The sequence below is a fragment of the Dasypus novemcinctus genome, chromosome X (genome assembly GCF_030445035.2).
Source record: "Dasypus novemcinctus isolate mDasNov1 chromosome X, mDasNov1.1.hap2, whole genome shotgun sequence".
Classification (NCBI taxonomy): Eukaryota; Metazoa; Chordata; class Mammalia; order Cingulata; family Dasypodidae; genus Dasypus; species Dasypus novemcinctus.
Window position 1 is genome coordinate 155,556,655 of NC_080704.1, and position 144,179 is coordinate 155,700,833.

At 40.0% G+C, this 144,179-nt stretch overlaps 2 protein-coding genes and 1 long non-coding RNA gene across 13 annotated transcripts; 1 reads left to right on the forward strand and 2 right to left on the reverse strand.

The window, feature by feature from the left end:
• Nucleotides 1-1,760: 1,760 nt before the first annotated feature.
• On the reverse strand, nt 1,761-17,134 carry LOC101412396 (zinc finger protein 449-like). The gene is made up of 4 exons (XM_058291262.1): nt 16,718-17,134; nt 14,018-14,222; nt 3,785-3,904; nt 1,761-3,032 (listed from the first exon to the last, which is right to left on the reverse strand). Exons 1-4 carry the CDS (start codon nt 17,069-17,071, stop codon nt 2,449-2,451), a joined length of 1,263 nt encoding a protein of 420 aa, XP_058147245.1. The 5' UTR covers nt 17,072-17,134; the 3' UTR covers nt 1,761-2,448.
• Nucleotides 17,135-21,886: 4,752 nt separating this feature from the next.
• LOC111761581 (uncharacterized) lies at nt 21,887-57,143 on the forward strand. Of its 2 annotated transcripts, none has more exons than XR_002794911.2 (3): nt 21,887-21,989; nt 48,431-48,501; nt 56,759-57,143. It is a non-coding gene; the product is annotated as an uncharacterized lncRNA (long non-coding RNA). The 2 variants fall into 2 exon arrangements; XR_009184360.1 differs by lacking the exon at nt 21,887-21,989 and adding an exon at nt 48,192-48,245.
• Nucleotides 57,144-83,309: 26,166 nt separating this feature from the next.
• LOC101411519 (zinc finger protein 75D-like) lies at nt 83,310-113,209 on the reverse strand. Of its 10 annotated transcripts, XM_071213109.1 has the most exons (9): nt 113,060-113,209; nt 112,873-112,958; nt 112,171-112,299; nt 111,535-111,617; nt 110,545-111,071; nt 109,955-110,081; nt 98,243-98,833; nt 89,367-89,519; nt 83,310-84,155 (listed from the first exon to the last, which is right to left on the reverse strand). In XM_071213109.1, the coding sequence occupies exons 5-9, from the start codon at nt 110,950-110,952 to the stop codon at nt 84,019-84,021; spliced, it is 1,416 nt and encodes a 471-aa protein (XP_071069210.1). In that variant the 5' UTR covers nt 110,953-111,071; nt 111,535-111,617; nt 112,171-112,299; nt 112,873-112,958; nt 113,060-113,209; the 3' UTR covers nt 83,310-84,018. The 10 variants fall into 10 exon arrangements, with proteins under 10 accessions (XP_071069210.1, XP_071069212.1, XP_071069211.1 ...); XM_071213111.1 differs by lacking the exon at nt 111,535-111,617 and having other exon boundaries at nt 112,171-112,226; XM_071213110.1 differs by lacking the exon at nt 111,535-111,617 and having other exon boundaries at nt 112,171-112,233.
• Nucleotides 113,210-144,179: the final 30,970 nt, after the last annotated feature.

Sequence of the window (144,179 nt, forward strand, 5' to 3'; positions counted from 1 at the left end):
AAGAGGAGATAAACTGAAAAACGCAGTAACAAAAGATTTTAAAAATGAACAAGAACAGCATATATAAAAACTGTGGGCCAGTGCACCACCAAAGCTAGACTTAGATGAAAATTCATAGCCTTGAATACTTTTATCATTAAAAAATAAAGAATGGAAATTCAATGTGCTAATATTTATTGGGTAAGACCTGCACTTAAATGTTTCAATTAATCTTCATAATACTTACTAGGTAGGTACTGAGGTAGGTACTGTATTTTGCCCTAATCTTTTTGAAATGCTCAGAATTATAACTAGGTATATCCATGCAATGATCTAAGTATGTTACCAATTTCCAAGAACCATTTTACATGTTTCCTGACTCAATGCCACAAATATTTATTAATTCTTAGTATATATTGATGTGGGCTATGGGTGGCAGGCTCTTTGTCTCTTCAGAGATAATCTAAACTATCTGTGACTTGTGGGTGTGGGATGATGAAAGGTTGCAGTCCTGCCCTTGGTGAGCAGGAGACAGTTTAACAATGCAAGGTCTATAAACTTTGAGTATTGGGGGAAATGCAAAGCAAATATGCTAAAAGCTTATCGAATGCCTGAGGTCCATGCTAAAAGCTTACTAAGATGTGGAAATATATGCTAATTCAAGCCTATTGAGAACTGAAACAAAAGGACCATTTGGCCTTTCCTCTCTGTATAAAAGGGACTAAAAAATCTTGTTCAGGGCTCGGGATTCAAACAGAAAGTTCCCGAGTCCGGCCGGCCGTCAATAAACCATTTTTCCTTCTCAAAATCATTCCTGAGTCCTGGCCTCTCTATACTCAAGTAATTGAACTTCTCTCAAATTCTACAACAATATATAGGACATTGTACTGGTTGAAGAGATGAGTAATATTTTCTACACTATAAAAATCCAGTTATGTGTGTTTATGATACAGATGGGGATTAAACAAATAATAGTATTGCAAGTAATGTTACCAGTAAATATCATGCATAAACAGAGCACCATGGTTGCAAAAGGAAAGTGATTTTGACTTGGGCTGGGGGCAGGAGTTGATTGCAGTGCTTGTCACCACAGTTCAGAGAAGCGGCTCTACATTGTTCAAATAATGAATGAGATTGAATCAGAAAGGATACATACAATTCTACTTTATTAAAGTATTTAACAGATACAGAGCAGTTAACATATGCATTCTAAGGCACTGTTTGGTTTGAGTGCAATTCCATAAGAAAGAAAGGAGAAGCCATTCCATTCAGGATTTTTCATTGCTGTTTTCAGAGTACTCACTTGTTACATATTTATTGCTACTGGGATCCCAATTTTAATATCAGAAATATAGCATCATGAAGGAACCTGGGTGACAAGAACTAAAGGCACACCCTGGCTCCCAAAATTGATACGCTTTAGCACTTACAACCTCATTTGCATTGTTCTCCATTTGTTTCACAAGTCTTGCTTAACTAAAATGAATAAAACTTTTTACATGCCTTCCTCTTCATTTATATTTCTTTACTAACTTCTATTTAGCCTAGGACAGGGCTAGTTGGGCACACAGTAGATACCTAACAAACACTTACAACAGTTTCATTGGAATAGGAGAGAGATACTTTCCCTGATTCTAGTTTAAGGAAAGGATGACTGGCTATCTTCATAAAGGGAAAATTCTACATGTCCTCTTCCTTGTATTTTTACAACAAAGAGCCAGGCTCCATGAATATTTTCACTTATTAACAGCTTTATCCGATAAAGAGAGTTCTTTCCTGGCTGCAAGAATTTGTATTTTAATGTGATCATATGAGAAAATTTATATAAGGAACAATGTGTCTACGTGTGTTGTTAAGTAAAATAAATTGGCTGACAACATTAATTATCCTAGTTTGTGACCCTCACCTTCTTAAAATGATATGTGTGTTAGCTAAAATAAGTATATATTTGTTTAAAGAATTTTTCATGACATACATTGGGGTAACTGGAGATCACAAAGTTTGGAAGAAATAAATCTAGAAATACTTTTAAGTCAGTTTGTATTCCAAGGAACATTTGCATAATATCTGTTCTTTGGGTTATTACTGGGAACACTTGAAATAGGATTCTGGAATCATATAAGATTTGAAAACATTGAGACAAATAGGGTGTTTTTTTGTTCCTTTACTGAAGAATCTCTCAAAGATTCTCATATGCAGTTGTGAACTGTGAATCTATAAAAGGTACAGCTACAGCATGAAGAATTCTCATACTTTTTCTCAAAATATATTTTATAACTGGTACATGACATACACTTTGGCAGAAACTAAATTCAAGAATGGGTGAAATTTAAAAAGCACCGAGAGACAAATGATTGATACATGTTCTCTGGTGCAAAGTAAAAGTCATCAGTTGAATAAAATTTTTCCTGCAACTATAACGTCCATGAGGTTTTTAACCTGTATGAGTTTTAGAATGCCTTTTAAGACTTATCTGTAACAAAATCTTTTCCCACATTCAAGGCATGTATATTCTTCTGCTTCTGAATAGGTTCCCTGGTGACCCATAAGGTAAGACCACCCAGTGAATCGTTTTTTACATATAGAACATTCATAGGGTCTCTCCCCTGTGTGAACTCGTTGGTGTCTTAAAAGGTGTGAACTATGAAGGAAGCCTTTCCTACATTCATGGCACTTGTGAGGTCCCTCTCCTGAATGCATTCTCTGGTACCAAGTAAGCAAATCCTGAGCAAAACATTTTCCACCCTGAGAACACTGGTGAGGTTTCTCTGCTGGACTACTTTTCTTATGGGATCTAAAGTTGAGAGTTTCGTTCAGGTTGGCACTCTCATATTTCTCTCCTAAAGAGTGGTTCTGGTGATCTACAAGCCTCGTTACATCTGTCTTCACCACCTCTGGGAGGTTGTTCCATTGATATCCTAACTGTTCATAGTTTTTTTGTAAAAGGGAACCGTGGAGAGCATTATCCTCTAAAGTAATAGTAAATGGATACATATTCTCCAGTGCTTTCTGTTTTGAAGTATCGCCTTCATTTTCTCTCCCTACATCAAAACCTGAGCAAAGAAACAGAGATTGCAGATATCACTGTGTTCCAAGGAGAATAGGAAGTGAGTTGCTATACAAATGAGCCAAAGATGACCTCTATGTAGTGTTCCTTTGTGTTCTTTATCTCTTCACAGCAGCCTGGGTCCATTATTTAGCCCAGAAAACCCCACCATCACCAAAGTCAAATTTGGACATATCCACTTGTTTTTAAAATATCCAAAAGAAGCCATTTTTAGCCACTTAAGAGTTAACCTGCTTTGCAAATCCCACAAAACTTCGCCCAGTGTCTGCCTGCAATTGGTAAGATCTTGCACCTATAAGTCCCAATGCTACTTCAGTTCCTTGGAGCTCTCTGCCCCAGAGGCTCCCTGCTCTGCTGATGGTACCATTACCTAGACAGGTAAGCACTCATCTTTTCCATACCCCTCTCCCTTAGGATCTGGGGGTTTCCCATTGCCCTGCTTCCTCTGTGGTGGATCCATTGTGCTGCTGGCCTCTGAAAGGTTTCCTGCTGTGATAGCCACCCTCCCACTGTAAACGTGCCAAAACCTTGCCCCCAATAAACAGCTTGTGCGTTAGTGCAATCTAGTGGTCAAATATTTTTACTGGTTACTCTGAAATCTTCAAATTTGAGCTCATTTAGGAAAAGTAATATTAAACCACTAGTGGGAAAAATGGAAACTCCTAAGTGGAATCCCAAAGCTCTTTTATCCTGATGAGGGGTGAAGTCTTCCCAAGTATTGAATGAGCAATTTCTTACCTATCTTGGAATCAGGTAAGTGGTTCATTTCTTTGGAATCCTGTAATGCCTTCACCCATGGCTCTTCTCTATGCTCCAATGGGAATCTCGGGTCAGGCTTTGGTACTGGATATCCTGGCCCTAAGAAAGAAGGGGAAAAAAGGGAAAAAAGAAAGAAAAAAGAAAAAGATGGGAAACATGATAGTTTGAATCACCACAGGTTTTTCCAGAGTTCAGGCTGATTTCTTGGGAAAAATGGCCTTTCAATACCTACCTCCATCTCAATTAGGATTACTCCACCTGGAGCCCCTGATGGTTTTTTTCCCCAATTTTTAAAATTAGACAAGTTGTAGGTTTACAGAAAAATCATGTATGAAATACAAAGTTTCCATATACCACCCTATTATTATATAGCTGTAGGATTTTGGTTTTTTTTTCCTTGGTTAATATAAGAAAACCAAAATTAGGGGAAGAAGATTTTGTGCTCAATTCAAGGCTAGTCTCCTCTAATCTATGGAACAGGAGTGAATCAATTATGTGTTGAAATCAGTGTACTAAATTAGTTCTATATCTATTTAAATAATATAATTATTTAGGTTACAGCCATAACATGAAGTAAAGATTCCAATGGTTTTGGAATATAAAAACAAAAATATTCTATTACTGAGTACCACATGAAGAGAGAAAGGTAAAGGTAGCATTTTGAAACTACTTACTGCAATGATTTCTGTTAAAATATTTTCAAATTTAAGTGGTAACTCAACTGGCATTACAACCAGCAAAACCAGACTTTACATGTTTATTTCAGTGGAAGACAAGATATAGATTATCTTGAAATTAACCCAAATAACTATCAAACAGTATTTATAACTGTCAATCTAAAGACAGCAAGGACAAATTTCTACCACTCACTTTCCCCATTTGTCCTACCGCCACTCTTCTCATTGATAATACAGTTGAGTCTTGTATCCTCCTTTTTTTATTTTTTAACTATTTTATTTTTTTAAAAGATTTATTTATTTATTTACTTCTCTCCCCTTCCCCGCCCCCCCCACCGTTGTCTGTTCTCTGTGTCTATTTGCTGCGTATTTTGTCCGCTTCTGTTGTTGTCAGTGGCTCAGGAATCTGTGTTTCTTTCATTGTGTCATCTTGTTGTGACAGCTCTCTGTGTGTGTGGCGCCATTCCTAGGCAGGCTGCACTTTCTTTCGCACTGGGCGGCTCTCCTTATGGGGCACACTCCTTGCACGTGGGGCTCCCCTACGCGAGGACACCCCTGCGTGGCACGGCACTCCTTGCGCGCATCAGCACTGCATGTGGGCCAGCTGCACACGGGTCAATGAGACCCGGGGTTTGAACCGCGGACCTCCCATGTGGTAGACGGAAGCCCTAATCACTGGGCCAAGTCCGCTTCCCTGTATCCTCTTTTCTACATCCCTTCTTCTCCTTCCTCATCTCTAGCAAAATTTAGTGGGCTAGAAAATACTGATTTGAGATCTAAATGTAGGGAAATGGTTAAATGTTAAATGATTGAAATAATATTAGCAAGATTAGATTGGCTGATATAAATCCAAAGGAAATTTTTAATATCAGAACATTATATCAAAACATAGAAAGTGGGGTAAAACACCGTATTTTATATTTTCATGGAGAAAAGAAATATATTTCAGATTAAGAAAAATAAGTGCATTTCAAATAAAATTCTCTTTAAATTCACTATTTTGTTTATGCTTGGATTTTAAAGCTGAGAGTGTGATGAAAGCATAACATGATGCAGGTAAAATAAAACCAGAGGTTACAGATTAAAGGAAAGTAGCCGTTAAGCAAAACTGGGAAGAAACTGAAACTTGGGAGAGTGCAAAATAGCAAAGGCTTAGGGACAAAAGTCTGGAGGACCAGGCTATTCTAAAATAAAGAGATAGGTCAACCACCACACCAGGGAGCCAAGAGTGCCTACAACTGCAAGCAGAATTGCATCCATCATCCATGTGGAATCTAAGCCTCTTCTTGATGTAGAGGGGGGCTAGATACAACCATCCCAGGGTCCATAGGATGGAGGAATAGAGTATGGATTGGAGTGGACTTACTGGTGTTCTGGTGGGGCACTACTGTGATTAGTAAGGGAAGAAATTGTAGTACTCATGTGGAGAAAGTGGTCATGGTAGCTGCTGGTGGTAGAGAGAGGGAAGAATAGGTGTGATGTGGGGGTGTTTTCAGGATTTGGGAGTTGTCCTGGGTGGTGCTGCAGGGAGAGATGCTAGACATTGTGTGTCCTTCCATGGCCCACTTGGTGGACTGGGAGAAAGTGTAGACTACAATGTGGACCACTGTCCTTGTGGTGCAGCGGTGCTCCAAAGTGTATTCACCAGGTGCAGTGAATGTGCCACGATGATGGAAGAGGTTGTTGATGTGGGCGGGGGTGGAGGGGGGGTATATGGGGACCTCATATTTTTTTAATGTAACAGGTAAGAGAAAATAAAGAAGAAGAATAAGAAGAGATAGGAAAAGCAGAATTCAGAAAGCCAAGAGCTATTCATATGGCTATTCCCATCTCATAGAGGATTTCATGAAATGTCAGTTTCAAAACAAGGCCCAGGTTACTGCCCTTGTGGGTGAAAGGGAAGCTGTAAGATAAAACCAAGGATTAAAAGTATCACTGGAGGCAGAATCTAGTACCAATGAGAAGTAAGACTAGGAATATTAGTTCCAGGTAGCTGTGTCTCATGACATGTGTCTCAAAGCCATGAGGCTTTGCCCTCCAGTCCAGCTGCTATATTCTACACAGCACCAAATCAAAGAGACCCGAGTACTTTCTACTTAGTTCCTTTGGCCCCCCTATTATACTCCAAGGTGTAGCTTTCAAAGAGCCTGGCCCAAGTTGGGTGCCTCAGGACACTTCCCACACCCTGGATACAGAGAACATGTGCTCAAACTTAGCTTCTTCACAGACGTTAACCTAAAGGACTTCTTAATTACGTACAAACATCTTCCCTGTTGTTATGTGTAACATTCAGATCCCGGGGCCTTAGGGCACTTAGCCCCCACTTCCGGCCTATTAAAGCCCTACTCCTGTACCTATCGTCTACTTCCACTCCCCAACCTTATTCTCACAGTCTGTGTCAGCTAAGCCACTTCCCACTCTACACTGACCCATCTGCTAACTTCTCAAACTCAATTCCCATTCTTTACTGGCATATACCGAATAAAATACCATCATTAATGCTGAATGAAAGTAACACTTACTAAAAAGGCTTTTTGGTCAATTATTAGCTCTTTTCATGTCTGCCAACATGGAACAACCATGCCTCATCACAAAGCAAGATTAATCAGTTTGATGATACTCTGTAAGTAAAGGTGAGTGGAAATTGGTACTCTCATGGTGTGGCAAGAGGGTAAATTGCTACAGTGATTTTGGAGGACAATTTGACAAAATCCATTACATTTTAAAATGCATATGCTTATTAACCAACCAATCCTACTTCTGTTAAATTATCCTATCAACATACATATCTAGAAGGATGCTCACTGAATGATTTATAACTTGGCTCCAGGGTTTTGGGGTCAACACTGAATGGCAGTCAGAAACCAGGCCCCCAAGCCTACTTCTGTTGGTGGGGCTCTCTTGGAAAACACAATGCCAGCCAGCCTGTGCAGTAACAATTACCATGGGACAGTGACTGACTGGTTGGCAAGTTAACAAAAGGTCCCAAAAGATAAAGCCCAAGTCTGTTTCTTGAAATTCAATCATGTGTTCTCTTTTTTCACTCAGAATTTAGTTTCCCAGTGACGATAATGTGTTGCCCAGGATGCTATACTCATCTAGTGGCTATGGCCAAGAGATTCATCATGGGTATATTCTCTGTGACCTAATTCACTGAAGAAATACTGTAAAATGTGAAAGGGTAGTAGGGAAGCATGGAATGCATGGTTATTTTAATATGCCCCCCAAATTCTTTGATATTTCTCCCTTCATATGGTAGAGCTTAATTGTTCTCCTCTTATATGGAGGTTGGATGTAGTGACTCTCTTCCAGTGGAAAAAAAAATGGTAAAAGTGATGGTATGTGACTAGTCATAAAAGGCAATGTGGCTACTTCCTGGATTTCTTGCTCTGGAGGAAGTCAGCTGCCATGTTGTGAGGATATTCAAGCAGCCTGTGGAGAGGTCCAAGTATCAAGGAATTGAGACCTCTTACCAGCAGTCAAGTGCTGAGCCATCTTGAAAGCAGATCCTCCAGCCTCAGTCAAGCCCCTTTATAAAAACCAACTTGGAAGCAGATTTGGCTGAACGGATAGAGCGTTCAATGGAGAGAGCCCCTGCTGACATCCTGGCAATGACCACACGTGAGACTGTATTAGCCAGCCAAAGTGGTGCTGATGCAAAATACCAGAAATCAGTTGTTTTTTGTTTTGTTTTGTTTTGTTTTTATTTTTATTTCTCTCCCCTTCCCTGCCCACCTTCCCCGCCTCCCCCCGCCCCCGCCAGTTGTCTGTTCTCTGTGTCCATTCGCCGTGTGTTCTTCTGTGTCTGCTTGTATTCTTGTCAGCAGTACTGGGAATCTGTGTCTCTTTTTTGTTGCGTCATCTTGCTGCATCAGCTCTCTGTGTGTGGCACCACTTCTGGGCAAGCTGCACTTTTTTCACGCTGGGCTGCTCTTCTTACAGGATGCACTCCTTGTGTGGGGGGCTCCCCTACGTGGGGGGCACCCCTGCATGGCACAGAACTCCTTGAACGCATTAGCACCGCACATGGGCCAGCACATCACATGGGTCAGGAGGCCCTGGGTTTGAACCCTGGACCTCCCATGCGGCAGGTAAATGCTCTATCCATTGAGCCAAATCTGCTTCCCAGTTGGTTTGTATAAAGGATATTTATTTGGGATAGAAGCTTACAGTTACCAGGCCATAAAGCATAGGTTACTTCCCTCACCAAAGTTTTTTGTCATGTATTGGAGCAAGATGGCTGCTGATGTCTGCCAGGGTTCAGGCTTCCTTCTCTCAGGGCTCAGGGTTCCTCGCTTCCTGGGGCTTACTTCTCTTTCCTCACAACCTAGCTCCTGTGTGTGCTTACTTCCCAGGGTTCCAGCTCAAGACTCCAGCATCAAAACTAACAGCAAAGCTCCAATTCTGTCCTTTGCCATGTCTTTTATCTGTGAGTCCCTACCTACCAAGCGGCAGGGACTTAACACCCTACTGACATGGCCCAATCAAAGCTCTAATCATAATGTAATCATGCCCAGATACAGACCAGCTTACAAACACAATCCAATATCCATTTTTGAAATTCATAACTACATCAAACTGCTACAGAGACTGTCAAGCAGAAACACCCAGTGAAACTTTAGCTCCTCAGTTCCTGACTCTCAGACACTAGAAGAAATGTTTCACTCTAAGCAGTAATTTGTTATAGAGAAATAGGTAAACAATAAAAGGAAGGAAGAAGTAGTTTGAGGTTAACCAAACAGTACTTATAGTGATTAAAACAATCTCCATCCAGTGGATAACTTTTATTATAGCTCCATTAAAAAAGACCATGTGCCCAAAAATCTTCCCTATGCCAATAAATACCATTATTATGGTGGTGGATAGGTTGGAAACTACCTTATGGTATTTTATTTGGTATAGCAGGCCAAGATGAAGAAATTTAAGTTAAAAGAATATTCTGATGCATTGTAGATAGCATTTGTTTGCTAATTTGCTTTAAATTTTCATCTCTAATATCCTTTGTCATCAAAAAGCTGTCATCTTTGACAATTTGTATACAATTTCCTAGTGAAACCTTATCAATAGAAAAAAAAAACTTTGACAACTGGAAATATGTTCCAATTGTGGTACACTAATTTTGAACAGCATATTTTCAAAAAATAAGCATGATATAGTCTATATTTATAGGGTGTGAGAGTTTGAGATTATATGTGAATCCCAAAAAGAGAAAGATCATGTTTATAAACTAATCTTTCTCTGGGTGTGATACCCTTTGATTGCATTAGAGTCACCTAAAATGTCTTGATTAAATTACCTTTGCAGATTAGGGCTTTGATTCAACCACATCAGTAGGGCATGACTCAGATTGAGTCCCTGCCCCCTTGATGGATTGAAAGAAATGGACATTCAAGAAGACACACCAGGAAGTGAGAGCCCTGTCATTTTTTTATTCTGGGGCCCTAGGGAGAGATGAGCCGCTGGCCTGATAGTTTGCAGCCGAGAGAGAAGTAGTCCTGAGTGCCAAGCCCTATGCCAGCCTAAGCTGAGATCAGGAAGAAGCTGGGCCACAGAGCCTTAAGAGGAAGAGGCTGAAACCCAGCAAAGAAAGCCCACCATGTTGCTTCAACACATGGCAACTTGCACTGGACTCTATAGGGCCTTGTAACTGTAAGCTTTTACCCCAATTAAATACCCTGATAAAAGCCAACAGATTTCTGATACTTTGCATCAGCACCCCTCTGGCAGACTAATACATAGGGCCATCACTACTTCTATTTCTGACTGCAGATATTTTAATATTATTGCAGTCTGCAGCATCTAGAAGTGTCTGGATAAAGTTCAGATATTTTTTAAAGCTCATGTCTACCTTGGAACACTGTTTACTTCAGAAAAGAAACTCTCCCCAGGTCTGCATAGCATTCAGCTCAGCTCCTTGCCCCAGTCAGGTATTTTCACTAGTCAATTTTATTTTTTATTATTCACACTTTATATGTCTTCAGCTAGCAAGTCCTACAAACACTTTAACACATTTTCCATCATTTCAATACATCCATTACCTGATAATTATTAAGTTTTCATCCTGCACAATTTTCAATATTTTCAAGACCTTATTTATAGCTTTCATATAGTTTCTATAGATAAGGAGGACAATGATAATGCTATTCTAATATTATAACCAAATATTGTATGATCTCTGACTTTGATTTCTGACATCTATGTTTATCCTCTCCATGAAGACTATTTCATTATTTTCACAAACGACAGCCTCTCATTTTACAACAGCTTCCATGAATTTCCTCTACTAAAATAAGTTTTGATTATCCATTGGTCCCTTCCACACTGACAAACTTCTAACTGTGGCACGTATTTTCACAAATGATTATTAAAGTGATTCCATACAGTAACTATTTATACTATGCCTTTATCCAAAAAAGATGTATATATATGTATGTATATAATAGATATCAAACAACCTAAATTTCTGCTGATACAGAATACATTCCAAGCTTTAATATGCAATCAAACAACTTCAAATACATTTTATAAACCCTTGACTCCTCCCCTCCTGTCCCTCCCCGACTCGGCCTGTCCTCCCCCAGGCCTTGTGAGCTAAGCCCAGACAGACCCCTGGTGACCACTGCCCCCCAGGGCTGAGGGGAGGTATGAGTGCTCCTTGTCCAGGGCCTGGCACCCGGCAGCACCAACTGGACTGCAAATCGCTATGTCAAATCCTCAACTCTCCCGAGCTCCTATTCTACATTAGCTATTTTCATCTGGAGACCCATAAGCACTTTAAACTACACATGTTGAAATCTAAACTCATCTTCCCCCACCAACTCTGCTTCTCCTCTTGGTTCTGTATGTGCGTGAATAATATTACCCTCGATTCAGTTCACAGGCCAAAACCTGGACAGCATTCTAAACCCCAACACCTAATTAATCATCCAGTCCTATCACCATCACTGACGTGAACCTAATTTAGAAGATTATCTTCTCTCTACTGGATGACTGCAAAAACCTCCTAAATAGGGTCTGTGCTTTCACTTTTACCCACTCATATTGAGGCCAGCGTGATCTTCTAAAATGCAAGTCTATTGATATCTATCCCCTCTTTAAGAACTGCCAATAGGGAATCAGACTTGGCCCAGTGGATAGGGCGTCCGTCTACAACATGGGAGGTCAGCGGTTCAAACCCCAGGCCTCCTTGACCCGTGTGGAGCTGGCCCATGCGCAGTGTTGATGGGCTCAAGGAGTGCACTGCCACGCAGGGGTGTCCCCCACGTGGGCGAGCCCCATGCGCAAGGAGTGCGCCCTGTAAGGAGAGCCGCCCAGTGCGAAAGAAAGTGCAGCCTGCCCAGGAGTGGTGCCGCACACACACATAGCTGATACAGGAAGATGACGCAACAAAAAGAAATACAGATTCCCGTGCTGCTGACAACAGAAGCGGACAAAAACAAGAACATGCAGCAAATGGACACAGAGAACAGACAACTGGGGGTGGGGGGGAAGGGGAGAAAAAGAAATAAAATAAATCTTTGAAAAAAAAAGAACTGCCAATGGCTCCTCACTACCCAGGTAATAAAGCACAAACTCCTCAACAGGCTGAAAAAGGTCCTCATGATCTGGGCCCCTGCTTCTCCCTGCAGGCTCATCTATTGCCACCCCCTCCTCTCCTCTTCCACTCACAGGGCTGCTGGAGTGAAATGCTCTCAGTTCTTCAAGGGTGCCTGCTCCCTCCATCTCTGAGCCTTTTGTGCCTTCTGCCCAGAGCCCTCTCCCCTCCCCACTTCCACCACTCACCAGGAAAACTATAACTCAGCAAAATATGGCTTGGCTTGGAACCTAGATCCCTCTTCCTCCGGGAAGTCTCCCTCTCTGCCAAAGGCTGGCTAGGTGACCTCCTGTGCACTCCCACCATCATCCTACTCCCTCCACCACATCTTTGTAGGGCTCACTATTTACATACCTGAATCCTCTACAGGGCGATAAGCTCCAGGAACACAGGCACTGGGTCTGTCTTGTGTACCACTGAGTCCTAGGGTAGAGCACTGTTACTGGCTCTTAAAAGATGTGTGTGTGTGTGTGTGTGTGTGTGTGTAGTGAATAGATGTTAAAAGTGTACAAAACGAGAAACAAGGTTGTTATGCCATGGCACTGTGTTAGTTATGGATAAATCGGAAACCTCTCCTGGGTAATATGGACTGTTTTTCTACTCTTTTCTTTTCTTTTTTTGGTCTCTTTTGTTCTATCATTATTTCCCAGACTCTTGAAAGTGCCAAACTGTTGCATCTCTGCCTGGGAGTCTCAGAGGTAAGATTTCTGGCCACAACTGGGTCACAGTTTTAGAGGAGGGTGGTAATATGGGCATTGGTAAAAATGTAAAGAAACCCCAAAGGGGAGTGAAACACAGAAGAAATGGATCTACGTGGTCCAGGTAGCTTTCTCCACCTGGACTTTCTCCTACTAGTATAAACACCTGTACATTCTCAGACCATGTTTCTCAAACTGCAGTGTGTATAATGATCACCTGGGGAGCTTGATAAAAATGAGCCCAGATGAGTCAGATGTGGATAGTCTGTTTACTACACTTTGAGAACTATTATTCTAGGTTTGATTTAATAAGATATTTCCTCTATAATTTTTTAAATGACTAAACTCTTTAAAAGTCTCTGAGGCGAGTACATATTACTCAAAGTATTACCGTTGGAGTTCTTAATCCCATCAAAGCAACTGAGAACCGAAGAGTGACAGAAAGCCCTCCGAAGCCACATCATACATGGCATTAATAAAAATTTGATGGGGGAAATGAATTCTTATCCAGAGTATCTTTATTAGTTTCCTAGGGATGCTATAACAAAATACTACAAACTGGGTGGCTGAAAACAACAGATATCTAGTCACTCACAGTTCTGGATGGGGGAAGTCTGAAATTAAGGTATTGGTAGGTCCATCCTACCTCTAAGGGCTTGAGACAAGAATCTTTCCTTCTTCCTAGCTCCTGGCAGTTGCCAACAATCCTTGAAATTTCTTGGCTTACAGCTGTGTCACTCCAAATTATGCCTCCATCTTCACACAGCTGTCCTTCCTGTGTGTGTGTCAGTGTCTCTGTGTCTCCAAATCTCCCTTTCCTTATAAGGACACCGCTCTTTGGACTTTGGGCCCAACATAATCCAGTATGACCTTGTCTTTTCTTGATTAATTCAGCAGAGACCCTATGTCCAAATAAGATCATATGCACGGGTACCAGGGCTTAGGACATTAACATACCTTTTGAGGAGACATAAATCAACCCACAAAGGTAAACACACTCCCACAGTTCTCCCGTAGAACATTCCTGATCAAAGGCCTACTGAGCAAGGTGATTAACTTAAGAAGTTCCTAATCTTGTTTTATCAAACTTTCTTCGGTCCCTGTTATTTTAGAGATATTTCTTCCTCCTATTTCTAATAAGAGCAATTTATATCTATTGCTATTCCTGCCCCAATGCAAACCTTAAGAATTCTTGCTTTTCCAGAACAAAGACAACAGTAACTAAGTAAAACCCTTGCCTTACCAGGTTCTGGAAAGTGCTGACATGCCCCAGCAGCACCATAGTTCAGCTCCTGTTGCCATGCTTGTGGGAACCATGCCTCTGCCAGTGTGGCTTCCTGGGAAGGTCCCATTACCTGGCATGCAAGTGACTTCATGTGGATATCTTGTGGTATGCATGCCATTCCCACTGGTGCCAGATCCTCTAAGGGCTTTTCCTCCCTACCAACCTGCAAGGAATGACAGAAACCATCACTCTAACATCTAGACCAGCACTACCCAGTAGAAATACAACAATATCCATGCATGTAATTGTAAATATCCTAGTGGCCATATGAAAAAATATAAAGAAACAAGTCAATCATAATAGTATACTTTATTTAGCCCAATATATCCATATCACTCTTTCAAAATGTAATCAACTAAAAAATAATGAGGTATTTTATATACTACTTTTTTCATACTAAGTTTCAAAATTCAGAGTACATTTAAAACTTAGTGTACCTCAATTTGGCCTAGCTGCATTTCAAGTTCTCAAGAGCCACACATGGGCAATGGCTCCTGTATTCAGCAGTGCACATCCATAACATATGAAGCTAAAATCATATATAATAAATGCAAACAAGAAGAGAGAGAAAGGAAGGGGAATCATTAGTTTCCTCTATCCTAGGAGAGCAGGGAACTTAGAAAGGTTCCTGTTCAGCCAGGTCAAGTGTCCGGAAGCCAATAGCTAATAAGCCCCACAACACACAATCCTAGGGTGCCCTTCATGGCCACCTAGAAGCTCTTTCTTGCTTCTCCCAAGAGTCAGCCCGGTGCTCAGCTAAGTTACTCCACAAATAGAGGGTCTCCACAGATGTCTCAAAACACGGGGGTGCTACCGCCCATGGGTGCTTAGGACTCCATGGCACGAGGAGGCTATTTAAATGTATGGGGCCAAAGATAGGAGCATAATGGCACAGTGCAGAACTATTCCACCTCACAAACAACTCCTGAACATTCTGCTTGAACATTCAGGTAGGTAAAAAAAAAAAAAAAAGAAAAAAAAAGAAAGAAACACAGCACCCTGTCAGTCATATATATATAAAATATTTTACATAACTTTAGCACAACTTGAATTTTCTAGGAATGCACTAATGTGAAAATCAAGGACAATGATACTATTATTTGTTCGGAATGTTACCAAGAGTTAATTTCCATTTTGGAAAAATTCCATGACCAGCAGCAACACTGCTCTTAATATTCGACCTGTCTCAGTCTGAATTTCTGGCAGTTGCATTTTCCACAATTCTATGCTTAGATAAAAGCATTTGACAATTTTATAATGCCTTCAGGTGCAGTCAAGCCCAAATATGTATATATTGAAATATATATCTCTTCATAATAAATTGCTTTTCCTTTAGATTTCCCTTGTACTCGAACAATGGTAGACAAACTTTTTATATAAGGGGACAGAGTGTAAGTACTTTAGGTTTTTGTTTTTTTTTTTAAAGATTTATTTATTTATTTAATTTCCCCCCCTCCCCTGGTTGTCTGTTCTTGGTGTCTATTTGTTGTGTCTTGTTTCTTTGTCCGCTTCTGTTGTCAGCGGCACGGGAAGTGTGGGCGGTGCCATTCCTGGGCAGGCTGCACTTTCTTTTCACACTGGGCGGCTTTCCTCATGGGCGCACTCCTTGCGCGTGGGGCTCCCCCACGCGGGGGACACCCTTGCGTGGCACGGCACTCCTTGCGCGCATCAGCGCTGCGCATGGCCAGCTCCACACGGGTCAAGGAGGCCCGGGGTTTGAACGCGGGCCTCCCATATGGTAGACGGACGCCCTAACCACTGGGCCAAAGTCCGTTTCCCTACTTTAGGTTTTATGAGCCACAATTGGTCTGTCATATATAATTTTATTCCTCATTATGTTTTTTTAAAAACAATCCTGTAAAATGGTAAAAACAAACAAAAAAAACCATTATTAGTTCATGAGCTATACAAAAGCACAATGTAGGCCAGATCTGTCCTGAAAACTGTAGAGCATTATATTGATATTTTAAATTTTCTATATGATGACAGATTCCACTATTTATGAGTTTTAGTTTAGAACTGTAGAGGGACCATTACAAAATAAGTATGATAGAAGGGCGACTGGGTCTGATAAGAGTTGATAACCACTGACCCATATGCTGACTTTAGCATAAGAAAAAAATGAAATGTGCTTTGGAAAAATCTTGGAGCTGAGGAATAATACCAAGACAAAATGTCTGATCTAGTAGAGCAATGGAAGAAACTATATCATTGATGTGGAGAGAGTGGCCATGGGAGTTGCTGAGGGCAGGGATAGGGAAGAAGAGATGTGATGTGGGGGCATTTTCAGGACTTGGAGTTGTCCTAAATGATATTGCAGGGACAGATGCTGGACATTATACATCCTGCCATAACCCACTGAATGGACTGGGGGAGAGTGTAAACTACAATGTAAACTATAATCCATGCAGTGCAGCAGTGCTCCAAAACGTATTCACCAAATGTAATGAATGTGCCCCAATGACAAAAAGAAGTTGTTGATGTGGGAGGAATGGGGTGGGGGGGGGAGTGGGGGTATATGAGACCCTCTATATTTTTTAATGTAATATTTTTTATGATCTATATATCTTTTTAAAAAATTTAAAATCTATTTTAAAAATGTCTGATCAGTCCCAGCTCTTTCTATCTAATTACAAACATCCCAAGCTATTCTCTTACCTGCTTCTTTGGTATCTCAAGTTCTCTTTCTAAAGCGTCTATCAATGCCAAAATTTTTTCTCTTCTGCCTGGGCTGTAGAGCCTCACCCAGGTCTCTATCTCAGTGGGCAGAATACTTAGGAACTGCTCCAATACCAGCAGCTCCAACATTTGTTCCTTAGAACGTATGTGGGGCTGCAGCCATTGCCAGCACAGCTCCCAGAGTTTGTTGAAAGCTTCACGGGGCCCTGCCGCCTCTTCGTATTGGAACTGCCTGAAGCGCTGACGGAAGACTTCACAGTCAGAATCATACTCTTGAAGCATGGAGCCCTGGTTCAGGGAGGCCTGGATTGCACAACCTAGGATCACAGCCATCACCCCTTCCAGTGATTTAGATTGATCTGGGAACTGAAGTCTGAGATTCCAATTCAAAGCCACCTACAGCTGAGAAAAGGAAAAGTAAGAAGAAACAATGGTGGTTAGGAGAGGGGATTCTATTCTTACCTCCTGTTATCTTATGTAACCAAAGCCTTCAGGCCACAGTTCTTAAGTTTTTTGGTGGTTGTGAGAATCTGGTGAAAACTATGAACTCACTCCCTAGAAAAATACACAAGCTCCTCCAATTTGCACACAATTTCAAAAGCTTTACAAAATCTCCAAGCACATCCAAGAACTTCATCTTGAATATGGTTGCCTCAAGCCCCATGGGGCTATTAAGTTAAATTTTTTTTTTAAATTGAGTTCCTCAGCCACACCAGCCCTCATTTCAAATGCTCAGTCACCATCACTGTGCCCATCCACCAGTGAATGGATAAACAAAATGTGATACATGCATACAATGCAATACTATGCTGCATAAGAAGAAATGAAATTGGGATATATGTGATAACATGGATGAGTCTTGAAGACATTATACTAAGTGAAGTAAGCCAGACACCAAAGGACAAATATTGTATCGTCTCATTAATATGAACTAAATACAAATAATAAACACATGGAATTAAAACCTAGAGTATAGGTTATTAAGAGATAAGAGGAGGGTTGAGAATGTACGTAGAAGTTTTAATTAACTTGACTGTAAAAGTGTGGCGATGGACAGAGTTGATAGTATCACATTATAGTGAGTAGCAACTGGTTTATAAATGGGATTGTGGTTGAAAAAGTAGTCTGGAGAAGTAAATGTCAATGGAAAGAAAGCTAAAGAATAATCTAGGAACTGAATAACACGGTGAAACCAGAGGCAGTTGAGAATGGTGGTTAAGGGTACAAATGCAAGAGAGTCCCTCTGTGAGCTAGAGCAGATGTGCATCACTACTGCAGGGTGATGGGAAAATGGAGAAGCATGGAAAAACTACAATTGGTGTGACCTATAGACTGTGGTTAACAGCAATACTATAATATTCTTGCATCACTGCCAAAGCTGTACTGTATTGATAATGGAGGTGTATGGAAAAAGTGTGCCAAATGTATGCTATGGACCATGATTGGTGGTAATAGTCTGATAATACTGTCTAATAATCTGTAACAAATGTTCCACCAGGGTGTGGAGTTGTATGGGAAATCTACACATCTGTATGATTGTTTTGCAAGTTCACAATATCTGTAACAAAAATATATTTAGTATGTGGGGACCTCATTTTTTAAAATGTAATATTAAAAAAATAAAGACAAAAATATATATATTTTAAAAAATAGTATGGGTTGGGGGAAAAATACACCAAATGTAAGATAAGGACTATAGTTGGTAGCAATATTTTGACGATGCTCTTGCATAGATTGTAACAAATGCTTCACAACAATGCAAAGAATTGGTGGAGGGGTGATATATGAGACCCCTGTGTGATGTTATTATGTTTATTTTGTAAGTTCACAATCTTTACTATACACTTACTGTTTATGCGTGTTCACTTATGAATGATATACTTCAATAAAAATTTGTTTAAATAAAAGGCACAGACTGGGGGAATCAATAAGAAAATATAAGCCACCTATGTGCTATCTGCTAGAGACTTACCTTAGATCCAAGGATGTTGGAAATTGAGGCATTGTGATCTCAGAAAGAGAGACATTCTGTTTCCATGGCTACGCTTTTAACATAGGAATGCAGCAATTAAGCCTTTCAGGTCAACAGGACAAAGCTGTCCCCGACCGACCGGGAGAAATAGGAGCAAACACATTTTGCAGTTTGAAAGGAATACTAAATCTTTGTACTCTGAGATAAGTTCTTTAATTTATGAGTATTGTTAATGTGTAACTACACTGCTTGTGCTCATGATAGCATGAGTATATATAATGCCACTTGTAGAAAATAAAGTTGTCTGAGGAGTCTCTACTCACAGACCTCCTGATCCCAGCTCTCTCTCTTTCTTTCTCTCTTTGTTTCATTCCCCATACCCTTGGGGCCCAAATCTCCAACACAATGATACCAATACATTATGAGTGAAAGGCTAGAAAAATATATTCCATGCATTCAGTAACAACAACAATAAAAAGCCAGAGAAGCTATACTTATATCAGATGAAAGAGACTTTCTTTTAAGACTAGTAATGTGCAATCTGAGGAGGAAGTCAGGAAAAAAATTCCATTTACAATCACGACTAAAAGAATAAAATATTTAGGAATAAACTTAACCAAGGATGTAAAGCTCTTGTATTCATAAAACTACAATACATTGTTAAAAGAAATTTTAAAAGACCTAAATAACTGGAAGAACATTCCATGCTCATGGATTGGAAGACTAAATATCATTAAGATATCAATTCCACCCAAATTGATATGCAGAGTCAATGCAATCCCAATAAAAATTCCACCAGCATTTTTTACATAAATGGAAAACACAATCATCAAATTTATTTGGAAGGATAAGGGCTCTCGAATAGCCAGAAACATCTTAACAAGGAAAAGTGAAGTTGGAGATCTCTCAGTTTCAAACTTTAAATCATATAACCTAGCTACAGTAGTAAAAACAGCATGGTACTGGCATAAAGACAGACACAAAGGAACCAAATTGATGGTTCAGAAACAGATCTCACATCTGTGGTAAAGTGATTTTTGACTAGCTTGTCAAACCCAACCAGCTGGGGCTGAACAGTCCATTCAACAAATAGTGCTGGGAGAACTTGACATCGATAGTCAAAAGAAAGAACAGGACCCCTATCTCACACCTTATACAAAAATTAACTCAAACGGATAAAATAAAATAAAAAAGCAAGTACCATAAAGCTTCTAGAAGAAAATGTAGAAAAACATCTTGAAGACCTGGTAGCGTGTGGTGGATTCTTAAAGGAGATAAGAGGACTGAGATGGACTACTGATGTGTAATGTATGTATAAATTTTAATTTACTTTAAAAGTGTGGAAATGTATACAGTTGATAGTAACACATTATAGTGAGTAACAGCTGGTTTATAAATGGGAATGTGGCTGGAAAGGGTAGTCTAGGGATGTAAATGTATTGAAAGAAAGGTGGAGAATAATCTAGGAACAGAATAACACAGTAAACCCAGAGGTGGATGAGAATTGTGGTTGATGGTACAGATGCAAGAGTGTCCTTTGTGATCTAGAGCAGATGTATGTCACTATTGCAGGGTAGTGGAAATGTGGAGAAGCAAGGGGAAACTATACCTGGAGTCACCTATGGACTGTATTTAACAGCAATACTGTAATTTTCATGCAACAATGCCAAAGATATATAGTGTTGATAATGGGGAAGTATGGAAAAAGTGTGCCAAATGTACACTATGGACCATGATTAGTGGTAAAATTCTGATATTATCTCATAATCTGCAACAAATGTTCCACCATGGTATAGTGCATTGATGGTGGGGTGTTTTATGGGAATTTTGCACATGTGCATGATTGTTTAAGTTCACAACTTCTGTAATAAAAATATATTAAAAAATAATAATAGGATGGGCTGGGGGAAAATAAACCAAATGTAAGATATGGACTATTGTTAGTAAGATTTTGATGATATTCTTTCATAGTTTGTAACATGTGTCTCATAACAATGCAAGGTGTTGGTGGTGGGTTGATGTGTGGGACCCCTGTATGATGTTATGCGTATGTTTTATAAGTTCACAACTTTTACTCTACACGTATTGTTTATGTTTGTTCATGTATAAATGACATAATAATAATAATAATAGGGTGGGTTGGGGGAAAATACACCAAATGTAGAGATATTTAGTAGTAATAGTTTATGGATGCTCTTTAATCATTAGTTAAAATTTTTCACATCAATGGAAGGTAATGGTGGTAAGGTGGTGTATGAGAGCCCTGTGGTATGTTACCCATGCTTGTTCTGTAAGTTCACAACTACTACTATACACTTATTGTTTATGTATGTTTATGTATGAATGATATACTTCAATAAATTTTTAAAAATAAAAAAAATAGTTACCATATAAATAGGAAAATTTTTAAAATTCTGCTGCTGTGATTCAATTGCATGGAAAGTAAATTAGGGTGTGGTGGGAACAGAGCAAGCGCTCCTTAAAGGTTACAGGTTGTCATGACTCATTCCTACAAAGCTTCTATTTCCCTGAGCCTCCTGGTTTCCTTCCATCAGTCGCTCCCAGTGAAAAGTTCCCGTCACACCACAATGAAAAGCTCACAAGGGGGATGACGGTTTCTCTCCCCAATCCTCCTCCCGCCCTCCCCCTGCCCCCCTCCCCCATGATTATATCTCACCCTCACAGGGCATGAATGAAGTGATGTGTGAAAACAGGGCACATGGGGAAGGGCAAAGAATACCCGTCCCTGAAAAATTCACAATCTGGGTTAAAATCGGATGCTAGGACCCACGAGCGCCCTTCAGTGTCGCACGGCCTTAAGTGGCAACCCCGGCTACGAAACACCCCAGGAAAGCCTGGAGCTACAGCGTGGACCCGAACCCCGAAGGCAACTGGTGCTCACCAATGGTCGCCCCTCCCCGGCCCTCCAGGCGGGGTTGGGATGGTGGCGGCCAGTTGGTGCTGCCCAGGCCGAGGAGGGAGCCGAGCCAACCCGCACCCTCGCCGCAGGGACAGCCATGCCCTCTGGCCGCTCTGCACTCACCTCAGCGCAAGGTTCGGTCCCCTCCAGCTCAGGGCCCACGTGGAAGCAGGCAGGGCGGAAGACGCTACCGGAAGTGCCCCTGTTTCCGGTCCTACCGCCTCAGGGGTCCCAGGGCGGGGCCAGGCGGCTTTGTCGTCCGAGGAGCTGTTACCCGTTCTGCTCCTGAGCAGCCTGAGCTGGTGGCAGCCGTCTTTCCGTCTGTTTCCACCCAATCAGTGAGCCCCAAGCTTCTCTGTGTAGGTAGTTTGTGTTTGTCTTGTTTGGTGTTCACTCCTCTAATTAATTTGTGCGTTTATATTTCGCCATATATGGAAAGGTTCCGTACGTGGTTCCTTCCAACTCTCTCTAGACACCCTCTCTTTTCCCCCTCTCCAAGCAGGGCTCTAATGACATGATGTTGGCTTCTGTTCTCGTCCGATGATCCCACAGGCACTGTTATTTATTGATGTTTTCAGACTCCTTTGTTTTCGGGAATGGTAAATTTTGACGTGCCCTCAAGTTCACGAACTCTGTCCTCTGCCACATCCAGTCTATTGAGGCCTTCAAAAGAGGTGATATTTCCTCTTACTGTATTTTTCAGTTCTGTAATTCCCATTTTGATTCTTTTTTATAAAATGTATTTGTTTCTGGAGATTTTCTGGTTTTTCCTTTTAAGGGAATCTTTTTTTTTTTTTAAAGATTTATTTTTTATTTATTTCTCTCCCCTTCCCCCGCCCGCCCCCCAGTTGTCTGTTCTCTGTGTCCATTTGCTGCATGTTCTTGTTTTTGTCCGCTTCTGTTGTTGTCAGCGGCACAGGAGTCTGTGTTTCTTTCTGTTGCGTCATCTTGCTGTGTCAGCTCTCTGTGTGTGCAGCACCATTCCTGGGCAGGCTGCACTTTCTTTCGCACTGGGTGGCTCCCCTTACGGGGTGCATTCCTTGCACGTGGGGCTCCCCTACGCGGGGGACACCCCTGCGTGGCAGGGCACTCCTTGTGCGCATCAGCACTGCCCATGGGCCAGCTCCATACGGGTCAAGGAGGCCCGGGGTTTGAACCGCAGACCTCCCATGTGGAAGGAGGACGCCCTAACCACTGGGCCAAGTCTGCTTCCCTTAAGAGAATCTTTAACAGCTTGTTAAAAATTTCTTTTATGATAGCTGCTTTAAAATTATTCCCACATAATCTGACATCCGATTCATTTTGGTGTTAGCATCAGTTAATTCTTTTCTCATTCAAGTTGTGATTTTTCTGTGTTTGTATGAAGGATCATTTTTGAATATATCCTAGACTTTATGGCTAGGAAACACTGGGTCCTATGTAATTATTTTATCACAACCTGTTTAGTTTTGCCATGCAATTCCTGGCCTACTGTCATGGGCTGTGGGTTTAATGATAGTCTAATTTTCAGACTTTGGGTGTTATATTGTTATGGTTGGTTTATCTCATCCCTGACACAGTCAAGAGGAAATGGAAGGAGATTTCACAGACCAGTCCACCGTTTGCCTCTAGGTGTGGAAAGGGTTTCTCCTGCCCTCTGAACGTAGAGAGCTTCCAGTGTTGGAAGCTACTTGTGGCCAGGATCCCATGCCTATGGGGTTGGGAAGCGTTTCTCAGGCTGGCCTTCTGTGGCATAATCACCTTTCCTGTAGAATTTCAGCAACAAGGTGTCTTTGGGTGGGAGAGGGCAGTCCCATGCCTAGTGGCAAGGGACAGCATCCCTAGACCAAGCTCTTTGTTGTGGTGGGATCCCCCTTGCTGATGATGTCTCTCTGTGTTAGGAAGGAGAGTCTAAGGCCTGGTGGGGAATGGAGTCCTTTTCCATGTGTAGGAGAGATCATCTCATTTCAGTGGGAGTCTTGACTGAAGGATGAGGTTAGGTCTACTTCACCACTGCTGCCAGAGAGTGTTTTAGTGTCCCAGCTGCTAAAACAAATACCATGCAATGGGCTAGATTAAGCAACAGGACTGTATTGGCTCACAGTTTTGAGGCTAGGAGAAGTGTAAACTAGAGGTGTCAGCAAGATGTTTTCTCCCTGAATACTGTGGTATTTCGGGGCTGGCTACTAGCGATCCTTTGTTCCTGGCTTTTTCATCACATGGCAATGCACACAGTGGTGTCTTCTTTCTCTTCTGACTTCCGGCTTCTGGCTATTCCCCTTGGCTCCTCTCCATTTGACTTTCACCACAATTATAAAGGACTCCAGAAATTCAGATTAAAGCCCTACCTGGTCCACTTGGGCCACAACTTAACTGAGGCAACATCTTTAAGAGAGCTTATGTACTGGGTCCACACCCACCAGAATGAGAAAACAAAACAAAGAAATTGTCCAAACTAAGATCCAAAATTCAATCCACCGCAGGGAGGAACATTGCTTCCCCTGTCCCCGCTGCCCATTCTCTAACTTCACTGGTAGAAGGAAGCTGGAAAATGGTGCAAAAAAATTTAAGGTGACATGCACTCTCTGGCATGCTTGCCCTACCCTAGCCTGGCTCCTGCTCCATCCCACACATTTATGAAGGACCTAAGCCAGCAGCTCAATTGGTGAAGTGGGTAGAGAGGCCTCATAGGGGAATTCCAAGATAGTTCTGAGCTCTGCTTCTTCGTGTGATAGCCCCATAGGGGGCAAATGGGAAAGTGAAACAGAATTAACCCCCTTCTGGGCTTCTGACCTACAGTCAGTAGAAGAAGCTTATGATTTCCTTTTTCTCCACCATGGGAATAATGTAAGGTTTTGCTTTGTCTCTCTTAACCAGGGGAAGAGAGATTAGAGAACTGGGAGAAAATTCCTGCTCGCTTTCCCCTACCTACCCTCAGAAGCAGCTCCCTGGTGATGTTCCCTAGAGCCCTGGGAAGAGAGGAGGTCTTTACACATCAGAGGAACATGGAAGCCTCCCCCAGATGGTCGAATGGAGCAGTCTTTAGTGGAGCCAAGTTGCAGATAACTGTTGAGATTGAAGGAAATTAAGTCAGAGTAACTCCATTTATGTCCCTGGTATGGGGAAAAAAAAAACTTATCTGACTTCTTGAACCTAATTGACACCAGAGAACAGAAGCAATTCCAGAAAAATGGTATATGGGTGTGGGGTATGGCAAAACCTTTGGTGGGGACCCATAATTTCCTTCACTACACACTGCACTCTGTGAGCATTGTCCCATAAATATCTGAAATGTGGAAAAGGTTCAGTCAGAATACCCACATGACTCATCATCTACATAATAACATAGGCCCAGATGCCTCTGTCAGTGAACTGAACATGGGAGAAGCTTCCCTTGTGTGGTAGTTTGAGGCTTTTATGGACCCCAGAAAATCATGTCCTTAGGGCTAATCCATTCCTGTGGGTGTGAGCCTATTGTAGGTGGGACCTCTGGATTAAGTTACTTCAATGAGGCATCACCCAGGGTGGGTCTTAATCAGGCTTCTTATTAGGGTCCTTTATAAGCTGGATAAATACAGAGAAAGAAACACACACAGAGAAAGCCAGAGGAAGCCAGACCCTGAAAGCAGTGAAACCTGGAAGAGAAGGGAGAGACCAGCAGATGCCAGGATCACCAGCAGCTGGTCTTTGAGGAGAAAGCTTCTAATGATGCCTTGATTTGGACATTTTTCTCAGCCTTGAAGCTGTAAGCTTGTAAAGCTAATAAATCCCTATTGTAAAAGCCAACCCATTTCTAGTATATTGCATTTTGGCAGCCTAGCAAACTAAAACACCTTAAATACCTGTTTAATATTTGAAGAATCACAAAACTGTTTTCTACAGTGGCTGCACCTTTTAATATTCCTACCAGTAATACATGAGTGTTCAAGATTCTCCAAATCCTCACCAGCACCAATAATTTCAGTTTATTAGATAATACCCTTCTTAGTATGAAGCGTTATCACACTGAGATTTTGGTGTGTGTTTCTCTAGCAACTAATGATTTGAACCCTGTTTTATGTGTTTGTTTTTTTTTTTGACATTAGTGTTTATTCTTTGGAGAAATATCTGTGTCTTTGCCCATTTTCAAATTGAGTTTTTTGTCTTTTTGTTGTTGAGTTGTAAGCATTCTCTATATGTTCTTTGTACTAGATACTCATCAGACATGTGATGTGCAACTACTTTCTTCCATTTTCTGTTTTACTTTTGTGGTATGTCCTTTGGTGCATGAAAGTTTTTAATATTTTTTAAGAAATAAAAAATATATATATTTTTTTTTACTTTTTTTTTGAGGTACCAGGGCCAGGGATTGAACCCCGGACCTCACATGTGGGAGGCCAGCGTTCAACCACTAAGCCACATCAGCTTCCCTGAGTTGGCCTTCTCACCTGTCTTCTTGTTGTTTGTTTAAAGGAGGCACTGGGGAACAAACCCAGGACCTCCCATGTGGGAAACAGGTGCTCAACTGCTTGAGCCACTTCTGCTCCCTATTCTTTCTTTTGTTGTTCATGCTTTTGTTGTCCTATCTAAAAATCCTTTGCTGAATCCAAAGTAATGAAGATTTACGACTACACTTTGTTCTGAGATTTTTATACCTTTACCTCTAAATTTTAGGGGTACAAATTTTGAGTTAGTGTTTTTATGTGGAATGAATTACAGGTCATACATCATTATTTTCCATATAGATATCCAGTTTTCTCAGCATCATTTTTAATTTTTTTTCTTTATTAAAGAAGTTGTGGGTTTACAGAACAATCATACATACTATATAGGATTCACCCTATCATTTTTTTATTGATTTTGTAAAAATACTACATTAAAAAAAATATGAGGTCCCATTCAACCCCACCACCCCCACCCCACCACTCCCCCCCAGCAACATTCACTCCCATCATCATGACACATCCATTGCATTTGGTAAGTACATCTCTGGGCATCTCTGCACCTCATGGTCAATTCACCCTATCATTAACACCTTGCATTGGTGTGGAACATTTGTTACAGTTTATGATAGCACATTTTTATAATTTAGTAGTAACTATATTCCATGGCTTACCCTAGAGTTCCCTGTTTGTGTAGTATAGTTCCATGGATTTAAAAAAATATGTTTAATTTCTCTCCCCTCTCCTCATCCCATTGTCTGCTCTCTGTGTCCATTCACTCTGTGTTCTTCTGTGTCCACTTACATTCTTAGTCAAGTGGCACCAGGATGATGTTGCATCATCTTGCTGTGTCAGCTCTGTGTGTGTGTGGCGCCACTCCTGGGCAGGCTATGCTTTTCTCACGCAGGGCGGCTCTCCTTGCAGGGCACACTTCTTGCGTGTGGGCTTTCCCTACTCAGGGGACACCCCTGCGTGGCACAGCACTCCTTGCACACATCAGCACTGTGCGTGGGCCAGCTCACCACACGATTTTGAACCATGGACCTCCAAGATGGTAGGCAGACGCTCTGTCAGTTGAGCCAAATCCACTTCCCAAAAGCATTTTTATTCTGTTAACCATATATGCAATCTAACAGTTCCCCTTTTAATCACATTCAGATATATATTTCAGGACTGTTAATTATGTTCACAATGTTGTGCTACCATAACCACCATCCATTGCCAAAATATTTCCACCGTTTCAAATAGGAACCGTATTCATTGTCAGTCTTAATTTCCCATTTTCTATCCCCATGCTATTCTCTGGTAACCTATATTCTAGATTCTGACTCTATGAGTTTACAGCATCATTTTAAAAATGATCATCCTTTCCCTATTGAATAATAATGCTGCCTTTTTCAAATATCAGTCGATCAGATATGATGGGTTTATTTCTGGACTCTCAGTTCTATTCTATTGTCCTATATGTCCTATGACAGCACCACTCATTTTTATTCCTTTATATTTGTATTATGCTTTGAAATTGGGATGTGTGAATCCTCCAACTTTATTCTTTATCAAGGTTGCATTGTCTATTCAGGGTCCTTGTACTCCCTGTGAATATTAAGAATAACTTTTCCTTTTCTGCAGAAATGGTCATTGGGTTTTTTTCATTTTTTTCTTCATTAGAAAAGTTGTGGGTCTACAAAGCAATCATGCATAAAATACAGGATTCTCATATACTACCCTGTTACTAACACCTTGCATTAAACACTTGTTACAACTGATGATAGCATGTTTTTATAATTGTATTATTAAATATTGTTTTAGTCAGCCAAAGGGGAGCTGATGCAAAATACCAGAAATCTGTTGGCTTTTATAAAGGGTATTTATTTGGGATAGAAGCTTAACAGTTACCAGGCCATAAAGCATAAGTTACTTCCCTTACCAAATTCTGTTGCCATGTGTTGGAGCAAGAGGGCTGCTGATATCTGCAAGGGTTCAGTCTTCATCCTAAGGCTCCGTGGTCCCAGCTCCTTCCAATATCTGCTGTAGGCAGGGACAAGTCTCATCTCTCTCCCAGGGCTTGTTTCTCTTTGGGCTCACCTGCTGCTCGCTCCACAAGACCAGCTATAAACTATCAGGTGAACAGCTGTTCTCTCTTCCTGGGGCTCTGCAGTGTATAAAGGAGCCTTCTCTCTTTCCTTATGTACCTGCTTCTCTGTGTATTTACTTCCTGAGGCTCCAGTGTCAAAAACTCCAACTCTCTCCTCTGCCATGTCGTTTTCTCTTGAGTCACCTGGCAGGGACTCACCAGCCTAGTGATGTGGCCCAATCAAAACCTTAATCATCATTTAATCAAGAGTGAAATCTCTGAAGTTAATCCAATCTAATATACCCAGAGGAAAAGACCAGTTTACAAACATAATCCAATATCTATTTTTGGAATTCATAAACAATATCAAACTGCTACAACTATAGTCCAGGATTTCACTCTGGGTCTGCTGGTTTCTATAGTGTTCTTCCATGGAATTTTTAAAATTCTGTTACCATATATGCAGTCTAACATTTCACCCTTCTAATCACATTCAGACATATATTTTAGTGTACATAATCATGTTCAAAATGCTGTACACCATCATCACCTCTAGCAGTTTGGGTCCTACTTCTTTTTTTTTTCTGTAAGTGGAGATACAGGTTTCCCAACACCATTTTTTGAAGAGATTATTCTTTCCTAATTGAGTGGTCTTCATCCCCTCATCAAACAACAGTTGGTCATAAGTGTAAAGATTGATTTCAGGGCCCTCAACTCTGTTCCGTTGGTCTATAGCCACCCTTGTGCCAGTACCATACTGCTTTGATTACTGTGGCTTTGTAATAAGTTTTAAGATCAGGAAGTGTGAGCCCTCCAACTACATTCTTATTTTTCAAGATAGCTTTAGCTATTTGGGGGCCCTTTCCCTTCTAAATAAATTTGATGATTGGCTTTTCCATTTCTTCAAAGAAGATCGTTTGAATTTTTATTGGGATTGTGTTGAATCTATAAATTGCTTAGGATAGGATTGACATCTCTACAGTGTTTAGTCTTCCAATCTATGTACAAAGACTGTCCTATTTATTTATTTTATAATAGCAGTACTTTTTTTGGTGTAAAAGTCCTTTACATCCTATGTTAGATTTATTCCTAGATTTCTTATTCTATTAGTTTCTATTGTGAATGTAATATTTTTCTTGATTACTTCTGATTGTTCATTGCTTGTGCATATAAACACTACTGGTTTTTGGATGTTGATCTTCTATCCTGACACTCTGCCAAATTCATTTATTAACTCTAGGAGCTTTGTTGTAGTTTTTCAGGATTTTCTGTATAATGGATCATGTCATCTGAAATAGGAAAAGTTTTACTTCTTCCTTTCTAATTTGGATCCCTTTTCTTTCTTTTTCTTGCCTAATTTCTCTGGCAAGAACTTCCAGTAGAATGTTGAATAACAGTGGTGACAGTGGACATCCTCGTCTTGTTCCAGTCTTACAAGGAAAGCTTTCAGTCTTTTACCATTAAGTAGGATGTTAGTTGTGAGTATTTCATAAATGCCCTTTATCAGGTTGAAAAGATTTCCTTCCATTCATCATGTTCTAAATGTTTTTTTTGAAGAAGGGTGCTGGATTTCATCAGAAACCTTTTCTGCATCAATCGAGATGATCATGTGCTTTTTTTACTTCATTCTGTTAATATGGTATATTACATTTGTTGATTTACTTATGTTGAACCATTAAATCCCATTTGAACATGGTCTGTTATTCTTTAATATGCTGTTGGATGCTGTTTCTTAGTATTTGGTTGAGGATTTTTGCATCAATAATCATAAGAGATATTGGCCTATTGTTTTCTTTTCTTGTGGCATCTTTATCTGGCTTTAGTATGAGGGTGGTCCTGGCCTTGTAGACTCAATTAGGGAGTATTCCCTCCTCTCCAATTTTTTAAGTAAGGTTTTTAGAATTAGAGTAAGTCTTCTTGGAATGCTTGGTTGAATTCCCCTGTGAAACCATCTGGTCCTGGGCTTTTCTTTTTGGGAGGTTGTTTTAGTTTGCCACAGGCTGCCAATGCAAAATACCAGAAATGGGCTGGCTTTTATAATCAGAAAATTATTAGGGTAAAAGCTTACCATTCTGAGACTGTGAAAATGTCCAAATCAAGGCATCATCAAACATGCTGTCACACCAAAGGTGAACTGCTGGCAATCCTGGACTTCTGCCATGTGGCAAGGCAAAATTCTGGCCAGTCTGTGCCTTCTCTTCCAGGTTCACTTTCTCCCTGAGCTTAGCTGTGAGTGATCAGGCATATGGCTCATCTCTCCCCTCTCGTTGTTGTTCCAGCTTTGGCTGCTCTGCTGATTCCAGCCTCTGGCCTCTCTCAGCCTTTCAAGGCATTCTCTGTCTTTCTGTGCCTGCAGGCAATCTCGGAGTACTTGCTCACATGGCAAAATGAAAATGGGGCTCTCTTTCTGTGTCTCCTCCCTTTAAATAAGACTCAGTTGAAATAATTAGGACTCACCCTGGGCCCTGCAATCTAATCAAAGGCCCATAACCGAAGTGATCTAATCAAGATATCCCTTAACTGAATCTAACCAAAAGGTCTCACATACAATAGGTTTATAAACACAGGAATGGGTTAATTTAAGAATATAATTTTCTGCAGCTCACAAAAGACTCAAACAAGCATAGAGGTTTTTTGATTACTGATTCAATCTCTTCACTAGTAATTGGTTTTTTGAGCTCTTCTATTTCTTCTTGAGCCAATGTAGGTAATTTGCATATTTCTAAGAACTGGTTCATTTCATCACGGTTATCTAATTTATTGGCATACAGTTGTTCATAGTGTCCTTTTATATTTCTTTTTATTTCAGCAGGGTAGGTAGTTATGGTCCCCTTTTCATTTCTGAATTTCATTCTTTGCATTCTCTCTTGTCTTTGTCAGTCAAGTAAGAGTTTGTCAACTTTATTGATCTTTTTAAAGAACCAGCTTTTGGGTTTGTTGATTCATGCTATTGTTTCTGTTCTCTATTTCATTTATCTCCATTCTAATCTTTTGTTATTTCCCTCCTTCCGCTTACTTTAGTTTAGTTTGCTCTTCTTTTTCTAGTTCTAGTTTTGAGGTTAGGTCTCTGATTTGCAGTCTTTCTTCTTTTTTAGTATAAGCATCTAGAGCTACAAATTTCCTTCTCAGCACTGCCTTCATTGCCTCCCATACATTTTGGCATCTTGTAATTTCATTTTCATTTGCCTCAACCTATTTCCTATTTTCACTTTTTATTTCTTCTTTAACCCATTGGTTGTTTAGGAGTATGTTGTTTAATTTCAATATACTTGTGAATTTTCCAGTTCTCCCTCTGTTATTGATTTCTAGCTTCATTCTGTTGTGGTCAGAGAACACACATTATTTGATTTCAGTATTTTTTAATTTATTGAAACTTTTTTGTGACCTAAATCATGGGGTAATGTGGAGAATGATCCATGTGTACTCAAGAATATATATCCTCTTTTTTTTGGTGTAAGTGTCTTAGTTCTAGTTGGTTTACAGTGTCATTCAAGTCTTGTATTTCTTTATTGGTCTTCTGATTATATGATCAATCTATATTGAAAGCGGTATATTAAAGTCTCCTATTATTAATGTAGAGCCATCTATTTCTGCCTTCAAATCTGTCAGTATTTATTTCATATATTTGGGACTCTGCTGTTAGGTGCTTATGTATTTATAATTGTCACATCCTCGTCTTGAATTGACTCCTTTTTCAGTATATAATGAGCATCTTTGTCCCTAGCAACTGTTTTTGACTTAAAGTCTGTTTTATTTTATATTATTACAGCTACCTCTGCTCTCTTTTCCTTACTACTTGCATGGTATATTTTTTCGTTCTTTTGCTTTCAACCCACTTGTGTCTTTGAAATTAAGATGGGATTCTTGCAGTCAGCATATAGTTGGGCCATGCTTTTCTTATCCATTTTACCAATCTCTGCCTTTTGACTGGATAGTTTAATCCATTTACATTTGAAGTCACTACTGATAATTCTGGACTATCTACTGTCATTTTGCAATTGAGCCTTCATATTTCTTATTCATTTTTTATCCCTAAGTTCTTCCATTAATGCCCACATTTATACTTATTTTGTGTTGTACCAGATTGAGTGCTTCTCTTTTCTATCTGGATATATTTTTTATCTCTTTTACTTGTGGTAAAAATGGGTTAAAATTTAACCTCCTACATATATAATAATCATATTTGGTTTGATAGCATCTTAACTTCAATAGTGTACCCATACACTTTTCCTATTCCTCTATCCCCCACACCTTTTTTGTACTTGTTACCACATATATTTGTACATTGTCCAAAACCATAGATTTCTCATTATATATTTTTTTCATTTTAAAAACAGTTTATTGAAGTATATCGTTCATACATGAACATACATAGACAGTAAGTATATAGTAAAAGTTGTAAACTTACAAAGCAAATCACCCACCACAAATGCCTTGTGTCATTTTGAAACATGTAACAAATTATGAAAGAGCATCCTCAAAGTATTACTACTAACCATAGTCTCTATCTTATCTTACATTTGGTGTATTTTTCCCCCAACAACTGTGTTATTTTTTTTTAAGATTTATTTTATTTATTTATTTCTCCCCTCCTCATTGTTTGCGCCCCCTGTCTGCTCTCTGTGTCTGCTCATGTGTACTTGTCTTCTTCTTTTGGGAGGTACCAAAATTGAACCCAGGACCTCCCACATGGGAGGGAGGTACCCAATGGCTTGAACCACCTCTGCTCCTTATATTTTTTAATTAATTTATTGAAATATATCACCCACATGCAAACATACATAAACAATAAGTGTATAATAATAGATGTGAACCTAAAAGACAAATGTATGTAACATCATACAGGACTCTCATAACTCACCCTACCACCAACAACTTACATCGTTGTTAAACCTTTTAAACTAATGATTAAAGAGCATTGTCATGCATTACTACTAACCAAAGTATTTTCCCCCAACCCTCCCTATTATTATTATCTTTATATCATTTATATATGAACATACATAAACAATTAAGTGTATAGTAAAAGTTGTGAACTTACAAAGCAAACATGCATAATACCATACAGGGGTCCTATACATCAGCCCTCCACCAACATCATGTATTGTCGTGAGATGTTTGTTTTATTGTGAAAGAATATAGTCAAAATCTTACTACTAATTATAGTCCTCTTCTTATATTTGGTGTGTTTTTCCCCCAACACACCTTATTATTATTTTTAAAATATATTTTTATGACAGAAGTTGTAAACTTATAAAACAATAATGCGCATGTGCAGAATTCCCAAGCAATACCCCCCTATCAGCACACCACACTGTGGTGGAACATTTGTTACAGATAATATAATATCATCTGATTGTTACCTTGTCCATAGTATACATTTGGCTCTCATTCTCCATACTGCCCCATTATCAATATGGTACATCTTTGGCATAGATGCAAGGATATTATTACTGCTCACCACAGTCTATAGGTCATTCCAGTTGTATTTTTCCCATGCGTTCCCAACACCCTGCAGTAGTGATATACATTTGCTCTAGCTCACAAAGGACACGCTTGGATCTGTACCATCAACCACAATTCTCACCCACCTCTTGGTTTACTGTGCTATTCAGTTTCTAGATTATTTTCTAGCATTCTGTCAATTGGCATTTACATCCCTAGACTACCATTTTCAGCTACATCCCTATTTATAAACTAGCTATTACTATTTTTACCATCCATTATATACATTTCCACACATTTACATTAAAGCTAATTAAAGCTTCTACATACATTAAACATCAATTGTCCATCAGTCCTTCTCTTATCTCCATTAAGAATCCACCACCTACCACTAGGTCTTGAAGTTATTTTCCTACAATTTCTTCTAGAAGATTTTATGGTTCTTGATTTTATTTTTACGTTTTTGGTCCATTTTGAGTTAATTTTTAGATAAGGTATGAGATAGAGGTCTACTTTCCTTCTTGTGGCTGTAGATATCCGGTTCTTTCTGCACCATTTTGCTGAATGGACTGTTCTGCCTGAGCTGTGTGGGTTTGACAGGCTAGTAAAAAATCACTTGACCATACATGTGAGGGTCTCTTTCTGAGCCATCAATTTGGTTCCATTGGTCAATGTATCTGTCTTTATGCCAGTACCATGCTGTTTTTACCACTATAGCTTGGTTATATGATTTAAAGCCCAGAGATGAGGGTTTGCTTTTCCTTTTATGATGTTTCTGGCTATTCAGGACCCCTTACCCTCCCAAATAAATTTGCTAATTGTGTTTTCAATTTTTTTTTAAATGCTGGTGGAATTTTTATCAGGGTTGCTTTGAGTATGTATATCAAATTGAGTAGAATTGACATCTTAATGATATTTAATCTTCCAATCCATGAGCATGGAATGTTCTTCCAGTTATTTAGGACTTTTTTGATTTCTTTTAACATTGGGTTGCAGTTTTCTGAATGCATGCTTTACATCGTTGGTTAAGTTTATTCCTGACTACTTGAGTTTTATCCATCATATTTTATTTTCACCACTGTTTTGATACATTTAGTTACTTTTATTGATATAATCTTCACTTATAGACTCTCCTCCAGGCCTCTCTCTCCTGTCTTTTCAGGCTCTAGCACACCCTTTAGTGTTTCCTGAAAATCTGGTCTCTTGCTTAGAAATTCTCTCAGTTTCAGTTTATCTGTGAATATTCTAATCTTGCCCTCATTTTTGAAAGACAGTCTTGCTGGATATAAGATTCTTGGCTGGAAGTTTTTCTCTTGTAGTATCTTAAATATATCAGACCACTGTCTTCTTGCCTTCATGATTTCTGGTAAGAAATCAGCACTTAATCTTATTATGTATTCCTTATATGTTATGCATTGCTTTTCTCTTGCTGTTCTCAGAATTCTCTCTTTGTCTTTGGCATTTGACATTCTGATTAGTATGTGTCTCAGAGTAGGTCTATTCGGATTTTTTCTGATGGGAGTACATTGTGCTTCTTGGACTTGGATATCTATGTCCTTCAATAGGGTTGGGAAATTTTCTACCATTATATCTTCAAATATTCCTTCTGCCGCTTTTCCCTTCTCTTCTCCTGGGGCACCCATGACATTTATGCTTGCATGCCTTTTGCTGTCATTTAATTCCTTGAGACCTTGTTCAATTTTTCCATTCTTTTCATTTGTTCTTTTGTATGTTCACTTTAGAGGCCATTTCTTCAAGCTCACCAATCCTTTCTTCTGCCTCCTCAAATCTGCTATTTTTCCAATGTTTTTTTTAATTTCATTTTTTGCACCTTTCATTCCCATAAGATCTGCTATTTTTCTATGCATGCTTTCAAATTCTTCTTTGTGCTCATCCAGTGTCTTCTTAATCTCCTTAATCTCTTCAGCCATCTCATTGAATTTAGTAAGGAGATTTGTTTGAACATCTGTGATTAGTTGTCTCAACTCCTTTATGTCATCTGGAGGCTTATCTTGTTCCTTTAACTGGGTCATAGCTTCCTGTTTCTTGGTGTAGATTGTAATTTTTGGTTGGTGTCTTGGCATCTGGCTTACTAGAATATTTATTCTGGGTGCAGTTTTTCTCTTTAGTTTAGGGCTTCCGGCCCTTTCTCCCTTGCTGGTTGTGCAGTAAGAGCCAAGGATGTAATTGGTGCTATAAACTGGAAGCTCAAGCTGTGCTCATTGCCCCAGGGATGGTTGAAGCTTCTCCCAACTTTCTCCTTTACTAGAAGTAGGGACAGAATCACAGTTGTGTGGAATAATCCAAGTTGGGCAGACCAAGACTATAGTTGCCCAGAGAGACTGATGAAGCTTCACGCCCCTTTCTCCCCTGCCTGGGGCATGGATGGAGCTGCAGGTGTGGGCAGTAATCTATGTAGTACAGGTCCAAGATGACCATAGTTGCCCCAATAGACTTTTAATTATTCAGTTTCTGCCAGCCAAAGGTACACTCAGTTCCCTGGATAGATTGGTGCTGAGATAGCCAGCCTCCTCCCTGCCAGAGGTGGGACTGAAACCTACACTAGGGCTGCAGCCTGATCCAGTTGAAAGAAACGGGTTCCTACCAGCACTGTGATATTTGGTCAGGCCAGCTTCCCCTCAGGCTGGGGGCGGAGTCAAAATGGCAGCCACCGGCTCCTTTCTAGCTTGGACAAATTCACACCGCAGCTGTTCCCCAGGGTTATTCCTTAGCCATCCATGTCTACGAATCAGTAGCCGAAATTGGCAGCCAGCGATCTCCTCCTCCCCTTTTTCCGGTAAATGGAGCTTCCAATTCTGGTCACAGAACAGCTCCTGAGGCGGCTTGCACCACCAGAATAGGACAATCACCAGCCTCCGTGGCTTGGCCAGCAATTTCCCGGAGAGGCTGGCACAGGTCCCTGCCGCTTCCTCCCTGCTGGAGGTGGCGCTGGGGCCTAGGCTAGAGCTGCAATCTGACCTGGATGGAAAGAAGCGGGTCCCCATCAGCACTGGATTCTCAGTCCGTCCCGCTTCCCCTGTGCTGGGGGCAGAGTTAAGATGGCGGCTCCCGGCCTCTTTCTGATGTGGACAGTTTCAGACTTTAGCTGTTCTCAGGATTATACTTTAGCCCACTGAATTTAGTCATCATTAGCTGAAGTTGGTGCCCTACCGTCTCTTCCTCCTCCTTTTGGGGAAGTTGAGCTTTCAATTCCAGCCGCCAAGTGGGCTTGTGCCTCTGGTGGAGGATGGGCACCGGCCTCCCTGGTGCGGAGCGCTCTACTTACGAGTCTTCTCTGCAGATGGGCAGTCTCCTCCTTCCACTCCTTCACGGATGTTGCAGGATGCTCTTCCCTCCTGGAGGCCCCAAACAGGTGCTACAGCTAGCTCCAGAGAGCTCTGGGTATTTACTAACTGCCCTGTAGCAGGAGTTTACTCTAGGAGCTCCTTAGTCTGCCACCATCTTGTCGTCTCTCCTGCTCCCTGTTTTTTTAAAATATATTTTTATTACAGAAATGGTTAGCTTACAAAACAATCATACACATGTAGAATTCCCATACAACACCTCTTCACCAACACAACATACTGTGGTGGAACATTTGTTACAGATTATGAGGTAATATCATCAGACTATTACCACCAACCATGGTCCATAACATACATTTGCCATACTTTTTCCATACCCCCCATTATCAACACAGTACATCTTTGACATTGATGCAAGAATATTACAGTATTGTTAACCACCACAGTCCATTGATCACACCAATTGTATTTTTCCCATGCTTCTCCACATTTCCACCACCCTGCAATAGTGATGTACATACACTCTAGCTTACAGAAGGACACTCTTGTATTTGTACCAACAACCCTAATTCTCATCCATCTCTTGGTTTACTGTATTATTCCATTCCTAGATTATCCCTAGACTACCCCTTCCAGCCACAATCCCATTTATAAACCAGATGTAACTCACTTAAATTTGTTGCCATCAACTCTGTCCATTTCCACACTTTTACAGTCAAGTTAATTAAACTTCTATGTACATATAGCATCAGTAGTCCTTCTCAGCTCTCCTCTTATCTCCTAATATCATATAGTTTAGGTTTTAACTCCATGCATTTATTCTTCGTATTTAGTTCATATTAATGAGACCATGCAATATTTGTCCTTCTGTGTCTGTCTTACTTCACTTAGCATAATGTCTTCAGGATTCATTCATGTTATCATGTGTCCCAATTTCATTTCTTCCTACTGCAGCATTGTATTCCATCGTATGTATATACTACATTTTGTTTATCTATTCGTTGGTTGATGGACACTTGGGTGGTTTCCATCTTTTGGCAATTGTGAATAATCTCATTACTTTTTATTCATTTACGTGTTTGCATCTGTAGGTAGTAAGAAGTGGAGTTGCGTACCCAACAATCAACTACAATAATACTGGCATTTTAAATTACCCAAATGTTTGCTTTTACTGCACATCTTTATTTAGTTATGCCGCTTTGAACCACTGTCTGGTGTTCTTTCAGTCCTGAAGAACTCCCATTAGCATTGCTTGTAGGGCAAGTCTAGTGCTCCATGTGGTTTGGATTTGCATTTTTCAGATAACTAATGATGTTGAGTATTTTTCCAAGTGCTTATTGGCCATTGGTATATCTTTCTTGGAGAAAAGTATCTTCAGATTTTTGCCCATTTTTAACTGGACTATTTGCCTTTATCTTGTTGAGTTGTAGAAGTTCTATATATACTCTAGATACGAGTCCCTTTTCATATATATGATTTGCAATTTTCTCCCATTCAATTGGTTAACGTTTTTTTCCCCCAGGTACCAGGGGTCAGGAATTGAACCCAGGACCTCATAATTAGGAAGCCAGCACTCAACCACTGAGCCACATCAGCTTCCCTGAGTTGGTTTTTCATTTGTTTTACTTATTGTCTTTGTTTTTTCAGGAGGTACCAGGAACCAAACCCAGGACCTGCCATGTGGGAGGTGGGCACTCAACCACTTGAGCCAAATCTGCTCCCCAGTCTTTTCTTGATGGAGTTCTTTGAAGCAAAAAAGTTATAATTTTAATGAAGTTCAGTTTATCTATTTTTCCTTCTTTGCTCATGATTTTAGTGTCATATCTAAGAATCCATTGCCAAATTTGAGGTCATGAAGATCTGCTCTATGTTTTCTTCTAATGGTTTCATAGTATAAACTCTTATATTTAGGCATTTATCCATTTTTAATTAATTTTTCTATATGAAGTGAGGTAAGGGTTCAAATTCATTCTTTTGTGTATGGATATCACATTGTTCAGTATCATTTGTTGAAGATATTCTTTCTGCATTGGATTGTTTGGCATCCTTGTCAAAAATCAAATGCTTGTGAATAAAAGGGCTTGTTTCTGGACTCTCAGTTCTATTCCCTTGATCTGTATGCCTATCCTCATGCTAGTACCACACTGTTTTGTGATTCCTCCAACTTTCTTCTTCTTTTTCAAGATTGTTTTGTCTATTTGAGGGCCCTTGCAAATCTATATGAATTTTAGGATTGGCTTTTTCCCTTTCTTTGAGTATCATTTTTGAGACTTTGATACAGATTGAAATGAATATGTAGACACTTTGGAGTGACACATTAACAATAATGTCTTTTAATTCCTGAACTCAGGCTTTCATTCCATTTGTTTAGATCTTTAATTTCTTTCAGCATTGTGTTGTAGTTTTCAGTGTACAAGTCTTAAACCTCCTTGGTTACATTTTGTCGTAAGTATTTTATTCTTTTTGATCCTAAATTTTTTCACAAGTATTTTATTCTTTTCAATCCTATTGTAAATGGATATTTTCCCAAGTTTCCTTTTTGGATTGTTCATTGCTAATATATAGAAATAAAACTGGTTTGTGTGTGTGTGTGGATGTGTGTCTGTGTACATGTGCTCATGCATGAATTAATCTTGTATCCTGCACTTTTTACTGTATTTGTTTATTAGCTCTAAATTTTTCATGTGGATTATTTAGGATTTTTTATGTAAGATCATGTTGTCTTAAAGTGAGATAATTTTATTACTTCCTTTCTAATTTGAATATGTTTTATTTCTTTTTTCTTGTCTAATTGTTCTGGTTAGAATTTCTACTACAATGCTGAACAGAAGTTGCAAAAGCAGGCATCTTTGTCTTGTTCCTGATCTTAGGAGGAAAGCTTTCAGTGTTTCACAATTGAGTATGATGTTAGCTGTGGGTTTTTCATAGATGCCCTTTACCATGTTGATAAAGTTCCCTTCTATTCCTATTTTTAATGAATGATTTCATCATGAATTGGTGTTGAAGTTTGCCAAATGCTTTTTCTGCATTTCATTATTTTTCTTCATTCTATTAATGTATATTAAATGGATTGACTTTCATATATTTAAATACTCTTTCATTCCTGGGATTAATCCCACTTAATTATGGTGTATTCTCCTGTTAATATATTGCTGAGCTTGATTTGCTAATATTTTGTTGAGGATTTTTTTCATCTATATATATAAGTGATACTGGTCTATTGTTTCATTTTTTTGTAATGTCTTTGTCTGGTTTTGGCATTATGGTAATAATGCTTGCCAGATAGAATAATTTTGAAAGTGTTCTCTCTTATTTCTAGGAAGAGTTTGACATTTGCATTGCATGCTATATAAATGCTTGGTAGGATTCACCAGGCAAGCCATTCTGGGTCTAGGCTCTTCTTTATTGGGAGGTTTTGAGGACTTACTCAATCACTTTCATTGTTATAAATCTATTCATATTTTCTATTTTTTCTTGATTCAGTTTTGGTAACTTCCTCATTACTTTGAAATTGATCATTTCAATAGGTTATTTATTTGGGTTGGGGCTTACACTTTTCATGGTACTCCTTTTTTTTTTTTGCCATAAACTTTTTTTTTATTGACTTTGTAATAATATTACATTAAAAATATATATATATATATGAGGTCCCATTCAACCCCACCACCCCCACCCCACCTCTCCCCCCCCAGCAACCCTCATTCCCATCATCATGACACATCCATTGCATTTGGTAAGTACATCTTTGGGCACCTCTGCACCTCATGGTCAATGGTCCACATCATGGCCCATACTCTCCCCCATTCCATCCAGTGGGCCCTGTAAGGATTTACAATGTCCGGTGATTGCCCCTGAAGCACCATCCAGGGCAGCTCCATGTCCCAAAGACGCCTCCACCTCTCATCTCTTCCTGCCTTTCCCCATACCCATCAGCCACCATGTCCACTTTTCCCAATCCAATGCCACCTTTTCTATGTGGACTTTGGATTGGTTGTGTCCATTGCACCTCTATGTCAAGAGGAGGCTCAGATTCCACATGGATGCTGGATGCAATCCTCCCACTTTCAGTTGTAATCACTCTAGGCTCCATGGTGTGGTGGTTGTCCTTCTTCAACTCCACATGATACTCCTTTTTTTGTGATATTGGTAGCTACGTCCCCACTTTCATTTATGATTTTATAATTTGTATCTTCTATATTTAATTTTGGTTTCATTGATTATTGTTTTTCTATTCTCATTTCATTTATCTCCACTCTAATCTTTATTGTTTCCTTCCTTCTGCTAGCTTTGGCTTTAATGTTTTTTTTTTAATTGTTCCTTATGCTATAAGGTATACTGATTTGAGATTTTTCTCAATTTTAATTGTAGGCATTTACATATATAGATATTCCTCTGAGCACTGCTGTTGCTAAATCTTTTGAGTTTGCATATGTTGTGTTTTTGTTTTCATTCAGCTTAAAGTATATTCTAATTTTCCTTGTGACTTATTCTTTGACCACTGGTAGTTTAAGACTGTGTTGTTTAATTACAAAATATTTTCCTTGTTATTGATTTCTAGTTTAATTGCAGAATCCAAAGGTACAGAAGCCAATGAGCACCCTTTCATCTTTTTTTTCTCTTCCTTTTTACAAATACTCCCTCCTTCTCCCTATTCCTCCCTCTCCTTGTAACCTCTAATCTGCTTACTATCTCTTTGAATTTTCTGTTTCTAGTCATTGCTTATAAATTAAATCATACAGTTTTTGCCCTTATGGGTCTTGCTTGTTTCACTGAGCATAAGGTTGTCAAGGTTTTCCATAGAGTCATGCCTCATAACTTAATTTTTCTTATGGCTAAATAATATTCCATTGTGTGTATGTAGCATTTTGTTTATCGATTCATTTGTTGATGGACTTTGGGTTGTTTCCAGTTTTGTGAATAATGCTGTTATAAACACTGGTGTACCAGTATTTGTTTGTGACCTGGCTTTCACTTTTTTGGGTATATACTAAGAAGTGGGGTTGCCAGGTCAAATGGTAACTCTGTATTTACCTTTCTGAGGAACTGCCATATTGCTTTCCACAGTGGCTATACCATTTTATATTTCCCACCAGCAATGAACTAGATTTCCAATTCCTCCAAATCCAAAGAATATTTTCTATTCTTTTAATAATAACCATCCTTATAGATGTGAAGTGATAGCTCATTGTGGTTTTAATTTGCATTTCCCTAATGAATAATGAAGTTGAACATCTTTTCATGTCCTTATTGGCTATTTGTGTATCTTCTTTGGAGAAATGTTTATTTAAGTCATTTGCCCCATTTTTAAATTGGATTGTCTTTTTAAGTTGTTAGAATTCTTCATACATTCTGAATATTAAACCCTTATTCGATCTATGGTTTGAAACTATTTTCTCCCATTCCGTAGGTTGTCTTTTCACTTTCTTGGTAATTAAAAACTTTTGTGCATTGAAGGAAATTTTGTTGAAATCAAGGTTGGTTATTGTTTCTTTTGTTGCTCATGCCTTTGGGTTTTCTATATATAACATCATGTTATCTGCAAATAGATATAGCTTTACTTGTTCCTTTCCAATTTGAATACATTTATTTGTTTTTCTTACGTAACTGCTCTGGCAATATTGAATAGCAGTGGTGAAATCAGGCATCCTTGCTGCATTCCTCATCATAGGGGGAAGCTTAAATTATTTTATCATTGAGTATGATGGTAGCTATGGATTTTTCATAAATGACCTTTATCATGCTAAGAAAGTTTCCTTCTTTTCCTACTTTTTTGAGTGTCTTTATCAAGAAATGATGCTGGATTTTGTTAAATGCCTTTTCTGTATCTATTGAGATAATTGTGTTTTTTCTCTTCATTCTATTTATGTAATGTATTACATTGATTGATTTTCATATGCTGAAATACCTTTTCATTCCTGGGATGAATCCCAGTTGAACATGGTGTATAATCTTTTTAATATGCCATTGGATTTGGTATGCTAGTATTTTGTGAAGGATTTCTGACTCTATGTTCATAATGGAAATTGGTCTGTGATGTCTTTACCAGGCTTTGATATCAGAGTAATGCTGACCTCATATACTGGATTAGGAAGTGTTTCTCCTCTTGAATTCTTTGGAAGAGTTGAGAAGGGTTGGTATACATTCTTTTTCAAATTCTTGGTAGAATTCGCCAGTGAAGCCATCTAGTCTGGATTTTTCTTTGGAAGTAAAAAACAAGTGCAAAGTAAACCCAAAGTTAGCCAAAGAAAGGAAATAATTAATATTAGAGTGGAGATAAATGAAATCGAGAATAGAAAAACAATTGCGAGAATAAAACAAAAAGTTGGTTCTTTGAAAATAAATAAATAAAACTGACAAACCTTTAGCTAGACTGATAAAGAAAAAAAGAGAAAAGATGGAAATAACTAAAATCAAAAAGGAAAATGGTGATAACACTACTCACCTTACAGAAATAAAAGGATTATAAGAGAACAATATAAGCAATTGAATGCCAACAAACTAGATAATCTAGAAGAAATGGAAATATTCCTAGAAATATATCAATTACCCAAATTGACTCAAGAAGAAATAGAAAGCATCAACAAACCTATAACAAGTACAGAAATTGACTCAGTAATCAAAAGTCTTCTACCAAAGGAAAGCCCAGGACAAGATGGCTTCACTCTGAATTCTACCAAACATTTAAAGAAGAATTAATATCAATCCTTTTATCTTTTTATTGTATAACTTTTTTTCAGTAAGTGTTGGGTTTCCAGTTGAGTGAAGTTCTGGACATTTCTCTCAGCTTTTTGTTTTTTCCCCCTGTACCCAGTTTTTTCTTGTTGCTCTTGTTTGTTTTTATTTTAAATTTTAATTTTTAGTGCTTAAGATATACCTAGGGGGTCCTCTCCCCTTTGCTCATATTTATAAGTTTCTTCCTTCAGATAGTCACAAATCATTAAATTGGCTCATCAATTAGGACCCTCTGCCATAGCAATTATTTTTATTTGCCAAAGGGCTGCCAATGTAAAGTACAGAGATGGGTTGGATCTTATAAAGGCGATTTATTTGGGCTAAAAGCTTACAGTTCCAAGGCCATGAGAAGTACAAACTGGGGCACCATCAGAGGTGCTTTCTCACCAAAGTCAGCTGCCCTGTTGAAGCAAGATGGCAGATGATCTCTGCCAAGATTTAAACTCAGCTGAGGGCAACCAGGCATAGGGCTTGTCTCTTTCTGGGCCCCCTAGATCAGTCTCAGCTGTTCTGCTTTCTTCATGAGTTCAGCTGTGAGTTATCCCATATATAGCAAGGCTCATCTCTTGAGCTGCTGCATGGGCCCAGGCCCTTGGGGCTTTGTGCTTAAGGGATCCTCACATGGGAAGATCAAACATGGAAGCTTCCTTTTCCTTTGTCTGTCTGTCTCGAGGTTTAAATCAGACCCAGCAAGAGGGCAGAGACTCAACCTGAGCCACACCTCACTGACATAGCCCAATCAAAAGCCCTAAAGCCATCTTATCAAGTAATCTAATCAAATGACCCTCAACCAAATTTAGTGCATCCAAAGGGTGTCACACCCACAGGAATAAAGTAGTTGAAAAACATAATCTTTCTCTTTTGGGGATTCATAAAATAATTTCAACCTGTCACAGCAATGATTGCTTTCTTGGGTTAAGTATACTGGGCCTAAGTCATGTCTGAGGTAACACCTTGGTTGTTCCTCAAGAAGTGCCATAAATATTTCCCCCTATAACCCCGAGAACCAGGATCTTTGTTCCAGCAGAGGCATAAGCAGCAGCAACAGTGAAAACATTTTGTAGGCTCCTGGTGAACTATTTGCATTTAAGAGTGTGGGCTTGTCATGCCACGTGTCTTAGTTTGCCAGAGCTGCTTTCACAAATATCACAAACTGATTCTGGCTTAATGACAGGAATTTATTGACTCATGGTTTTGAGGCTAGGTTAAATACAAAATCAAGATATCAGCAAGGATTTCTTTCTACCTAAGACTGTAGCATTCTGGCGCTGGCTGCTGAAACAATCCTTAGGGTTCCTTGGCTTGTAACTCTGCCTCCTGTCACATGGCAATGTTTTCCCCTTTCTTCAGGTTTCTGCTGGCTTCTGGTGTTTCCCTGTGGCCCTCTCCAAATTTCTGGTATTTGTTTTTTCCTCTTTATAAGGCCTCCAGTAAGATCGGTTAAGATCAACCTTAATTCAGTTGGATCACAGTTTAACTAAAAAGAACAAGAGCTCCTGTCTACAGTGGGTGCACACCTATAGGAATGTGGATTAAGACTGTGTCTTTGTTGGAGTCATAATTCAGTCTACTACACCACATCCTGACTGCTCTTCCACTTGAGGGGCACATATATTGCACAGGGTATAGTTCTTTCCATTCAGTGCTCTATAGAATGGGGGCCAATGGTTGATTGAGAGACACAATCAACAGCCACAGGGTAAGCATCATTCCCCTAAGCCTAGCATCAGGCATGGCTTATTCTGGAAAAAGACACACAACCCGGGTCACTTTCAGGAAGGCCCCAATCCCATAATTTTCCCCTTGAATTCTACTTAAATTTCCAGCTTAGCTAAGTTAAATTGATAACAGTGGCTTGGTAGTTCTTATCAAATGCAGAATAAAGCAACACAGTTCAAAGTGCGCCCTTTTAGTAGGCAGCAGAGACAATTAGCAACTCCAACCAAGACCTGAAAAGCACCTGATGGTCATGGCCATGGTCTCAGCATCCTATTCACTATGCCAGTAGCTGTTACCACCCCCACAGAGATGCAGTGGAACCCTCAACCAAAACTGGTTTTATTTTTTATTTATTTTTTTTTTTTTAAAGATTTATTTATTTATTTAATTTCCCCCCTCCCCTGGTTGTCTGTTCTTGGTGTCTATTTGTTGCGTCTTGTTTCTTTGTCTGTTTTTGTTTCTTTGTCCGCTTCTGTTGTCGTCAGCGGCACAGGAAGTGTGGGCGGCGCCATTCCTGGGCAGGCTGCTCTTTCTTTTCACGCTGGGCGGCTCTCCTCACGGGCGCACTCCTTGCGCGTGGGGGCTCCCCCACGCGGGGGACACCCTTGCGTGGCACGGCACTCCTTGCGCGCATCAGCACTGCGCATGGCCAGCTCCACACAGGTCAAGGAGGCCCGGGGTTTGAACCGCGGACCTCCCATATGGTAGACGGACGCCCTAACCACTGGGCCAAAGTCCGTTTCCCCAAAACTGGTTTTAGATGTCGAGGCTGACACATGAACTAAGAGGGTATTAACAGGTTTATTATTTGCATAATGAAGCTTTTTGGATAGAGCAGGGCCGGCTACTCAATGTGATCTTAAAATGGTTTGAGAAAACAGGGAAAGGATATTAGATTTGAGGTTTTCTTGTGCTTAGGAAGTGGGACTGGGCAGAGGGTTCCAGTTTGTGCTGGCCAGAACTTGTGTGGTTTGAACTCCTCCCTGAACATGAATTTCTTATCAGCTTTGACTTGAAATCTGTCAAAGCTCAAACATCAAAAATGGGTGAGACATTTTATAACAGACATTTCATTGACAAACTCTGGGTTAGAAGTGATTGTGAGCCTCCACTTTCCTCCACTGAGGAAATGAAACTTAGAGAAGTCAACACAAATGGCCCACATTTGCACAGCCAATGTCAGCAATGGAATCTGTACACATATTTGCCTTATGTTAGTGCTTTGGGTTCTCAACTTAGGTCAGGCAAAGTGGGAAACATTTCAATAATTAATTTGATTTCTAAAGCAAGAGAGGACTGTCATTATTTTGTCTGGATTTCTATAAATTAATTATAAACATCGCACCAGTTATGTGCAGTACACAATTGCCCTTTACATTTAAAGATGCTGCTGCTGCTGTTTTAACCATTTGTTCCAATTGGGCATGAAACTCACCTTTACATCAGTGCCTCTTGCTGTGCCAATAAAAAAGTATTTTCTTGCCTAAGGACACACACATCTCCCTGCCAATGGCAACACTGTTGACAGCGGCTGAAGGTTGGTGTTTCTGTAGGTGAAAAGATTGCGCAGTCTTGTACTTGACCTGGGGCAATAACTCACCTAAGTACCATTGGTATCATCATCATCAGGAGTACTTCAAGCCTAACAGCCCAAGCTGGGACCCTATGGAATCTGAGGTATAGCTTGGAATTCCCAGTCCCATGAGACCTGGGATTGAGACCATGCACGTCTGCAAAGGTAGTTGCCCTACTCACTGGGATAATGGCACATAATGAGTCATCCCAACTGAGGTTCTAAACAGCAGTTGCTGGCATGAATTTCAGGGACACAAATGGAATGTCCTCTCTTGAGTGAATATAAACAATTGCATGGCCAAGAAACTGACAGTCAAGCCATGGTATGGAGACCCACTTGAAACGCAGGAACGCTGCTTGTTCTGATACTGTGAGGACCATGAGCTTTGCCTTATTCTAAGACTTCGTCTTTGGAAATATGAGGGTGATAGGGAGAAAGAGCCCCATTGATGAGGTGAATTTTTTAAAATTTAATTTTATTGACATAGAGTTCACAAACCTTATAATTCTGACATTTTTAGGTATACAATTCAATGGTTACTTTTTAGTATTGTTTTCTTGTCTGCTCATTGTTTTTGCTCATTGTCTGTTTTTCCTTAAGAGGCACCAGGAACTGAACCTGGGACCTCCCATGTGGGAGGTGGGCACTCAACTGCTTGAGCCACATCCACTCCCCCGTGCGAGGTGAATTCTGAGGGAACTGAATATATATTCAACTGAAACTGCTTAAATAAGGAGTGGCTGGCTGAGATTACCACGGTGATAAATGCTGAGATCATCTGAGCATGTCCCTCCATGCCATTGTTCTGGGTGCTTTTGTAGTATCATCTCATTTAATCTTCACAAACATCTAAGGGAGGAGGTACAATTATTTTCTCCACTTTACAAAGGGGAAGATGAGGATCAGAGAGGTCCTCTGAATGTCACACAAAGGCAGGATTGGAATCAGACATCTGTCTCTTGATCTTGTGCTTATAACCACTTCTGTATGCTAATTTGGACAAAGGACAGTCCCCCACACCCTCACTACCCAGGGGGATTGGGGTTCATCAAGTCATTCATTTTGTAATAGCAGATAATCTTGCTGTATCTGCGTGTTTTACTTCCCAGACCAGTGAGGTTACTCTGAGCAACCACAGTTCCTACATGAGTAGCAACTGATCTGAAAGAGAGGGCAAGGAGGGAGAGGAAAAATGCCTGTCTCCTCCTTTTCTCCCTCCCTGAGTCCCAGAGCCTGATTGGTTAAGCACCAAGAGGAGTCATGGTGACTCACAATGGCCTTCAGAACCTTGTAATTACACTAATGGATTTATCCAAACACTGGCCACCACCACCTGGGTTACCTCTAGTTTAGAACTAAATACGGTGAGTGAAAGGTGCTGGAAGATACAGTAGCTTTTACTCATGGTTGAGTACCATCTTATCAGTTTCCTGGATACTCAGCTATCTTGTCCTCAGTGCTCTTGTCTGTTTCATACAGAATCTCTCCACTAAAACTTATTCTTTTGGAGAGTTTACCAAAATTAACTAATTTTATCATATTTTAACAGGTCCACCAGGAAATGGTCAGTGATTTGGGCCTCAAGATCCAATCGCGAACTGTATAGGAACTCAATCTCAGGTAGGATTTTCTACTTTCCTAATCTCTGGATCCAGTCATGGCCATGGCTCTGAAGTTACTACTTTTATATTGTACACGTCCTATCATAAAGGGGGTGTTTAATCATAGAAATTTTAGCTGTGTATAATTGTACTTTTCAGGCCACATTACCTTCCAAGTCTCTGACATAGACCAACTATATTGTTAACACTAAAGTGTGACCCCTATGGGAATTATCTAGAGGTAGCTCATGGATTTTTATATGATGTCAAATGGATAATAGTAAAAGCAGTGCTTTTGTAAAAAATTATACTATTTCCCTGAGGAACTCAAATAGCTGTTATGATGAGATTTGGCAAGCCCCATAATGGTTGTCCCACTCAGTCTAATGTGATAACTGAGACAATAGAGCACAGACAACTGTAAGAGGGACTGAGGACACACTCCTTTTCTTGAATGGCAGAGAGACTAAATGTTTCTAGGATTTGTGTTCAGTGACCCCCCCCAAAAAAATTGGAGAACAGGATTGGCTTGCTTGCCTCCCAGGAGGACCAATAGGAGACAGCATCATGAAGGGATAGAAGGCTAGAACTTTGTAGTCAAACGAACTGGGTTCTCATCCTGGTTCTGTGACATTCTAGCTGTGCGATTTTGGATCAGTTACTGTTGCTGTTTTTTCGGGCTTGCTCCTTTCCTCGGGGCCTCGCCGGGTGGGGCTAGTGGGTTTGCTCTCTCAAGGTACCGTTGCTGCCTACTTCCTGCTCAGCCACTTCTGCCGCCCGCTCGACCCTGCTGGAGCGGGCCAGACGGGGCACGTGGAAAGGGTCGGTAGGAGCCGGACCGGAGAGGGTACACTGTTGTGCCGAGGTTACCGCGGCTCAGGAGGGCCCAGAAGAGGAGCCGAGCAGGTAAGGACGGGCAGAGACTTTCACACACAGCGACCGCTCTGGAGACACAGGCTCCTGGCGCAGGTCTGGTTTATTGAGGAAGTGCTACAGCTTATATGGGCAGGGAGAGGGGGTTGGTGCGGTGTGGCGAGTTTTCATAGGTCAAGGTCCAGGTGCAATGCTGATAGGCTGCCGTATTCTTGTTGCCAGGGGAAGAGGAAGGTTTCAGTTTGGCACCGCGCGGGAAGGTAGCGCAGACCGACGCCATTTGGCATTATCAGCCATTTTAGGAAGAGCTGTGGCTGCATGCCTACAAGTTACATGTTTCCTGTGCCTCATGGAAGCAGCACCCACCTGCTAGTGCTGTTATGAGATTAAATGAACTACTGAGGTTATATAAACTACTGTGGTTTTTTAAAATTATTTATTATTTTTTTTAATTACATTAAAAAAAATATGAGGTCCCATTCAACCCCACCGCCCCCGCCCCCCACTCCCCCCACAGCAACACTCTCTCCCATCATTATGACACATCCATTGCACCTGGTAAGTTCATCTCTGAGCATCACTGCACCCCATAGTCAATGGTCCACATCATAGCCCAGACTCTCTCACGTTCCATCCAGTGGGCCCTGGGGGGATCTACAATGTCCCGTAATTGTTCGTGAAGCACTATCCAGGACAACTCCACGTCCCGAAAACGCCTCCACATCTCATCTCTTCCTCCCGTTCCCCACACCCAGCAGCCACCATGGCTACCCTTCCCACACCCATTCCACATTTTCTCTGTGGACATTGGATTGGTTGTGTCCATTGCACACCTATGTCAAGTGAGGGCTTAGATTCCACATGGGTACTGGATGCACTCCTCCCGCTTCCAGTTGTAGACACTCTAGGCTCCATGTTGTGGTGGTTGACCTTCTTCAACTCCATGTTAGCTGAGTGGGGTAAGTCCAATAAATCAAAGTGTAGGAGCTGAAGTCTGTTGAGGCTCTGGGCCTGGGTGTCATATTATCAGTCCAGAGATTCAAATCCCCTACATATATCTTAAACCCAGCACCAACTACAATTCCAATAAAGTAGCATGCAAGTCTTGTGAAAAGAGATCCCCTCTGAGTCCAATTCCATCACGCAGAAACACCAGCTCCAAAGAAGGGCCATCTGTCATGGCAGTGAACCCCTTCTGCCATGACCATAGAACCCGTGGGTCTCTTTATCCCTCAAAAGAACCAATACCTGGGGTTGTATCTACCTTATCTGTCTCTTAGACTCTGTTCAGTTGTACATAGGGGTATTCTTTCTGACAACCTCCAGACTCTTTTTTAGAGACTCACAGCCTTATAATCTCATTTCTCCTTTCCATTTCCCCCTTACATTAGGTCAAACAGCTTCCCGAAGTCATGTTATTATATGTAGACAGGTATATTCTGCTGTTCCGCATTGAATCTTTAATTCAAGGTCATTTTCTAGTTGCATCTTCAGCTGGTATGTGGTAGTGATCCCTCGGTGCCAGGGAGGCTCATCCCCGGGTGTCGTGTCCCACTCTGGGGGGAATGCATCGCATCTACACGCTGAGTTTGGCTGTGAGAGTGGCCACATTTGAGTAACATAAAGGCTGTCAGGAGGAAACCCCCAGGCACAATGCTACTCTAGGCCTTGTTCTTATTGCACGTGTATAGGCTCAAAAGTGTAACCATTAGTATCAAGAGCCCACTGTTGGGCCCTCCTTCCTTCCTGGTTCTTGCTGTTGCACCTGGAGGATTGCCGCTGCTCTCCCAGGGCCCACAACAGTGACCCCCCGGCCAGGAGCCCAGTACCCCCCCAGCTGTTGTTTTTAATTGTTTCCACTATGAATATATATAGACATTACCATATACCCTGGGCATATGCCCTGTATAACTCCCTGTCAACCATATATATCCTGTCAATAACATCCCATATCAGTATTCCTCCGCTGCCATTGTTGAACCACTCTGTGATCCAAAACTTCCCGTAAAGTGAATCCCAACATAATGTCAGCTTCAGAAGAGTCTTAGATCACCGAAATTCATATATACAATATACAGTATTTCCCCAGATCCACCATAAAACCTTTTCCCTTCCACAGCAATAATCTTTTAACTTATTCATATCATATTTCCTGAAACTGATGTACAGATTCCGAAACTATAGTTTTCAAACAAGGTGACATTTGTGCTTACTATGTGGTCCATACTTTAGGTTGTACAGTTTTCTAAATTTTTTAGTTATCCTATGTTTTGTCTTATGGTTTTCATTATTAGTCTGTCATCCCCTATATGTTTTTGGTGTAATATTAGCTGTTTTATATTCATCCTCGTGTACTCTCACATAACTCCTCTTTTGCCCCCTTATTTACCTTTGTTCCATCCATTGCACATCCATTTCCCCCTCCCCTTAGGGCCCACAACGCCTGCCAATCTAATGCCCTGGGAGCCGTCCTTTCTCACGAGAGATACAGTTCTCTCTATTCGACGGCATTAGTCTTCCCCAGGATATGGGTCCACCCCACCCAATGGTAGAACCCACCTTGGCAAAATGAGCCTTCAGCTATTCCCTCCGGAGTCCGTCACGCATCAGACCATACCCCCTGAGCATCCTAACCAGGTAACCCTCCTACTTATACTTTGATACGTTTTACTCAACATTTAGTTCTCAACAAACTTCTGACACTCTCCCATGTTCGTATGTTGCCCCTCCCTCCCACCTATTTCTTGGACAATATTACCCCTCTTCCCATCCCCAGCCCCCCTCAAACCCAGAAAACCCCACCCGAAGGTAACCCCTTGCCCCCATTTTGTCCCTTCTTTGTGCTCATACTTACCACCAGCTCTTCACAGATTCCACCCCTGCAGACATTAACTCACATCCTTCCTCCACCCCCCGATTTCCTGTAAGCCACTTTTCCAGACTCTAGCTCTCTGAGGCAGTTAACTTATTTCATGTCATTGAGGTCATATAGTATTTGTCCTTCAATGCCTGGGTTGCTTCACTCAACATAAGATTCTCAAGGTTCATCCATGTTATCACGTGCAATTGTAGTGTATTGGTTCTTACAGCTGAGTAGTATTCCATTGTGTGTATATACCACATTTTATTGATCCACTCATCTGTTGATGGACATTTGGATTGATTCCAACTTTTGGCGATAGTGAACAATGCTGCTATGAACACTGGTGTACATATATCGGTTTGTGTCCTTGTTTTCAGATCTGATGGGTATATACCCAGCAGTGGTATTGCTGGGTCATATGGCAAATCTATGGATAATTTTTTGAGAAACCGCCAAACTGTCCTCCAGAATGGTTGGATATTTCTGCATTCCCACCAGCAGTGGATGAGTGTTCCCCTTTCTTCACATCCTCTCCAGCATTTGTATTCTACTGTTTTTTTCATGGCTGCCAATCTTATGGGAGTAAGATGGTATCTCATTGTAGTTTTGATTTGCATTTCCCTGATAGCTAGAGATTTGGAGCATTTTTTCATGTGCTTTTTAGCCATTTATAAACTACTGTTTGTAAAGCCCTTGGAGAGGTGTCTCACAGGCAGAGAGTTCTAAGCTGAAGTCTGATATTGCTGGTGTTATTATTTTCACTGTGTAATGGTAAAACGCGAGAGTCCAAGCGGAGCCTAAAAGACTGGAAAATGGATGTCATCACTACTTTCTCTATAGGTTGAGAACTTTTCTTAAAGTCACAGACAAGGTAGAGAGTCTTCACTGGCTAAGTGTTCTTTCTTGCCTTGAACTCCATTTCCAAGTTTACTGCTTGTCTGTCTGTTTTATTTATTTGCTTGGTTTTGGTCTTGAGTACCTTTCCTCTGACCAATCTCCTTCCTTTTGCTCTAGCACCAGTGGCTATTCCCTTGGAGGAAACTGGTTGAACAAATGCATGTATGCCAACCTGCCCTGGTGTTTGTGCTTCATGCTGTCTCAGATCTATGCTTCTGAGAAATCTCATTTTATTTAAGGAGATTTTACAGAATTGACCTACACACATTTTTACATGGTTGTTGTACCAAAAACATGTAAAAAATGTTTTTAGAGATATATTTTCCCATCTCCCATCTTATATCCCTCTCCCATTAGCAGTTTTCTGTAAATTCTTCCAGATCTTGTTTCTTCATTTATTTATTTGTTTATTTTAGGTACTGGAGGTCAGGGATTGAACACAGGACCTCATATGTGGGAAGCTGGTACTCAACCACTGAGCCAGTTTGGCTCCCCTGAGTTGATTTTTTCATTTTTTTTGCTTGTTACTTGTTTTTGATTTTTGTTAGGAGGCACTGGGAACCCAAAACCAGGACCTCCCATGTGGGAAGCAAGCACTCAACTGCTTAAGCCACATCTGCAATGCTTCTGCATTTACTTTTATCCATATAGTTGGCGCTGTAAAAAAAACACAAATAGAATGATAATATGTATTGTTTTTTTTAAGACATCCCAATTATTTTTTTATTTTTTATTTTTTTAATTTTTTTATTCATTTTTTTAAAATATTACATTCAAAAAATATGAGGTCCCATTCAACCCCACCGCCCCCACAGCAACACTCTCTCCCATCATCAGGACACATCCATTGTATTTGGTAAGTACAACTCTGGGCATCGCTGCACTTCATGGTCAATGGTTCACATCATAGCCCATACTCTCCCACGTTCCATCCAGTGGGCCCTGGGAGGATCTACAATGTCCGGTAATTGTCCCTGAAGCACCACCCAGGACAACTCCAAGTCCCGAAAATGCCTCCACATCTCATCTCTTCCTCCCATTCCCCGCACCCAACAGCCACCATGGCTACTTTTCCCACACCAATGCCACATTTTCTCTGTGGACATTGGAATGGTTGTGTCCATTGCACTTCTATGTCAAGAGGGGGCTTAGATTCCACATGGATACTGGATGCAATCCTCCTGCTTTCAGTTGTAGGCACTCTAGGCTCCATGGTGTGGTGGTTGACAGTCTTCAACTCCATGTTAGCTGAGTGGGGTAAGTCCAATAAATCAGAGTGTAGGAGTTGAAGTCTGTTGAGGTTCAGGGCGTGGCTATCATTGTCAGTCCAGAGATTCAAATCCCCTAGATATATCTTAAACGCCAGCACCAACTACAATTCCAATAAAGTAGCATGAAAGTCCCGTGAAAAGAGATCCCATCTGAGTCCCATTCCATCATGCAGAAACACCAGCTCCAAAGAAGGGCCCACTGACATGGCAGTGAACCCCATCTGCCATGACCATAGAACCCGTGGGTCTCTTTAGCCCTCAAAAGAACCAATTCCTGGGGTTGTATCTACTTTGTCTGTCTCTGAGACTCTGCTCAGGTGTGCATAAGGGCAATCCTCCTGACAACTTCCAGACTCTTTTTTAGAGACTCATAGCCATATAAACTCATTTCTTCTTTCCATTTCCCCCTTACATTAGGTCAAACAGCATTTTAAAGTCCTGTTATTATATGTAGACAGGGACATTCTGCTGGTCGATAATATGTATTGTTTTGTAAGTTTCTTTCACCAACTACTATATCTTAGACATCCTTTCAATGACAGTCCTTCATCCTTTTCAGTGGCTGCACTTTACTTCATATAAACTTTTATTCATTATGCATTTTGTCATAAAATTTCATTTTATTCATATAACATAATTTATAACAAAAGGAAATTGGAAAAACTGCTAGACTGTTTTTGCCTTCCTATGTGATTGTCTGTTTAGGAAAACCAAGTCAATCACCTAGACGATTGACAAAAAGTAAGGTGAATTCAAGTTAAAACTGTAGAAAGAAAGACATCAAATATCCCTCTAAATAATAAATTAGGAAACATAATAGGAATAATATATATCCAGTTCACACTGGACACCAAACATAAGAATTTTAAAAACAGAGGGAAATATGCTTGAGGCTTTTTTTTTTCATTTGTTTGTTTTTAGGAGGTACTGGGGTTCGAACCCCAGACCTCATACATGGGAAGCAGGTGCTCAACAATTTGAGCTACATCTGCTCCCCTGCATGAGGCTTTAAAAAATTTTTTTAAAGCAATTTTATTGAGATATAGTCACATACCATATGACCTACCCAAAGTGTATAATCAATGGCTTTTAGTATAATCACAATGTTGTACATTCATCATTTCAAAAATTTTAGAATAATTTCATTACTCCAAAAAGAAAAGCTCCATGCCACTTAGCATTCCTTTCCCAGCACTACATAACCACTAATCTAATTTCATCTTTATAAATTGATTTATATTTACATTTTATATAAATGGAATCATACAATATGTTGTACTTTGTTTCTGGTCTCCTTCACTCAGTATATTTTTTGGTCTGATATTAACATTTTGTAGTATTAATCTATATTTGTTTAACTTCAAAGAAAAACATTCTTATATATGCAATTTTACCCATATTCATATTTTACGCAATATATTTATATTTCACATAATATATTTAGTTCATAATAGTGCAATCATACAGTATTTGTCCTTTTGTGTCTGGCTTGCTTCATTCAACATAATGTCCTCCAGGTTCATCCATGTTGTCATATGCTTCACGACTTCATTTCTTCTTACAGCTGCATAATATTCCATCATGTGTATACTCCACAAATTATCCATTCATCAGTTGACGGATTGTTGGGTTGTTTGCAACTTTTGGCTATTGTCAACAATACTGCTATGAACATTGGTGTGCAGATATCTGTTCATGTCTATGCTCTCAGTTCTGGGTATATACCTAGCAGTGGTATTGCTGGGTCCCATCACAAGTCTATATTCAACTTCCTTAGGAACTGTCAAACAGTCCTCCACAGTGGCTGTACCATTCTACAGTCCCCCCAACAGTGAATAAGCATTCCTATCTTTCCACATCCTCTCCAATAGTTACAGTTTTGCGTGAGGCATTTTCAAATGAGTTTCCCATTCTGATTCAGTACTAAAAATACAATAGTTTTTCATGGATACAAAAATTAATTATTTCACCAATTCTCCCAAATTGATCTATGAATTCAGTGCAATCTCAGTTATGAACTTCAGTAGGATTTTGTCATTTTAAAAAGAGCTGATTATTAATTTAACTGGAAGAAAACATGTGGAAGAACAATAAGAGAAAGCTTGTGCCAAAATACATGAAAATCTACACATTTAGGAATTGAAATAGGAATTGAAAAGATGTCAGTGGAACAGAGTAGAGGTGCTAGATACAGAATCATGTATATGACAGAATCAAAGAAATGATAATATTGGCATTTCAGATCAACTGATGCCCCAAAGCAGACTCTTCTGATTACTGTTGGTAACAAATGTGTATGTGTAGCAGGAATGTGGAGTGGGGAAGAGGCCCCTGGGTCCATCTGATTATCTGGGTTTCATCATATTTTTCAGACTTTCTCTGTTGTGCTGTCTTCCTGAAGCCATCTCCAGAGTTGCCGTTCATGGATAAAGAAAACTCTGATCTGGGTGCCAGCACATCCACACCAGGTGTCATGAGGAAGGCAGATGAATACCTGAAGCCCAGTCTGGCTTACAAAAATGTGCTGAGCTTTTTACTTGGAAGGCAATTGGGGAGACACAGAGATGATATGGACCTGACAAAGTGGCTGTGGACCCTGACACGAGCAACGCCAGGATGGACGTGGCCTTTACCAAAACATCATGTGACTTACCTGCTTATGCCTGCCAGGAATTATGAAAAAGCCAGAAAAAGGGTTTAGGGAAACAAAGTCCTCTTCTGTGTGAGTCATTAAAATAGAAGCTGTGTTTTCAATCATTTTTGTTTGATATGTTTTGGCTGTTGTGGCCTTGTTAGGTTACATTGGACAGGAGATTCTCTTAATTCTAAACATTCTATGCAGGAGCTCTCAGACACACAGGAGATGGGATCACACTGTATATCAGAGCTCTTCCAACATTAGTCTGGCAAAATGTGAAGGAATAGTTATCTATGGTACAAGGCTATTCAGGAACTTCAGATTCCTCTCTCAAGCCATTCTGGAGAAACATCTATTCTGTTCTCTAAAACCGAATTGCTTACCCTGATTAAAAGACATTGTTTAAGAGCAGGCCGTGAGCTGGGGGGACTGGGGGGTGGGGTGGGGATTAACATAGTTATACAGATCCCAAGAGAGCATTATTCAGAAATTACACCATTGTGTCTTTGTCCATTCTATTTAATATTTTAAAAATCAGAGCATAAGGCATTGTAAAAATTTTAAAAATATTTTTATTAAAGTAGTTTAGGTTTACAGAAAAATCATGCAGAAAGTATAGAGTTACATATACTGCCCCCCACCTCACACACAGTATTCCCTATTATTAACATTTATCATTAGTGTGGAGCCTTTATCACAACTAATGAACCAATATTATAATTATTAATTATAGTCCATAATTTACATTAGGGTTCAATCTTTGTATTGTGCAGTTCTTTGGATTTTTTAAAAACTTATTCTGGTAACATATATACACAAAATTTCTCTTTTTAATCACATTCAAGTATATAATTTAATGGCATTAATTACGTTACAATGTTATGCTACCATCATCTCCATCCATTACTAAAATTTTCCATTACCCCAAACAGACACGTGGTACCATTCAAGCATTAACTACGCATTCCCCATCTCCATTCTGGCTCCTGGTAACCTATATTCTAGTTTCTCACTCTATGAATTTGCATATTCTGATTATTTCATATAAGCGAAATCATACAGTATTTCTCCTTTTGTATCTGGCTTATTTTTCTCAATATGATGTCTTCAAGATTCATCCATGTCGCATGTATTAGAACTACATTCTACAGCTGAATAATATTCCATTATATATATATACACCACATTTTATTTATTCTTTCATTGATCGACTCTTGGGATGCTTCCACCTTTGGAAGTACAAGGCATTTGAATATCAGGGACATCTTGCCCACCAGAGCCTTTTAAAGTTAATTGCTCTGCTCATTGTCCCCAAAGAAATGGAATCTCCAGGTCGCTCTCTCTTTGTGTCATGTGAAATAAGCCTGTCAGTCCACAGCTGATTGAACAGGAGAATTCAGTTGACCAAAGTCAAATCAGCCCATAGGTCCATAGGACTTGTTAGATGGCTTCCATGAAAAAAGCTCCCTAAAGGAATGTGCAGAGAAAATCAGACATTCTGTGAAATTTGAACAGGAAATCATAGAGAATACTGGGAATTCAGAAGCAAAGAACTAAAGCTGAAGGGAGGAAAGAGAGAATCAAGGATTGGAATGTTTTAGTTTGCTAAGTGTTGCCAAGGCAATATACAGAAATGGTTTGGATTCTACAATGGGGATTTTTTTTTTACTTAATTTTTTTTTAATTTGTCTTTTTTTTTTTTACAGATACAAAGATCACAAAAAAATGTTACATTAAAAAATTTTAAGAGGTTCCCATATAACCCCCACACCCCCACACCTCCCACATCAACAACCTCTTTCATCATTGTGGCACATTCATTACATTTGATGAATTCATTTTGGAGCACTGCTGCACCACAGGGATTATAGTTTACATTGTAGTTTACACTCTCCCCTAGGCCATTATATATAAAGTCCAGCATCTGACCCTGCAATATCATTTAGGACAACTCCAAGTCCCGAAAATGCCCCCACATCACATCTCTTCTTCCCTCTCCCTGTCCTCAGCAACTACCATGACCAATTTTTCCACATGAATGCTACAGTTTCTTCCATTGCTAGTCACAAGAGCTCTATAATAGAATACAATGGGGATTTATCAATTTATTAAGCTTACAGTTCTGAAGCTGTGATGATGTCCAAAACCTTCATCAGGTGATTTTTTTCCTCCTGAAGATTGGCTGTTGGAGATCTTGGACTCCTGTCACATGGCAGGGCACAATGGTGGTGTCTACCATCTCTCCCTTTTCCTCCAGGTCTCCTTGATTTCAGCTTCTGGCTTCCTCCAGTTTTCTCTTTGCTCCTGTGGATTTCTTTTTCTCGGGTTCTGTCGATTTCAGCTTCTGGCTTCTGGGGATTCCTCTTCAGCTTCTGGGAGTTTTTCCTTATCCCTGTCATTTTCCTCTGTCTCTGTGGCTCTGCTTTCTCCATATTCATCCCATTTATAAAGGATTCCAGTAAGAGTTAAGAACCATCCTGGGTCATGCCTTACTGAAGTAACCTAATCAAAGACCTTTAACTGAAGTAATCTAATCAAAAGTTCCCATTACAAAAAATAGGTTCACACAGACAGGAATGCACTGGCTTTAAGGAAACGATCTTTTCTAGGATCCACAAAAGCCTCAAACTATCACAGGATATCTAACTGGATATGAGCAATCCTAATATATGAGTAATATTAAGTTAAAACAGGGTGAAATAGTTAATCACAAATTTCAAGCATTACTTTTGTCCTTAATGTTCTTTGAAGTGAGGTATAAAATAATACTCCCAGCAACCCTTCTTTTACTCATTTTCTTCTCCCCAATTTTCTGTTTCCTCATACCTTTTTAGAGCACTTCTCCAACACTTTTGCTGTATTTCCCTCTTCACCTCCATCCAAAGGGCTTTTCCTTTTTTCCCTCTTAGCTCAGTCTATTACATTGAACAATGTATCACTCAAATACCTTTTTCTTCCTCCTCTGACCCTGTCCCCATTGTTGTCCATTTGGCATTGCTGAAGTATAGCCACCAGTTTCTCCACAGAGGGTTCAGGTGGGCTGTAAGAATGAGTGAGAAGGGCTGGGCAGGTAGAAAATTGTCCCTGGTGGGCTGTTTGAGAAAAATGTATCTGAGCACACATAGGTTGATTATTAACCTACCATACATGTCAAGCAGAGGCAGGCTATGAAGTAGAGAAAATGTGGACTTAGGCTAAAAAGCAGCGGGTATGACAAGAAGGATACACACCCACAGGGACTCTATATTCCCCTTAAACTCTACTGACAGCTCAATTGTTGATGGGATTACCTAGGCATTCATTCTCAAAATGTAAGAGTCCTTGGTGGTGATGTCACTACAAGATTGCCTTAGTTTTCCACTGAACAATAGCACTGGGCATGGGAGTACTAGGAGGTGCCCCAAGGAATCCTTTTAGTTCCAGAAATAGTCCTCTTTTCCTCCATTGTGAAGTAGAAATCTAAATTCCCTTTGATAGGAAAACTGATGCTCTCAAATAGAGGGAACTGTATCTCTCGAGAGAAATGGTGGCTCCCAGGGCATTAGGGCAGTTGAGCATGTCAAGCCCTCAACACTGTTGCAAGTATCTTTGAACATGGCCCTTCAAGCAATGAAAATTGACTGTCACTGTGGGCCCTAAGGGGAGGGGGAAATAACTATTGAATACATGGAACCAATGTAACTGTGTGGGCAATAGAATTGTTCCACAAGAGTACGCAAGGATGGATATAAGACATGTAAAATTACACCAAAAGTATATAGGGGCTGATAGGCTAAAATGTAAATCATAATGTAAAACATAAGATAACTAAAAATTTAGAAAATTGTATAGTCTAAAATATAAACCACAATGGAAACCCAAATGTTACCTTGTTTGAAAGCTATTGTCTCAATATCTGTACATCAGTTTCAGTAAATATAGTATGAATATGTAAAAAGATTATTGCTGTGGAAGGCAAAAAGGTTTTATGTTGGATATGTGGGAGTACTGTATATTGTATATATGAATTACTGTGATCTAAAACTTTTGTGAAGATAAGCTTAATAATTAGGGAAAAAAAAGAAAAAGATAGACGTAGACACTGAGAAAAAGACGGAAGTAGTTGCCTTGCCAGTTTGCATACAGGACAACACTTATTGCAGTGATGGAAAGCAAAACATCAAAAACAAAGCTTTTGTATTTTTAAATTTTTTGATACCCCAATTTGTTTTTACCTTAATTTTTCTAAATTAATATGTATTCTATATGTAACCTTTAAACTCATCACTATATTCCATTTTACTATTCATGGAACCTGGCAATATATTGGGCTTCACTTTTGAAGAAGTTTTGGATCACAGAGAGGTTCACCAATGGCAGGGGAGGAATACTGGTGTGGGATGTTACTGACAGGGGACACATGGTTGGCAGGGAGTTCTCCAGGGCATATATCCAGGGTACATAAAAATGTATGGATATTTTCATAGTGGTTACAATTAAAAACAACAACTGAGGGAATGCTGAGTTCCTAGCCAGCTCTATCACAGTCCCTAAAGGAACAGCAACAATCCCCCAAGTGCAATGGCAAAGACCAAAAAAGAAGGAAGGTCCAACAATGAGCCCTTGATACTAATGACTGTGTGATGGAGCTGGACTCAGATATGATCTTTGTCCACAAGTCTCTCCTGTTACTTTTGCCAGAACGTAGTTGGTGCTGGGGTTTAATGTATACCCAGGGGACCTGAATCTCTGGACTGACCATGTGATAGCCAGGCCCTGAGCCTCAACAGACTTGCAACTCCTACACTCTGGTTTATTGGACTAATCCCACTCATCTAACATGGCGGTGAAGGTCAACCACCACACCAGGGAGCCAAGAGTGCCTACAACTGAAAGCAGGAGAATTATATCCAGCATCCATGTGGAATCTAAGGCCCCTCTTAATATAGATGTGGAGTGGACACAACCATTCTAAGGTCCACAGGATGGAAGAATAGAGTATGGATTAGTGTGGACTTACTGATATTCTATTCATAACCTATTGTGACTAGTAATCGAAAATGTGGGGAAACGGACTTTGGCCCAGTGGTTAGGGCGTCCGTCTACCATATGGGAGGTCCGCGGTTCAAACCCCGGGCCTCCTTGACCCGTGTGGAGCTGGCCATGCGCAGTGCTGATGCGCGCAAGGAGTGCCCTGCCACACAGGGTGTCCCCCGCGTGGGGGAGCCCCACGCGCAAGGAGTGCGCCCGTGAGGAAAGCCGCCCAGCGTGAAAAGAAAGAGCAGCCTGCCCAGGAATGGCGCCGCCCACACTTCCAGAGCCGCTGACGACAACAGAAGCGGACAAAGAAACAAGACGCAGCAAATAGACACCAAGAACAGACAACCAGGGGAGGGGTGGAAATTAAATAAATAAATAAATAAATCTTTAAAAAAAAAAAAAAGAAAATGTGGTATTGGTGTGGAGAAAGTGGCCATGGTGGCTGCTGGGGGTAGGTAGGTGGAGGAAGAGATGTGATGTGGGGGCATTTTTGGGACTTGGAGTTGTCCTGTGTGGTGCTGCAGGACAGTTACTGGACATTGTATGTCCTTCCATGGCCCACTGGGTGGACTGTGGGAGAGTGTGGGCTATGATGTGGACCATTGACCATGAGGTGCAGCAGTGCTCAGAGACGTATTCACCAAATGCAATGAATGTCTCATGATGATGGAGGAGGTTGTTATGGGGGGAGGAGTGTGGTGAGGGGGGTGGGGGGATATATGGGAACCTCATATTTTTTTAATGTAACATTAAAAAAAATAAATAAATTCCCCTTGATAATCTGGGTCATTCACCCATTCAATATAGTGACTCCTTCTCAGCAATCAATTTTGGAATGCAAAGGACTGAAAATGGACAGGGGACAATGACTCAATGTCAGTTTCCAATTTAATGGAATCATTAATATATTTCATGGGAAAGGTATTCCTGCCTTTACTACTTTAACCTCCAATTCATCTAATTCTTATTTTGGTGGGAATGAAAGGAGTCACTCTTTACTCCATCCTGGCCCTTAGGGAATGGCACAGTAGGTTGTTTGCTGGTCCAGAGTGTGATCTGCATCCTGTAGGGCAGCCCTCTAACTTTGGAGGCTTCTGTCTCCCATATCATGCTATAACTGAGTTTTAACAGGCCATTCCAGCATTGTCAGATGATAGGATAGGTAGATTACAAATGAATGAGCTCATAATAAAGACATCACTTGCCATGAAAGGTGTTATTTGGACAGAAGTGATGTTTGGAGATAATCATGGTGTTGGAGAAGTTGTTCATAAGTTCAAGAACTGTGGCTCTCATAGAACACCTAAGAACAAGGAAAGCAAATCTCTACCCTGAACATATTTCTATTCTCCTGTATGAACTGCCGCTCTGTGATGAATGACTGCTAGATGCACAATGGATGCTTAGATAAAACTTAAGGAGGTACTGAAGGAGAGCCTATCATTTGCAGAACTCCAGAAAAAATGTTGTTCTCCAGAGAAATGAGTGGAATGAACCAATGCCCTCCATTCATAGTCTTCTGAACCATAAATAATTTCTGTTTATCTCCAGTGAAGCCAGTAGCTCTCTTTGTGGATGAATGCTAGATATATTGATCTTGGTGTCCCTGTTCAAGTTCAATGTGGGCATCACAGCAGTGGACACAATCACTAAGGAGAATAAACTGACAGGAGAAGTGAGCCAGCAAAGAACTCTGAAGAAGGATTCAATTTTAAGGGTGAACTTAAATTGGCAGCAGCAAGGGTGACAGAAAGAATGAGACTGGGAAGCAGAAAGTAAAAAACAGTGGTACAGGGAAGCAGACTTGGCCCAGTGGTCAGGGCATCCGTCTACCACATGGGAGGTCCGCGGTTCAAACCCCAGGCCTCCTTGTGGAGCTGGCCCATGCGCAGTGCTGATGTGCTTAAGGAGTGCCCTGCCACGCAGGGGTGTCCCCCGCGTAGGGGAGCCCCACACGCAAGGAGTGCACCCGTAAGGAGAGCTGCCCAGCGCGAAGGAGGGAGCAGCCTGCCGAGGAATGGCGCCGCCCACATGGAGAAATGACACAAGATGACGCAACAAAAAGAGACACAGATTCCCGTGCCACTGACAACAACAGAAGCGGACAAAGAAGAATACACAGCCAATAGACACAGAGAACAGACAATCAGGGTGGGGGGGAAGGGGGGAGAAAAAAATAAATAAATTTTTTTTTTTAATTTAAAAAACAAAACAGTGGTACATGACCTGATTTTTTGTGGGTTTACAATGCAAGGATTATTATAGCATCCTGAAGTTATTGCTATTCTCTCTCTAGCTTTTATGCCTTTCCCTCAGAAACCTAAATGCATCTCTCTCTGTCATTTGTCTGTCTGTTCTCAGAGGCATGTCCTGTCATATTGGTTAGCAATAAAGTAATGCATCTGGAATTCCACACAGGAGGAGACACTTCAAAACAGGTTCTGATGGGATTTCTTCTTTTGGACTAAGGAAAACATTCAAAGGTTTACTAGGGCAATGAATGCACAATTCTGTCACGAAAGCCACTGAGCATACAGAGTATAATGTACAGGGCATGAGACTGTATAACACAGTCAGCTATGTGGTAGAAGGTAGACTGTGGTTAACAGTACAAATATGAGAGTGTTCTCTAGTGAACTATAAAAAATGTACAATACTAATACATGGTGTTAATAATAGGGGATGTATGGAAAAAATATACCAAATGTAAATGATGGACCATAGTTAGCAGTAATAGTCTGATGATGTTCTTTAATAATCTGTAAAAAATGTTCCACAACAATGTAAGTTGTTATTGGTGGGGTGATGTATGGGAATTCTGCACATTGTGCATGATTGTTTTGTAAGCTCACAACATCTCTAATTTTTTTTTAAATGTTAAAGAAACAACAGGTTCTACCCAAATTGTGTAGGCACAAAAAATCACTACTAACAAAATTCACCAACTTCCGTATTCCACCTCCAAGTGTGGCTTCCTTTCTCATACTGAGCTTTATAAAATTGTATTAAGGGGTGTGCCAACAAAATGCTTAAAAATTATTACTTATTCTGAGAAATAGGCCAATTTAATGAAGAATAAAGAGGAATTCTAAGCCTATATATTTCAGTTCTGAGCTGAAATTAGGGAACAAAACTCCATGAAAGAGGATTAAAACCATTTGCAGCTTTGTGTCCATTAGTTGATATACTAAAACTGATAATCATTAACAAAAATTAAGATAGAAAGCAGAAACTTTTTATGCTGTACAGTATGACAAAATTTATTCTCAAAAAATACAAGGTGCCTTAGAAATGTTCCTACCCTTGATTCAGTAATGCTTTGTCTACGAATCTAACCTAATAGAACAGAGACAGATAAAACTTTGATGTGCAATAGTATTTACTAAAGCATGATGGTAGCATAACATTGTGAATGTAATTAAAAGTACTGAAATATATATCTGAATGTGGTTAAAAGGGAAAATGTTAGAATAATATGTATGGAAACAAAATAAGAATTTTTTAAAAATCCATGAGACTAGGGACAACCAGAACGATGGTGACAGAGTAAGGAGCTCCTAGAGTCAACTCATGCTACAGGGCAGATAGTAATCACCCAGAACTATCTGTTTGGGGGATACAGGCCATGAGAAGAGCATCCTGCAGCATCCTTGAATGAATGGAAGAAGACTGCCCATCTGCCGAGAAGATTTGTAAGTAGAGCACTCCATGCCATGGAGGCCAGTGCTCATCCTCCACTGGTAGCACAAGCTGCCTTGGGAGATATTCCATGGCTGGAATTGGAAGTTCCATTTCCCAAAAACAAGGAAGGAAGAAAAGGTTGGGCACTGACTTCAGGTACTGATTAGTAAATTTGGCTGGCTAAAGTATAATTCTAAGAACAATTAAAGTTTGAACGTGTCCAAGTCAGAAAGAGGCTAGTAGTCACCATTTTTACTCTGTCCCTGGCATGAGGGGAAGCCGGGCTGATTGAAAATCACAGTGATGGTAGGGAAAGGCTTCTTTCCACCCAGATCAGCCTGCAGTCCTAGCCTAGGCTTCAGCCCCACCTCTGGCAGGGAGGAAGCTGGTGGGACCTCACTAGCCTCTCCAGGTAACTGCAGGTACATTCAGCTGGCACAGGCTGAATAGTCAGAAGTCTACCAGGGCAATTGCAATCATTTTGAACTCACACAGTATATATTGCGGCCCACACCTGCAGCTCCATCTAGGGGTGTGAAGCTTCATCAGTCTCTCTGGGCAATTAGTCTAGGCCTGCATGACTTGGATTATTACAGACAGCTGATCTAGTACCTGACAAAGGAGAAAGGTGGGAGAAGCTTCATTGGTCCCTGGGGCAATGCAGGCAGCTTGAGACTTCACAGCTTACATCCTTGGCTCCTACTACACAACCGGCAAGGCAATAAGGGGAAGGAGGCCATAAACTAAAGAAAGAAACTGTACCCAGAATAAATACATCTAGTAAACCAGATGTCAAGACACCAACAAAAACATACAATCCATACAAAGAAACAGGAAGATACAGCCCAGTTAAAGGAAACAGATAAGACTCCAGATAACATAAAGGAGTTGAGACAACTAATCACAGATGTTCAAACAAATCTCCTTAATAAATTCCATGAGACAGTGAATGAGATTAAGGATATTAAGAAGACATTGGATCAGCACAAAGAAGTTTTTGAAAGTATATAGAAAAATGGCAGATCTTATGGGAAAGAAAGCCACAATAAATGAAGTTAGAAATACACGGGAGGCAACTAACAGAAGATTTGAGGAGGCAGAAAAAAGCATCAGTGAGCCTGAATACATGGCCTCCGAAAGCAAACAGGAAAGAACCGATGAAGAAAAGAATGGAAAAAATTGCTAAATGACAGCAAGAGAAGTGTAAATTTATGTGTCATGGGTGTCCCAGAAGGAGAAGAGAAGGGCAAAGGGGGAAAAGGAATATATGAAGAAATAATGGTTGAAAATTTCCCCACATTCTTATATTTGTACTATTAACCACATTCCTCATCCACAACAGGTTCACTATGTTATACAGTCCCATGTTTATCCTCTAGCTTTTCTTCTATTGGCATATAAACCCTAAACTTCCCCTTTCAACCACAATCACATCCGTAACATATACTTGTTATATATCCCTTCCCCTCTACCTTATTTCTGTACTTGTTACCTCTTATATCTTTATAATTCTGTGTCTAAAACCGTAGATTTATCATTACTTTTTATGCGTTTGTATTTTAGCACCTGTAGGAAGAAGTGGAATTACACCCCAAATAATAAATCACAATGATGCTATCATTTATAATTACCTAAATGCTTACCTTTACCACAGCTATTTATTTCTTTATGCCACTTTGAACCTGTCTATTATCTTTTCCTTTCAGTGTGAAAGGAATTACTCGTAGGGCAGTTCTAGTATTGATGAACTCCCTCAGCTTCAGTTTATCTGGGCATGTCTTAATCTCTCACTCAATTTTTTTCCTCATACATTTTTTTCATTTTTTATTGTATAGTTTGTAAGTAATCCCAATTTTAATAAAATTTTATAGACTGTCTAGTAGTCTCTTTTAATGATCATGTACTTGTCTTATTTTCAAGGTAATCAGCAACAGTGCCTCAGTTCCATCTTTCTAACAAGATAGTTCCATATGCCATCCATTTCCCTTTTTTTCTTAACCACATCTTCCCAGCCCAGGTCTGTATTGGTCTACCTCTGTCCTTGGACTGGATAATTTTCCAGGATGCCTGAACTCTATGGGGTATTCTTCCAGGTCTCCCTCATTTTTGAAAGAAAGTCTCACTGAATATAAAATTTTTGGTTGACAATTGTTTCCTTTCAGCTGTTGAAGTATTTCAGCCAACTTCCTTTATGCCTGCATGGTTTCTGATGAGAAATTGGCACTCAATATAATTGGAACTCCCTTGTACAAAATGCGTGCAGTTTTCAGAACTCTCTCCTTGTCATTTGCATTCAATACTGTGATCAGTATATGATGCAGTGTATTTTTCTTCATATTTATCCTGTTTTGTGTTCTCTGACTTTCTTGGATGTGCATATTCACATCTGTTCTCTGTCATTTCTTTGTATATTCTTTCTGCCCCTTTCTCTCTTTCTTCTTCTTCTGGAATTCCCATAATGCACATATTGGTACACCTGGTGGTGTCCCAGAGGTGTCTTATGCTATTTTCTCTTTTTGTAATTCTTTTTCCTTTCTGCTTCTCAGCCTGACTCATTTCAAGTGTCTGGTCTTCGAATTCACTGATTCTTTCGTCTGCCACCTCCAATCTGCTCTTGAAACACTCCTGGGAATTTTTCATTTCCATAATTGTGATCTTCAACTCCAGTATTTCTGATTTCCTTTTTCAAATTTCTACCTCTTTATTAAGATTCTCATATTACTCATTCATTGTTTTCCTGATATCCTTTAGTTCATTCTCTGTATTTTCCTTCATCTCCATGGGCATTTTTAAGATTTTTTTTAAAAGGCTTTATTTGGTATGCCCCCATTTGGATATCTGTTGGTGTTTTCTGGAATTTTATCCTCTTCCTTAGGATGGGCCATCATTTCTTGTTTCTTTGTTTTGTACTCTTTTGTTACAGAATGTACATTTTAATACTTTAAAAGTTAACTCAGGGGTTTATTCGCTGAGATGTGTGTTTCTTGATTTTGTAGCAAGGTGGTGATAAGACAGATTTTCTGGAGCTTCAGCCCTCCTATCAGGAAGGTCTGCCCAAGGCCAATGCAGTGTCTCTCTGCTCCTGTGTCTTGTCATGGGCTTTTGCTTGTTAGTTAGAGTTCCCCTGTTTACAGGAGCTTGGTTGTCCCCTCTGTTTCCCAGTAGACAGGACTCCTCCCTCCTCTGGGTGTCTAAAGCTGGCAAGCCTTTATCCCAGACTATCTACCTCTATAGACTCCTTTTGATGTCTCAAGCTGTTTTTGCCTGCAGGACAAATTCTGGGAGGAGAGACATGCCGGAGAAGATAGTCCCAGCCAAAACTGGCCCAGGGACCCACAAAAGGCGTGCAGACTGGCTCCAAAGTGCCCTGAGAAGGGTATCAGAAAGGGCACCAAGAACATCCCCCACTGCTCCCCAAACCTGAGCTCTCTTGGCCTGTCCAGTAAATGCAGCCCTGGCAACTAATTTCCCCTCCACAGCCCTGAGGAAGCACAGCATCTTTAAGTCTCCTCCACTGTGGTCTCTGTCTGGCAGGTTGAAACAATGGCAGCCATCAGAGCCAGGCCTCCAGTGATCCAAAGTTGCTCATCAAAAATCAGTGATCTTGGGAAAAGTGGACATGGTGGACGATGGGTATGGGGAAAGGCAGGAAGAGATGAGAGGTGGAGGCGTCTTTGGGACATGGAGCTGCCCTGGATGGTGCCTCAGAGGTAATCACCGGACATTGTAAATCCTCACAGGGCCCACTGGATGGAATGGAGGAGAGTGGGGGCCATGATGTGGACCATTGTCTATGAGGTGCAGAGGTGCCCAAAGATGTACTTACCAAATCCAATGGATGTGTCATGATGATGGGAACGAGTGTTGTTGGGGGGGGGAGAGGGGGGGTGGGGGGGTGGGGATGAATGAGACCTCACATATATATTTTTAATGTAACATTATTACAAAGTCAATAAAAAAAATTAATTAAAAAAAAAAAAAATCAGTGATCAACTGTGTCCGCACCTGGTCTTGGGAAAGAGGAATTTGATGGCTCTTTCTGTCACCAGCGAGCTAGCCAGGGACTGGACCCCAAGGTAACCTGCCATGACAATGGGGAATAGGCACTGGTAGCCTCCCTCAGAGAAGGCAATTTACTGTTCTTTACCATGTTTAGCCTCTTCCTCCCACTCTTTTTGGGTGCTGTATAGTGTTGTTCTGGTCTCCAGAATTTCAAAATAGTTGTTCTGACAGCTGCTGCCTGTTTAATAGTTGTTCTGGTGGAAGGACTGAGCTCTGGAGTTCCCTGCTCCACCAAATTCCCACAGTCCATGAACACATACTTTTTTCCTTAAACTTTTTATTTTGAAATAATTTCACACTTACAGGATTGTTTCAATAATGATACAAAACTCATAAAGAGAACTACAACATGCCCCCACCAGATACACAGATTCACCAATTTTATCATTTGGCCACATTTGCTCTACCTATCTATATATCCATTTATCCATCTATCAATCCTATCTATCTATCTCTCTCTCTATCAATCAATTTTCTAAGCATTTGAGAGTAGGTTGTATACATCATGGTCCTTGAACACATAATATATCCATGTACCTTTCCTAAGAACAAGGATATTAACTTATATAAAGACTTTAAGTACAACTATCAAGTTCAATAACTTTAACATTGATGTAAACCTTTCAATGTATATTTCAAGTTTTGCATATATTTGAATAATGTCCTTTTAGGACTTTTCTTCTCCATTACTGGATCTAGTTCAGCATCATGCATTGCTCTTAATTGTCTTTGTCTCTTTAGCTGCTCTTTTACTTTTTAACGTGGGAACACATGTACAACATAAACTTCACAACTCAGCAACTCCAAAGCATACCATTCAGGGGGATTAATCACATTTACGATGTTGTGTTACACTCACCACCATCTATTACCAGAAACCCCACACAGAAACCCTACAACCATTATGCATTAACTCCCCATTCCCCATCCTCCTGCCCCCCAGTATGCTGTACTTCTACTTTGTCAATATGCATTTTTAAAAGATTTTTATTTATCCCCCCCTTGCTGCTGCTTGCTGTCTTCTGTGTCCATTCACTGCATGTTCTTCTGTGTCTTTTTGTCTTCCTTTGTTGCATCACCTTGCCGCACCAGCTCTCCACAGGCATAAGCTGTCAGCTCTCTGCGGGCGCGGGCCAGCTTGCCTTCACAAGGAGGCCCTGGGAAGTGAAACTCCCATATGGTAGATGGGAGCCCAATCGGTTGAGCCACATCCACTTCCCTGTCTCTATGCATTTTTATATTCTAGCTATTTCATATAAATGGATTCATACAATATATGTCCCTTTGTATCTGACTTAATTCACTCAACATGATGTCTTCAACATTAATTCATATAGGTACATGTAGCCGAACTTCATTTTTAAGGCTGATTAATAATATTCCGTTGTATGAATATGCCACATTTTGTTTATCCATTCATCTGCTAATGGACATTTGGGTTTCTAACACCTCCTGGCTATTGTGAATAATGCTGCTATGAACATTGTTATACAAACATCTGTCCTAGTCCCCACTTTGAATTCTTTGGGGATATATAATCTAGGAGTGGGATTGCCAAATCATATGATAGTTCTATATTTAAATTTTTGAGGAATTGCCAAACTGTTTTCTACAGGGGCTGCACCATTTTACATTTCAACCAACAATGTATAAGGGCTCCTATTTCTCTGCATCCTCATCGACACTTATAAGTTTGTGGGATTTAAAAAAAATAATAGTCAATCTAATGGGAGTGAGGTGATCTCTTGTGGTTTTGATTTACATTTCCCTAATGATGGCTAATGATGTTGAACATCTTTTCATGTGCTTATCGCCTATTTTATATCTTCTTTGGAGAAATGTCTATTCAAATCCTTGGCCCATTTTTTAGTTGGGTTATTTGTCTTTTTTGTTGTTGAATTGTAGGATTTCTTTACATAGTCTGGATATTAAACCCTTATCAGATATATGGTTTCTAAATATTTTCTTCCAGTTGGTTGTCTTTTCATTTTCTTGATAATGTCCTTAATATTCAGAAAAGCTTTTCATTTTTATGAACTCTAGGTTATCTACTTTTTTCTTTTGTTGCTTATGCTTTTGGAGTAAAGGCAAAGAATCTATTGTTTAGGAATCCTAAGGGTTAGAAACCTGAGCATCATCCTTTTCATTTTTGATTTATTTAAAGATTTTTTATTTTTTTATCTATTTCTCTCCCCTTCTCCCCCATTGTCTGCTCTGTCTATTCACTGCGTGTTCTTTTGTGTCTGCTTGCATTATCCAGCGGCACTGGGAAACTGTGTCTCTCTTTTGTTGCATCATCTCGCTGCATCAGTTCTCCATATGTGCGGTGCCACTCCTGGGAGGGCTGTGCTTTTATCACACGGGGCACATTCCTTGCATATGGGGCACCCGTACACGGGGACGCCCCTGCATGGCACAGCACTTGCACACCACAGCACTGCATGTGGGCCAGCTCACCACACAGGTCAGGTGGCCCTGGGGATCGAACCCTGGACACTCCATATGGAAGACAGACACTATCAGTTGAGCCACATCCACTTCCCCTGAGCATCATCCTTAACAACCTTCTCAACTCTCCCACATATACCAAGTCTTGTCCATCCTATCTCCCAAATTTATCCACTTCCTTCCATCACTACTGCCACCATCCTATTCCAACCTAACATCATTTCTCTCCTCAGCTGTTACAAATATCCTCCTTCCTGGTCTCCCTGCTTCTGGCTTCACCCTTTGCTGCAATCAAAACAATCTTGCCCAAACACAAATCCTGCCTCATCACTCCCCTGCTTAAAAGCTTGCAAAGGTTTCTCATTGCACCTGGGAGAAAGTTCAAAATCATTAACTGCATTAATAAATATTGTATGCTTTCACTTATATGATACACTAAGAATAAACAAATATATAGATACAGGGAGTAGGTTATAGGTTATCAAGGGTAGGGGTGGGAAGGGGAAGTTATTGCTTTATGGACACAAAGTTTCTGCTTGGGATAATGAAAATCTTTTATAGTATTGCTATCACAATATTGTGAATGTAACTGATATCACTGAAATTTACACAATAGTTGTTAAAACAGGAAATTTTGTGTTGTATATGTTACTACAATGAATTTTTTAAAATGTGGTATATCCATACAATGGAATATCACAAATCAGTAAAAAGGAATGATGTTCTGATACAAGAAAAAACATGTAAGAACCTTGAAAGCAGTATGCTGAGGGAAATAATACAAAACAAAATATCGTATGATCCCATTTATATGAAATCTTTAGAATAATCAAATTGTGATGACAAAGTTTGTAATGGATGGTGATGTTGATAGTACAACATTGTGAATATATTTGCTACCATTGTGTGTGTGTGTGTATATATATATATATAAAACAACATGAAAAGGTAAATTGTTAGAGAATAACAAACCATGCAAATAAACAGCAAAATAAAGCTAATGTGGGTATATTAGTATCAAACAAAATAAGCTTTAAGGCAGAAAGCATTATTAGAGATAAATAGTGTCACTTCATGATTATAGAAGGCTCAATTCATCAGGAAGATATTAAAATTTCTAGACATTCAATAGTATAGATTTATAATATAGACAGCAGGAATGGACAGAACTAAAAGGAGAAATAGAGAACTTGACAATCATGGTGGGGATTTAAACACACCTTTACTGGTAATTGCAAAATCAAGCAGAAAATGACAGTAGCTAAAATAGGCATATCAGACTAGACAGGAAATTCTTGAAAAGGGGGAGGAATATATGTGACAGATTGTCTGTAAGAGATAGATAACAACAATTTCTCCTATGTGTGAATCATATGCTATTCTTCTTATAAGGATGTTGAGTCTATTTCCCCTCCACCGAATCCAGGCTGGCAGTGTGACTTTCTTTGCAATAGGCAGTTCCAGATTTAGCCCTTAAGAGGATTAAGGGCTTCTACTTTTGTTCTCTTGGATTCGTGAGCCACGATGTAAGAAGTTCAATCACACAACTGAAAAGAAAGACCCATCCATATCCCAGGCCACCCCATATGAGGAACATGTGAGTAAATCCACCATAGACTTTGCAGACCAAGCCAAACTCCCAAATGAATGCATCCACATGAATAATCCCAGTTGATACCTCACAGACAGAAGGACCACCTGGCTGAGATTAGCCAACCCACTGAATCATAGAAAAATTAAATAGTTGTTGTTTTAAGTCATCAAGTCTTGGGATAATTTGTTTTGCATCTGGATATAACTGAGAAAGAAATTGCTATTGGAAGTGTGGTTCTGCCATTATAGAAACCCAAAACATGTGGCACTGGATTTTGGACTGGGAAGTTTGTAAAAGCAGGTCCATTCATAAATGGATCCTAAAAAGCCATTGGAAAATTAATGTCTATGTTCAATGATATGAAAATTTCACTAGTATGTATAATATGAAAGCCCATGTAAAGGAGAACGAAATTCTATTCTTTCTTCAAGGTTTCACTGAGTACTCATATGCTCTATGAAGAAATCCCTGTTTTACAGAGGAAACTGTGGTACTGAGAGATAAAATAACTTGATTAAGATCACGGAGGTACAACAGTTTAAATATAGAGGTGGGGTAAGATGGTGGCTGAGTGAGTGCACCTTATAGTCTCTCCTGCAAAGAAGCGGCTGGGCAGCGTTAGAAATTCTTCAGGACCAGGCTGTTTCGGGATTTTGCAGGTCAGGAGGTGTCTGGACATTGATTTGGTGGGACGGTAACCGAGAAGATTTGTGTAAAAGGTATTTTGAGGCTCTCTTACACGGAGTTAGGGGCTGTGTGCAGGACGCTCCCCCCTGGGTCTGGCGGCACCGCGGCACTGTGGCGGCGATTCCTGGAGGCTCTGCAGTGCTGGGGAATTCATAAGCCCTGAGCGGGCTTTTCAGGGCCTTGCAGGGCAGGAGGACTTCGGAAACCGATTTGGTAAAACAGACGGAGTTTTTTGCGAGGAGGGGAATTTTGGATTTCTGACACAAATAATAGCGCTTCCGGCTAGAGCCCCGCCCCCTAGGCCTGGCTGCCGATCCACAGCATCCTTAAATCGCTCACATTTATTGTGAGCATCACCAGGAGGCTGTTTCGGGAGCTTGCAGAGTGGGAGGCGTCTGGAAGCCAATTAGGTGAATATTTTGTGAGGCATGGGATTTTGGGTTTCTGACACTGATATCAGCGCTTCGGGCTAGAGCCCCGCCCCCTAGGCCTGGCTGCTGATCTGCAGCATCCTTAAATTGGCTGCAGTATAGAGGCGCCCCCAGCTGGCTGTTTCGGGGGCTTGCAGGGCGGGAGGTGTCCTGAAGTCGAATTGGTGATACAGCGACAGAAGAGACTCTAGTGAGAGGGGAAATTGTGGGTTTCTGACACATAGGTCAGAGTTTGTGGATTGGACCCCCCCCCCCCCACATAGGGCTGGCACCCAGCTGCGGGGATCCCTGAAGGCTGTGTTTCACTGCGGTGCTCCCAGGCTCCCTGTTAACCGGATTTGAGATTGCCAGGTCTGTGTCCCCTAAACCCTGGTGGCCCACACCCCAGAGTCTCACGCCTCTTGAGTCTGCAATATCACAGACTTCCCATCCCTGAATCCACCACGCCCTGAGGTCCATCTGAGGTCCTTGATTGTCCTAGCCCTCAACGTTTGCGTTTTTTTTTTCTCTTTCCTTTTTCTCTCTCTTTTTTTAAATTTTAATATTAGTTTTTTATTTTTTATTTCTTATTGTCCTGGTTGCTAATATTGCATTATTGCCTAGTCTGTTCTCCCATTGTATCCCCCAAGGTCTTTTTTTTTCATTTATTTAGGGGTTTTCTGTTGTTGCTGTTGTTGTTGTTCTCTATCTTCTTTTCTTTTCCTTACTTGTTCCCCTCCCTTTTCTTTACCCACCCCCCCCTTTTTCTTTCTTTCCTTTTTTTTTCTCTTGTCCCTCATTTTCTTCTTATTTTATTTTATCTTAATCATACAATAGGTGCTGCAGGGAACACCTCACATTCGCTGGGTTTCCTCATCCTCCATTGCCTCATTTCTGTGTGAATTGATTTTGGCTACCTACACAATCCCCTTTCCCCCACATCTTGATATCCTCCATCATCTACTGTCTCTCCTATACTCCACCTCCCTTTCTTTGATCCCCAAATTGTCTAACTTTTCATTTCTAGTACCTTTGTTTTGTTTTCTGTCTTTTATCCACTCTTGAAACTACTGTCTTTCTTTTCTCTTTCCCTCTCTCACGAAAACACTAGCTTTTTAATTCATACCATATCCCTCCCATATTCAGTCAACTAACTCATTATAGGTACTCTACTTACTGCTATAACTCCACACAACTTACATGAATCTAATATCCATCCTCCCAGACCTCATATTGTTGCTCTGTTAACATTTATTACCAATACTTCTTTACACATTTCCCTTTCTTACACAATTGCCTTTCCCTGGCCCTAATATTTTCCTTAAAAGTGAACTCAGCCAGCAATAAGAAATTAGAATAAGAAGAACAAAGTGACAAAGAGAAGATATAACACTTACACAAAAACAACAGCTAATTAATCCCCAAGATTAGACAAAGAAGCTAAGAAACTGATTAAACCCGTCAAGATAAAATGATGACCAGACAGCAACAAAAAACTACAAACCAAACCAATAATCAGGAAAACATGGCTGAATCCAATGAACAAACTAAAAACCAGGAAAGGGAGCAGAACTTTGCACAAGTAATTAAAGATCTCAGAACATATATCAGAGACAAATTAAATGAAGTAAAGGAAGAGGTCAACAATATGAAGAAAACACTTGGAGAGGAAATTGCAGACATATGCAAAAAGATAACAGATATGATGGGAATGAACAACACAGTTCAAGAAAGCAAAAATACACTCACAGAAAATAGCAACAGAATAGAAGAGGCAGAGGAGAGAATTAGTGATGTGGAAGACAGTACATCAGAAATCAAACACATAGTAAAATTGATCGATAAAAAGATAGAAAAAATCCAGCTAGGACTTAGGGACCTGAATGACAATGCAAAACGCACAAATATATGTATTATAGGCATCCCAGAAGGAGAAGAGAAGGGAAAGGGGTCAGAAGGAGTGTTGCAGGAAATAATGGCTGAAAACTTCCCATCTACTGAAAGAGACAGATGTACATATCCAAGAAGCACAACGCACCCCAAACATCATAAACCCCAACAGGCCCACCCCAAGACATATACTTGTCAAATTATCCAACGCTCAAGACAAAGAGAAAATTCTAAAAGCAGCAAGACAAAAGAAAACCATCACATACAAGGGAAGCTCCATAAGATTAAGTGCTGATTTCTCCTCTGAAACCATGGAGGCAAGAAGGCAGTGGTAATGATACAGTCAAGGTACTAAAAGAAAAAAATTTCCAACCAAGAATACTCTATCCAGCTAAACTAGCATTCAGAAATGATGGAGAGTTCAAAATATTCACAGATAAACAGAAATTGAAAGAGTATGCCAACAAGAAACCTTCCCTTCAAGAAATTCTAAAGGGAGTTCTGCAGGAAGAAAGAAAAAACAGGACAGGCAGAGTTGGAGGAGAGTGTAAGAGCAACAAAAAAGACAAAAAGAGAAGAAAAGAAAAACAAACAAAATATGACAAACACAAGTCCAATCAAAATATGGCTAACATAAATAATTCCTTGAAAGTAATAACACTGAATGTCAAGGGATTAAATTCACCTATCAAAAGATTCAGACTGGGACAATGGATAAGGAAATATGACCCATCTATATGCTGTCTACAAGAGACACATCTTAGACTCAGAGATTCATGGAGGCTGAAAGTGAATGGTTGAAAAACAATCTTACAAGCAAACAATTACCAAAAAAGGGCAGGAGTAGCTATATTAATATCAGACAAAATAGACTTTAAATGCAAAACAATTGTGAGAGACAAAGAAGGATACTACATATTAGTGAAAGGGACAATCTCTCAAGAAGAAGGAACAATCATAAATATTTATGCTCCTAACAATGGTGCCTCTAAATACGTGAGGCAAACGTTAGAAAAAGCACGTGAAAGAATAGATGCATCTACTATTATAGTGGGGGATTTTAATACACCACTATCAACTCTGGACAGAACATCTCAAAAGAGAATCACAAAAGAAACAGAATATTTGAACTGTATATTAGAGGAGCTGGATCTAATAGACATATACAGATCATTACACCCAAACACAGCAGGATATACATTTTCCTCAAGTGCACATGGAACATTCTCCAAGATAGACCATATGCTAGGCCACAAAGAAAGGCTTAATGAATTCAGAAAGATCAAAATCATACAAAATAATATCTCTGACCACAGTGGAGTGAAGCTAGAAATCTGCAAGGGCCAGAGGCCCAGATTTCACAACAAGATATGGAAATTAAACAGCACACTCTTAGAAAAACAGTGGGTCAAAGAGGAAATCTCAAAAGAAATCAATAACTACCTTGAAATAAATGATAATGATAACAAAACATACCAAAATTTATGGGATGCAGTGAAAGCAGTACTGAGAGGGAAATTTATAGCCATAAATTCATATATCAAAAAAGAAGAAAGAGCAAAAATTGAAGAACTAACTGCACATTTGGAGGAATTAGAAAAAAACAACAAAGTAATCCCACAGGAAGAAGAAGGAAGGAAATAACAAAGATAAGAGCAGAACTAAATGAAATAGAAAATAAGAAAGCACTTGAAAAGATAAACAAGACCAAGAGGTGGTTTTTTGAGAAGATCAATAAAATTGACAAACCTTTAGTGAGACTAACAAAGAAAAAAAGAGAGAAGATGCAAATACACAAAATAAGAAATGAGAAAGGAGATATCACCACTGACCCCACAGAAATAAAGACTATCATAAGAGGATACTTTGAAAAACTATATTCCAACAAAAATGACAATTCAGAGGAAATGGACAAATTCCTAGAAACACATAAGCAGCCTATACTGACAAAAGAAGAAATTGATGATCTCAACAAACCAATCACAAGTAAAGAGATAGAATCAGTCATTAAAAAACTACCAACTAAAAAGAGCCCAGGGCCAGATGGCGTCACAGGTGAATTCTACAAAATATTCCAGAAAGAACTAACACCAATCCTGCTGAAACTCTTCCAAAAAATCAAAACAGAAGGAACATTGCCTAGCTCCTTCTATGATGCCAACATTATCCTAGTACCAAAGCCAAACAAAGACTCCACAAGAAAGGAAAATTACAGACCAGTTTCACTAATGAACCTAGATGCAAAAATACTTAACAAAATACTTGCTAATTGTATGCAACAACACATTAAACGAATTATACACCACAACCAAGTGGGATTCATTCCAGGTGTGCAACGATGGTTCAACATAAGAAAATCAATCAATGTAATACACCATATAAACAGAGTGAAGGAAAAAAATCATATGATTATATCTATAGATGCAGAAAAAGCATTTGACAAAATACAGCACCCTTTCTTGATAAAAACACTCCAAAAGATCAGAATACAAGGGAATTGTTGAACATGATAAAGAGTATATATGAAAAAACCACAGCCAACATCATTTACAATGGAGAAATCCTAAAATCCTTCCCTCTAAAGTCAGGAACAAGACAAGGATGCCCACTCTCTCCCCTTCTATTTAACATCGTCTTAGAAGTACTTGCTCGAGCACTGAGGCAAGAACCAGATATAAAAGGCATTCAAATTGGAAAGAAAGAAGTCAAAATTTCATTATTTGCAGATGACATGATCCTATACATAGAAAACCCTGAGAGATCTACAACAAAGCTTCTAGAACTCATAAGTAAGTTTAGTAAAGTTGCAGGTTATAAGATCAATGCACAAAAATCAGTAGCATTTCTGTACACCAATAATGAGCAAGATCAGGAGGAAATCAAGAAACAAATACCATTCACAATAGTAAATTAAAAAGTCAAGTATTTAGGAATAAATTTAACTAAAGATGTAAAAAACTTATACACCGAGAACTATACAAGACTGTTCAAGGAAATCAAAGAAGACCTAAATAAATGGAAGACTATTCCCTGTTCATGGATAGGAAGACTAAATATTATTAAGATGTCTATCCTACCAAAACTGATCTACACATTCAATGCAATCCCAATAAAAATCAACACAACCTTCTTTAAGGAACTAGAAAAACTAACTATGAAATTTATTTGGAAAGGAAAGAGGCCCCGAATAGACAAAGACATATTGAAAAAGAAAAACGAAATTGGACGAATCACACTACCTGACTTCACAATATACTACAAAGCTACAGTAATGAAAACATCATGGTATTGGCATAAGGAGAGACACACAGACCAAAGGAGTCAAATTGAAAGTTCTGATATAGAATCTCATATATATAGCCATATAATATTTGATAAAGCCACCAAACCCTCTCAACTGGGAGAGAATGGCCTATTCAACAAATGGTGCCTGGAGAACTGGATATCCATAAGTAGAAGAATGAAAGAGGACTACCATCTCACACCTTATACAAAGATCAACTCAAGATGGATCAAAGACCTAAATATAAGAGCCAAGACCATAAAGACCTTGGAAAGCAGTGTAGGGAAACATCTACAAGACCTTGTAATAGGAAATGGCTTCATGAACATCACACCAAAAGCACGAGCAGCAAAAGAACAAATAGATAAATGGGACTTCCTCAAAATTAAAGCCTTCTGCACCTCAAAGGAGTTTGTCAAGAAAGTAAAAAGGGAGCCTACAGAATGGGAGAAAATATTTGGCAACCATATATCCGATAAGAGACTTATAACTTGCATATATAAAGAACTCCCATGTCTTGAAAATAAAAAGATAAACAACCCATTTAAAAAATGGGAAAAAGATTTAAACAGACACTTCTCCAAAGAAATACAAATGGCTAAAAAGCACATGAAAAAAATGCTCCTAATCATTAGCTATCAGGGAAATGCAAATAAAAACTACAATGAGATACCATCTTACTCTGATAAGATTGGCAGCTATGAAAAAAACAGAAGAATACAAATGCTGGAGAGGATGTGAAGAAATGGGAACACTCATCCACTGCTGGTGGGAATGCAGGAGGATCCAACCATTCTGGAGGACAGTTTGGCGGTTTCTCAAAAAACTAAACATAGATTTGCCATATGACCCAGCAATTCCACTGCTGAGTATATACCCAGAAGAACAGAAAGCAAGGACACAAACTGATATATGCACACCAATGTTCATAACAGCATTGTTCACTATCGCCAAAAGTTGGAATCGACCCAAATGTCCATCAACAGATGAGTGGATCAATAAAATGTGGTATATACATACAATGGAATACTACTCGGCTTTAAGAACAAATATACTACAAACACACGTGATAACATGGATGAATCTTGAGAACCTTATGTTGAGTGAAGCAACCCAGGCATTGAAGGACAAATACTACATGACCTCCATGATATGAAATAAGCAAGCTGCCTCAGAAAGCTAGAGACTGGAAGATAGGCGTACAGGAAATCAGGGGGTAGAGGAAGAATGTAAGCTGGCATCAACATGGGTGAAATCTATGATAAGCTGGAGGTAAGTACGTGTCCAAGAAAGGGATAAAATGGGGCATAGGGTTACCTTTGGGTGGGCTTTGGGGGTTTGAGGGGGGCTAGGGATGGGCAGATGGGTAATATTGCCCACGAAATTGGGGGGAGGGTGGGGCAACACATGAAAATATCTAACCTTTAAACTCACCGCTATATTCCATTTTACTATTTAAGGGAACCTGGCATTATATTGGGCTTCACTTTTCAGGAAGTTTTGGATCACAGAGTGGTTCAACAATGGCAGCGGAGGAATACTGGTATGGGATGTCATTGACAGGGGACATATGGTTGACAGGGAGTTATACAGGGCATGTGTCCAGGGTGCATGGAAATGTTTGGATATACTAATAGTGGAAACAATTAAAAACAACAGCTGGGGGGGTACTGGGTTCCTGGCCAGGGGGGCTCTGTCATGGTCCCTAGAGGAGCAGCGGCAGTCCCCCAGGTGCAACAGCAAGGATCAGGAAGGAATGAGGGTCCAACAGTGAGCCCCTGATACTAATGACTATGCTTGTGAGCCTATACACCTGAAATAAGAACAAGGCCTAGAGCAGCACTGTGCCTAAGAGTTCCCTCCTGACAGCCTCCGTGCTACTCAAATGTGGCCAGTCTCAAAGCCAAACTCAGCATGTAAATGCAATGCCTTCCCCCCAGTGTGGGACATGACACCTGGGGATGAGCCTCCCTGGCACCGAGGGATCACTACCAAGTACCAACTTATGACGTAACTAGAAAATGACCTTGAATTAAAGGTTCAACGTGGACCAGCAGAATATCCCTGTCGACATATAATAACAGGAATTAAAAATGCTGTTTGACCTAAATTAAGGGGGAAATGGAAAGGACAAATGAGTTTATATGGCTGTGAGTCTCTAAAAAAGAGTCTGGAGGTTGTCAGAAGGATTGGCCTTATGCACACCTGAGCAGAGTCTCAGAGACAGATATAGTAGATACAACCCCAGGTATTGGTTCTTTTGAGGACTAAAGAGACCCACAGGTTTTATGGTCATGGCAGATGGAGTTCACTGCCATGTCAGTCAGCCCTTCTTTGGAGTTGGTGTTTCTGTGTGATGGAGCTGGACTCAGATGTGATCTCTTTTCACAAGCTTTCCTGCTACTTTACTGGAATTGTAGTTGATGCTGGGGTTTAAGATATATCTAGGGGATCTGAATCTCTGGACTGACAATATGATAGCCAGGCCCTGAGCCTCAACAGACTTCAGCTCCTACACTCTGATTTATTGGACTTACCCCACTCAGCTAACATGGTGTTAAGAATGTCAACCACCACACCATGGAGCCTAGAGTGCCTACAACTGAAAGCAGGAGGATTGCATCCAGTATCCATGTGGAATCTAAGCCCCTTCTTGACATAGATGTGGAATGGACACAACCAAGCCAAGGTCCACAGGAAGGAGGAATACAGTAAGGATTAGAGTGGACTTAATGATATTCTATTCATGAACTATTGTGGTTAATAACCAAGAAAATATGGCATTGGTGTGGAAAAAGTGGCCATGATGGCTGATGGGTGCGGGGAATGGGAGGAGGAGATGAGATGTGGAGGCATTTTCGGGACTTGGAGTTGTCCTGGGTGGTGCTGCAGGGACAATTACCGGACATTGTATGTCCTCCCATGGCCCACTGGATGGAACATGGGAGAGTGTGGGCTATGGTGTAGACCACAGGCCATGGGGTGCAGCGATGCCCAGAGATGTACTCACCAGATGCAATGGATGTGTCATGATGATGGGGGAGAGTTTTACTGTAGGGGGAGTGGTGAGGGTGTATGGGGACCTCATATTTTTTTAATGTAATATTTTTTTAAAAAAAGAATAAAAAAAATAGAAGAGTTTAAATATAGAATTACCATATGATTCAGAAATTCCACTACTAGGTAAATAAAAAGCAGGGACTCAGACAGATACTTGTACACCAATGTTTATGGCAGCACTACTCACAATAGGTGTAAACAACCCAAGCGTCCATCAGCCTGTGAACGGATAAAGAAAATGTGACGTATACATACAACAGAATACTATCCAGCCATTAAAAGGAATGAAGTTCTGATACATGCTACAATATGGATGAACATTGAAAACCTTATGCTCAGTGAAAGAGGAAAGTCACAAAAGGACAAATATTATCTGATTCCATATATAGAAGCTATCTTGAAGAGGCAAATTCATAGCTGAAGAGTGGTTACTAGGGACTGGGAGGAGGGGTATATGGGGTACAGAATTTCTCTTTGGGATGATATAAATGTTCTGGAAATGAATAGTGGTGGAAGTTACACACAACGTTGTCAATGTTCTTTTTTCTTTTTAAAGATTTATTTATTTATTTCTCTCCCCTCCCTCCTCCTGCTCTCCCACCTCCCCCCTCTCCTTCCCCCCGCTTATCTGTTCTCTGTGTCTGTTTTTGCTGCATCTTCTGTTGTTGTCAGCAGCACAGGAATCTGTGTTTCTTTTTGTTGCGTCATCTTGTGTCAGCTCTCTGTGTGTGTGGCATCATTCCTGGGCAGGCTGCACTTTCTTTTGCGCTGGGTGGCTCTCCTTATGGGGCCCACTCCTTGTGTGTGGGGCTCCCCCACACAGGGGACACCCCTGCGTGGGAGGGCACTCCTTACGCTCATCAGCACTGCGCATGGGCCAGCTCCAAACGGGTCAAGGAGGCCTGGGGTTTGAACCGCAGACCTCCCATGTGGTAGACGGACACCCTAACCACTGGGCCAAGTCCACCGCCGTCAATGTTCTTAATGTCACCGACTTCTACAATTAAAAATGGTTAAAATGGTTTTATGTTACGCATATTTTACCACAATAAAAAATATTTTTAAAGTGAAGAAAAGAGATCACTACTAAAGTAGCCAGGTACCAAGTGTATGTTCCTAATCCCTACTCCACGTTGCCTCTCAAAATGTGTATATGAAAGAAAAGATAAAAGGCATTCAGAATCAGACTGGCATATCCACATTCAAAAGAATAAATTTAGACCTCTACCTCACACCATATATTAAAATTAACTCAAATTAATCATAGAACTAAATGTAAGAGCTAAACTACAAAACACTTAGAAGAAAACATGAGCATATATCTTAATGACTTTGGGTTATGGAAAAGTTTCTTATATAAGACATCAAATACACAAGTGACAAAAGAAAAAAACATATAAATTGGATTTCATTAAAATAAAAAACTTTTGTACTTCAGAGGACACCATTAAGAAAATGAAAGTATAATGCAGAGAATGGAGAACATATTTGAAAATCATTTATCTGATAAAGTACTTGTATCCAGAATACACAAAGAACCCTAACTACTGAACAATAAAAGGACAGGTAACCCATTTAAAAATGGAAAAAGGATTTGAATCAATATTTCTCCAAAGAAGATATATAAATGTCCACTAAACACAGTAAGAGAATGCAAATCAAAATCACAGTGAGATACCACTTCCACCCACTAGGATGGCTATAATTAAAAGAGCAGACAATATCAAGTGCTGGGAAAGATGTGGAGAAATTGGAAACCTCACACATTACTGGTGAGAATGAAAATGTTACAGCCATTTGTAAAGAGTTTTGGGTTTCCTCAAAATGTTAAACATATAATTACCATAAGACCCTGCAATTTCAATCCGAGGTACAACATCCAAAATAAATAAAAGCATATGGCCATACAAAAACATGTACATGAATGTTTATAGCAGCATTATTCTTAACAGACAAAATGTGTTGGGGAGCAGGTGTAGCTCAGTGGTTTGAGACCTGCTTCCCATGTACAAGGTCCTGGGGTCAATAGCTGCTACCTCCTAAAAAAAATAGATAAAATGTGGAAACAACCCAAATATCCATCAACTGATTAACGGATAAAGAAAATGTAGTATATAAAGTGGAGCATTATTCATCAATAAAAAGACTGAAGTACTGATACATGCTACGACATGGATGAACCACAAAAATAGTAAGAAAAGTGTGTGTGTGGGGAAAGCCAGTCACAAAAGACCAGATATTGTATGATTCCATTTATATGAAATGCCCAGAACAAGCAAATCTATAAAGGCGGAGTGCTTCCTCAGGACTAGTGGTGGTGGTGGTGTGTGTGTGTGGAGGGGGGTCTGGGAGTGAACTACAAATGGGTTTTGGGTTTTTTTTTCGGGGTTAAGGCCAATTTTAGAAAGTTTTTTTGAGAAAATTTTCTAATTTTAGAGAAATCAGGTAGTGGGGATGGTTGAACATCTTGGTGAATATAATAAAAACCACTGAATTGTACTTTTTAAAGTGTAAATTTCATGGCATGTGAATTTTATCTCGATAAGTCTATTATAAAAAATTATCCTGGTAAATCCAAAATCCACCTAACAGAAGTGGATGTGGCTCAAGCAGTTGAGCACCCGCCTACCACATGGGAGGTCCTGGGTTCAGTTGCTGGTGTCTCCTAAAGAAGATGAGAAGGACAGCAAGCTGATACAGTGAGCTGACATAACAAGATGGCACAATAAGAAGATGCAATGAAGAGACACAGTGAGAGATACAACAGGCAGGGAGTGGAGGTGGCTCAAGTGAATTGGCACCTCATTCCACATGGGAGGTCCCAGGTTCATTTCCCAGTGCCTCCTAAAAAGAAGACAAGCACACAATAAACAGACACAGAGAGCAGACAGTAAGCACAAACAATGACGGGGGGAGGGGATAAATAAAATATATCTTAAAAATAAAACCCACCTACCAGCAGTTGTAGCAGATGAAAACAGAGACAAAAAGGAGAAAAAATAAGCAAATATTGAGATAAATACTATAAGGTAATGAAGAATAAACATAAGAAAATATGGGCAGGTTTTTATAGTAAAAAATATAAACTTCCTGAAAGACATATAAAAAGACATAAATATAAGAATATATATTTATGGATTAGAAGACCCAATATCATAATGAATGATAATTCTCATCATATGAATCTATAGATTGCAATATTTCAAATGATTCTGACAGGGTTTTTCATGAAACCTTACATGCTGACCCTAAAATTCATATGCAAGAGCAAGGATCCCAGAATAGCCAAGACAATTTAAAGAAGGAAAAAAAAAAGATGTTGGGACTTGACCAACCAGATATTAGTACTTATTATAAAACTAAAGTAATTAAGACTGTATGGTATTGCTGTATAGATAAATAAATCAGTGGCTTGAAAAATAATCCCACATATATATGGAAACTTCGTATAAAATAGCGCTAGCATTGTAGATCAAAGGGGACATGGATTATTTAATGGAACTGGCACAACTGAATATCAATATTGAATAATAAATTCCCAACTTCATATCATATACTAAATCTTTTGAGATATCTTAAATATATGAATGTGAAAAGCAAAACGTTTAAACTTTTGAAAACATACATGGAAGAACATCCTTATGGTGACTGGATAGGGAATGATTTGTTAAGGGATACATCAAAAATACAAACAAGAAAAATTGACTATAAGAAACTGTAAAACTTCAATATTAAAAATGACATCAAAATCAAAGTGTTAAAGCAATTCACTACCTTGAAGAAGATATCTGCAATGCAAATTATGAATAATTAAAATCAGAACACAGAAGGAACTACTAATAAACCTATTAGAAAATGAAAACAACCAAATAAGAACTAAGGCAAATCATGGAAGAGGGAGTATGAATAAACCAATGTAAAGGTGTTCAACCTCACTAGTAGTAAAGAAAAAGAAAAATTAAAACCACAATAAATAAATCACACCCACCAGATTAGTAAAATTTAAATTTGATAATACCAAATGTTAGTATGGAGAAACTGCTATGGAGGCAATTTGTTCAGTGCAGCTCTGCCACTCTCCCCAGTAGCTCTAGAAAAGGAGACATACTATCTACATACTGCTACCAGCACTATGCGCTTCTTCATCTAGGACATAATCCACCAATTCTCCAAATATTTTCTCTTCTACAAAAAGCTTCTACAAGCTTTCCTGAATTCTTGTTAAATTGCTTTTCTAGAAACTGATAGCTTCATGCTTACTAATGCAAAGAGGTAATAGGCCGGGTGGTTGGGGCATGAGGTAGGGAACAGTTTCATCTTAAAATTTAGAAACTTGTGCAGTTGGGGAGAAGGAGTAACAGGGAGTTTGGACACCATTGGCAATATAGAAAAACTACAGACGTGCCTGATAACTGAGAGGCAAAAACAGGAAGGCAAAACAGGAGGAAAAGAAGGAAGGGAAAATGATCCCATTTCACTCAGAGTTCCACACCAGCACTTTTTAAACTCCACTCCTTCTGTCAATTCTCTATTTTTTTAAAATGTTACATTCAAAAAGTATAAGAGGTCCTTATATACCCCCCACTCCCTCACCCCACTCCTCCCACATCAACAACCTCCTTCATCATCGTGGCACATTCACTGCCTTTGGTGAATACATTTTGGAGCAGTGCTGCACCACATGGATAATGGTTTACCTTGTAGTTTACACTCTTCCCCCAGTCCACCCAGTGCGCCATGGCAGGACAAACAATGTCCAGCCTTAATGACAAATTCTGAATATCACAGCCTGGGTCAGCTGAAACATAACCAGACACTCAGCCTGCCTCAGGTAAGTTACCATTCTTGTGGTCGAAGCCCTCTCCAACATGAAGTACTTTATACCCTTGCCATCTCCCTGTCCATACCAGATATTGCCCAGCAGTTCATTAAGTAAATCTTCCTCCTCTCCAGACCAGCAAGGTCCCTCCCTGATCACTGACCGTAACTTCAAGTCTATATGGCAGTTTTAGAAGACATGGTTCAATGCCTTCTGTTTTGTTCTACTGCAAGCTCTACATATGAGGAGTACAGCAGACATTTGTTGATTCCTAGCATCCATTTTCCCTTTCCCTCTTCCCCAAAACCCTGATTCTATTTGGAGATCTGTGAACTTCTTGTCTCTGGGTTCTAAGCATGGAGTATGAGATCTAAATTAAGTTAATAAGTAGATTCCACTTCTGTGGATAGAGGATGCATTGTATCGTAAGGCCTAAAATTTCATGTGCTTCTTTTACATCTTTCAGCCTCACAGGGCCCCAATGGCCTAATGATGAGTTCCCCTGCTCTCATCAGATATGCCCCCAACCCAGCAGGAGAGAGTTCCCATCCGGCTAGTTCTTCTATCTCCTGAACCAACTACACTCCATCCAGCCCTCAACTTAACAGGTTCCACTTCCCTGCCAACCCATGAAATTATTCAAACAATCTAATCACATCTTCCCACAGGATCCAAGGGTCACTATATCCTCTTGTTACTACAAAACCTGCCTCCCATAGTCCTTGCTTATTCATTTTGCTCCCAAGAGCATTTCCCATGGGTCCTGCATGGTATGTAGTGTCCTCCTTCCCCAAGCTGTGAGTATATGTGATTAATAAACTGCTATGAATCTCATATGTCCAGCATCAGATATTGTCTGTTTAGCTATCCCCAGAGCCCTAAGGCGGGACTCTCTCCCTCACCAATGGGATGAAGAGGAGGTGAACAGAATGGGCAAATGACCTTAAGCTGATCCCATCAGAATGAATATGAGGATTTTGTTGGAAATTCTACAACTAAGACACTCTCTCTCTCTTGGATGATATATGTATTCCCAGCAACCATTGGCAGCATTCTTGAAACTAGGAGAAATCTAGGAAACTAGGAAGAAATCAATAAAACTTCCAGAAACTGACTTACCATAACTTACCAGTCTCATCTCCTGCCATTTCCTCCTTTTTTCTTCAATGTCCTAACACCATTTAAGAATTAGCTAATTCTTAATGCTGCAGTGAATATTTGTCCTTTACATTTGCTGAACCTCTTTCCTAAGTTTTAGAAATCTGCCATTGTTTGGGTCGTGGTTACCTCCCACTAGGAAAGTTGAAGAGGCCTGATACTCCTTATCCACAATATCTGAAATGAAGGTCGAGGGACATGAATTAAGCTCAGCCAATCAGATGCTCCTACCTGGAACTTTGAATCTGGAGAGAATGACAAAAAGAAACAAGAAAAATTCATATTCTTTCCAATAGAAATAGCAGCAATCAAAATCCAGTGTCCAAGTAGCAGAGATACTAGTAGTGATGTTCAATGTCCAGTGGCAATAGGGCAGAGGCAATGCTGAGTCAGGTAGAAATAAAATAAAATAAAATTTTGTTACTGAGTTCTATTGCAAAATTGAGAACATATTTTCATATACAAAATGAAATCTAGCCTACTGATAAAATGAAAAATAATTAAGAAAGCAAAAATTATTTTGCATTCTTAAAAAGGTAAGATTAATGTATAATGTATTATATAATTAATATTATAAATATTATCATATGTAATTCAGAACTCAAAAATGTATTCCTTAGGCAGGACTTTTAGAATAATGGAGTGAGGATCTCTATAAATCCAACCCTCCAAAAAAGCAATGAAAATAATGGAAAAATTGTCCAAATCAACTTTTACCAAATTATGGAATTAACCAAAAGCTTGCAACAATCTGAGGAGCATTCATTCAAGGAAAAGCGATGAACCTCGGTAAGAATACCAGGTCTTGTGACATTGTAAGTTGACCTATTCCCATTGCCCTGCTTCAAAATCCACAGAAAGAATACTATCAACAACTCAACCGACATAATTTTGAAAACTTAGATGAAATGGGCCAATTACTCAAAAGCAACAAGCTACCAAATCTCACCCAATATGAAACAAATAACATTAAATAAATGAATCCATCATTTGAAAACCTTCTAAAAAAGAAATTTCCAGGTCCAGTTTATTTCAGTGGACAATTTTATCAAATACTTAAAGAATTAGCATCAATTCTACACAACATTGTCCAGAACACAGAGGAGGAAGAAACACTTACCAACTCATTTTATGAGGCCAGTATTACCCAAAACCAGACAAAGACATTTTAAAAAAGGAAAATACAGACCAATATTTATCACGAACCTAGATGAAAAATCACCAACAAAATATTAGCAAGCAGAAAACACAGAAAGGATTGTATATCACAATCAAGTGTGATATATTCCAGGGATGAAAGGCCAGTTCAACATTCAACACTAAATTTTAAAATGGGTGGATCTGGGTATCTGGGGGGGGGGGGGCAGGGGATATGTTGGAATTCTCTGTATGGGTTTTGTATTATTTTTGCACCTTTCTGGTAAATTTGGAATTTCAAAATAAAAAATTTTAAAGGAAAAAAATCCTCAAACATTAAACAAAACAAACACATAAAAGAGAACTGATATTCCTTCAAGTAGACCACAGGCAGGGAGACGGACACTCTTATACACTTCTGTGGGATTGTAAATTATTTCAACCTTCCTGGAAAGCAATTTGGCAATAAGACTCAAGAGCCTTTAAAAATTTGATACCATTTGACCCAGAAATTCTACCTCTAGGAATCTATTCTAAGGAAGCAGAGATATGAACAAAGATATATGCACAATATATTCTTGTTTGAAGAATTAATTGTCCAGTGGAATCAACTGGGCCTGGAAATTTCTTTGTTAGAAGATTTTCAAATTATGAATTCATTTACTTTAAGGCTTAATTATTTAATATGTTATTTATTTCATATTGGGTGAGTTTTGGTAGCTTGTTGTTTTTGAGAAATTGGCCTCAAAAGAAGGATCTCACGGTTTGTTGTTTTAGAGCATCTTCAAGGTCCAACATTAGAGGAATAGAGAATGGTTATATAAAATATGATATTTTTATAGGTTATTGCAGAGCCCTTTAAAATTACACTGTTATGGTGCCCTTGGATCATTTTTGTGCACCTCTAGAAGCAAGTGAACCCTGGTTTGAAGGGTCAGAATTTCCTGGACCCTATTTCTTGCTGCTGCACTTTGTATAAACCAAGTACGACTGCTATCATAGAGGGATTTCACGTCATTCAGATGACATATTTTATTGAATCTGCCATCCTTAAACATCCTTAAACACTTTACTATGTAAAACAGTTCACTTCATTCTTCATCAGGCATCCACACAGAGGCCCTGGTGTAACCAAATGGGATGTGTGGACACAACAGCACGTAAAATTAGGGGGGTGATTTTTTTAAAGTTAAAAAACAACCGCCTGAAGTGTTCTTTTAACTAAGGAACACTCCCAAAGTATTTCAATTTTATAAAGAAATAAAATGCTATTCCAATATTAAGAATTCTGTGTAGCAATGTTAGGTAGCCATACTTAATCTCAGTTAGTTCCTCCCATATTTGGTGATGCCAATATATTTAATACAACTATTTTAGATGTAGTGTGTGGTGTGTGTATACTGAATGTCTGTGTTTCTTGGAGTTACAGAGTCTGTGTGTCTTTGTCATGGTCCCTGAAAGGGCAGAGTCTTTAGAAACTAGATTGTTTTCCTTATTCTCTAATTTCAGCGCCTTCCAGAGCAGCACATCTCAATTTCTAAACCTGTGCCCCTTTCGGAAAAGATAAAATTTCAGGTGATTTTATCATAACTTACATTTCATTTGCCAACTATACCATTATAATGTTTAATATGATAGGTCAAACCATATAGGTCCTTGGTTAATATATTTTTTGTAAAATGTGTTTGGCCCCCAGCTTCTCTATTTGTTTTTTAACCTAATGTAAAGCATTTACTTAATGAAGGCCTGAAACTTCACTTGAGTCAAGCAGTGCAGTTCAAAGTATGATCAGTGGGCCAGTGCTGGTCTGTGAAATGTTATTGGTCTGCAGGAAAATAGAGACATTGAGAGGAAGCATTTAGTAAGTTTTGTAGTAATTTGACAAAGTAGCATTATGTCTGTTGATTCTAATAATTTAAAAAACGGGCTTGTATTGTATATTTGGCTTTTCATTTTTCTAGTAATTTATTTTCGTGTATTTTACAAAAATTTCAGTTTGCAACAGATTGGATATTAAACAAACAAAAAATAAGCAGCAGCAACACTGTTCCTTTACCATAGACTTTGGGGAAGAACTGGTATAATTTAGAGGACAGCTAGACCTGAATTCCTCTCAACCACTCTTTCCCATGACAGCTGTTGGACGTTGTCGATAAACACTTTGATCCTGTACTAAATATAGGAGAAAATGCCAAACAGAATTGGTTGCTTTGACCTTGAAAATGAACCCCTCTGCTGGGACCTGAGGAAAGAGAATTCTCCACTTTTTCCCTGACATACCTTTTAGTACCTCATAAACTGCTTTCTCTAAATATAATTGGGCACATGCTGTTTTAGCCAGGTTTCTAAGGCCCCTTTCAAAGGGGAAAGTTCTACCATTCTATAGGCTTCAGTGCTGAGAGTATCAGCAAGAGGAGAGATGTGAACTGCTTGGAACGCCCCTACTTCTTTGTTAGCATTCAGGCCATTGCTCCTTAGAATTCCTGAACAGTAGATACCGTGGTGTGGAATGCCTGTGGACAGTCACCCAGAATAGAGGTGCTTCGCCCACCGCACACACTGAATCCTCTTCCTATTCCAGACTAAAGCTCTTTGAGCACTGTGCTTGGAAGTTCATGCAGATTGAATGACAGCCACAGCAACTCTCCCCAACTTAGTAATTCTGAGCTCCCTTCAGTGCACTTGAATACACTTCATTTCCTTTCTCAAGGTATATTTGCTGAGCACCTGGTATGTGGGGGATGTAGATGACTGAACCTGGGAAAACTCTGAGTGACCAGAGCTAACATTCAGGTAGTCAGAGCAGTTTTTTCCTACTTGGTAGATACACTGTCATTCTTTTATTTATAAAGTGCCACTATGCTTCAATCTTGTACTGGACACTGAAGAGATAATGCTGAACAAACCAAGACAACTTAGATTCTTTTCTCTGAAGATGAAATTTGCACCTCCCCAGGTTTCTATCAAAGATAGATTCCTTCTAAGCCCCCTCTTGATATAGATGTGGAGTGGACACAACCATTCCAAGGTCCACAGGATGAATAGAGTATGGATTAGAGTGGACTTACTGATAATCTATTCATGAATTATTGTGATTAGTAATGGAAGAAAATGTGGCATTGGTGTGGAGAAAGTGGCCATGGTGGCTACTGGGGGTAGGAAATGGGGGGAAGAGATGAGATGTGGAGGCGTTTTTGGGACTTGGAGTTGTCCTGGGTGATGCTGTAGGGACAGACAGTTACCGGACATTGTATGTCCTCCCATGGCCCACTGGGTGGAATGTGGGAGAGTGTGGACTATGATATGGACCATTGACCATGAGGTGCAGCGGTGCTCTGAGATGTATTCACCAAATGCAATGAATGTCTCATGATGATGGAGGAGATTATTGTTATTGGGGGGAGGAGTGGGGTGAGGGGGGTGGGGGATATATGGGGACCTCATATTTTTTGAATGTAATATTAAAAAAATAAAGACAAAAAAAGATAGATTCCTATTATTGGGAGCTTTGTGATTTTGTATTCTTTTATCTTACTGTAGAAATTTGATATGGTTATGAATTCAAAAAATAGATATTGGATTATATTTGTAATCTGGTCTGTACCTGTGCATGATTAAGTTATGACTAGGGCTTTGATTAGGTCATGTCATTAGGGCATTGAGTTCCCACCTCTTGGTGGGTGGGGACTCAGAGATAAAAGACATGGCAAAGGACAGAGTTAAGCATTTTTGATGTTGGAGTTTTGATGTTGGAGTTGATGCTGAAGCCTTAAGCTGGAATCCCAGGAAGTAAGCTCACAGAGGAAACAGAAGCAAGCCCCAGGAAGAGAGGAACCCTGAGCCCAGAAAGAAGCAAGCCCTGGGAAGGAAGGAACGTTGAGCCCAGAGAGAAGCAAGATTCTGGAAGGGAGGAACCCAGGAAGCCTGAACCTTCACAGACATCAGCAGCCATCTTGCTCCAACATGTGAAAATAGACTTTGGTGAGGGAAATAACTTACACTTATGGCCTGGTATCTGTAAGCTCCTACCCCAAATAAATACCTTTTATAAAATCTAACCAATTACTGGTAATTTGCATCAGCACCCATTTGGCTGACTAATACAGAGTTTGGTACCAGAAGTGGGGTGGGCTTTTGCAATTACTGAAATGCTGGAATGGTTTTAGAAGTCGGTAAGGGGTACTTTTTGGAGGAATTGTGAGATGCTTGGAAGAAAAGGCCTAGATCACTTTGAAGAGACTGTTGATAGCAATATGGATGCTAAAGAGACTTTTTATGATGCCTTAGAAGTAAATGATGAAACTATTATTGGAAACTGGAGGAAAGGCAATCTATGTTTTATGGAAGGCAGAACTTGAAAATGGGGAGCCTGGGCATTTACCTGAAGAAATTTCCAAAGTAAATCCAGAGAATGCAGCTTGGCTTCTGCTTGCAGCTTATAGCAAAATGCTAGATGAGAGAGATATACTGAGGACTGAACTGTCAGGCACAAAGAAAACAGAAACTGATCCTGAAAATTCCAAGCCTTTGGAAATCAAGCTCCCAGATGAAGTTCCTCACTTAAGGACTTAACAAAACTTGGAACTTGTAAATCAAGATTGAAGATGCAGGGAAGCAGACTTGGCCCAGCAGTTAGGGCGTCCATCTACCACATGGGAGGTCCGTGGTTCAAACCCCGGGCCTCCTTGACCTGTGTGGAGCTGGCCCATGCACAGTGCTGATGTGTGCAAGTTCTGTGCCATGCAGGGGTGTCCACCGCTTAGGGGAACCCTATGTGCAAGGAGTGCACCCTGTAAGGAGAGCCACCCAGCGTGAAAGTGCAGGCTGCCTAAGAATGGCGCCACCCACACAGAGAGATGACACAAGATGACGCAACCAAAAGAAACAGATTCCCGTGCCGCTGACAAGAACAGAAGCAGACAAAGAAGACGCAGCAAATAGACACAGAGAACAGACAGCCAGGGTGGGGGGGGTGGAGGGGGGGAAGGGGAGAGAAATAAATAAATCTTAAAAAAAAAGATTGAAGATGCAGGTATCTCGGAAATACTTGTGGAAAGTCTTACTGAGTGATGGCTTGGACCCCTGCTTCTTACAAGCTAAATAAGGTTTTTGAGACATGTATGAATAAAAGCACTGTCAGCTTGGACTAAAAGGGACATGGAAAGGAGAGATTGAAGGAGAAACAGCTTTAAGAGGAAAACCATGGAAGCTGAGATCTGGAATAAAGACATCACCTTGGGCCAAGAGGAACCCCACCCATGTGTACAGAGAGGGTGAGTTTGCCAGGAGTTTAAGAGGGTGGATGTTCCCACCTGAAGTTCTGAGAGAGTTTTGCCACCCCAAGGTAGAGTTAGGGTGGAGCACATTCCCCAAGGATTATGGTGGTTAAGGTCAGCACCCCACAGGCCTGAGAGTGGTGGACCTGTCCCCTATGGATTAGGGAAGTCCAGGTAGTCAACTCGTTGCTCTGAGTGGGTTGAGCCTGTTTGTCAAGGGTTAGGGCGAATGTTGTCTTCTCATCATTGTGCTAGGGGGGTTAAGACTCTAACCCAAAGATTGGGTAAGGTGTGTCAATCACCCCAATACTCTTGGAGGGTGAGGTCTGGAGTTGGGTCGACACCCAGATGCCTGATGAGGGTGAAACCCAGAAAATGGCTGTTGGGCAAGTATGTGGAAAGTGTGGGTTCCCACAAGTTCCCAAGAAGAAACCATCCTCTTAAGAATGACTCTCAGACTGAAATCAAATGGAGGATGCCCTGCGGGTTTACTGAACTGTAGAGGACCCTTGACTCATGTTTCCCTCCAAATTTCTTCTTATTGTAAGAAAATGTTTATCCTTTGTCTATTTGTGTTTTGGAAACAGATAAATTGTTTTGTAAGTTTCAGAGGTCTATAGCAAACCCGAGACAAACTGTATTTATTTAAATAGATTGTGATATGACTTAGTACTTGCATTGTTACTGATTTGTTTTTTTGAATATTCTTTTTTTTCTTCTTTATTTTTTTAAAATGTTACATTAAAAAAATATGAGGTCCCCATATACTCCCCACCCCCCCTCACCCCACTCCTCTCACATCGACCTCCTCTTTCATCATCGTGGCACATTCATTGCATTTGGTAAATACATTTTGGAGCACTGCTGCACCACATGGATAGTGGTTTACACTGTAGTTTACACTCTCTCCCAGTCCACCCAGTGGGCCATGGCAGGACATACAATGTCCAGCATCTGTCCCTGCACTAACACCCAGGAAAACTTCAAGTCCTGAAAATGCCCCCACATCATATCTCTTCTTCCCCCTCCCTACCATCAGCAGCTACCATGGCCACTCTCTCCACATCAATGCTACAATTTCTTCCATTACTAATCACAATAGTTCCACAGCAGAACACCAGTAAGTCCATTCTAATCCATACTCTATTCCTCCATCCTGTGGATCCTGAGAGCCTCCATGTTGCTCAAATGTGGCCATTCTAAGGCAAACTCAGCATGTAAATACATTACCTTCCCCCCAGCATGGGACATTACTCCCGGAGATGAGTCTCCCTGGTGCTGAGGGATAAGTACCAAGCACCAGCTGATAGTGTAACTAGAAAAAGACCTTGAATAAAAGGGTCAACATAGACCACCAGAATATCTCAGCCTACATGTAATATCAGGTGTTAAAAACTGCTTTTTGACTTTGGGTAAAAGGGGAAAACAGGAAGGACAAATGAGTTTATATGGCTATGAGTCTCCAAAAAAGAGTTGGGAGGTCATTAGAGGGGTAACGCTTATGCATGTCACAGCTGGGTACCAGAGACATCCAAAGTAGATACAACCCCGGGTACTGGTTCTCCTGAGGGCTAGAGACCCACAGGTTCTATGGTCATGGCAGATGACTCTGGAGTCCAGTGCCATGTCAGTTGGCCCTACTTTGGAATTTGTGTTCCTGAGTGTGATGGAATTGGACTCAGATATGAACTTTCTACACATGCCTCTTCTGTTACTTTTACCGGACCTGTGGTTGGCATTGGGGTTGGTGTATATACTCAGGAGACCTGAATCTCTGGACTGTCCATGTGACAGCGAGGCCCTGAGCCTCAGCAGACTTGCAACTCCTACCCTCTGGTTTATTGGACTTACCCTGGCCAGCTAACAGGGAGGTGAAGAAGATCAATCACCACACCAGGGAGCCAAGAGTGCCTACAACTGCAAGCAGGAGAATTGCATCCATCACACATGTGGAATCTAAGCCCCCTCCTGATGTAGAGGGGGAGTGGAAGTAATGTCTTTTTGGAATTCAGTGGGTAGAGTGTAGCAGTTTGATATGGTTATGAATTCCAAAAATAGATATTGGATTATATTTGTAATCTGGTCTATACCTGGGTGTGATTATGATTAGGGATTTGATTGGGCCACCAAGGGGTGGGGACTCACAGATAAATAGCATGGCAAAGCACAGAGTTCAGCCTTTTTGATATTGGAGTTTTGATGTTGGATATTGATGCTGGAGTCCCAGGAAGTAAGCTCACAGAGGAAACAGAATCAAGCCCCAGGAAAAGAGGAACACTGAGCCCAGGAGGAAGCAAGCCCTGGGAAGAGAGGAACCCTGAACCCAGACAAGCAAGACCCTGGAAGAGAGGAACCCAGGAAGCCTGAACCCTCACAGCTGTCAGCAGCCATCTTGCTCCAACATGTGAAAATAGACTTTGGTGAGGGAAGTAACTTACACTTATGGCCTGGTAACTGTAAGCTCCTATCCCAAATAAATACCCTTTATAAAAACCAACCAATTTCTGGTATTTTGCATCAGCACCCCTTTAGCTGACTAATATACTTATCTAGGGTCAAACTCCATATGGTTACTTTCTTCAGACTGGGGGCACTGACAAACTTCTCTTCCCCTGTGGAGTTTCTGGTGTCTAAGAAGGCTTGAGCGCCTGCTGAAGTTTCTCCTGCATATGCTACAACTATAAGGCTGCTCACCTGTGTGGGTTCTCTGGTGTTTAATAAGGTGGGAGTTCTGACTGAATCTTTTTCCGCATTCACAACATTTAAAGGGCTTCTCTCCTGTGTGGGTTCTTTGATGTGTGTGGAGATTTGTGTTATGACTAAAGCTTTTCCCACACCATGAGCATTTATATGGTTTTATTCCTTGGTGTGTCATCAAATGCTTATTAAGATCTGAACTCCATCTAAACCTCCTATCGCATTCTTGACATTTATAGGGTTTCTCTTCCGTGTGAATTCTCTGGTGTTTAATGAGGTCAGAACTCACTCTGAAGCTTTTTTCACATTCTTGACATTTAAAAGGTCTCTCTTCTGTGCGACTTTTCCTGCGACGATTCATAAGTTTCGGCAGTTGTTTATGACTTGAAACGTTCTTTCTTTTCTTCCTTGGAAAATCTCGATGCCGTTTCCCTACTCTGTGTGTATCACCATGATTTTCTTTGCCCATTGTTTTTCGAGGAACTTTCACTCTGGCCTTTTTTGATACCTTGCCTCCTTGTGTTTGTATTTCTAACGCAGAAAGAGATATAGGCTGAACATTTCCAGTGTCATTTTTGAGCTTTAACCCTGTTGGAATAAACAGAATTATTAATCATCTGTGTACCACAGCAAAGAAACAACAGGAATGGAGAGAAAATTCAATAATGAATGATTTTGAAAAATACAGAACAAGTGATTTCTAGGCAGGTATGGACACAGACCCATTTTTCCCTGCTCATCTCCACTATGGACAACTATAAACTCAGGAAAAATTGCAAGAGACAAGCAAAGAAGAAACCTAAAAAATGATAAGAAGGCAAACTGGTTTGTGGCCCCAGGACCAAACAAACATAATAGTACCCAAAAGAAGAAGGCAATCCAGGTCTATGTTTCCTCCCCCACCTAGCAACAGAAGGCAGCCAGGGTGTGCTCACCCCACCCCCAGACCAAAAGGACTCTCTAACAACATTAGGGAAAACTAACATTACTAGAAAAGGGGATCGAGCTGGAGCCATTACAACAGAAAGCAGCCAGAAGTATTCTTCTTATAGGCTTGAGACTCCGCCCCAGCTGAGAGATACCAAGGTGTATGGCAGAACTGAAAAGAGGGATCCAGCAACATCAAGAGGCCTGCCTGGAGTGCTTCTTTATTTCTGTAGGCAGGCCTAAGACTCGCTTGACCCAATAGGAGATACCAGAGTGGGTGGGTGGAACTTGGAAAAAGCCTAGACCAGGAAGACTCTTCATCCCCATGTGTCTGATATGTTCCTTCCCCACTGAGAGACAAACCCAGTAGCTTGGCCGGGGAAATAGCATTCACTAAATCAGGCACTAGTAGGGAACAGAGGGAGTACCAGAAGAATCAGATTAACCAAGGGGATCAAAATAGCATCACAAAGCCTGTGAAAATTAAACTGTCATTAGAATGAGAGCCCAAAAGTTAAACTAAAAGAGGATGTTAAACTAAAAGAGGATGACTGCCTGCTAAAATAAAAGATTTAATAGGACCCAGACTCTCTTGACATAATAGAAAAATAATTAGGCCACAATAAAAAAATCACCATCAGATCAAGATCTAAGAAAATAACTTGAGTGAGAAAAGCCAATCTGACCAAAATGGAATCAAAATAAAAATCAATTAACAGAAAGATAACTAAACATGGGGAAAGTAAATAAAACATGGTTTGAAGAATTTAAAAATACATAGAATCAAATGAAAACAAAATGACAATGTATCAAAATATATTTGATGCAGTTAAAGCACTGCTAAGAGGGAAGTTTATAGCACTAAATGCTTAACATTAGAGAGGAGAAAAGGCCTCAAATAAAAAATCAAAGTTCTGGGAAAAGGATGTAGCTCAACCAATTGAGCTCCCGTCTACCGTATAGGAGGTTCAAGCTTTGATCCCAGGGCCTCCTGGTGAGGGCAAACTGGCCCACGTGGAATGCCAGCCCACGCAGGAATGCAGCCCCATGCAGGAGTGCCACTGTGTGTGTGAATGCTGCCCTGTCCGGGAAAGTCACCCCACACAGGAGTACCAGCCAACATGGAGAGCTGGCACAGCAAGATGATGCAACAAGAGACACAGAGGAGGAAAAATAAGAAGACATAGCAGAACAGGGAGCTGAGGTACCGCAAGAGAGTAATCGCTACTCTCCCACTCTGGAGGGTTCCAGGATCAGGTCCCGGAGCCGCCTAACAAGAATAAATCTTTAAAAAATAATAATCAAAGTTCCTACCTCAAGAAACCAGAAAAAGAAGAGGAAAATAAACCCAAAGCAAGCAAAGGAAATAATAAAGACCAGAGCAGAAATCACAAAGTAGAAAAAAATTCAATGAAACACAAAGCTGATTTTTAAAAAAATACATAAAATTGAAAAATTCCTAGCATGATGAAAAAAATTAAAAGAAGTCACAAATCCCCAATATCAGAAATGAAATTGTGTATAATCACTGCATATTCTGCAGCCATTAAAAAGATAATGAGGGAATATGACTTCTCATAAATTTGAGAAGTTAAAATAAATGGACTTGAACAGAAATGTAAACATTAATGAAATTTAATTACCAATTAAAAGGATTCTGAAAAATGATCATCAGGCACAGATGGATTCACTGAAAATTCTGCCAAATATTTAAAGATTAAAAGTAATCTCTTCCAGAAAACAGAAGAGGAGGAAACACAACTCGATTCATTTTAAAAGGCCAGGATTATCCTGATATAAAAATCAGACAAAGACAGTACCAAAAACTGCAGATAAATATCTCTCATGAACTTAGATGCAAAAATCATCAACAAATTACTCCAAACTGAACACAATGTAAAAGAATTATATACCATGTTCACATGGAATTTATTACAGGAAGGCAAAGTTCGTTCAACATTTGGAAAATCAATCAATATAATCTACAATATCAAAAATCTAAAAAGAAAAATCATATATATGCTCATATCAATGCAGAAAAAAGCATTTAAAAAACCCCACATCCAATCATGATAAAATCTTTCATCAAATTACAAATAAGGTAGAATTATATCAACTTGATAAAGAGCATTAAGAAAAAACTTAAAGGTAACATCATAATTAATGTTGGAAGACTGAATACTTTTCCACTGAATCTGGGAATAAAGATCTTTGCTCTCACTGTATTCAACAGAGTACTGACTGTTCAAGCCACTGCAAGAAAGCAAGAAAAACAAATTTAAAACATTGCAGATGACGTGATTATCCATGTAAAGAAAAAACCCCATGAACCTAAAACTATTAAGTGAGCTCAGTAAGGTTACAGGATATAAGATCAAAACACAAAAATCAACAGGATATACAATGAAAATGTGATAACTGAAATTAAAAAACTCAATACTATTTACAATTGTATAATGAAATGCTTAGGTATAAATGTAACAAAATGTAGACAATCTGCATAATGAAAACTACAAAAAGCTAATGAAAGAAATAAAAGAAAACCTAAGTATATGGAGAGATATATACCATGTTCCCAGATTAGAAGACAAAATAGTAAAGATATCAGTTCTCCTCAAACTGACATAGAGGTTTAATGTAATTACTATCAATATCCCAAAAGTTTCTTGTAGACTTAGAAAAGTATATTCTTATATTTATATGGAAAGATGTGGCCATATACAACCCTGACAAAGAAGAATAAAGTGGGAAGAATCATTCTACCCGATATTAACTCTTACTATACACCTTCATTAATCAACAGTGTGGTATTGGAGGAGGTATATACACATAGATCAATGTAACAGAATAGAAAACTCAGGAATCAATCTAAAAAATATGCCCAACTGATCTTTGACAAAAGTGCAAAAGCAACTGAATGGAGAAAGGATATCTTTTCAAAAACTGGTAATGAAGCAATTGGACACCCATAGGCAAAAAAAAGAACCTCAACCTAAACATCATGCTTCATACAATAATTAACTCAAAATGGATCACAGACATGAATGTAAAAAGTAACACTATAAACTATGAAAAAAATAAGAGAAAGTCTTTGGGAAGGGCGAAGTAAAGAGTTCTTAGACTTGACACCAAAAGTATGATCCATAAAAGGAAAAAGTAGATCTCATCAAAATTTAAAACTTTTTCTCTACCTAATGGGAAAAGGATGAAAAGACAAGCTATAGACTGGGAGAAACTATTTCCTAACCACATATCCGAAAAAAGGACTAGTATTTAAACTATATAAAGGATACTTGAAATTCTTCAATATGTATCCATCAGCTTTAACAATTTTATCTCACTAATGAAAGATGTTGTTAACAGGGGAAAGTGTGGGAGGAAGAGGGGGTGGGATATATGGGAATCCACTATATTTTTTGTCACATTTACATGTATGAAATCTAAAACTTCTTTAAAAATAAAGAAAAATGCATTAGTGGCATATAACAGCAGATTTGAATTGGTGGAGGGCAGAGTAAGTGAATTGGTGGACAGAGCATCTGAACTTGAAAAGACAGAACAGAAAGAGAAAGGAATGGAAAAAATGGAACAGGGTCTCAGGGAATCGAATGACAATGCGAAACACACAAACATACACATTATGGGTATCCTGGAAGGAGAAGAGAACAGAAAAGGGGCAGAAAAAATATTTGAGGAAATAATGATCAAAAACTTCCCAACCCTTATGAAAGACATAAATATCAATATCCAGGAAGGATAACACACCCCAAACAGAATAAATCCAAATAGACCTCTTCCAAGACACCTACTATTCAGAATGTCAAATTCCAGAGATAAAGAGAGGATTCTGAAATCAGCAAGAGAAAAGCAATTGATCACTTACAAGGGAACCTCAATAAGACTAGTATCATTCTCTCACCAGAAATCATGGAGACAAGAAGGCACTGGTATAATGTATTTAAGCTTCTGAAAGAGAAAATCTGCCAGCCAAAGAATTCTTTACCCAGCAAAACTGTCCTTCAAAAATAAGGGTGAGTATAAAGACTTCACAAACAAACAAAAACAGAGAGTTTATGACCTAAAGATAGGATATACAAGAGATTCTAAAGGCAGTGCTGGAGCCTGAAAGGAAAAGGCAAGGGTGAGTGAATTAGAGAAGAGTGTAGAAATGAAGATTATTAATAAGGGTAAAGAGACGGACAATTTTAAGTTATGACAACAGAAAGACAGAGGATAAAATGGACTCAGCAAATAGTGCCTATACAGTATTAACATCGATCATAAATGGATTGAACTCCCAACCAAAAGACACAGACAGAATGGATTGAAAAGAAACATAAGCCATCAATATGCTGTCTAAAAGAGACTCACCTTAGACACAAGGACACGATCAGGCTGAAAGTGAAAGGTTGGAAAAAGAAATTTCACACAAATAGTAACCAAAAAAGATCTGGATTAGTGATACTAATATTGGACAAAGGAGATTTTAAATGCAAATAAGAGATAAAGCAGGTCATTATATATTAATAAAAGGGACAATTCAACAAGAGGAAATAACAATCATAAATATTTATGAATTTTGGGTACCCCAAAATACATGTGTCACACACTAGCAAAACTGAAGGGAGAAGCAGACAACTTTACAATAATAGTAGGAGACTTCAATACACCACTCCTGGCAATGGATAAAACATCTAGGCTGAGGATAAATAAGGAAACAGAGAGCTTGAATAATATGATAAATGAACTAGACTTAAAAGACATTCATAGAGCATTATATCCAAAAACAACACAATATACATTCTTCTCAAATACTGATGAATCCCTCTCCAGGATAGACCACACGTTGGGTCACAAGACAGGTCTGAATAAATGTAAAAAAGACTGAAATTATTCAAAGCACTTTTTCTCTGATCATAATGGAATGATGCTGGAAAGGAATAACAGGCAGAAAAAGGGAAAATTCACAAATATATGGAAATTAAACAACACACTCTTAAGTAATCAGTGGGTAAAAGAAGAAATTGTTTGAGAAATCAGTAAATACATCAAGATGAATGAAAACTAGAACAAAACATATCAAAACCTGTGGCAGCAAAGGCAGTGCTGAGAGGGAAATTTATACCCCTCAATGCTTACATTAAAAAAGAAGAAAGAGCTAAAATCGAAGACCTTATTGCACAACTGGAGGAACTAGAAAATGAACAGTAAACGACTCACAAAGCAAGCAAAAGGAAAGAAATAACAAAGATTAGAGCAGAAATAAATGAGATAGAGAGGAAAAAAAACAATAGAAAGAATCAAAACCAAAAGTTGGTTCTTCGAGACAAATCCTTAGCTAGACTCAGAAAAAAAGAGAGAAGATATAAATAAATATAATCAGAAATGATGGGGGAGGGGGACATTACCACTGACACTGCAGAAGGAAGAGACCATAAAGAGGATAATATGAACAACTGTATGCCAACAAACTAGATAATATAAAGGAAATGGACAAATTCCTAGAAACACATAAACAACCTACACTGACCTGAGAATAAATAGAAGACCTCAACAAACCAGTTACAAGAGATTGAAATAATCATCAAAAACATTCCAAAACTGAAAAGCCCAGGACCAGAGGGTTTCACAGGTGAATTCTACCAAATATTCAAAGCAGATCTAATACTAATGTTGCTGAAACTTTTCCAAAAAAAATGTACAGGAGGGAATGCTACCAAACTTGTTCTATGATACCAATATCACCTAATACTAAAGCCAGATAAAGACACTATGAAAAAAGAAAATTACAGACCAATTTCTTTAATGAATATAGATGCAAAAATCCTCAAAAATACTTGCTCAACTACGGCGGCTTGCTCGGTCGGTAGAGGTGGGGTCTGGCTGCGGACGAGGGGTCGGTCCAGCTTAGGACGAGGGGTCGGTCCCACTTGGGACGAGGGGTCCGTCCAGCAGCAGACAAGGGGTCGGTCTCACAGGGGTTGTGCGGTTCGGCTGACGGGGTCGCCCGGCGAAGCCAGCGACGAAGGGGTCGCCCGGAGAAGCAGGCGACGAACTGGGGACAAGGGAGGCCAGGCCCTTGTCGGGGGCTCTCAGGACTGGAGGGGGCACGGCAGAAGAACTACCGCGGAGACGAGGTAAACACGCAGGTCCACTTTATTGAGGGAGAGGCAACAGTTTTATAGGGGCTGGGGAAGGCTGATTGGTCGAAGCCATGCCCTGTTCTGATTGGTTGCCGGAGAAAGGTCAGTGGGCGGTGCTGGACGGGGGAGGGGTGGTGGTTAGGGATGGGCTGTTGCTGTTGCTGGGGGAAGTGGCAGGGTTTAGTGATTGGTGGCTGCTGTTGCTGGGGTAGAGGGCAGACTTGAGTTTCCCGCCCACGCCTGGCTATTGCTGCTGTCCGGGGGGAGGGAAAAGGGCAGACTGGATTTTTCCGCCCACGCCTGGCTGTTGCTGCTGTCGGGGGAGGGGAAAAGGGCAGACTGGAATTTTCCGCCCTGCGCCTGCGCAGGGAGAAAGAAGAAGAAGGGTGCTGCCCCACAGGCATCGTGTGGCGCCATCCAGGAGGAGGGGCAGCCGCGGAAGCATGGCTGCCGAGAAGGGGAGACCCGAGGGCACTCTGCGCCCATGCCGAGCTTCCTTCAGGGGTGGCGGTGGGCCCGACCAACCACCCTATTATGGTGGCAGCGGAATTAGGCCTACCGCGGCCGCTCCCCCGCCAGGCCAGCAAACCACACTTCAGCCCGAGGGGTGACCGCACTCAACAAATCCAAAAGCACATTAAAAGAATTATACACCACAATCAAGTGGGTTTTATCTCAAGTATGCAACAACGGTCCAACACAAGAAAAGTAATTAATGTAATACACCACATTAATAAATTGAAGAAGAAAAATCACATGTTCATCTCAATTGATGCAGGAAAGGCATTTGACACAAAACAGTATTCTCTCTTGATACAAACACTCTGAAAGATAGGAATAGAAGGAAACATTTTCAACATGGTAAAATGTATATATGAAAAACCTACAGACAACATTATACTCAAAGGTGAAAGACAGAAAGATTTCCTGCTGAGATCGGGAACAAGATTAGGACGCCCACTGTCAGCACTGTTACTCAATATTGCGCTAGAAGTTCTAGCTAGAGAAATTAAGCGATAAAAAGAAATACAAGGCACCGAAACAGGAAAGGAAGAAGTAAAACTTTTGATATTTGTTGATGATATGATCTTCTACCTAGAAAATCCCGAAAAATTCATAACAGAGCTACCAGAACAAGTTCAGTAAAGAGATAGGATATAAGATAAAAATCTGTAGTGTTTCAATACATTACTAATGAGCAATCTGAGGAGGAAATCAGACAAAAAATTCCATTTATAATAGTGACTAAAGAATCAAATATTTACAAAGCAACTTAACCAAGGACTAAAGGACTTATATTCAAAAAACCACAAAATACTGCTAAAAGAAACCAAAGAAGACCTAAGTAAATGGAAGGACATTCTGTGTTCATGGATTGGAAGACTAAATATAGTTAAGATGTCAATTCTACCCAAACTGATTTACAGATTCAACACAATCCCAATAAAAATTCCAACAGCCTTTTTAAAATAAATTGAAAAGCCAATTATCAAATTTATTTGGAAGGGTAAGGGCCCTAAATAGCCCAAGTATCTTAAAAAAGAAAGAAGTTGGAAGACAGTCACTTCCTGATGTTAAAGCACATTTCTTAGCTACAGTGGTAAAAACAGCATGTACTGGCATAAAGATAGACATACTGACCAATGGAATTGAATTGAGAATTCAGAAATAGACCCTCACATCTATGATTAATTGATTTTTGACAAGGCTTTCAAACTAATCCAGCTGAGTCAGAATGGTCAGTTCAACAAATGGTGCTGGGAGAACTAGATAGCCATACCCAAAAGAAAGAAAGAGGATCCCTATCTCATACCTTGTACAAAAATTAACTCAAAATGGATCAAGGACATAAATATAAAAGCTGGAACCATAAAACTCCTAAAGAATATATGGGAAAACATTTCCAAATTCTTCTGGTAGGTTGGGTTTCTTAAATCTTACACCTGGGAAGCGGACTTGGCCCAGTGGTTAGAGCATCCTTCCACCACATGGGAGGTCCGCGGTTCAAACCCCGGGCCTCCTTGACCCATGTGGAGCTGGCCCATGCGCAGTGCTGATGCGTGCAAGGAGTGCCGTGCCACGCAGGGGAGCCCCACGCGCAAGGAGTGTGTCCCATAAGGAGAGCCACCCAGTGCCAAAGAAAGTGCAGCCTGCCCAGGAATGGCACTGCCCACACGGAGAACTGACACAACAAGATGACACAACTAAAAGAGACACAGATTCCCGTGCTGCTGCAACAACAGAAGTAGACCAAAAAACCCACAAAAAACAAAAAAAACCTTACACCCAAAGCATCAGCTATGAAAGGAAAAATAGATAAATGAAACCACCTCAAAATTAACCACTTTTGTGCTTCAAATGACTTCAAAAAGGTGAAAAGGCAGCCTACACACAGTGGGAGAAAATTTTCAGAAACCACATATGCAGTAAGGGTTGTTTTTTTTTTTATTTAAAAAGGTTTTTTTAATTAAATTTTTTTTTAATTTTTAAAAATATTATCCAATAAGCGTTTGGTCTCCATATTATATAAAGAGATTATACACAACCCAATGATAAAAAGACAATCAACCCAATTTAAAAACGGGCAAATGACTTGATCAGAAAATTTTCCAAAGAAACACAAATGGCCATAAAGCACATGAAAAGATGCCTAACTTCACTAGCTATTAGGGAAATGCAGATCACAAGTACAATGAGATATCATTTCACATCTTACAGAATGGCCATTACTTAAAAGGCAGAAAACTACAAGTGGTGGAGAAGATGTAGAGAAATGGGAACACTCCTTCACTGTTGGTGGGAGTGTAAAATGGTGCAGCCTCTGTGGAAGACAGTTTGGTGGTTCCTCAGCAAGCTAAATATAGAGCTGCCATATGATCCAGAAATCGTGCATTAGGAATATATTCAGAAGAACTGAAAACAAAGACAAAAACAGACATCTGCAAGCTGATGTTCATAGCAGCATTTTTACAATTGTGAAAAGAGGGAAACAACCCAAGTGTCCATCAACTGATAAATGATTAAACAAAGTATGGTATATATATATATGATATACTACTATACAGCTATTAAGAAGAAATGAACTTGGGAGGCATATGACAATATGGATAAACCTTGAGAACACTGCTGAGTGAAATAAGCCAGACACAAAAGGACAAATATTGTATGGTCTTACTAATATGAACATGACGAATAAACTCATGGAGTTAAACTATAGAATATAGGTTAGTAGGAGATAGAATGAGGGTTGAGAAGGGGGAGTGGATGCAGCATGTATGCAGAATAATAAGGGGGATTGTAAAGTGGGGAAATGGTTAGAGTTGATGGTAACCCATAGTGAGTATAAATCAAAAATGCTGATTTATAAATGTAATTGTGGCTGAAAGGGGTAGTCTAGGGAAGTTAATGTCAATAGAATAAAAGCTAGAGGATGATGTAGGGACTGTTTAATACAGTGATTTTGGTGGTAGATGATGATTGTGGTTAATAGTACAAAAACATGAATGTTTCTCTATTACAAGGTGTTAAGAATATGGAGTTACATGGGAAAATACAATTAATGTAACTTACAGACTAAGGTTAACTGTAATATTTTAATATTTTCACAGCAATGGCAAAGAATGTACTATAAAAATGCTAATGGTCAATAATGGAGGGACAAAGGGGTATTGAAACTTTCCTTTTGGAATAATGAAAACGTTCTGAAATGGACTGAGCTAATTATAGCACAACTCGGTGATGAAATAGAGACACACTGAGTGTACAGTTTGGATGGACTGTTAAAGGCAGGGTACCATATAATGTGGGTGAATGATGGACTGTGATTAACGGTACAAATATGAGAACATTCTCCTGTGAACTATAACAAATATACAATACTAATACATGGAGTTAATAATAGGAGGGTTGATGGGAAAAATACACCAAATATGGACTATACCTAGCAGTAATATTATGATGATGTTCCTTCATCATTTGTAACAAATGTGTCACAACGATGTAAGGTGTTGCTGGTGGGGCAACGTATGGGAATCCTGTAAGGCATGTGTGATTGTTTTGTTAACTCACAACTTCTCAAATTAAAAAAAAAAAAGATCTTGAGCTGGTGTGTGAGAAACAGAGTGGGAGGGTAAGGGGAGGTAGGGAACAAGAGTGAGAAAGCACCTGCAGTAGACATAGTTAGAAGTGACAGTGTTTACTCTGGGATGGTAACAATGGAAGAGATGGAGGCATGGTTGGATTTAGGGTATATTTTGAAGGCAGAGCTAAGAGGCCTTGCTGAGGGGCTGGTTGTGGATTATGATAGACAAATGGGAATAAAGGAGAACTGTGAGGTTTTTGGCCTGAGCAATTGGGTATATGGCGATGCCCTTTACTGAAATGGGAAAGAAACAGTAAGAACAGGATTAGAGAGAAGTCTGGCATCATGCATTAAAATTTTATTTAGAATAAGAATGAAATATGTATCTTTGGAAAAGAAAAAGCTCTCCAAAAGGGAGAGATGATCTGGATACATCTTTCCCTTCTTCCATACTGTAAAGTTCAGAACCAACCATCTATTGGAACAGTGGGACTCTCACAGGGGTGCATTTTCTGAAAACCAAAGAACTTCTGTATAAAGGAAGGGGAGAATCTTTACCTAGAGAGGTGACAGTCTCATAGTTTTCCTGCATTACATCACTGTAGACGGCCTTCTGAGCAGAGTCCAATAATAGCCATTCTTCCTGGGAAAAATACACAGCAACATCTTCGAATGTCAACAGACTCTAAAGAAGAAAATGGACTTCATTTCAGTACTTGCCACCACAGAAGCAGACCTAGCACCCATTTCTGAATTACATGGTAGGCCACATACTGAAGGAAATAACAATGTGTGATTAAACCAAAAAGAGAGCAAGAAGGCAGAAAGAAAGGAGCCAAAGGGATAAATGAACAACCTGGGAGGTGTCCAATCCCCACTATGCCAAGCCTTGTTGCCTAGGGGAGAACATCTGCGGCTAACACACTCCAGAGCACCTGTTGGGCATTGCGGGTTATGTGCAGCAGGAAAAAGCTCCGAAACTTCTGGATTATTGGTGCAGGCCTGTGGTTTCAGCTCCTGCCTTAGCTGTCCTAAGGAAACAAGAGAAGAGTGACCTAATATCCATATCACTCCTCAATTAACTGCACTGTCTAATATATCCACCTTTATCATATTTCATTGTATATACCAGGAATCTTTCTTCTCACCTCCTGTCTTGTTTGATCAGCTTCTCTGTGAAAGTTTTCTACCAGGGCCACAGCCTCCTTGATGCTCTGAGGGTAATGCTTCTGCACCTGGGTCTGAATCTCCTCGGGCAGTACAGCCAGGAGCTGCTCTAGCACCAGCATTTCCAAGATCTGCTCTTTTGAGTGGATCTCTGGCCTCAGCCATCTATGGCATAATTGTTGCAGTCGGCTGACAGCCTCAAGGGGGCTAAATGTTTCTTGGTAGTGGAAGTTCCGGAAGAGCTGGCGACACTGCTCAGGATCAAGAGTGTCCAGCTGTGGGGTACTGTTTTTACTCTGAGTGGAGCCCTGGTTCACAGATCCTTTAGTCTCCGAAAGAGCCCTGATCTGGGGGCTCACATGTGCAGTCAACGTCAGATCTCCCATCATCTTTCTGCTGTAGGGGCACTTTTAACCCTGCGTGTGATTTGTCTCTTGGTGCCACCTTTCACCACTGAGGCTCCATCAGGTTTGGAACACAATCAATAAGAGGATTTCTTCCGATAGCACTGAGGGCAGAAAAAAAGGGCACATGTCAAGAAGAAAGCCACATGACCCATAACGACTTCCTATCTATTATCAGAAATAGATGAACAGTAAGATCCTGTCCTGCCTCCCCTTGAAAATTAACTTCCAATTATTAGGACACTCGTGATGATAAATTACTACTGGACTGAGATGTTTTTCTCCTTTCTTTTTATTCAACTTTAAAACACAGCACTACACAGAGAAGGAAAATGTCAATTGAGGTCAGTAACTTTTTTTTAATGGTTGGAGAAAGGATGGTAGGTGAGAAAACTGACAGACATTGACTAAAAGGAGCAATGAGATCAGGCAAATATTAATCTGTGTGCTTCTAGCCCCATTTTCACAATCTCAAGGGATGATTAGGATGAAATAGGGCATATTTGAATTTCTCTAAATTTTAACCTATTATCCCTGTTCATGGTTTTTAATCAGGGGAAAACCAACTTCTAGGCCGTGTCATCCTCTTGTGAAGGTGAAAGTCTTCATTTTGTGGAATATTTTACATTCTCCTTTCCATGGTATTAATACTGGCAAAAGAGGTGCAACATTAAGATCAGAATAGAAGAAAAATAATTAAGGAAAAGTAGCCTTATTCTTACCAGCAAGTGTTCCCCAACTAAGCAAACAAATCATCATTTTTTCTTTGGCAATTCTTTGCAAGACATATAAAGGACATCGGGCAGATGATTGGTACCTGTACTTAAATTTTTTTTACTTTAATTGTACATAAATACAGCTGACCTTTATTTACAAGTTGTCTACACTTCAGGTCATAAAATGAGAGAGAAAGAGAGTTGGAGATGATTAAGGTTCTTCATAGACAGGGAGGGTGTGGGTAAGGGAAGCCCTTGTGCTGACTATATTTTCTCAGGGACATTAAACCTCTAAGCAAGGCTGAGCACAGGTTCCCCAGCCGATTTTCCCTGAGGTGAGCCAACTGAAAGGGCAGCACAATTGTTTCCAGGATGCCATACTTAGTCAAAGAAACGGCTGTCTCCTTGATGTCCACACCAGTTCAGGAGGTATAAGGGCACCTTCCATGTTTGGGGGTGAGCATAATGCCTCCAAGTCTAAACTGACCTGTTATGTCTTGATACCATAAGCCTCCGACGGTACATCAGCAGCAAGCCTGGGCGCTGTTTCCTCATAGGGTGGAATGGGGTTGCTTCAGGAGGTTAGAAGTGGTGGCAGGCGCCTGGGCGCGGGTCTCTAGGAGGAGAGCCTCGCGGGCACTCAGGCCCACCCTCAGATCTCAACTATAAAGTCCCTGCCCCTAAGTGATGACGCCACCTCCTCCTCCACCACGTCCTACTGAAAGGAAAGGGCTGTCCCGCACAGCCCCAGCCCCGCCAAGCAGCTGACCCGAGGGCTGCACTGGACGAGAGCGGCCTCCACCTCTCCGGTGTCCTCCGACCGCATCCAAAGAGAAACGAGCGCCCCGGTTTCCCACGCACACCCTGCACGGGCTTCCGCGGGCGCCGCTTCCCCTTTCTCAGTCTCTCCTGCAGCCACCCCTGCCCGCGGCCGCGCGGAGCCAAGCTGGGCGCCCCTGCCCCACTCGGGGAGGCCGCACCCCGGAAGCAGCGCGTCCGCGAGCCCAGTGTCGAGGTTTCGGCAGCGCGGGGGCCTGGGAGGATCAGGCCCGCACCCGCCCCTCCTCCCCTCCCGGGGATCCCGCCTCGAATGAGCTTGCGTGGGCTGCGGTTTGCGGGCCGAGCCGCAATCAGAAAGGGAACTGATGCGGGGCAGGTGGCGTGGTGACAGCCGCCCCCCGCCGCCTACCTGGGCAGCCTCAGCGCAGCAGACGAGGAGCTGGCCCGCGGCCCCTTCAAGCCCCCGAGGAACCGGCCTCCCGCTGGGGTTCAGGCCTGGAGGCGAGAAAGAGTTAATACCGCCGAGTGGGCAGGCCCGCCTCCGGCCTAGAGGAGTCCCGGAAATGGCTCGTCGCCAGGGGATGTAGACTACTCACCCCGGGGCCGCAGTCTCCTACGTGTTAGGCATACACATAGTCTCCGCAGCGCTTTAGGGCAGCAGCAGGTATTTCGTTTGAAGAACCTTTCCGAAGAAGTGTAGCTACCCCGGAAGTCCAGGGGCTGAGGAGGAAATTGGCTCCCACGTGTTGGGACCGCCTCCTCCCCACTGAGCGTGCGCCCTGCTGCCTTCCCTAGGTCCAGCCTGACAGCGCTCCACCTGTCATGACTGGATCTGTCAGGAACCTCCTCGTGTAAGAGGCAGTTCGAAACATTTTCTGTTCGCTGGCACCTTCCTTCACAACTATTATCATGCTTTATTCTTGTGTAGATTTTAAGCTTGTGAGGTAGATTCTTTGAGAGAGAAATTGAGACGTAGGACGTGACTTCCTCAGGGACACGTAGTTTATAAAATGACAGATTTTAAACTGGAATGTAGGTCTCCTGTTATCATATCCCGTGCTTTTTCTACAGTATGTTTGCCTGCACTGGACGGCATACCCCTGTTGCTAAAGTCGGCATTCCATATTTTCTGAATCACGTTTCTAAGAGTATTTCGGTTTTTTCCTAATTATTATTGTTTACCCTGTATTAGCCTATTCCAGTCAAAGGATTGTTTCTTTAGCCTACTATAAGTAGCTAGTCTTATAGAGTTGAATAAAACAAGGTCTCTGCCCTAAAGGAATGAAGTAAAAGGATTGAGACAATTTCATGATTATCAGTAACAGAAGATAGTAGAAGATATGATATGGCATAAAATGAATGCTGTGAGAATTCCAAGGAAATGAAAGTTAACTTTTGGTTGGGGAGAATTAGAAAAGATCTGGGGCCATTTCTGTCCACAGCAGAGTACATGGACATGTTTCAGGCAGAGAAAAGGCCAAGAGCAAAGGCTTAGAAACTGAAAAGAGTATGAGAGAGCCTCTAGTGCATTCTTATTGTGTTGGGCTACGTTTCGGGAAGTGTAGACAATAAGGGCCTGGAATGGGGATGAGGAAGGAAGAGGCTGCATGTGATAAAGAAGAAGATGGAGCACCATTTGAGGGTCTTTGAGGGAGAATAATGTAATTGAAACTTCATTCTAGGACAGTTAGTCTGGAGGTAGGTTTAAGGTTAGAATGCAGATGATGGGAGGCTATTACAAGGTTTTATGCTTTTTTTTCCTTTGTATAGAATGGTGTACCACACCACTGAGACATAGATCATGATCCTTTATGAGTAAGGGAAAGGGAATTAAAGAGAAGCAATAATAATGAGAATCTGCCTAAGTCAGATGGATAGATGTCAAAACAGATCAGATACTTTAGAATCTCAATCAGGTTGCGACTTAATTTCTTCAAAGTGAGTATTACTCCCAGTCTCACAGAACCAGTGGACAGAGATGCCCTTAGGATTGAGATCCCTATCACCTGGCCCAATGCGGAGCATTTAATTAGGACTAATTAAAATAAGTAATCGAAATTCTGTCAGCCATGCTAAGCAGTGCCCTTGGCTGTCACTGGCAGGCCCAACTCATAGGCAGGGAAATGGTTGAGGGGAATTGGGAAGGAGAATGTGGGGAAAAAATTCCTGTATTAGAAAGAAGAGGAAGCAAGGCATGAATGAGGGCCACTCATGATTTCCAAGATTGATGTTCAGTGCCATATTTTCCTACAATTACTGTGGACTCCCAGAAGTTTCCTCAGTCTTTCCTTTTAATTTGACCTTCACCTGCCTGGGCTATTTTGAAAATGCTGAATGTATCACCAGGAAACAATAAAGGCACATGCATTAAGTTTATGCTGACAAGCACACATAACTGTCATGGTGCTCTGCATGGTTTTGGTGGGTGGCTGGCTGGAGGTACTGGTGCTGCTATTAACTAAAAAATACTTTGTATTCCATTTATAACATTTAACACTTAGTAACTCCCTTAGTTATAGCAGCCTCTCTTAGAAAGTTCTTACTTGATGCTAAATTGTCATTGGCTCTATACCCTGGTTACTATCATGTCCTTTCATAATCCTCTTAATACTTCATCTCCTAAGTTGGCATTTCTTGCAACAAATGGTGGAGGAAAACCAACAGTCTGGACTCTTCTGGATTCCTAGATGAGAGACTTGAAAGACTCCTATGTAGTTGAGGAATACATGAAAGCCAAATAGCCTCAGTCCTAAAAGAGAGGAAAATTACTGATATACCAGTTATTTCCCTCATTTCTCTGACATACTTTTCTTTCTTCATAGAATCTGAAATGGATAAAAGTGGTCATTTTTGTCTCTTCCTATGAGATTGTGTATAGGGAGTGAGAATCATGAAATTAGTCTAGAGTAGGACATTTCCAAGGTGTTGGACAACATCAGGAAGACCTGAAAGGAATATTTTGAGGGTAGAGAACTATGTAAAAAGTATTCCAACAAAAGTATATGTGGGAATAAACAAGAATATCAGTAGATAAACCCATGATTCTTTTTCAGGTGGTAGAAAAGGTGAGTCTTGGGTCAAATTAAGCAAAATCTACCTTAAAGAGAAATCATATAAAGTCTAAACTATGAAACATATGATACTTACACTAATGTAAATTTAAGGGGAAAAATGAAAGATTTGCTTTTTATTTTTTAACTATGGGAAACTATTTGTCAATCTTTTGGACTCATCTCTGAGAACTGCCAGGATGCTGAAACTTGACAATTTCCCAAATATGGAATAGTTACAGTGAAAAATAATACATGGGAATATACCTGATATACACAAAAAAAACATTCTGAGAATGGAAAGGTGCCATTTACATAACAATCTTTACATATTTACCTCGGTGAACATAAGATACAATCGTATTAAAGCTCATGCTTCTTAAAACGCTATACCGAATGCAGTAAAAATTAGATTCCATTCATAGGGACAACAGAACCTTTCAACTTTCTTCTTTACCTTGAGATGCCCAAATTCCACCTCTCCAGACATCCCAAAGTCGGAGCCCTGATAGCTAGGAGTATTTGCCCATGTAGATGGGCTGCTTCCCAGTGAACTATACTTTACAGACCTATAGTATGAGCACCATATTTTTCTCCTGGCAGTGAGCTAAAATCTGTCATTTGGAAAGAGGGATGCCACACTGAATCTTTGCTACCAAAAATTACTCTGTCCTTGACTTTGAGTTTTTCAAACTTCCCTCTCATGGGCAGATTTTTATTCAGACTTGTCGCACCTGGTTCTATTCAGGCCTATAATCAATTAGAGGTGGAATGGGCATCACCATCCCAAAATCTGAAGGACTGGGGAATGTAATATGGACTATAGTGGATTTACTGGTATTCTACTATAGACTTATTGTGATTCTAGCAATGGAAGAAATTATATCACTGATGTGTAGACAGTGGCCACTGGAGATGCTAAAGGCAGGGAGAGGGAAAAGGAGGTGTAATATGTGGGCATTTTCAAGACTTGGAATTGTCCTGAATGTCATTGCAATGACAGACACAGGCCACTGTATATCCTGCCATAACCTACAGAATTGAGTGGGAGAGTGTAAACTACAGTGTAAACTAATCCAGGCTTAGTGGCAATGCTCCAAATTGTGGGAAAGTGTTAAGTTTAATTTTTACGAAGGGGAAGCCAGAGCCAGCTCTGCGGTTGGAGGAGGGAGGGAAAGGGATTCTAGCAGCTTTAACGTGCCAGGAATTTGAAAAGTGGCACCAAAATGAGGAAGGGCCTTGGTGGAGAGTAAAATGCCGAGAAAATCATATCAAAATATAATAAAGAGGGTTACCTGTTTAGAATGCTCGGAGGGGAGGGTCTGATGCAGGACGGGCTCCTGGGGAATGTCTAAATGCTCATTCTGCCAGAGTGGGTGACACCATGGGGTAGAAACCCAAGTAGTGAGAGTGGGGGTGGACCCACATCCTGGGGAGGACTAATGCCATCCAATAGAGGGAACTGTATCCCTCGAGAGAAAGGGTGGCTCCCAGGGCATTGGGGCAGTTGAGCAAGTTAGGCCCTGAACACTATTCCATCTATCTCTGGAAGTGGCTCCTCAGGAAACGGAGGTTGGCTATCACTGAGGGCACTAAGGTGGAAGGGAAAATGGACGTTAAATGTGTGGAACCAAAGTAAATGGGGGGTAAGAGAGGAGTTTCTTGAGAGTACACAAGGATGGATATAAAACATGTAATATTACACCATAACATATAGGAGATGACGGACTGATAATGTAAACCATAATGTAAAACATAGGATAACTAAAAATGTAAAGAACTGTGTATCCTAAAGTATGCACCATAATGTAAATACAGATGTCACCTTGTTAGAAAGCTAATGTCTCAGACTCTGTACATCACTTTAAGTAAATATGATATGAATAGGGCGTAAGAGTATCACTGTGGAAGGGAAAAGGTTTTCTGGTGGATATGTGGGAGTGCTGTATATTATATATATACATTGCTGTGGTCTAGGACTCCTGTGAAGAAAAGCTGAATAATTAGGGGGGGGGGGGGGGGAAAAAAGAAAAAAATAGGATGTGGAATTTTTTCAAGTCAACATTCTTTATCTAAGTTCTTTATCTAACTTTATCCAAGTTCTTTATCTATCCTTTAAACTCATCGCTATATGCCATTCCCTAGTAAGGGACCATGACATTATATTGGGCTTCAAATTTCGGGGAGTTCTGGATCACAGAGTGTTTCAACAATGGCAATGGAGGGATACTGGTATGGGATACCAATGACAGATGATATATGACTGACAGGGAGCTGTACAGAACATATGTCCAGGGTGCATGGTAATGTTTGGATATACTCATAGTGGCAACAATTAAAAACCACAGTAGGGGGGGTACTGGGTTCCCGGCCAGTGGTGCTCTGTCGTGGTCCCTAGGGGAGCAGCGACAGTCTCCCAGGTACAGTGGTGGGGACCGGGAGGGAGTGAGGGTTCAACAGTGAGCCCCTGATACTAATGACTATGCTTGTGAGCTGATAAACCCAAAATAATAACAAGGCCTAGAGCAACTTTGTGCCTGGGAATTTCCTTCTGTCAGCCTTCATGTTACTCAAATGTGGCCAGTCTCGAAGCCAAACTCAGCATGTAAATGCAATGCCTTCCCCCCAGCGTGGGACATGACACCCGGGGATGAGCCTCCCTGGCAACGAGGGACCACTATCAACTACCAACTGATGATGCAACTGGAAAATGACCTTATACGGAAGGTTCAATGCGGATCAGCAGAATATCCATGTCTACATAAAATACCATGACTTTAAAATGCTGTTTGACCTAAAGTAAGGGGGAAATGGAAAGGAGAAATGAGTTTATATGGCTACGAGTTTCTAAAAAAGAGTCTGGAGGCTGGCAGAAGGTTTGCCCTCATGCACAACTGAGCAGAGTCAGAGAGACAGATAAAGCAGATACAACCCCCAGATATTGGTTCCTTTGAGGGCTAAAGAGACCCATGGGAGTTATGGTCATGGCTGATGGGGTTAACTACCAGGGCAGATGGCCCCTCTTTGGAAATGGTGTTTATGTGTGATGAATCTGGACTCAGATGGGATCTCCCTTCATAAGACTTTCATGCTAATGTGCTGGAGGTGCAGTTAATGTTGGGGTTTAAGATATATTTAGGGGATTTGAATCTCTGGACTGACAATGTGATAGCCAGATCCTGAGCCTCAACAGACTCCAGCACCTACAATCTGATTTATTGGACTTACCACACTCAGCTAAGATGGAGGTGAAGAAGGACAACCACCACACCATGGAGCCTAGAGTGATTACAACTGAAAATGGGAGGATTGCATCCAGCATCCAGGTGGAATCTGAGCCTCCTCTTGACATAAAGGTGCAATGGACACAACCAATCCAGTGTCCACATAGAAGAGGTGGCATTGGATTGGGAAAAGTGGACATAATGGACAAAGGGTATGGGGAAAGGCAGGAAGAGATGAGAGGTGGAGGCATCTTCGGGACATGGAGCTGCCCTGGATGGTGCTTCAGAGGTAATCACCGGACATTGTAAATCCTCACAGGGCCTACATGATGGAATAGAGGAGAGTATGGGACATGATGTGAACCAATGTATATGAGGTGCAGAGGTGCCCAAAGATGTACTTACCAAATCCAATGGATGTGTCATGATGATGGGAACGAGTGTTGTTGGGGGGGGGGAGAGGGGGGGTGGGGGGGTGGGGTTGAATGGGACCTCACATATATATTTTTAATGTAATATTATTACAAAGTCAATAAAAAATAAAAAAAATTAAAAAAAAAAAATGAGGAAGGGCCAATGGTGAGAAGTGGGGGTGGGGCCAAAGTGAGAAGGGCCAATGGTGAGAAGTGGGGGTGGGGCCAAAGCAAGAAGGGCCAATGGTGAGAAGTGGGGGTGGAGCCAATAGTAAAAGTGGTGCCAAATTTGAAACGTGGGCCAAGAGTGAGAGGCACACCAAGCCTGCCCCGCCAGCCAGCCGGAGTGTAGACAGCACACAGGAGCGGTGACTGAGAGCCAGAACCACATAACTTACTTGGACGTCTCAGGCTGTAACCCCTGAAGTACCCAATAAATGGGGCACAGGGGAGGGACCTGTGTGTCAGGTTTAGGATATAAATATCATTGTTTCTTGTTGTTTGGCATGCCCGTCATTTTATCCAGGTTGTGCACATTCCTGAAAAATCGTTAATAAAATTCTTTTCTCCTCCACAATCGGGTGAGCTTTTGTTATCTTACAGGTGCAGCTTTCTTTCTAACAAGATGTGTTCATCAATTGCAGCAACTATACCACACGAAAGTTGTTAATGTGGGAAAGGGTGGTGGTGTGGGGAATGGGGAATATGGGAATCCTTTATATTTTTTTCTGTAACATTTTGTGTAGTCTAAGGCTCTTTAAAAAAAAAATATATATATATATATATATATATTCCTACCCCCTTGTGGCTTTTTTTTTTTTTTTTTTGCTTTCTGTCTGTTCTCTGTGTCCATTTGCTGTGCGTTCTTCTGTGTCTGTATTTATTTTTATTTTATTCCCACACCCCTGCAGCTTGCTTGTTGTCTGCTCTCTGTGTCCATTTGCTGTGCACTCTTCTGTGTTTTTGTTTGTCTCCCTTTTTCTTGTGTCACCTTGCTGAGTTGGCTCTTCGTGGCACTTGTGGGCCGGGTGGCACTCCGTGGCGTCTGTGGGCTGGGGGGCACTCCGCAACACTTGCGGGCTGGGCGGCACTCCACTGTGCTTGTCAGTGAGCCTGCCTTCACAAGGAGGCCCGGGGTCTCAAACCCAGGGCCTCCCATGTGGTAAACGGGAGCCCAAGTGATTGAGCCACAGCCGCTTCCCATATGTATATATTTTTAAAAAAACAAAATATATTAAGCTCTAAAAAAAAAAACTGACCTCTTTTGGAATTTTTATTAGGCAGTGATCCTCCATAGATGCAATCAACTGGCTAATGATTTAAATTCATGAAATACCCTCACAGTTTCAAGCCAGTGCTTGTTTGAGCAAACAACTAGACACCATAACCTAGCCAAGTTGACACATGAACTTAACCATCAGAGAACTCAATGTCAGAAATCACTCAGGCTGAAAGGATATCTGCATGTGTGCCCAGGAGGAAAATAAAGCCGCTGTCTGCCTTTTTATTCCAAGCAAAGATGAGACTCTTAAGTTAATCATTAGAAAAGCAAAGACACCCAAAAGTGTGAAAGAAGACAGTGCATTATGTGTGATATACAGTTCATTGTCATTATTTGTAAATTTGCCTACATATAATCCCAAAATAAATACTTGTGAAGCTTTCATGGGCATTGGTGGATGCGTGCAGAGCGAGAAAAATTTGAATCATGCCACACACACGTTCTCAGTTGAGATCAAACAAGGCAACACTCTGCCATTTTGTTTCAGCTCTCATCTTATAAATAAGTGTCCTCGTGTATATTTAGTGCCACATTTTTCATATTTCTGTGCTTTCTCAGTTGGTGATTTCACTGTTTAAAATGAATCAATTATATATGTTAAATAAGGTGTTTTTAAACAGAAGCACACATAAATCAAGGTTATTTATTGATCACTTGGTGCAAATGTTGTGACCAGAGGCTCAAAGGAACCTAATCCTGTATTTCCTCAAGAAGCAATGGTTCTGTATTCCCTAATTTAGGACATAAATGCTGCAAATAACAAGACTTGCTTATATAAACCTAGTAAAGGTGTTTGGGTCACCAGAGAACCATTTTCAGAATGTTCTTTTAAAACTTTGTTTCTGAAGTAAAGCACTTTCAATGTAGTATTTTAAAACTTGATGAAGAAGATGGTCAGTGCATTGTTAGTTCTAGATAATTCCCCATATTTCTCTTCAGGTTAATCACTATCTAGGGAGGGGAGTAAAATAAAATGCATTTTCTTTCCCTAAAACACATCAATCTTTTTTGTCATGTCCACATAAATTTGTAATATTTCTAAGACCTAAACAACAGTTATCCTGGCAAAGATGCTGGGTTAGCACGGACCCTTAAGCTTTCAACACACTGAAAGTTAACATTTTCTGTGCATCTATGAAGTACACATTTGCTTCTTCAAATGTGGCAAAGTTTACCTTAAGAGTTAGTATTTTTTCACCAAACCATATGCATAGATGTGGAAACCATTATCAAACAATGAAATATACTAAGAGTTTGGCTTCCACTTGATGAATGACCATGCCCATCCATTTGGAGCCATTTTCTTTAGTATATTCCACATGTTTACCTATTAGGACATCTACAGCTCCTGACTCCTTCTATGCTGAAGGAGACTCATTGAACTCTGGCATGATATGGAGGTCACCTGCTTTACAACCATCTAAAAGCTGGTACATATGCAAGACAGGATCTCTATCAAAGGTAATATAAAACAAGGTTTCCAGGACACATGATTGGGCAAAGACCATCCCCCCCCCATTCATCCTTAGAATCAAGCTCACCCTCAAATATATATGTTCCACTGCTTTGCCAATTATGGGAAGTTTTGCATCACTGACTTGAGATGATGTCACCCTGTCAGAAGGAATTTCGAGAGAGAATTTTTTAAATCTCTGTGAAGTTCCAGTCCATAGACACAGTCAATTCCATCACACTTCACCAGATGAAGAGAGGAATTTATAGGCATCTGAACCAGAATGGTACCTTCCCACTGTATCATGGGCTCATAACCTTCCTTTCTTCTGTGTAATGTTCTAAGCCCACAGTGGGAGGAAGGTCTGCTCCTCTGCTTCTTTTGGGAGGCTTTTTTCTTCGTCACGTTTGTACACCCAGTGGGCCTTCCCTAAGATGCCCTTGACTGTTGCCCTTTGGCCTCCTGTGTATTGCGTGTTTTCATGCCTAGCTGCTAGGATCAGCGGCTGGTGAGCTGGGTGCTTGCAAGAGCTGGGAGGGGAGGATCCCTTGGCTAAGAGCACTTCTATGAGTGTGCCAGGGCAGGTGAAAAGGAGAAAAGCAGTGCCACAGCACTTGGCTAGTGTGTCCTCAGCCAAACACATCAATCTTTTTCTTTTTAAAAATATTTTATTGAAGTATATCATTCATATATAAACAATAAGTGTTTAGTAAAAGTTGTGACCTTACAAAATAAACATGCATATCGTCACACAGGGCTCCCATAAATCATACCACCATCAACACCTTGGATGGTTATGAAACATTTGTTACAAATTATGAAATAATATTGTCAAAATATTACTAACTATACATTTTTCTTCTTAAAATATATATATTTTATTTTTAAAGATACTATAGATTACATAGATGCTACATCAATAATATAGGGGGGAGGAGGGGCAAGATGGCATCAGATTAAGTGCACCTACATTGTCTCTCCTACAAAAAATGACAGAGCAGAGGCAAAATCCTGCCTGAGTGAGCTGTATTGAGAACCCACAAAGCAGGAGGCTCCAGGCATCAATCTGGAGAGAGCGTGACAAAAAGAGTAACTGCTCAAGGTAAAACCATGAATTTCTGGTGCTTGAGGCTGGAGCTGTGGGATGGCTAAGCCCCTCCCTCAGGGCAGGAAGTCACGATATTCCCTGACCCTTGCCAATCAGCAAGCTGGAGGAGACTCCGAGAGTGGGAGGGTAAAGGGTAGAGAGGGGTCCCCTGAGTGTGGGTTCAATAGTTTGGACCCCCTTTTATGAGCTTTGAGGAGCATACCAGCTGGCTTGAGGAGAAACCAGGAAGAGTGGAGAGGCGAATCTGCTGAGGTAGCCTGATTTACCTAATCTCCCTGGGATAGGGAAAATTGGTCTGGGAGAAGGTAGAGCCAGGCAATTAGGTAGTCCTGTGCAACTCACCTGAGGGGGACAGTAGGAAGTGCTTAATAAGGTTCCAAGAGCATATTTAGGGTTCCTGGCAAGGTGTGTGTGCTCTCAACATACAGTGAATGGACACAGAGAGCAGACAACAGGGGGAGGGGGGGGAGGGAGAGAAATAAAAAAATAAATATTAAAAACAAAAAAGAGACTGAGAGTCATTATTTTCTGTGGTGAGTTAAGTCACAAGGGTCCCATTTGAATTTCAAAAGAGAACTCAAACTGGCTTCCTGCTGCCCTGGGAGAGAAAACAGTTAGAAAAAAAAAAAGATGGGGGAGGGCAGATTCCTCATTATCAGTTTATCCAATTGCAAAGATTCAATCCTGCCCCAGGAAAGGGGACTCTTTCTGAAGAACTAATCAACCCAGCAAGAAAGCTGGGCTCAGTGGAGGAGTTTCAGCCTTGAATATGCAAGGCCTCTAGTTCGAATCCTAGCTCCTCTTAGAGTAGTAACCCCCTGGGATATTAAACATCTAGCTAATACTTTAGGACAGTGAAAACATAAACATTATCCTTCTATTAGCTTCCCTTGGGTCTCTTATTTTTCCTAAAAAAAATGTTACTTTTGTTATATAATTTAACTTAGTTTACTCACTAAAACCCACTTCAAAATTTGCAGTGAGAAAGCTGCAGTGTAATTGATTAATAAACACTGGCAGCCTGACAAGCTCCACAGGGGTTTAAGAGGGAAATCTCTATTTTCTTAGTGTTTGGTTGAATCCTTGCCAGTGGGTTTGTCTGTTTTTTTTGTTTTCTTGTCTTTCCTTCCTCTTTATCTCTACTCCCCTTTTTTAAAATTAGGCACTGCCAGCTTGTTTCTTGTTTGCTGTTTTTCCTTGTCCTCACTTTCCTTTTTTCTGTGTGTACTGATTTAAGCTAACAACGCTATCTCTTTTCCATCCTACATCTTTCTATCTTCCAACTTCTGTTGTTGCTCTTACATTCCACCTCTCTTTCTTCAGCCTCCAATATTTCTTGCTTTTTATTTTCTAACACTTCTGTTTTCTATCTTTTATTAACATATTGTTATTGTCCTTTTTTTTTCTCTTTCCCTCTCTCCTGGTTATGCTGGCCTTTTAATTCATACTATACTCTTCTCCATATTTACTTTCCCATTTAATTGTAGATACTCTACTTTTTAATTTCTGTAACTCTACAATGCTTATTTGAGTTTAATATTCATTCTCCTAGGCCTTACAGAGTATTTCTGATGTCTTTTACTATCAATATTACTATTATATTTTTTTTGTTTTCTTACCTCTTCTGCTTTCCCTGCCCCTAATTGTTTTCTTCAAGGGAACTTAGACAACAAGGAAATACAATAAGAAGAACAAAGTGTCAAAGAGAAAACTTAACACACACACATACAAACAGCAACTAAATAGAACCTGAGACTAGAGGGAGAAGCTAATCAACTGTACAAACCCATCAAGATAAAATGATGACCAGAGGGCAACAAAAAATTACAAACCACACCAATAATCAGGAAGACCAGGCCCAATGAACAAACTAAAAACCAGGAAGAGGAGCAGAACATCAAACAACGAATCAGAGCTGTCCAAATAATATCATGGACCAACTTAATGAAGTGAAGGAAGAGATTAAGGGTATTAAGAAAACACTTGGAGAGCATACTGAAGAAACTGTAAACATACACAAAAAGAAAACAGATATGATGGTGTTGAATGGCACAATCCAATAAATCAAAAATACACTCTCAGCAATTAACAGAAGATTTGAACAAGCAGAGGAAGGAATGAGTGATATGGAAGATAATACATCTGAAATTGAATAGATAGTAGAACTGGCAGATAAAAAGATAGAAAAAAAATTCCAGCAGCACCATAGGAATTTGAATGAGAACACAAAACACAGAAACATACACATGATACGCATCCCAGAAGGAGAAGAGAAGGGAAAGGGGACAGAATGGGTTATGGAGGAAATAAAGGCTGAAAACTTCCCAAACTTAAAGAGGGAGATGGGTGTACATGTTGAGGAAGTGCACTGCACCCCTAAACAGTATAAATACCAAGGCCTATGCCAAGACATACACTTGTCAAATTATCCAATGCTCGAGAAAAAGAGAAAATATTGAAGGTAGCAGGAGAAAAGAGAACCATCACATACAAGGGAAGCTCAATAACATTAAGTGCTGATTTCTCATCTGAAACAATGGAGGCAAGAAGGCAGTGGTATGACATAATCAAGGTACTAAAAGAAAACAATTTCCACCCAAGATACTCTATCCAGCAAAACTGGCATTTAAACTGATGGAGAATTCAAAATATACACAGATAAACAGAAACTAAGAGAGTTTGCCAGTAATAAACCTGCCCTTCAAGAAATACTAAAGGGAATTCTGCAGGTTGAAAGAGAAAAACAGGAGAGACAGAGTTGGAGGAGAATGTAAGAACAACTAAAAAGACAAAAAGAGAAAAAATAAACATATGACACACACAAATCCAAAGAAAATATGGCTAATGTAAGTAATTCCTTGAGAGTAATAACACTGAATGTTCATGGATTAAACTCACCAGTCAAAAGACACAGATTGGCAAAATGGATAAGGAAATATGACCCATCTATATGCTCTCTATAAGAAAGCCACCATAGACCCAGGGATTCAAGGAGGCTGAAAGTGAATGGCTGGAAAACAATCTTACATTCAAACAATAACCAATAAAGAACAGGAGTAGCTATATTAATATCGGACAAAATAGACTTTTTCTCTTTTTTTTAGATTTATTTTTTAAAATTTATTTCTCTCCCCTTTCCCCGCCCCCAGTTGTCTGCTTTCTGTGTCCATTCACTGTGTGTTCTTTGTGACCGCTTCTATCCTTATCAGCAGCACCAGGAATCTGTGTTTCTTTTTGTTGAGTCATCTTGTTGTGTCAGCTCTCCATGTGTGTGGCACCATTCTTGGGCAGGCTGCACTTTCTTTTGCACTGAGCAGTAATCCTTACAGGGTGCACTCCTTGCGCATGGGGTTCCCCTACGTGGGGGACACCCCTGCAAGGCATGGCACTCCTTGCACACATCAGCACTGCGCAAGGGCCAGCTCCACACGGGTCAAGGAGGCCCGGGGTTTGAACCACGGACCTCCCATGTGGTAAGCAGATGCCCTATCCATTGGGCCAAGTCCGTTTCCCTGGACAAAATAGACTTTAAATGCAAAACTATTGTGAGAGACAAAGATGGACATTCTATATTAGTAAAAGGGGTAATCTTTCAAGAAGAAAAATCAGAAACATTAATGCACCTAACCAGGGTGACTCAAAATACATGAGGCAAACACAGAAAAAACTAAGTGGAGGAATAGATGCCACTAGAATTATAGTGGGCCTTTAAAACACCATTATCCCCATTAGACAGAACATCTCAAAAAAGAATCAATAAACAAAGACTTTGAATAATATATTAGAGGATCTGGAACTAATAGACATATACTGAGCTCTACACCCAAATACAGCAGGATATACATTCTTCTCAAGTGCAAATGGATCATTCTCTAAGATAGACCACATGCTAGGCCACAGAGAAAGTCTCAATGAATTCAGAAGGATTGAAGTCATACCAAATAATTTCTCTGACCACAATGAAATGAAGCTGGAAATCTGCAAGAGAGAGAGAACCAGATTAGGAACAAAGATATAGAAGTTAACCAACACACTTTTAGACAAACAGTGGGTCAAGGATGAAATCTCAAAAGAATTCAGTAACTACATTAAAATTAATGAAAATAACAACACAACATATCAAAACGTATGGGATGCAGCAAAAGCTGTACTTAGAGGGAAATACATAGCCATAAATTCATACATCAAAAAAGAAGAGCTAAAATTGAAGACCTAAATGCACACTTGGAGGAATCTGTAAAAGAAATAACAAACTAACCCCAAAGGAAGAAGAAAGAAAGAAAGAACAAGATCAGTGCAGAACTAAATGAAATAGAAATTAATAAAGCACTAGAAAAAGTAAACAAAACCAAGAGCTGTTTCTTTGAGAAGACCAATAAAATAGAGAAACCCTTAACTAAACTAACAAAGAAAAAAAGAGAGAAGATGCTAATACACAAAATAAGAAATGAGAAAGGGGATATCACCACTGACCCCACAGAAATACTTTGAAAAAAAATAAGTCAATGAAAAGGACAATTTAAAGGAAATGGACAAATTCCTAGAAACACATAAGCAGCCTACATTGATGAAAGAAGAAATTAATGGCCTCAACAAATGAATCACAAGTAAAGATATAGAATCAGTCATTAAAAACCTTCCAAATGAGAAGAGCCCCAGGCCAGATGGCTTCACAGGTGAACTCTACCAAACATTCCAGAAAGAACTAACACCAATCTTGCTTAACTTCTTCTGAAAATTTGAAGGAACATTGCCTAACTCATTCTATGATGCCAAGCTTACCCTAACACCAAAGCCAAACAATAACACCACAAGAAAGGAAAATTACAACCAAATCTCTCTAATGAAACTAGATGCTAAAATCCTCAAAAAGATATTTGCTAATCATATTCAATAACACATCAAATGAATTATACACCATGACCAAGTGGGTTTCATCCCTGGTATGCAAGGCTGGTTCAACATGGGAAAATCAATCAATGCAATATACCATATAAACAGAGCGACAGAAAAAAATGACATGATAATATCCATAAATGCAGAAAAAGCTTTGGAGAAAATACAGGGCACTTTGTTGCTAAAAACACTGCAAAAGATAGGAATAGAAGGAAACTTTCTGAACATGATGAAGGGTATACACGAAAAACCCACATAATATACAATGGTGAAGTCCTAAATTCTTTCCCTCTAAGATTGGGAACAAGACAAGGATACCCACTGTCACCCCTCCTATTTAACATTGTGTTAGAATTACCTGCTCGAGCACTGAGGCAAGAAACAGATATGAAAGACATCCAAATTGGAAAGAAAGAAGTCAAAATTTCACTATTTGCAGATGACATGATCCTATACATAGAAAGACCTGAGAAATCTACAATAAAGCATCTAGAAGTTATAAATGAGTTCAGTAAAGTCACAGGTTATAAGATCAATGTGCAAAAATCAGTAACATTTCTGTACACCAATAATGAGTAATCTAAGGAGGAAATCAAGAAAAAATACCATTTACAATAGTAAATAAAGAAACAAAATACTAGGAATAAATTTAACTAAAGATGTAAAAGACTTATACACAAAAAACTACACAACACTATTAAAGGAAATCAAAGAAGACTTAAATAAATGGAAGACTATTCCCTGTTCAAGGTTAGGAAGACTAAATATAATTAATATGTCTATCCTATCCAAAATGATCTACAGATTTAATGCAATCCCAATAAAATCAATTCAGGAGTTTTTAATGAAATGGAAAAGCTAACTATGAAATTTATTTGCAGGGGAAAGAGGCCCCGAATAGCAAAAGACATATTGAAAAAGAAAAATGAAATCGGAGGAATCACATTACCTGACTTTAATACATACTACAAAGATATAGAAGTCAAAATGGCATGGTATTGGCACAAGGATAGATATGCTGACCAATGGAACTGAACTGAGAGTTCTGATATAGATCCTCACATATACAGTCATATGATATTTGACAAGGCCACCAAACCCACTCAACTGGGAGAGAATGGCCTCATCAACAATTGGTGCTAGGAGAACTTGATATCCATATGCAAAAGAATGAGCGAGGAATACCATCTCACACCTTATACAAAAATCAACTCAAGATGGATCAAAGATCTAAATATAAGAACCAAGACCATAAGGGCTTTGGAAGACAATGTAGAGAAGCATCAATGGGACCTTATCATAGGAAATGGCTTCAAGAAATTCACAGCCAAAGCATGACCAGTGAAAGAAAAAATAGATGAATGGGACTTCCTCAAAATTAAAACCTTTTGCACCTCAAAGAGCTTATCAAGAAAGTGAAAGACAGCATACCCAATGGGAGAAAATATTTGGTAACCATGTATCTGATAGGAGCCTAATATCCAGCATATATATAGAAATCACATATCTCAAAAATAAAAAAGCAACCTATTTTTAAAATAGGCAAGAGATTTGAACAGATGCTTCTCCAAAGAAGAAATAGAAATGGCTAAAAAGCACATGAAAAGATGCTCAACATCACTAGCTATTAGGGAAATGCAAATAAAAATTACAATGAGATACCCTCTTATCCCCATTAGACCGGTGGCTATTAAAAAATCAGAGGACTACAAGTTTTGGAGAGGATGTGGCAGAATGGGAACCCTCATCCACTGCTGGGGAGAATGTAGAAGGATCCAGCCATTGTGGAGTACAGTTTGGCGGTTCCTCAAAAAACTACCTATAGATTTTCTATATGACCCAGCAATTCCACTTCTGGATATATACCCAGAAGAACTGAAAACAAGGACATGAACCGATATACGCACACCAATGTTCACAGTGGCATTATTCACTACTGCTAAAAGTTGGAATCAGCCCGAATGTAAATCAACAGATGAATGGAAAAACAAAATGTGGTATATACATACAACGGAATACTACTCAGCTCTAAGAAGGAATACAGTACTAACAACATGGAATAACATGGATGAATCTTGAAAACCTTATGTTGAGTGAAGCAAGCCAGGCATTGAAGGACAAATACTACATGACCTCTCTGATATGAATTGTGCAAATCAAGCTGTCTCAGATTGCTAGAGACTGGAAGATAGGCTTAAAGGAAATAGGGGAGAGAGGAAGGTTTTGAACCAATGCCCATATGGGCAAAATCTATGATAAAGTGGTGGTAAGTAGTTGTGCAGTGAAGGGATAAGATGTGGGTAAGGGATACTATTGTGTTGGGCTTTGTAGGCTTGAGGGGGGCCAGGGTAGGGAGGATGAGTCAGATGGTCCACGGAATTGGGGGGAGGGTTGTGGGGGAGTAGGTGAACACAGGAGATTGTCAGGTATGTAGTCGAAACTATAATGTTGAGAAACTCTTTAGAAAATATAATAAGATAGGGTATCTGGCACAGGGTGCACCTGGGGTAGGCTTCTAGGGAGTGTGTGAGTGCTCATCTTGTCAGAGTGTGTTATATCAGTGGGTGGAGACCCATACAATGAGCAGGAAGGTATTGTACACCCATCCAGGGAGGCCTGATGTTCTCAAACAGAGGGGAGGGTGTCTCTCGAGAGCATGGGTGGCTCCCAATGGGGGAGGACAGACTAGTGTGTCAAGCCCTCAGCAGTGTTGCAAGTATCTATGAATCTTGTCCTTCAAGCAGTGAAGCTTAGTTGTCACTGTGGGCCCCAAAAGTTGGGGGAGAGAGGAATAGAATAGATGGAAGAGGGGGTAACTGGGGGGCAATGAAGTATTCCACAAGACCGTGCAATGATGGATATAGGCCAGGTTAAATTTCACCAAAAATTTATAAAACTGTATAGTCTAAAATATAACCCATAAAGTTTCCAAAAATTTAGGCTTCATTTTTTAAGAAGTTTTGGATCACAGAGGGGTTCAACTATGGCAGTGGAGGAGCATTGGTGTGGGGTGTCATTGATGGGGGATCCATGGGTGGGAGGGTGTTCTCCAGGGCATGCATATAGGGTACATAGATATGTTCATATATTCATTGGGTGTTGACATCGTGGGTAGAGCATCACATGACAATTGAGGGAGTGCTGAATTCCAATCCTGGGGAGCTCTATCGCATTCCCCAATGGAACAGCAACAATCCCCCATGTGCAAGGGCAAAGACCAGTGAAGAAGGATGGTCCAATGATGGACCCTTGTTACTGATGACTATACTTATGAGCCTGGGTGCTTGAAATTTCAACTAGGCCTAGAGCTGCAGGGTGCCTAAGAGTTACCTCCTGAGATCCTTCATGTTGCTCAAATATAGCCACTCTCTAAGCCAAACTCAGCATGTAAATGCATTACCTGCCCCCCAGTGTGGGACATGACTCCTGGAGATGAGCCTCCCTGGTGCCGAGGGATTGTTACCAATCACCAACTGGTGATGCAACTAGAAAAAAACCTTGAATAAAAGGGGGAAATGGTAAAGACAAATGAGTTTATATGGGTAAAAGACTTCAAAATGAATCAGGAGGTCATCAGAGGAGTTGCGCTTATGCACGTCTCAGCAGGAACTCAGAGACAGCTAAAGTAGACACAACCCCAGGTAGTGCTACTCCTGAGGACTATGGAGACATCCAGTTCCTATGGTCATGGAAGATGGCTCTGGAGTTCAGTGCCTTGCCAGTGGACTCTACTTTGGAATTTGTGCTTCTGAGTGTGATGGAGTTGGATTCAGATGTGACTTCTCTAAACATGCCTCTTCTGTCATTTTTACTGAACCTGCAGTTGGCACTGGGGTTGGTGTATGCCCAAGAGACATCAATCTCTGGACTGCCCATGTGCCAGCTGGGGCCTGAGCCTCAGAAGAGTTGCAACACCTACTCTCCGGTTCATTGGACTTACCCAATTCAGCTAACAAGGAGGTGAGGATGGTCAACCACCACACCAAGGAACAGAGAGAGTCTACAACTGCAAGCAGGAGAATTCCATCCATCAGCCATGTGGGATCTAAGCCCCCTCTCAATTTAGAGGTGGAGTGGGCATCACCATTTCAGGGTCCTGAAGGAATAAAATATGGATTAGAGTGGATTTACTGGTATTCTACTATAGAATTATTGTGACTCTAGCATCAGAAGAAATTATATCATTGATATGGAGACAGTGGCCACGGCACATGCTGAAGGCAGGGAGAGGGAAAAAGAGGTGTAATATGGGGGCATTTTTGGGACTTAAAGTTGTTCTGAATGATATTGCAGGGACAGATGTAGGACATTATATATCCTGCATTAGGACATAGGACATTATATACCCACTGAATGTACTGGGAGAGAGTGTAAGCTACAACATAAACTATAATCGATGCTGTGTAGCAGTGCTCCAAAATGTACTCATCAATTGCAATGAACGTACCCCACTAATGAAAGAATTTGTTGATGTGGGAAGAGTGGGGGTTATGAGGAGTTGTGTATATGGGTACCTCTTATATTTTTTAATGTAATATTTTGTGTGATCTATGTATCTTTAAAAAAAAAGATAATAACAAAGTTAACAAACAAAAAAAATATATAGAAAAATATGGGGGAGCAGATGTGGCTCAAGTAATTGACACCCACCTCCCACATGGGAGGCCCTGGGTTTGATTCCCAGTGCCTCTTGAAAAAACAAAAACAAACAACAAGCAAAACAAATGAAAAGATCAATTCAGGAATGTTGAGTGGCTCAGTATTTGGGCATCAGCTTCCCACATAAAAGGTTCCAGGTTCCATCTCCAGCCCCCAGTACCTCTCTCTCTCTATATATATATGGGATTCCCCCCTTTCCCCTCGCCCTTCTACACTTTCCCATATTAACATCTTTCATTACTGAAACACATCAATCTTGATTCAACCAATGAATTGAGGTGTGATCCTGAACTGCAAATGACTTTATAGTGACAGCAACTTAAAGACAGTCTTGTAATTTTGGAAAAAAGTGATGATAAGCAAAACAAAGAAGATAAAGAAGTTTCAAAAATTAAAACCTACAACATAAGAAGTGCAATTTTTAACTGGGAAAGCATTATGATGAAGCAACACAAATAACCAGAACACATGCATAGGAAAATCTTTACAGAAAATAAACTGAATATGATCTTGAAGGCTCAGACGATGGGATTTGAAGAGAAATGTTTGAGAAATATAGAGAGTTGGAATCCAACTTGAAAGAAGACAGGATGTGGTTAAATGGGCAAAATGAAGAGATAGGTTGTCCCCCAAAAAACAAAAGGTGGGATTACAAAGGAATTTGTTCAGAAAGAAAGGAGGGATTTCCAATAACAACTAAAATAATAAAATATTTTGGAATAAATTCAAGAAAGTATTTAAAGGACTTGTATAGTGAAAACAATGAAACATTCCTGAAGAAACTAAAGAAGTCCTAAATATATGGAAGAGCAGTTTATGGTCATGGATTGAAAGGCTAAATATTGTTAAGATGTCAATTCTACCCAAAGCAATTTACAGGTTCAGTGCAATTCCAATCAAAATCCCAACAGCTTTCTTTTCATAAATGGAAAAGCCAACCATCATATTCATAAGAAAGAGTAAGGGGCACCTTATATATTTAACTCAAAATGATGAATATGTAAATACAAGAACTAAAACTATAAAACTCCTTGAAGAAAACATAGGGGAAGTATTTTCAGGGCCCTTGTATTAGGCAATGGATTCTTAGACTTAATACCAAAAGCATGAGCAACAAAGGAAAAAAATAGATAAATTGGACTTCATTGAAATTAATTTTTTTTTTTGCATCTAAGGACATTATCAAGAAAGAGCAAAGACAGCCTTCAAAGTGGGAAAAAATATTTGGAAACCATGTATCGATAAAGGCTTAATATCCAGAACGTATAAAGAACTTCTACAACTCAACAACAGAAAGACAAAGAACCCAAATAAAAATGGGTCAAGGCAGAGTTTTAAATGCTGGTGATACAGAGATGTATAAGACAAAATCTTACTCTTGTGTAACTCATGGTCTGCTTGGGACCCGACCATTAAAAAAAAATCTCAGAAATATACCAAACCATCTATATAAAAACATTTTCAAAAATATTAATAAGAATAGCTAACATTTTTGGAATGATGGAATGGATAGTGGTGATGGTAGCACAACATTGTCATTGTGATTAAAATCACTGAATTGTACACCTGAAATTGGTTAAAATGGGAAATGTTATGTTGTATATATGCTACCACAATAAAATTGTTTAAATTTAAAAATGTGCTAAGGATTCGAATAGACAGTTCTCCAAAAATATATAAATGGTCAAAAAGGATATAAAAAAGATGCTCAGCATCATTAGACATTAGGGAAATGCAAATCAAAACCACAATAAGATACCACTTAACACCCAGTAGAATGGCATTAAATTTTTAAAAAACAGAAAATAGGTGTTGATGAGGATGTGGGGAAATAAGAATGCTTGTGCACTGTTGGTAGGAATGAAAAATGGTGCAGCCACTGTGGGAAACAGTTTGGCAGTTTCTCAGAAAGTTAAATATAGAATTACCATTTGACCCAGCTATCCCACTTCTAAGTATATACCCCAAAGAATTGAAAGCAGGGACTCAAAACAGTATCTGTACACCGATGTTCACAGCGGCATTATTCCCAATAGCTAAAAGGTGGAAGCAACTCCTAGTTTATCAATGGATAAATAAAATGTGGCATATACACACAATGGAATGTTATTCAATAATAAAAAGGAGTGAATTTCTGATGCATGCTACAAAACGGCTGAACCTTCAAGATAGCACGTTGATAGATTAAACCAGATTCCATAGGACAAATATTATATGCTCTCACTTATATTAAATAATTAGAATATGGAAATGGTTAGAGTCAGAAATTTGAATACAGGTTACCTGGGACAGGGGTGGCAGTGGGAAATGAGGAGTTAATGCTTAATGGTACAGGTTTTCTGTTTTGGGTGATGGAAAAATTTTAATGGATGTTGTTTATGGTACCATAACATTATGAATGTAATTAATATCACTGTATTGTATACTTGGAAGTGGTTAAAATGAGAAATTTTATGTTGTATATATGTTAATATAATAAAACTTTTAAAAAAACATAGAACTATATAACACAGAGTAAACTTTAATGTAAACTATGGAGTTTATTATATTATTAATATTATTATAACAATATTAGTTCATCAATTGTAACAAATGTACCACTGTGACAGTTTAAAATTATTTTATGAATCCCCAAAAAAGAAAGATCATTTGTGAACTAATCCATTCCTGTGGGTGTGAGACCCTTCCAATTGGACTAAGTCAGTGAGGCTTGACTGAGGTTAATTCTCTGCCCTCTTGCTGGGTCTGATAAAAATGGAGACACAGGAAAAGGGAGTCACCATATTTGATCCTGCAATGTGAGAGAAAGGACTCCAGTTTCACTCACAGCTGAGTTGCAAGGAGAGAAGCCCCAGAGAGGCTCAAAGGGCTGAGGCCCAGGGAGAGATGAGCCATATGCCTGATAGCTTGCTTGCAGCTGAACTCGGGAAGAAGGTGGACTAGCCTAGACTGATAGAGGAAGCCTGGAAAGAGACAAGCCCTGGGTTGCCCACAGCTGAGCACTGGGAGATGGTAGATTCTGGAGTGGAAGGCAGAGACCTTGGCAGAAATCAGCGGCCATCTTGCTTCACCACATAGTTAGACAAAGGATCAACACTAGCTGACTTTGGTGAGAAAGCACCACTGATGGTGCCTTGTTTTGGACATTTCACGGCCTTGGAACTGTAAGCTTTTACTCCCAAATAAACCTCCATTAAAAAAGATAACATATTTCAGGAAGCGGCTGTGGCTTAATCAGTTGGGCTCCCATCTACCATATGGGGGGACCTGGGTTCACGTCCTGGGGCCTCCTTGTGAAGGCAGGCTCGCCCATATGCTGCAGAGAGCAGCCAGCCCGCAAGCACTGCGGAGTGCCCCCTGGCCGGCAAGCGCTGCAGAGAGCTGACTCAGCAAGGTGACGCAACAGAAGGGGAGACAAGCACAAACGCAGAAGAACGCACAGCGAATGGACACAGAGAGCAGACAGCAAGCAAACCACAAGGGGGGCGGTATAAACAAATAAAAAATAAATACAGACACAGAAGAACGCACATCAAATGGACACAGAAAGCAGACAGCATGCAAAACAAAAACTGCAAAGGGGGGTGATTAATAAAAAAAAGATAACACATTGCTGGTACTTTGCATGGGCAGACACTTGGCAAACTTAAATACACACTAATGCACAATGTTGATAACAGGGAAAACTGTGTGCATGTGCATGGGGGTAATATGGAAACTCTATTCTTTTTGCATGACTTTTCTGTAACCTACAACTGCTCTAAAAAATAAAAAAGAGGAGGAATTGATGAAGAACAACAACAGGCTACTGAATTCAAATTATCTGCTGTAAGAGTGACTGGAATATCTTCTTGATTTTTTTGGTGCTTCAAATGACTTTCAAAGGTTACATTTCTTGCTGAAGAAGATGTAACAATTAGTGTTCAAAAACAATAGAATATATTCTAAAATTGGTAGTTTTTGATACCTAGGCATCACAACGTGAAGGACTTCTTCAACATGCTTACGACTTCTGGTTCTAGTAATTAGATTTTTTAACAGCTTTATTAAGATATACCTCACATACCATATATTCTACCACTGAAAGTATGCAATTAATTATTTTTCATATATTCAGAGTTGTGTGGCCAATACCACAGTCAATTATAGAATATTTACATCAGCCCCCGAAGAAACACTGTTCCCTTTAGTAGTCATTCTGCATTTCCCACTAACACCCTACACCCTCAACCCTAGGCAATCATTGATCTACTTTCTTATTCTATAGGGTTTGCCCACTCTGGACATATCACATAAGGGTTTCAAACAATATAGCGTCTTTTGTGACTGGCTTCTTTCATTTAACATGTTTTCATGTTTCATGTATGTTGCAGCATATATTACTACATCATTCTTTTATATTGCCAAAAAATATGATATCTATGCATTACATTTTGCATATCAATTAATCAGTTGATGACATTTGTATTGTTTTCGCTGTTCAGCTATTATGAATAATACTACCATGAGCATACAGGTACAAGTTGTTGTGTGGACATATGTTTTTATTTCTATTGAGTATATACCTAGTAGTGTAATTTCTGGATCAGATTGTATCTCTATGTTTACTCACCTGAGGAACTGTCAGACTGTTTTCCAAAGTGGTTGCAATATTTTATATTCCCAACAGCAATGGACATCCTGGCCAACATTTGATATTATCTGTCTTTTTTATTATCTCCATTCTAGTGTGTGTAAAATGGTACCTCATTATGGTTTTGATTTACATTTCCCAGGCAGGTAATGATGTTGAGCATATTTCCATGTGCTTATTGGGTATTAGCATGTATTATTTGGAGAAATGTCTATTCAGATCCTTACCCAATTTTTAAATTGGGTTGTCTTTTTGTTATTGACCTGGAATCATTTCTTATGTATTCTAGATATTTAGATACACATCCATTATCAGAAATATGATTTGTAAAAATTTTCTTCCATTTTGCATTATCTTTTCATTTTCCTGATTGTGACGTTTGAAGCAGAAAGGATTCTAATTTTGATGATGTCCAGTTTATTTTTTTGTTTTTTCTGTTGATGCTTGTGTTTTTAGTGCCATATCTAACTACCACTACTTAATCCATGATCATGAAGATTTAACATGTTTTCTTGTTAAGAGTTTTATCTATTTTGAGTTAATTTCTATATGCTGTGTTGTAGGGCAGGGGTCTAATATAATTTTTTAGATGTGTTTTTCTAATTGTCCCAGAAATATTGGTTTAAAAGACTATTCTTTCCTCATTGAATTGTCTTGGTGCCCAGGTTGAAAATCAATTGCCCATAAATCTGTGTTTATTCCTGGACTCTCAGTTCTGTTCCATTGATCTATATATCTATTCTTATGCCAATTCCACACTGTTTTGGTTACTGTAATTTTGTAGTAAGTTTTCAAATAGAGAGGTATGAGTCCTCCAACTTTGTTCTTTTCCAACATCATTTTGGCTCTTCTGTGTCCTATGCATTTCCATATATATAAATTTTAGGATCAATTTCTACAAATAAGTCACCAGATATTTTGATAGGGATTGCTTTGAATCTGTAGATTGACTTGTAGAGAATTGCCATCTTAAAAATATTAAAAATATTAAGTCTTCCAATCCATAAACATGGGATATCTTTTCATTTATTCAGGTATGTTTAATATCCTTCAACAGTAGTTTTCAGGGTATAAGTTTTGCATTTCCTTTGTTAAAAGTTCCTAAGTATTCTTTTTGATGCTATTAAAATGGAATTTTAAATTTCATATTGTTTGATAATTGCTACTGTATAAGGATACAATTGATTTTTGTATATTGATCTTGTATATGCAATTTTGGTGAATTCATTTATTAGTTCTAATTTTTTAGTGGATTCCTTAGGAATTGCTATATGCAAGATCATGCCATCTGCAAATAGAGGTAATTTTACTGCTTTCCCATCTGGATACCTCTTCTTTCCTTTTCTTGCCTAATTGCCCTAGCTAGAACTTCTAGTACATTCTTGAAAAGAAGAGTCAAGAGGAAATATCCTTGTCCCATATCTTAGGAGGCAGGAATTTAAATTCTTTCACCATTAAATATGATGTTAGCTGTGTTTTTTTCACAGATGCTCTTTATCAGGTTTAGGAAAAAACTGAAGATGCTGATGTTACTGGAATATCTATCAGAATATTTTGGGGGAGTATAGTATGAGCAATTTTTCATCAGCAAGCATTGTGTGACATTGTTGAATATACCCAGGCAATTCTTAATGCCTCCTTACTGTGTATGACTGTTAGGTAATAGGAGACTTAAAATCTTTCCTTTTGTGAAAGAAATGCCTTCTTAGAAAGAAATAATACCATCAGCAGAAAATGAGTCTTCTTTCAGGAATGGAAGTCAATTTTTAATTAAAAATGCTTGCAAGTTAGAATGAAGGCTAAAAGAAAATGTTTCAAAACAAATGCATTTCTCATTAACTATTCTTGCTACTCTTGAGTTCCTAACACTTCCAAAAAAGTTAGGAATACTCATACTGCTAATAAATTTAATAGTTGGTTTTCCTGAAATACATATTAAGACAAGTTGTTTTGAATGCTTGTGAAATAAGATAAATTGAAAGTCTTAACACAATGGTGATTTTGCCCATTCTAAAATCGTATGATTTTATCTAATGATTCAATAATAATTTTTGAAAACTTTTTTTAACAGCAATATGTTCTTCTTTAAAAGGATGCTGAATCTAAAACCTCAACCATCTGATTATGATGTTGAGACACATAAGCTATTTTCTAACTGCACTAAAAAATTGTAAATTAATTCGTTTCTAATGGGTTTTCCTGAAAAATCAAATAATTTGTTGTTGTTTTCTGCTATAAAACTTCTTCCATAGTCCTTGTCCCATATTTGGTATGATAGGCTTTGTTCTCATTGGTATTTTGGCTTACTGTTTTACTTTTTAGCCAGGCATTCACATTGTTTAAATTTTGATATTGATATTCCACCGAGGAACCGTGATGGTCTCCTGTGCTACATTTACTACAAGGAGGTGTGCCTATTGCTCAGTGTTAGTCCATGTTTCCCAGGTCTTCTTTTGTGCTCACCTGGGCTTAGAGGTCAGGGGTCTTTATTGCTCCCAGTGTCAATCTCACTTTCATGTGAAGCCTGTTGAATTCTGTCTGGTTTCTTTTACAAGAAGACTAATGCATAATAGTATAAAAGAAAATGTATATACGTTTGATGGTTAAGTTCATGTGTCAACTTGGCTAGGTTAGTGTGTCCAGTTGTTTGGTCAAGCAAGAACTGTTCTGATTTTACTGTGAGAATATTTCATGGATTTAAATCATTAGTCAGTTGATTACCTCTATGGCTGATTACATATACAATCAAAAAAGGAGATTGCCTTATGATGAGAGAAGTCTCATCCAATTAGTTAAAGGCCTTAACTGATGATTTCAGCAGTCAGAAAGAAGAATTTCTATCACTATTTCAGCCAGCCAACTTCTTCTGGGGTATTTATCAAAACCCTACTCTGCCTGATAAACCTGTAATTGTCTCACCTGAGAAAATTCTCGTCACACCTCTATCCAAAGAGATTAACCCTGTTTCACTAGATGAAACTATAATGGAATGCCGTGGGGTACTGTTACCTGGTAGCAGGTAGATTTCACTGGAACACTTCCATCATGGAAAGGGCAGTGTTTTCTTCTTACTGGAATAGACATATACTCCAGATAAGTATTTTCCTTTCTTGCATGTAATGCTTCTACCAAAATTACTATCTCTGGACTTACCAAATGTTTTACCCACCATCATGGTATTCCAAACAGCATTATTCTAATCAAGGAAACTACCTACAGAAGAAGTGCAGGAATGAGCACATGCTCATGGAGTTCACTTGTCTAGTGATGGTCCCCATCATCCTGAAACAATGGATTGACAGAACAGTGGAATGGCCTTTTGAAGACTCAGTTAGGTGCCAACTAGGTGGCAATACCTTACAAGGCTGGGCAATGCTCTCCGAGAGGATGTATAGGCTCTAAATGAGCATCCACTCTATGGTGCTGTTTCTCCCATAGCCAGGATTCATGGGTCCAGGAATCCAGGAGTGGAAATGGGATTGGTACCACTCACTATTATCCCTACTGATCCACTAGGAAAATTTTTGCTTCCTGTCCCCTTGACCTTATGCTCTGCTGGTCTATAGGACTTAGTTCCAAAAGGAGAAGTTTTTCCACCAGGGACCACAACAATGATACCACTGAACTGGAAGTTAAGGCTGCCACCCATCCACTTCGGACTCATCATGCCTCTGAATCAACAGGCATAGAAGGGAGTTGCTATACTAGGTGGGATGATTGATCCCTGATTAACAAGGGTAAATAGATCTGCTACCTACCATACAATGGAGGTAAAGAAGAGTTTGCCTGGAATATGGGCAATTCCTTAGAGTGTCTCTTAGTACTACTGTATTAGTCAGCCAAAGAGGTGCTGGTGTAAAGTACCAGAAATCTGTTGGCTTTTATAAAGGGGATTTATTTGAGGAGAAGCTTACAGTTACAAGGGCCTAAAGAGTCCAACTCAAGGCTGCTTTCTCACCAAAGTCTTTCGCCACGTGTTAAAGCAAGGTGGCAGGCACTTTCTGCCTGGTTTCTCCTTCCTTCTTCCTCTTAAGGTTCCATGGGCCCAGCTTCTTCTAATCTCAGCTGTAGGCTGGTATACGGCTCATCTCTCAAGGGCTCCTATATCAGTCAGGCATAGGACTTCTTTCCAGTCCTTACCAGCTGCTCTGTTCTCTTCAGCTGCAAACTATAAGGCAAATGGCTCATCACTCCCTTGGGGCCCCAGGACCAGACGGGACAGACCTATCTCCTCTTCCATGTGTCTTCTTGAATAAGTGTCCATTTAAATCAGCCAAGCAGGGGGGCAGGGATTCAACCCTGAGTGGTCAAATCAAAGCCCTAATTTTAACATAAATTAATCAAAGACATCTAAGCTGAATCTAATACAATCAAAGGGTATCACACACAGAGGAAAAGATTTAGCTTACAAACATAATCTTTCTTTTGGGGATTCATAAATAATCTCAAACTGCCACATCTACCTAGCCCAGTGATTAAATTCAAAGGAAAACTGCAACAACCCCATCCAAGAAAGACTATTGATGGCCCAGAAACTTCAGGAATGAAGGTTTGGGTCACCCCACCAGGCAAAGAACCATGGCCAGTTGAGGTACTTGCTGAGGGTAATGGGAATATGCAAAGGGAAGTGGAAGAAAGCAGCTATAAATATAAGCTATGACCATGTGACCAGTTACAGAAATTAAGACTGTAATCATTGAGTATTTCTTCCTTGTTTTGTAATGAATATTTGTATATATACATAAAGCAAATACCTTTGTTTTCTTCCCTATCTTATCCCCTTATAACACGAGTTGTATTAACTTTATTTCATGGTATTAAATTTACAGTATAATCAGGCTTAAAAGTAAATATTACCCAAGGACTTGCATCCTTTTCTGGGGAAAGAGTTAGTGCATTTCCAGTTGTCTGTAGGACAGATGAATTATGTTAGGTGAAAGTATGACCGTTATTGCTTTTATTTAGAAATTAAGTATAGTTTAAGGAGACGTGTATGGGTGCCAATGGTCTGTAATGGTTAAGTTCATGTGTCAACTTGGCTAGGCTATAGTGTCTATACTACCACAAGAGAATTAGACAGGATCCATCCTGCTGTGCAATAGCAAACTGATCCCTCATTCCTGTCAGGGTTGTTGTATGTTAACCTACTGCCAGGGGCTAAAAAGAAAGAATATGAGTACTTTCTATGTGCCAGGCACTGAACTAAATGTTTTACGTGTCATATGTTGTGCAACACCATCACATTAAAACAAGGGAACATCTATGCAAGGTATGGTGGTTTGAAACTGTGTGTACACCATGAAAAGCAAGTTCTTTTTAAAATATGTATTTTATTTTTTAAAGATACATAGATCACACAAAATGTTACATTAAAAAATATGAGATTCCCATATACACCACACCCCACCCCACTCCCACTCTTCCCACATCAACAACCTCTTTCATCAGTGTGGCACATTCATTGCATTTGCTGAATACATTTTGGAGCTCTAAAAGCATGTTCTTAAAGCTAATCCATTTTTATGGGTGTAAACCTATTGTAAGGAAGAACTTTTGATGAGATTACTTCAATTAAGGCATGGCCCAGGGTGGGTCTTAATCACCTTACTGGAGTCCTTTATAAGAGAATGAAATTCAGACAAAGAGAAAGCCATGGAAGCAAGAAGTTGAAAGCAAGGTAACCCAGAAGAGAAGAGAGAGACTAGCAGATGCTGCCATGTGACAGAGGAGTCCAGGTTCACTGGCAGCTGGTCTTCAGGAAGAAAGCATTTTTCTTGATGATGCCTTGATTTGGACATTTTCACAGCCTCAAAACTGTTAGGTTTGTAAGCTAATAATTCCCATTGTTAAAGGCAACATATTTCATGGCATCTACTTTCAGCAGCCTGGAAAACTAAATCACAAGGGGAACAAGATTGGGGAGAAGGTGGAAATTTCTATTAGAAAGCCTCTTTAGGGCCTAGGTCCAAATATTTAGGGCTTATTATTGCTCCAGCTTCAAGAGGCAAGGCTAAGTATGAGCCACATCTGTTGGATGGCATCATAAGACCTGCATGAAGGATATTACAGTGCTGTGGTTGGTTCAATCTTATGAGATTTGCGATCCACATAAATTGCCACTTAACCAGAGGTAGTGGTTAGTAATATCAACTTTACACCCCATACATTTCATGGCATTAACAGCTACATAAGTCCTTCCCTGCTCTATTTGACCTTGAACGTTGTCCTACCACTTGTGATCCTATATTTCTGTAATCCTCATTCTTTTTCCCTCCCCCTCAAAATACTCACATTACCATTGACCTCTTCCTGTAAGCAACTTGAGTCAAGGAAAGGGAGAGAAATGAGAGGCCAGTAACATTTTTTTAAATGGCTAGGAAAACCAAAAAAAAAAATCTCACTAAAATGGGACAAGACTGAGACTAAACTGATAAGGAAAGAGAATCGGGAGGAGTTTCCATCACTCGAATTGCTATATTTGATAGCCTGTTGCCAGTGGGATTTGTTTCACCCTCTTTTCCCCCAAAGAATCTCTAGTTAGGTGAAGGGCCAACATCATGAGATTCTTTCATGGCATCAGAATTTCCTAATACTAGAATACTTCCTAGTATCTTAGCTCTTTCCCATGGGTATTTCACATAGAATTGCTATTTTTAATTCCACTTTCTAAAATGTAATGATTCCCCCTAATAAAATAGTCTTAAGACACAAATTTCTGATTCACCCTCCTCTGCATCTTCCCACCATTGATGATCAAGAACTCAGGTACATCAGAAGCACCTTGTCTTCCTTCCTGAGTACCTTTTTAGAAGACCAAAATATTCTGTCTTTGAAAAGCTATATCTTCTTTCATCTAGTTCACAAGAGAGCAAAAGTTCTAAATAAAGAAGAGGAAGGGAGAAGGAAGGGGAAGGAAAAAGTAACCTCATGAAAACATCACACTGAGCAGCCACTGGGCCTGAACCTTTGTTACTATGCAGCAGTCCCAACCCCAGGAT

Bases quoted from the DNA above. Each gene is read 5' to 3' on its own strand.
- LOC101412396 (XM_058291262.1), bottom strand. From the start codon at position 17,071: ATGGCTGTGATCCTAGGTTGTGCAATCCAGGCCTCCCTGAACCAGGGC. The intron at 14,223-16,717 runs GTAAGAGAATAG...CATTCCTTGCAG, and splicing joins TTGAGATACCAAAGAAGCAG to GTTGGTAGGGAGGAAAAGCC. The intron at 3,033-3,784 runs GTAAGAAATTGC...TTCTTTGCTCAG, and splicing joins CTTACCTGATTCCAAGATAG to GTTTTGATGTAGGGAGAGAA.
- LOC101411519 (XM_058292126.2), bottom strand. From the start codon at position 110,952: ATGATGGGAGATCTGACGTTGACTGCACATGTGAGCCCCCAGATCAGG. The intron at 110,082-110,544 runs GTGAGAAGAAAG...TTTCTTCTTTAG, and splicing joins CTGATCAAACAAGACAGGAG to AGTCTGTTGACATTCGAAGA. The intron at 89,520-98,242 runs GTGAGCAGCCTT...TACCTGACTCAG, and splicing joins ACACCAGAGAACCCACACAG to CATTGCCTCTGCCCTATTGC.